This window comes from Protomyctophum parallelum (assembly GCF_964188405.1).
Source record: "Protomyctophum parallelum genome assembly, chromosome: 6".
In the NCBI taxonomy this organism is placed as follows: Eukaryota; Metazoa; Chordata; class Actinopteri; order Myctophiformes; family Myctophidae; genus Protomyctophum; species Protomyctophum parallelum.
In genome coordinates, this window is record NC_139701.1 from 39003075 (window position 1) to 39112197 (window position 109123).

The 109123-nt window shown below is 39.0% G+C and overlaps 5 protein-coding genes across 8 annotated transcripts; 4 read left to right on the forward strand and 1 right to left on the reverse strand.

Moving 5' to 3' along the window:
- Nucleotides 1-2286: 2286 nt before the first annotated feature.
- On the forward strand, nt 2287-14509 carry plin3 (perilipin 3). The gene is made up of 8 exons (XM_083767017.1): nt 2287-2449; nt 8717-8797; nt 9284-9479; nt 9654-9736; nt 11024-11267; nt 12394-12737; nt 13040-13258; nt 13674-14509. Exons 2-8 carry the CDS (start codon nt 8729-8731, stop codon nt 13812-13814), a joined length of 1296 nt encoding a protein of 431 aa, XP_083623143.1. The 5' UTR covers nt 2287-2449; nt 8717-8728; the 3' UTR covers nt 13815-14509.
- A 136-nt stretch (nt 14510-14645) lies between these two features.
- On the forward strand, nt 14646-26270 carry LOC310860428 (AN1-type zinc finger protein 5). 4 transcript variants are annotated; one of them, XM_083767322.1, is made up of 7 exons: nt 14710-14784; nt 16636-16825; nt 17284-17485; nt 18242-18353; nt 18435-18562; nt 18775-18879; nt 22208-26270. In XM_083767322.1, the coding sequence occupies exons 3-7, from the start codon at nt 17326-17328 to the stop codon at nt 22354-22356; spliced, it is 654 nt and encodes a 217-aa protein (XP_083623448.1). In that variant the 5' UTR covers nt 14710-14784; nt 16636-16825; nt 17284-17325; the 3' UTR covers nt 22357-26270. The 4 variants fall into 4 exon arrangements, with proteins under 4 accessions (XP_083623445.1, XP_083623446.1, XP_083623448.1 ...); XM_083767319.1 differs by lacking the exon at nt 16636-16825 and having other exon boundaries at nt 14646-14784; XM_083767320.1 differs by lacking the exon at nt 16636-16825 and having other exon boundaries at nt 14660-14768.
- A 1484-nt stretch (nt 26271-27754) lies between these two features.
- Nucleotides 27755-41055, forward strand: abhd17ab (abhydrolase domain containing 17A, depalmitoylase b). Its single transcript, XM_083767735.1, has 5 exons — nt 27755-28510; nt 28963-29336; nt 30718-30912; nt 36116-36295; nt 38818-41055. The coding sequence occupies exons 2-5, from the start codon at nt 28969-28971 to the stop codon at nt 39041-39043; spliced, it is 969 nt and encodes a 322-aa protein (XP_083623861.1). The 5' UTR covers nt 27755-28510; nt 28963-28968; the 3' UTR covers nt 39044-41055.
- Nucleotides 41056-43129: 2074 nt separating this feature from the next.
- Nucleotides 43130-47054, forward strand: LOC310859757 (Krueppel-like factor 9). Its single transcript, XM_083766465.1, has 2 exons — nt 43130-43768; nt 45761-47054. Exons 1-2 carry the CDS (start codon nt 43324-43326, stop codon nt 45982-45984), a joined length of 669 nt encoding a protein of 222 aa, XP_083622591.1. The 5' UTR covers nt 43130-43323; the 3' UTR covers nt 45985-47054.
- Nucleotides 47055-56533: 9479 nt separating this feature from the next.
- Nucleotides 56534-59548, reverse strand: LOC310859951 (transcriptional repressor NF-X1-like; the record flags this gene model as incomplete). Its single annotated transcript, XM_083766718.1, has 1 exon — nt 56534-59548. The coding sequence occupies one exon, from the start codon at nt 59546-59548 to the stop codon at nt 56534-56536; it is 3015 nt and encodes a 1004-aa protein (XP_083622844.1).
- Nucleotides 59549-109123: the final 49575 nt, after the last annotated feature.

Here is a 109123-nt window from a genome sequence, read left to right on the forward strand (position 1 = left end):
ATCAGACCAGCCTCTCCTCTTTGGCGTAAATAAAAAGAACGTTTTTGCTACTCACCAAAACAAAGGCGGGTTGTGTCATTAGAAAGCCTACTTTCCTTAGTGGACGCACTCCGAGCCCCCCACCACACGTATAAACGGTACTTTTTGGCCAGAAAGGGATTTGTTTTCACCGGAGGAAAAATATTCTCTATGAGGCAGTTCTCTGGGCAATATCAGTAGAGGGCGCAGCGGAGTAACTAAATTGTTTTTTTTTTTTGGACAAAATCCCCTTTTGGCTAAAAAGTACAGTTTATACGTGTTGTGGGGGGCTCAGAGTGCGTCCACTAAGGAAAGTAGGCTTTCTAATGACACAAATCGCCTTTGTTTTGGTGAGAGAAGCAGAAGAGGAGAGGAGAGAGAAAGTTGGGTGAGTCAGAGTGATCATTTTCTCCAAGGGATGAGTGATTTTCTTGTTATCTACTAATCTTCAATTACTCAATATCCAGAACAATTTTGGCCCCAATCAAGGGATCCAGTGGAGCAGAGTTAAGAGTTAAGGAGGAACAGATGAGAGCCTTCGGGGCACATGTTGGTAACCCCTCAGTGTGTGTGTGTGTGTGTGTGTGTGTGTGTGTGTGTGTGTGTGTGTGTGTGTGTGTGTGTGTGGTCTGTGCATGCGGTGTGTGCGTGTGTGTGTCCACTTGGGAGGCTCACACTACCTGCTCCAGGAGACACATCTATAGGAGTATGTTCCCTGTCTCATTTATCAATATTATTCCCCACTGTCAGATATCTAGTGTCACAGTCCCTGCCTGGAGTAATAACAAAATAATCTGACATGTATGGCATACATTTTAAAACTGATAAAAAAAACGATTTAAAAATAAACAAATAAAAAACTATTATAGCTATTATAGCGGTGGAGTGCTGACTGCTGATAGTAGGCCTATTGGGAGAGTGTTCTTTCTCTTTTGTCTAGAGAGCCTAGAGGTGAAGAAAATACTAAAAGGACACATCATAGAAACTCTAATGGTTTATAATGAAAACCTCTCCTAATGAAATAGAAGAGTTTTAGGAATTGGAATCTGTAAATAGAATTATAGCGTATGGGCCACTCGTGTTGAGAATGAGTATACAAACAGCGGAGAGCTTTTAAATTGATAAAGAACCTAATGTCACATGAATGTAATTTGACCAAAAAAGAACATGGCACACCCGCAGAATTCCCAACATGTTTGCATAATACCAATTGGAGAGAGGCAGGAAGTTAATGTAGGCAGTGGTGGACAGAATTAGTAGTCTGGCTAATAAGCCAGACGGAGTCAGCCGTTGGCAAAAAGAAAATTGCAGTGTGATTTGAGTCTGGCTTATTAGCCAGGCTACAAAATGAGGCCCTACTCAACCATATACCCCTAATATTAGGCAAGGCAACTACATGTTGCTCTGTCAAATGTACATAATTGAATTAAACTACTGGAATATGTGCTTTGAAAATTATACAAGTATTATTCAATGTGCTGTTAAAGATTTTCCAGAACCTTTCAAAATATGTGAATTGCAAAAATAGCAGATCTACAAGTGCACAATACTTTGTGATGCCACACATTTGTGCACTTGTAGATCTGCTATTTTCACTAGATCTCGCTATTTGAAATGGGGCTGTGTTAATTCGTATTTTTTCATTTCTTAAAAATGTAGTGGAGACAATATAGTAGCCTACAATATTTGTCCTTGAAATGTAATGGAGTGAAAAGTCACAAGTGTAAAGAATGCAAATACATAAGCAAAGCATTTTTTCCTTTCCTATTTCTCAAAATGTCCCGGTAGCCTATTCTGAACAGGAAAGATTGCAAAGTCGCAAACTGATGCATGACAGCCAGGTTTAAGGTTGTCTGCCAATAATGTAGTTTAGACGTTATCTCCTCTCCTCAATAAAATGTCTTGAATTCATCCCAGGCAGCTAAATTGACTTAATGGGCTGGCCAAGACTGCTCTCGTGTGGTGCATTTGGGCAATTGCAAAAAACATGCCACCGTGTATAATCTTAAAAGTAAAATGAAGTGGGTTAAAGTTAAAGAAAAACTAGTAGCGATAATTCAGATTGTCAATCCAGTACAGTATGTACCATATTTTGTTGTTTACACAGACTCATGTCATGATTCATATCCTTCATCGATTTGTTCGATGATGATCACATTATGACGTAGTAACTTCCACATTTTCTGACTTTGCTTTCGCTTCTGTATTCTGCGATATGATTGGTTGAACATTCAGCCAGACAGCCACAATGTGCTCTCACCCCTCCTGTCTCTGCTTTATGTCATGTGTTCATTGAGTTGCACAATAGTTTCTGTTGAAAGAAGGGCCTCGTAGACTAGTTGACTAACTTGACTGACTGAGCTAAAAGTTGCACTGGTTACTTCGTCGGTTCACGGCAGGACATAACAGAGAAACATCGCCCACACCAGAGGTCAGTCCCACAGTCCCACTATATGGGCTACGCGTTTTTCTTCTGTTCTAATCCAAAATGTCAATTGATAGCGTTATGTTTTTGTTAGAGGGGAGAGGCTAATCAACACCGATGCCTGCAGGACACACAACATTTTTAGTTGATTTCGATAGTTTAAAAAAAGCGTGCATGTTTTGTCAGTTGGGTTCAGGAATGAGGGGATTCAGTGACGTTTGCTAACCCCATTGTTGTGGGGTCAAATTCATGATGAATCCAACATGGGATTAGGCTAGCCCAATTTGGGCTAGGATTAGGCTACCCTACTGTAGATTGAAAGCATGGTAAAGTAAATAAGAGAAGCCACGTTTATAATTCTAATCTAATTAATTCCATTTGGACTGAATTCTCTCCCACATAGCCACATCTCTCCAACAAATAGGGTGACAGCTGGGTCCCATGTAATTATTACTAATTAATCAAATTCTTCCTTCCCTCCCCCATGGCTCCATTCCTTCTATCCATGGCATAACGTTTGTATTTGTAACTGTTGACTTAATGAAATTACACCTCTACAAACCACGTTAGCTTAAGCTAGTTCTGGTCCATAGCCCTAATGCCCTTTGCTAAGGCATTATAGAGCTATGGATCAGAGCTCAACTTTAGCCTACCTGTGAGACAGCCAACTGAGCCAAGTGTTAGTAGTTTCATCAGAGGTCACAGTGCAGTGTTGAACCATTTCATAGATGGCTTCATAGACATAGAGTCATAGACTATCAGTGTTGTGTGAATTAATGTTTGTTTTTCTTCTTCTTCTTTTCTTTTTCCTTTCTTTTTTTTTAAAGGCCACTGTGATAGGAACCCACCAGATAACCTTTTGGGCTCCTTTTTTATTAGTATACTTTCTCACAGTCACAACACAATGTGTAGGACATTTTCTGTACATTATAGCCTTCCATATCATATAACTGTAAGATAGCTAGCTATGTATCTAAGGTTTTATCGTGCACTTGTTTATCAGGGAGCTAAATCTCAGACTTTGCTCCAGGACTGTAATGATGGAAGGGATGTTTTCACACATTGCCTCTGACCAAACCCCAACTTGCTTAACAAATACCTTCTATTGCAATTTTTGCAATCACTTGGAGAGTCGAAACCTGATTGCGTCAAACACCAGGCGTCACACTGCCAAGATGGTTTGCTGACCAGACTATAATTGGGCAATTTCATGTCTTTGCTGTACCATCTGGAATTCTAAATTAAAACTGATCAAAATGATTAGCTATTTAAAAAGTCCATAGTTGTTATTGATTGCAACGTTGCAACAAGGCTGTAGTGTAGTTAATTTGAAAGTGAAGGAATGAGTCAGTGATTGGACAGCATCAACAAGGGACAACAACAACAACAAGTGGCCTATCTCTAGCCCACTACCACAGGTTATCACGTGTCCTCAGGCCAGCAGGGATGGCAAAATTCCCCCTCAACTGTCACACTTTGGCTGTTAGGAAGGCTACGTGCAGCCTATGCTTTCTTGGCATGCAGAACAGAGAGCATATTCTCTTTAGAAGTAACAACTGGTGACAGCTGGTAGGCCACGCTCGCCGTACTCCGTCTCTGACAGTGTAATCACACAGCATGTGCCTTCTTGACCTTGTACATCAGGTCACAGATGTAAAGAATAATTGAATTTGGGTTGTGATGGCTGTGAATGGGGCGGGGGTGGGTGGTAAAGCTGCCATAAATATGATGCCATTGCCATACACAAGTGGTGAGATGGTAAAAGGGAAGATAATAAATGCAAAGACTACGTGGTCAAGGATTGATGAAGGTTCACTGTCCCATCCCCCACTAGGGTTGTGATCCTTTAGTTTAGGATTTTATCGATTATTCCGGACCGGTTCCCTATCGATTCCCTCTAGTCTAAGCGGTCTGTTTCCTTAACGGTTCCACATGGCCCCTTACAGGTCTTTAACTCTACGGGTCCATTTGGTTCCATCATCCATCTCCACAGTGCACACTCTTCCATTTGTACACTCTCATGAGAGTTATGGTGGTCCTTGAAATTAAAAGGTTTGAGAACCACTGGTATTGTACCGTGAAGTCCACATACAGCTCTGACAGTGTGACCGACTGACCGGTTCCAAATGTGATGGAACCATTTCTGGTTCCTCGCTTCTCTGTGTTACTGCTGGTAGAGGCCTTATGAGTGAGCGCCTGAGGCAGGGGCAATGTTATGTTTATTATACGCAAAACATTGAATAAAGCCCAAGTGGGGAAAAACACTTCACAGCAGCTGTCCGGAAAGTTATCTGGTATGCAGGCTTTTCTGTTTTCAGACAACATTTATACAGCAGCAGGCTTTCAATTTCCACCAATAAATCATACATTCTTCCCCACTATTGAAGCTAAGATGCCACACTGTTTCAATCAAAATCAAGTTGTAGAACATTTGAGAAACAAAAACAAACCATGAGAAAGAAAACTCCATATCACAGTATATTTCTGTCTTGCTTTATGCAGTGTTGTTTTATCACACTTGCATCATACTGTCTGATAAATTAAGTGAACCTAGTTGAGTTGCCATGCCATCTATATTAAACAAAATCACACCCGTGTGAAGTGATCATACATCATGTCATTCCGGACTTTTCCAGCCAATCAGAATTTGCATCCTCACCCTCGTCTTCAATGTTTGTGTTACGCAATGTGTTTGCACACACAAACACTCAAAACTGGCCATTCATTGTCAATGGCATTTATTGTTTATTTTGGGACAAATGCTCAAAGCTGGCCATTCATTATCAATGGCATTTAATGTTTGTGTTGGGACAAACACTCAAAACTGGCCATTCATTGTCAATGGCATTTAATGTTTGTTAGAACAATGTTTGTTTACAATTCACAAACCCTCAAAGCTGGACATAGGAGGGGCTAGAGCCCCTCGACAATACACAAACTCATTAAAGCATAGCAGATGGCCCGTAGCACTTACCCCAGCCCTTCAATGGCACTTTTGTAGACTTAATTAGATAGCATTTTAGACAGACTAATAGCATTAGTGGGGTTCCGTCTCCATGTTAAATTTAGTTGTCATTTACAACTCATGTAAAAGTTTCACTTTCAGTACTAATTTGAAGGTGAGGGTCTATAGAACCATTTTGGTTCGAGTGGCAATCACCAAAATAAAATAATTGGCCTATAGGGGGCGTAGTCAGGTGCCAACCCTCATCAGCCCTACCAAAATATGTAAACTGTTGTAACTTTTGATTAAATTATCCAATCTGAACATATGATATATGTATGGATTCACAATCAGGAGTAGCATTTGGTACTTAAACCTTATTACACATATAATATTTGTTTCCACCCAGTATTGGTGTATATCACAAATAAGCAGGAAAAACGAGCTAAAAACTAGTAGTGGGGTCCCTAGACAGAACGTCATTTACAACTCAACAAAAGTTTAACTTTCACTTCTAATTTGTAGATAATGACCTATAGAACAATTTTAGTTTGAGTGGCAAGTCTACAAATTAAAAAATATATATATTTTGCCAAATTTCGAAAATGGCCAAAATCGGAATTATGTTTATTTGAAAAATGTCTTAATTTTATTATATTGCTGTTTTTTCTTTGTTTTTCTTGCTATATCAAGTTAATCCTGTGTGAGGAATCAACTGGATTTCAAATATTAATGTTTTGAATAATCTGATATAGAAACAAAATAAAGATGGCTGCCAATGTACATTGAATTACTACATTACGCCTAACTTCTATCCTGTTGAACCTAGAATGGTGATGTTGGTGCCTATACCTATGTTATCATGAATGACTAATTGTATAAAAACAAAATACATAAAATAGGACAATATTTCACACAAATGAGACAATGCAGTACATATGTGGGGAACTAAAGTTAGATATTGGAATATAATACACCACTCCTGTGTTATATTTGTTTATTTTATTTTAGTTAGTTATACTATGTACTGACACTATAGGGGGCAGAGTAGCAGGTGTGTCTTAATTGTTCAGACTTGGTATCTTGTTAGTTATAAGACTAAGCATACTGCAGAAGAGCATGAGCTGCACTGATTGCTCTCTTGTGGTATTGATATTTTGAAGGTATACGCAAAAAAGTTAAACATGTCATGAAGGATCCTAAAGTGTTTTTTATGAATATGGATAGTCATGTGGGATAAGTGGCCATCCCAATAGTATGAGCTAGCATTAACCAAAGTAGCCTGTAGCTATAGCACAGGCTAAAACTAAAGGCTAGCTACAGTATAGCAATTATGCTGAGGAAGAAATTGTGTTTTCATTATTTTCATTATTATTATTACAATGGTAAATGTGAATGTAGCTATATGCACTGCTGACTGTTTTCTTGTATTAATATGTTGAGGCAAACTGTTAAATACAAAAGTTATATAATAATATAACAGAAAACTAAACCTGGATAAAGTATTTGTCTGTTATGGCTGGGACAACGAAATGGCAGTTGTGCATTTTGTGCCAAAAGCAAACTGAGGAAAGACTTGTTTGCCCTCTTGCAAATCCAGTTGCCAGTCGTAGAGTAGGACATCATAAGCCTTGCAAGTCAGTTCAGAGCAATTGACGCTTCTCGATCCCCACCCAGACGTAGAACTTCCAGATGCAGAATCCATGAAGCAAAATCGTGCATTCTGGCATACAACTTGTCCGCATCTGTATAGGGCAACAGCACTTGACAGTGCAAAAAAAAGGCATTCTGGAGGTGCTGTGGCATTGGCAAGAAGATCATGCCGGACATGGTGCACCTGTTAATCATAATAAATGTCTCTTTTGTGGTGAAGAAACATATGCAGCAGACCATTCATTCCAGAAGGTAGAACTCACCCAAGAGATAAACGACAAGGCAGTTGCGCTAGGAGAAGACCGTATCGTGGCAGTCCATGACTATCCATATTCATAAAAAACACTTTAGGATCCTTCATGACATGTTTAACTTTTTTGCTTACCTTCAAAATATCAATACCACAAGAGAGCAATCAGTGCAGCTCATGCTCTTCTGCAGTATGCTTAGTCTTATAACTAACAAGCTACCAAGTCTGAACAATTAAGACACACCTGCTACTCTGCCACCTATAGTGGCAGTAGTATAACTAATAAAATAAAATAAACAAATATAACACAGGAGTGGTGTATTATATTCCAATATCTAACTTTAGTTCCCCACATATGTACTGCATTGTCTCATTTGTGTGAAATATTATATATTGTCCTATTATATGTATTTTGTTTTTATACAATTAGTCATTCATGATAACATAGGCATAGGCACCAACATCACCATTCTAGGTTCAACAGGATAGAAGTTAGGCGTAATGTAGTAATTCAATGTACATTGGCAGCCATCTTTATTTTGTTTCTATATCAGATTATTCAAAACATTAATATTTGAAATCCAGTTGATTCCTCACACAGGATTGACTTGATATAGCAAGAAAAACAAAGAAAAAACAGCAATATAAGAAAATTAAGACATTTTTCAAATAAACATAATTCCGATTTTGGCCATTTTGGAAATTTGGCAAAAATATATATTTCTTTAATTTGTAGACTTGCCACTCGAACTAAATTTGTTCTATAGGTCATTATCTACAAATTAGAAGTGAAAGTTAAACTTTTGTTGAGTTGTAAATGACGGTCTGTCTAGGGACCCCACTACTAGTTTTTAGCTCGTTTTTCCTGCTATTTTTGTGGATATACAGTATACACCAATACTGTGTGGAAACAAATATTATATGTGTAATAATGTTTAAGTACCAACTGCTACTCCTGATTGTGAATCCATACATATATCATATGTTCAGATTGGATAATTTAATCAAAAGTTACAACAGTTTACAATTTTGGTAGGGCTGATGGGGGTTGGCACGTGACTACGCCCCCTATAGGCCAATTATTTTATTTTGGTGATTGCCACTCGAACCAAAATGGTTCTATAGACCCTCACCTTCAAATTAGTACTGAAAGTGAAACTTTTACATGAGTTGTAAATGACAACTAAATTTAACATGGAGACGGAACCCCACTACATGCGATGTAAACAGCACTAGAATGAATACCAGAATGAATACCAGTACGGTTTGCAAAAAGGTACAGTTGTAATGCTAAAAGCATAACACAAAAACAGCGTAGGGCTTGTTTCCATTGTGGTCCTATGTATTCAATTCACCAAGACTAAAGACAATTCCGTATAAGAAATCATCAATAAAAAATGTTTCCCCCGCATTATTTGGATTGAAGGCAACAGTCACAATGGAAGACGGTGAGAAGACCAGTGGAGAGCCAGCTACACAGACACCTAATGGAGTTGGAGACCAACAGGTGAGTGCTGTTCCTTGACCACTTTCAACCTGGCTCCCTATTTTCCCTATTTTTGTGAACATAGCCAATCCAAGAGCCCAGTAGCATCATAACGCATTGTGAGCTTGTAGATTTGCCACGCAACACCATTGCACAATGAAGTATTGTATAAAACAGGGTAGTGGTTAAGCCTCTTAGAAAACTTTGGCATATTACAAGATAATCATTTGACCTTCAGAATCTCAAATGGCTCACGTGTTAGTGGGTGGAATTTCTCATTAGCTGACATAGAATACTGAAAAGCTATTATGTGAAAGCAGCAGCTCACACATAATACTGAAAAGCTATTCTGCATAAGCTATTGTGTGTAAGCAGAATGTCATACCCGTTACTGAGACTGGCTTTGTGTTGGCCTTTTCTTCATGTGGCCCTTGACCAGTAGTCTCGAAGATCTCCAAATCTTTACTGTATGTCTTGTTGTTAACTGTAGTGTTGAACTCTTCCCAGAATGTTGTGTCCAGGGTGGGGAACCTGCCTTTTGTAAGTTCAGCGTGTGGAGTGGTGTCCAACGCCTACAGCAGCACCAAGGACAGCATCCCCTTGCTGAAGGGGGTGATGGATGCTGCGGAGAGTGGGGTTCGGACCCTGGGAGCAGCTGCCACCACAGGGTCAAAGCCCCTTTTCGATATACTGGAGCCACAGAGTAGGTTCAAATTAAAGTGGTTACAGTAGATTATTTCCATACACGGTCTCAGCATAAAATAGTGTGAGGTGACATTCTTCTTCTGTGTGTGTGTGTGTGTGTGTGTGTGTGTGTGTGTGTGTGTGTGTGTGTGTGTGTGTGTGTGTGTGTGTGTCTGTTGCTATTTAATTGTAGTTTCTGCTGTGAATGACTATGCCATGATGGGAATGAATAAGATGGAGGAGAATTTGCCCATCCTTCAACAGCCAGCTGACAAGGTTAGACAGAATGCCATATATTCCAGTTCTACACCACACAAGCAGACATCTTGAAACTTACAGTATGTATACCACAGTATAACAATACGACTACATCAGTGCTTGTGATATAATGAACTGCATGTAACCTTAACAATAATAAACAAAATGTAATGGAAGGTGATAAGAGAATTAATTTAATCTTCTCCGAAAAGAGGCCGTATCAAATATGAATGAATATCATAAACGATGCAGAGCCACTCCCTGACAGAAAAACCTGGGTGATTTGTTTTATTTTTCAAACAGTCAATATGACATGATCTAAGATTAGATTCCCTTGTGGGGATTTCAACACAATTTATATGAAATGACCTAAGATTCCCCTGTGGGGAATTCAACCGTAGACTGTAAAAAAATATGGACAAAGCGTTCTCCGGGTCTTATATGGATGTAAAATGAAGCCTGTCAGTCCTTGAATTCTTGTAAATCGCCATCTTTCTAGATCCGTTTGGGCCCAGCTGAGCCATTGGCTGGCCCAGACAACGAGGCGGGACTTGCCCCCCCTTCTTCTTCGTTGGTTTTTATTTTGACTCGAGTGGGTGGGGGATCCGTTAGACTGTAACGGTAGCCACGCCCCTCAGAACATAAGCGACTTTATGGTAATTTTTTTAATAAATGGGACCGTAATTTTCAAAAAATAATATTATGACATTAGAAATGAGACTTTAAACTAGTGACTGGAAGCAGAAAGTATTCATGACCATGTTTATTAAGGTAATACAGTCTAGGTGAAGTTGGGCCCAAATACATGGATCTCTATGGAGCTATGGGGTTTTTTGAGCCCAATGACAGCGCCACAACAGGACATTATATGAATTTTCAGGAAATCCCGATTTCCTTAGTGGCTTCACAAAATATCTGTCTGACTGCCCCCCTGATTTCAACACAACTAATAACCCCACGAACCATGGGAATAGCGCCATCTAGCGGCAGTGATGTCAGGACTTCAGTGGTCTATTGTGAATACTAATGGTTTGTGAAATGTATATATTTTTGTGTCCTGAATTGATAGAGCAAAATAACAGAGCCCATTTAACTCTGCCTTGTGTATTCATTTCCTATGTGTACTATTTAATTTTCACTTGCATAAAGGAGAACATTAATACGGTTTGTTCTTTGCATCAGTTTACAATCTCATTTGTTAGTGGTCACATTGGTTCCAATAAACTTCTTATCACAGTTGTAAATGCTGAAGTCCACTTACTCTGTTCAAGCGTTATTATTTAGGTTTATCATCTTCTCTCTCAGGTAGTGTCGGATACAGTGGACAAGGTGTACCAGTCTGTGACGGAAGCCAAGGATGCTGTGACTGGAGCTGCGTTTGGAGCGTGGATGGGTGGCATGGGGATGACCTGGGCAGCGGTCAGCGGAGGCATCAATTCCATCCTGGGGAGCCGAGTGGGCCAGATGGTCGCAAGTGGGGTTGGCATGGCTCTCAGTCGGTCCGAGGATTGGGTCGACCAGAACCTGCCACTTACTGAAAGAGAGCTGGGTCAGTAACTAGCTGCTAAATTTACTGTGTAGAGAAGTGGTTCCCCAAACACTGAGTCGGAACCAATTTAGTTTTAAATTATTACTTGTTTTTTAAGTCGAAGGGGGGAAAAACTTTAGAAGAAGTAGTGAAAATAGCAGATTGCTGCTGCGTTGTGAGCTTGTAGATCAGCTATTTTCACTAGTTTGGGTCCTTGGAAGACAACAGAGTTCTCTTGTGTCTCGAGCTTTGCTACACTGAATACATTACCAGTTGATGATTAGTCACACCAGCAGTGCTGCACTGTTGAGTGATATATTTCAGCAATTTGAATAATTAGCCATCTGAACGTCAAAAATGCTTTTTAAGTGATTCTGTGTTTGCCTTACACTGCAAAGAACAAATGGAATTTGTCATGACTATGTGTTATATTTCCTAATTACATAGGCCGTTCCAGATGATGTGGTAAGGGAGCAGTGATCAAGATGTAGTACAGTGACTCGATTTGAACACATGAATGGCTCAGGCTATTCATAGCTGAGGAAGACTGGCCATTTTGATGAACACCCCAACTGTTAACTTGGCCCATAAACCTACAAAGATCTCCAGCACTCACAGCTTTGACACCTGCTACTGATGATGTCATGTTACCATGTAGACCTGCTGAACTGTACTTCATGTGATCATGACTGACACGGAGGTGTTCACTTTGAAATCTGTGACCTTCTACGAACGAATTAGAGTTCTCAAATTCTGCCCGAACCCAATCCTACCCGGCTGGGCCCAAAATGTATGCTAATTAGTCGGGCTGAGCCTCGGAAAACACACACACACAAAATGTCAACTGCCCTGAGCAGGCCGGCTGAAAATCGGCGAAAGTGGACGTTTTCAAGATGTTTTGGCCATTCTCTCTGGAACGGCAGGTCATGCTCAATTCAAAGCTTGTTGACACCTTTTTGCGTTTTTCGGTTTTTCGGGCCTAAAGGTATGGTAATTGTCCGGGCTGGGCTGAGCCTCGGGCCGACCCAGTAGGGCACAGTTAGGGCCGGGCCTTGAGAACTTTAAAACAGATTGTGAATGTATATTTTCAGAAACAGAAACTGTTGAGATTATCGGTTGTTGGAGATTTCCGTTCACTCTGTTTCAGCTGCTGTTGCTGAGCCTGTCACTAGTGAGGTGGTGACTACCCCACCTTCCAGCCCCGGCTATTTTGTCCGTTTGGGAAAGCTCTCTGCCAAGGTACAGGAGCGAGCCCGTGAGCAGTCCATGGTCAGGGCCCGGCATGCCAGGGATACCTCCTATTCTGCCATATCTCAGATTACAAGTACTCTGGACCTACTGGAGAGTGCCCGCACCTCTCTGGGTACTGCCAGTAACCAGATAGGAGGAGCCCCTGAACAGCTGCTCCAGCTCTGGACAGAATGGAAGAAGAAGCAGCCTGAAGATGGACAGTTGGAGGCGGAGGTGGATGGTGCTAAAGATGAGAAGGAGGTGAGGTCAGGAGTCAGGACTGTAGTCTATGAAATAGATTAAAATTAATATTTTTTGATTCCCAATGAAGTTTGTACTTTATAGCATGCGAGATTTGTGTAAATAATGTATTACTATCAGAATCTCGCCTGAACAAGGGCAAGATTTCCCTTGAGGGAAAAACAACAGATGTCTCACAGCATGAGCATTGTCTTTTAAGGGAAGAAGACCAAAACCAGGCCAACTTCATTAAATGATGATCAGTTATCCCTTCAGATGCATCACTATGTCAAGTTGCTTCATGAATCATCATCTGCCTACAGCAACTGGAATGGAGAGCCCTCTCCATGGTACACAGTCTGAGTGACCAGATCCGGGCAGCATGCTCTGGCGTGGTGTCCAGCGCCCAGGGTCTGCCAGCAGCGGTCCAGGACCAGCTGGCTACCGCACGCCGGTCGGCCGAAGAACTGCACTCATCCCTGGGGAACACCAGTACCATCACACCCCTCCTCCTGGAGCAGAGCCGTCGACACCTAACACAGGTACTAATTACACCACCGGCTGTCTGTTTTTATCGTGGCATGATTCAGTTCAAAGCTGGAACTGTTTTGCTTCACTTTTGTTGTGCTGTTGGAATCATTTAAGCACTTAACACTGTGTTCAGTGAGTTAATACGTGCTTTACCTTTTCATTAGTAAACCGATCATCACCCAAGAGAGCCGCTGTAAAATCACGTTCAGTGAAAACAGGAAATGTATTATAAACAAATACATTCCCAAGAGAATCTGCTCATTTGCATGTATTTCTGAATCTAGGGCAGTTTCTATTTCCACTCATTTAGCAACTCAATGTTTGTGACACCTCCTGCATGACTAAGTGAAGTTCAATTTAGCTATGCAAGTTGCAATGGTGATGAGGATTTAGATATTGGGTTTAAACATATCTTACTGCTCTCAGGTACAACACTCCCTGGATGGCGTTATGGAGTACCTGCTCAACAACACCCCGCTCAACTGGCTGGTGGGTCCATTCGCCCCAATGCTCACTGAGAAAGAAGTGGTGGAGCAGGCAGGTGTGAAGACAGACCCACCAAAATAAACCTGTTCTGTATCTTCATGGTTCGATGTGACAACTGTGCTGATCACTTAAAAAATTGCCATTGCATTGTGCTGCTTTTATGACTTGAGATTGTGTTGATACGTTTGCATTTGTGTGGCTTATGTCTCAATAATGCACAAGCAACTGGTATGCACTAAATAAAATATATAGAGTACTTTATAAATGCATATTTACAATTGTGGACTAAGACTTTAAAGATATATATTTTGATCACATTGCCATTTGAATATAAAACTTGTGTGTAAATCCTAAACCCTCTAAAGAGGTGAAATAATTTATTCTGAGGAAAAGAAATAATGTATCTTTGGACATCTTTGGAAAATATGCCTGGTGTAATCTTATCCTAGAATTACTGTAAATGGGACCAAAACCATCTTTGAAAGAATTGTTTTTATGGCAACAAAAAATTGTAATTACAAAGCTAATGCAAACATATACTTTATCCATAGGCCTACGTGGATTCATCCCCATCTCTCACTCACTCACTCTCACTCTCACTTTCTCTCACACACACAGACAGACGTGCCAAATATATTTTTCCAAGTTGACATGTATGTATACACAGCATTTCATTTTTTGTTTACATTGTAATAATTAATTTGTGGATTATGTTTGCACTAAACTTTTTTGGTGGAAATGGCAGACTCGTTATAATAAAGCATTAATAACAACAATGACCTGTCATGTCAGTGAAATTGGGACTGCATAGCATCTCAGCGTGTCTGTGTGATGTGTGTAATGGATGATGGGGTCCAGTCAGTCCACTGATCTCTGGCTGAGTCCCATTTCATGGAATGATGAATTGTTGCTTGGGGTGACGTCATGCTCGTTGTTTCGAATGTCGGGAGCTAGCGCTGGTTAGGAGGCCGCGCGCACGCCAAGAGGACAGAAAACTTGTCCAAATCTGAAGACCAAGGTCGTCGACAGCACTCGGTACTTTGACTTTCAGGTATCGCTTTTACCCTGGGTGACTTTGTGACATATTCGTAGCCGATCGAATCACCGTTAAACGTTATGCCAGACCGCTGTCGCGATGCGCACCGTATCTGGTTAGCTGGTAGTGTTAGCTGCCTGGCTAAAGGGCTGCTATAGCTAGCTATCGTTTTACGTGTCGGTTGGGGTTTATTTAAGTCTGGGTGCCATCGGCAGTTACAACGGTCGTTTTCAGTGAATGTGTGTTTTACTTTGGAATTGACTGTTAGTTGTGTAGTTTTGGGGGTATGTTCCGTCTCCTTTCTTTTCAGTGTCACATCAGCCACAACAAGTCGGCCAGCTGAGCTGGCCCGTTGTTGAGCTAACATCGCTGCTAGGTTTTAAATAATACTTAATCGCACGACCGTGTCGCTGGACAAAAATGACGTAATTTCAACTGAAAACAACACATCGAAACATTTTTTTCTCAGTTTAAACTAGTTACGTCATTTGTTTTTGTCCGGTGACACGGTTGCGCGACAAAGTGTAAATGATCCTGTACATTATATTTGCATTGAGCCCAACAACAAGCAGAGGACAGAGATTGTTTTTCTGCTGCGGACAAAACTAAAAGTGTGACAATGACAATCAGCATAAGTTGTTTATACAGCTCTACTCGGCCAGCAGGATACACGTTTATTATCAGGAGGGCTTTTGTTCCATTTGTTTTCGCGTTCAGACTTGTGCAGACATTTCTTTGCTTTTGTTCTTTGTTGTGAACTTTGCTGGTGCCTGATCATCAAAACATCTTGCTGTGCGGCGCAGGCACATCTACTGTACAACTACAGTAGCAAACAAACAACCCATCAACCCATCTTTCTGTTGATGTTTTTGTTTAATATAAACCCGCTTGTTTGCATTGCCTTCCCAGTTTTTGTGATTGTTCCTCCTGACTGCCATGGCAACACTCTAGTTCATCATACCGATCATCATTGTTGGTACAGTAAAGAGGAAAAATGCCCATTTAAAGTGTTCTTATTTGGGGTTTTTCACGTTCAGACTATGTAATTCTCAGTTTACCATGGCAAAGTCGAATCCTGCTTATTTGGCATTATTGTGGTGGGGAACATAAGCTTGGTTGTTAGTTTTCATTAGAGCAAAATGGCCCCTTTGAGTTAGAAAATTACGATCTAGCGTTCTATGCCTGTAACTATAACCCTTACAATGATACGACTATAACCCTTACAATTACACACAGGTCTCCCTCTACTTAGGGACACATACGTACCTATGTTCCCCAGGTTCTACTGTAGTGTATACTACAAAACACTGAAGTCCTTAAACCAGAAACCTAACGCTAACCCTAAACCTAGCCCCTTTCAGCACCCTCGGTTAAGCTTTTCTGAAGTTTGGACATTGCTTAACCGTAGGGGCCCTAATCGGTTATTCCACTTTCGTTGGGATGCAGATGTACATACCCTCCGTTCACACCGAGCGGCACGCCGCTTGAGTGTTTGTGAGATGTTTCAATGATGCATAAAGCGGCTATAGGAGACAACAGAAACGTGGGAGAAATCGCATTAACAGCCGAGTATTTCTAATCTTTAAAAAAAATGTTTTGGCTTCTCTGAAATTCTCAATTCCTTGACTGACTTGTTGACTTCCCATTGTACCGCCTCCCGAGTGGCGACTGGCTAGCTGCACGTCCTAGTAACTGCCTCTGATTGGCCGACCGCAACATGCAGGATGTTTATAATGCTGTTGTGTCGTGGGAGGCGGGACATGGGATGATGGGAAGTGAGGAAGAGAGAATTTCAGAGAAGCCAAAAATACTTAACGGCATCGGCGGTTAATGCGATTTCTCCCACGTTTCCATTGTCTCCTATAGCCGCTTTATGCCTCTTTGAAACATCTCACCAACACTCAAGCGGCGTGCCGATCGGCGTGAACGGAGGGTATGTACATCTGCATCCCAACAAGAGTGGAATAACCGATTAGGGACCCTACGGTTAAGCGATGTCCAAACTTCAGAAAAGCTTAACCGAGGGTGCTGAAAGGGCCTAACCCTAAACCCTAAGGTAAGTGGGGAACATAGAACCTGGGGAACATGGGAATGACCCCCTCTAATACTCCAATGCCAGTCTCCAAGCTCTTTTAGCTAGTTGGAAAAAAGAATCACCATATAGCCTCAGTCCCAGCCTTAATCATCGGCGAAGAGAAAAGCCTGGTCACAATATAAGGCAGAGATTGCATAGCCGGAAGTGTCGGTCCGGAACTTCCGTCAGATGTATTTCCCCCGGATACGATATTTTTCGACCTATTCACAACACTTGTTTCATAAACGGAGAATGTAAACAGATTTGTAAAGCATCAACGTCATTTCCTTGAGCGGTACTTCTTCCAAAATCCTGCTACTTCTGCCAAATTCCAGCAATGCACTCTACAGCGTAGGTCTTGCCCAGCGTGATCACCATATAACAAAATAGACAGACTGGACACTAATAGTTTTGACTAACTCTTCCAACCCTATTTTCAGGAATATCCTCTCCCGTCCCCCTCACCCCTTTTGTCAGAGAGCATGGCTCAGGAGGCCAATCAGACGCAGGTGCCAATGCTTTGCGCAATGGGATGCGGTTTCTATGGTAATCCACGCACCAACGGCATGTGCTCGGTCTGCTACAAGGAACACCTGCAGAGACAACAGGGAGGGGGGCGATCTAGCCCCCCAGGAGAGAAAGGTAGGAAGATGGTTAGAGGGCTGACCTAAAAATAATAATAAATAAAAATAAAAGAGTATGGGTCAGGTAAGGACAACAGAAATGTTACCCCAAAATGGACTGCTGAATCTGCTGGTGCTAGAATCTGATGAAAGGGTCTGGAGAAAATCTGGCTGCCTGTACTTTGGCATTAGAAAGCAAGAGAGTGATCTCTCCATTGTTAGTTGACAATGACTCATAGCACATCATGCTAGTACAGTGCAGAGCCATAGAGTAAGATAGAGTTATAACAACTCTGTTCACTTCATGGGGCCAGTCCAATGGCAGCTCTTCTACATATACTTCTATTGGCGAATAGGGACACCGGAAGTTTGCGGAATGCATTGGAGTCATGGACTCGCGCGAGTACATGAACCGGCGCCCTCAATGTCGCAACTCTGTCTATACTGTCTATATGGCTCTGGTACAGTGTATAGCAATGAATAGCATCACAATGTTATGTCAAGTAAACAAACATAGTGTGACCTGTGAGGATAAATTGAAAATCCTGCACGGGACGGGATATCTTTTACTATAAACCCTTTGGGGGTTCTCCTGCACAATCCCTGTTATGTTTCTTTATATATATATATATAAATAAAATAATAACATATATATATATCTTTGTTTCATCACACCCATGTGTTCTATTAAATATTAACATGTGAATTCAATACAGGTGGAAGGGTTGTGGACGTGTGTGAGCTATCAAATTGTGTTGTGTCCTATTCTGCACAGTTGCGACATCACCAGCAGGGTCCCCAGGAGCAGTCGCTTTGTCTGTAGAAAGCACGACCCCAGAGCCTTGCACAGAGGGGGTGGGAACACCACCTGAAGATAGGACACCCAGGTATGTTGAATGACCGACAGGAAATCTGCTCAGCCCAGTTGACTGCGAAACGCATGGTTTCTAATCGTGTGTGTGTTTCAGCCCCAGCTCACCCAGCCCTGTAACCCAGCAGATGACAGCAATGAGCATTTCCCAGGATTCAGCAGCTGTAGACTCGGACCGGGCTGAAGCAGAGGAAGAGGAGGAGGAAGGCACATCCAAAAACACAGGTCAGACAGGACCACAGAGACGAGACATGCATGTTGACTCTAACCTGCAACGCACTGTCAGGCTACATTGAGCCTTTGTGCCCGTACCGATACAACAGCTTTTCGGGCCAAAGATCTTTAAATGTTGAGGTTTTCTATTTTCAGACAGCAACCGAAGAAGGATAGACTGGTGTAACTGAGCTCATCCAACTTATCTTGTTCTCTTGTACCAGAGCCAGTAGGAGAAGCGGCACAGACTTCTGATGGTGACCAGACTCCAGACAAAAACAAGAAAAAGAACCGCTGCTTCACCTGCCGGAAGAAAGTGGGCCTCACTGGTGAGGAAGAGAATTTCAATAGTTATACACGGCAATTGATTCTACCGTAGTTAACTACTGACACTGTTCAAAGGTTTATGGGTCACATAAGCTGTGAGCTAAGATAATTTTTATTACCCTCACAGTTTCAACTGTTTCAAATTCAGGTGCACATTTCTCATTTTTATTAGTTTATTTTAAAAACTCATTAGACTTCTGTGGACCTTTTGGGACACTATCCTAGTTTGATGTCGTTACTTGCATCATATTGGTCCTTTAGTGCAAATGTGTCGTTGTTGGATTGAATACTATTGCCAGAGTGCCCTTTGGTACCAGAGCGCATGTTGGCACCAAAGTGGACCAGTAGCAAAGAAGAACTCTTATTTAACTCTTATTTATGGGATTAGGTCACATTCTCAGAATGTTCTGAGGGCTAAGATAGCTAAGGAAACCAAATCATGTTATTCATGGTATTTACATCATGAGTGATCATGGCTCACTAGGACTCTGCAAATACACTGAGTCATTTGGGTTTGTGTGTGTTTCTGAAATTACCTTTTGATTGGTTGAATACTTTACAGGTAATAGTCAAATGTTTTGCTATAATGATGACACTAAAATCCCCAGGGGCTTGTTTCCATTTGACTTGTGCTCTTCAATATGGGCCAATTATCATATTGTATTTTAATAATTTATTGGAATATATTTCCTCTCACAAAATTTGTCACTACCGAAACATAGACCTTTACCTTCGAATAAAGATACTTTTTCCCCTTTTTTTTCTCTTCCCTTTACAGACCATTTTTATTTATTTTATTATGTAGGTGGTTCCACAATTAAATACATTTAAATTTATATTTTAACAATTTTTAGAGGACGGGGACAGTGGACTACTCACATTCAACAGCACCAGTTGCAGAGGGGAGCACATACGCCTAATTTATGCCTCGTTGCATAGAGAGGAAAAATCGGCCAATATCGGCCAAAATATCAGCCAAAATCATCTTTTGCCCATATTTCCGATATCAGTGATATCGGCACCGATAATCGGTTGATCCCTATTTCCAAAATCACCATTCTCAGTCCATGATTTAGGCAAATGTGGTCCACCCCACCTACCACTGTAGTAGTTGAGAGCAACATACTGCAGGCTAGTAGTGCATTTCACGGTCCAAGGCATTTCACAGTGCACTGCTGGCTTGCACACCAATGCTGAACTGGTCAGCCTAAAAAAAGTCTCCTGGAGTCAAGCTCGTAATCCTTAAAATCCTAATCCTAAAAACTTGTATTTTGTCTCTTTGTCTGATGAACTGGTTTATTTTGATTAATGTCAGATCTTTGTCTATCTTGTTTTCCATAGCCAAATCATACTGATAAATTCTTTGTAAACACAATTTGCAGTTAACACAAGAATAACTAATTATCTTCTGACTGGCCTCTTCAAATATGAATCCCCCACCACTGACTTCTTTAAAACTAATTTACTACCGCGGTTGCACTCTTTCAAATGGTCCTCACCGCCGGCCATGGAAAAGGTGTCTTATATTTTGAAAACCCGGAACCGGATGTAGTTATCGGTCATTACTGTGATGTTGGTGGCGGTGCGCACAGTCGCAGCGGCTCGGTGCACTCCCCAGCACATTGTAATTTTGTTGTACCTGTACCTGTTACAATGACAATAGATATCTATTCTATTCTATTCTGCTGCTCTGCCACTCGGTATGTGACTTTCATCAGAAGCGTTAATATTGTAACCGTGAGGTAGCCCGGATTCTTTATAGAGCGTCGCAGTCCCTCCCCTTTTCAGAACGACGAGTGGCCCAGGAAATGAAATGCAATGCATTCTGACCATAGGATTTTCTTTAAATATTTATTTAAAGACGGTTACGCCGCGGACAAAGCCAACTCGGATCGTGTCAAATCATGACAATGAACACAATGTTTTGGGCCGATCAAATAATTTATAAGAAGAAAAACAAAACAAATAGTGTTGTCTCCTGCCTTTATTTTCTTCTTTCTAATGATTTGATCGGCATAAAATATTGTGTTCATTGTCATGATTTGTCACGATCCGAGTTGGCTTTGTCCGCGGCGTAATAGTCTTTAAATAAATACTTAAAGAAAATCCTATGGTCAGAATGCATTGCATTTCATTTCCTGGGCCACTCGTCGTTCTGAAAGGGGGAGGGACTGCGACGCTCTATTGAGCTCCTAACATCAACATTCTGTATAATCGCCTCAATGTGAGCCTCAATTCTGAGAAGAAAAGAAAACGCCGTTAAAGATTGTGGCTTATAATGGAAGTGGATAGAGGGAAAACATTTAATTGACAGACCACAGTGGAAGCAAGCGTTGAATAGCGTCGGGGAAGCTAATGTACAGTGAATATAAAAGAGGCTATTCTGGATCAATAAATAACCGTAATAACTCGTCCAGCTCGACTTTGGCAGCCAATGAGTTTAATTGGCAAGTCACAGACTACAAACAACCATGTGCAACAGGCAGCTACAGTAACACATAGGATAGAAAGACTATGGCTAGAAGGCCTGCAAGTGGAACATGAGGTCAAAAACCATACAGTAACCAATATCAAATGCTCTGCTTGATAACTAAGTGTAAAATAGATCATAATAAACAAAGGTCTGAGAGGGATGTTAATGATTAATCGACGCTTGATTATAAGAATCAATCAACTTTAACCTATAGAAGGTAGACACATGACTGCCATTCAGAACTGATACAGTACACGACTACAGTACATCCACTGGATGGTGCTGTAAGTGATATATTACCGTATATATTATATATTTTAACAAAAAGCTTTCTATTAATGCGTTTAAGCTCTATATTCAAACGATTGTTTGTTCAGTAACAGGGGTCTCCTCTCTCTCCAGCTCTAGTAAACGGAAAGTATTTTTTCAGTTGGGTTGCCAATCTCATAAGATTTATCAGCGTAAAATGTATAGTGATCTGTTTTGTTTTACACTTTGAGTGGTGCTCCAAGGAACAGCAATGTGTGTCTGTATGTCTCCATGTACGTCCCCATGTATGCATGTCCATTGTCCAAATTAGTACGTCAATACTAAGCATTGGTTGATTTTGTAAAATTTTGTAAAAACGGCTAGGAAGAAACGGGTCTGATTCTTTTCACGTCTTTTATTGAATGAATTTGGTATCCCAAACTGAAAATGTATTCTTTTGATGGTGTTGGGAGGCTGGGGATCAGATTAATCTGACATGTGACCATTGCTAATAGCTGCTGTAATGACAGAATTCCCCCCACAGAGATGACTACATTTGTGTCTTGGATGTTGATTACTGTTGACCATGTTTTTTCTTTTTTTTAAAGGTTTTGACTGTCGCTGTGGTAACCTATTCTGCGCCATTCATCGCTACTCTGACAAACATGACTGTCCCTACGACTACCGGGGTGCTGCTGCTGCCCGTATACGCAAAGAGAACCCCATCGTGGTGGCTGAGAAAATTCAGAAGTTATGAGGACTGAGCACTTTATTATAAAGTCTCTCCCGACACACAGTGTGAATACAGAACAATGGCGACTTGGATGAAAAACATGATGAAATGGCTTCATTTTTTCATGGTAGTCTAAGATGGGTGGGGTGGGGTGATGCAGTCACAGCCCCTGTCCAGACGCTCCCTTCAATACCATCTCCCTTTCTCTCTCTCTCTCCACCTGCGACTGCGATTGAATGCATTTGTGAGTGTGAATGAAAATGTGTGTGTGCGTGCGTGCGTTTCACAGAGAGTCGGGGAGAGAGCAGTAAGGATATGGTGGGCATTAGTGTTGCTGTGGGGAGGGAAGACATTTAATTAATTTTTCTTTTTGTTTTCTTTTTTAATCCCTTTTTGTTGTTTCTCAACTTGGGAAACATGTGAGTTTATTTTTATACAATCCCTGTGAGGTAGTTAAATGAGACAGGTGTAAGCTGTTTAAGAGCGCTGCCACAGCTTGGCTAAGGACAAAATGACAGAGAAAGGTCAATTGGGAAGGCTAGTAAGCTAAAGAACCGACTGGGTCCTTCCATGTATCAGCAAGGACTTTTTAGGGCATAGATTATCCCCCCCAGACTAAAAATGATGTCAAATTGACCTATTTGTTTTATTTTCTTCTCTCTTTCACATACCCTTATTCTTTGGTTCACAAGAGGTTGAACTTCCAGGTCTCTGCATTTTCCAGGGATTCTCTTTATATCGTGTTAACATACGGATGTTGGGTGCATGAACAGTTATTGGAGTGGGCAGGAGGGGAGGGGATCTATTGAGAACTTTGACTTAAGTGAGTGATTGAATTCTGTTTTTTCCCCCTTTGTTTTAATGAGCGTATGACATCAGAAGATCTATATTAATATATTGTAGTTAGCTTGAACTGTGTGATTGCATTCTATTTATTTTATTTTTTTCATCATTTGGTTGGTCTGTGCTGGAGGATTGGCAGCATGTGTCAGCAAATCATAGTGATTTGCACTTAACCTTTTCAATTATATTTAAGTGATTCCATTTTGATTATGTAACCATTTGAAGAAAAAATATATACAAGCTCTGATATATGATGGAGTAGAGTCCAGTTAATCTGTTAAAGATTGTGCAGTAAAATGTCAGTTAATTATTTTATTTCTTTCTCCTTTTTTTTCTCTTGGATTTGGACACCAAGCACAACAAAATAAAGTGTTGTCAACTGCAGAGCACAATACAACATGTATGCCACACCACCTCAGTTATTTTCAGCATCTGGGTCATTTCTAGTTTTAGAGCTGATCAGAGTATAGGGGGCTTGCAGAACAATTCTTGCTGATTAGTCGGACATCCGGTTATAGTAAGGTGTAGTATTGAGCTCTTGAATGCCCTTTTTTTGTTCTGTGGAAGCACGCCAAGTGGATATCCATGTTTCTCCAACCACCAGCAGACCACTGACACATGCTGAATGAAAACTGAACTGGGTTGCAATGACTCTGTATGGTGATATGGTGACACCTTTTGCTCTCAGCTGAAGTGAATATTGTTGCAATACTACGGAGATGCAGCGTGCTGTGCTTTTATGTGCTGAAGTTGCAGAAGAGTCCTTGCTATGAAGATCGCTTCTAGCTAGCTACTCCTAGGAAGATCCAATTTGCATGCATATGTGTGCAGTCAGACACATTATTTTGTAATTGACTGCATTTTTTTGAAAACGAAGCAAGAATGTTTTAAACTTAAAGAGACTGCAGTAGCACAATGCATGCATGGCTGGAACCTTGGCTGACCGAGGTTCAAATTAACAGGACTCTACTGTTTCAAATGTAAATACCATGTTGCTCCTATCCATAGTATAATCCTATGTAGATTGTTGCCAGAGTCAAGGGGGATTAAGGTAAAATAGTAATGTTGTATAAAAGTGCTTTTCATAATTATCCAAAAGAAAAAAAGAATGTGCCTGAGATGGCACCCATTTGTTTTCTTTTTACCCCTTTAATTCACTGGTTTATACCTGCCTAGTATAAGGGGGGTGGGGGTAACTATTGTCAGACTAGATAAATTGTACTGGCTTGTAACCACCACTAATGTCCTCATGCAGGATTGCGCCAAGATCCTCTTTACTGACCAGCAGCTCCATTTGGCATTTCTATGAATACATTACCCATATATGTAAAGTATTGATAAGAACTGGATCATCTTCTCTGAGCAAGGGGCCCCTAGGGTTGCACTGGCTTTATAGTGTTCAAGATGTCCCTACATGCCTCTACTGTTAAGATTTTTGTATTTAGCCTTGCTGAAGTACAGGATCCTAATCCATGCCTTTATTGTTATAAATGACTGTTCATAAGATAGAGATGATATTGAAAGTTGTTAGGCCTATGTGAGGTGTGCACAGAGGTTCCCCTGCTACAGGCTTCATTTTGGTCATAAATAATTGCGCTTTTCCTTTATCTTAATCGTCATAAAATATATAAGTCTTGGAAGAGATGCAATGAATGGGCTGAATATGCATTTCTAGAAGTCCACATGCATTAAGTGATGAGAATTACTCAATTTCTCCATAGCATATCACCTGTTTGCTTGGCCTGTATTCATCCATCTCTCCTGTGATTGAATTATTAGCCTTTGTCATGATTCCCTAGAAAGTCTTACTGATGGTCAGGTCTAACTGGATCAGTGCGAACGGCGTGCGAACTGTGAGACTTCAGGGAGTTGGAGTTATCAGCGTAGTTATTTGAATTGCTCACTAATGATCACTGACTTCAAAAAGTAGTTCATAGTGATTGCTGTGTGATGGAAATGTACATTAAAATAATCTTATTTCAGGATACATGTGAATGGACCGTCCCAACAATTTCCCAGTGTGTGTGTGTGTGTGTGTGTGTGTCTCGTGTGGTTACGTGCTTATAAGCAATTCTGCCTTGCCTGCTGGTTTGAGTTTCACTCTAAAAAGCTGGCCCTTAGAAGATACTCCCCTTCCCTTGACAGATCTAAGATTAAGAAACTACACCTCTTTCCTGTTTCCGACTTGATGTACATGCCGGGTCTACAGCACTTTTCATGTGAACAGGAGGGAGTCATTTCTTGAAATGGGGCACAGTTCTGATGGGTTTAGACGTCCTTTTAAGCTGCAGACTTAAATGAACTGAACCATTCTGTCTTTCACTGTGTGTATGATTGTTCAGATGTGTGAACGTTATGCTTGTCATGGTTTTACACATGCTGTTTTATATTGACTGCTCATATCACCCGGTATTTTATTTAATTTCTTTTTTGTGGAAATGTGAGCGGGTTGAATGTAAACCACCACAATTCATGCAATGGAGTGTCATTTTTCATCAAGCTATACCTAGCTAGTTGACGTGTTTATTTTGGGGTTGGGGTTGTTTGGGGAGCAGATAGAACTGAGATTGATAAATTACTGCAGTTCTGAGTGTTTTTTGGTGAGGGACTTGGCACCAGCAAACTAACTAGATATCCTAAATATTATTACATTATACTTTTTTCCCTTGTTGATTTCATGGAGTTTTGATGTGTTCGATCTTGTCTTTAGCACAACTTTACATAATCATGTACTCATCAAACGAGGCTTATGGTTGATGGTAGTGACGGTGATAAATCCGCTTAACCATGTGTGACTGAATAATATGGTTAATATTCTCTTGTGTTTTACAGCAGCACATGACATGGTATATATTAGAGACAGTGAAGATGAAGTCATTATTTCTGTCTCGAGGTTGAGGGACACCAAATGAGTTCCAGAATGTTCACAGAGTTGATAGTTCTGTCCTGCAAGAAAACCTTTTGGCACTCCAGTCCCCCAGAAACACCACCAGATAACTTTTTTTTTGTTTTTCTTACAAAAAAAAAAAAGAATAGGATTGTATGATGTGTAAGAGTAAGTATAAAACAAATAAAATCACAAAGTTTATTTTAAATTACACTTGTTTTTTGCATCTATTTGCTTATTTTGAGCATTTTGTTCTGCAAAGGCTTGAGAGGCAGAAACGATCACTAACAAGGTAACTCAAAAAGCTGTTGTAGCCTACATATATGCACAGTAGGCCTACCGCTTTGTACTTATGTATTTTTCTCAGACTCAGCAAAACGCCATAGAGACAAATGGCTGTACACAATGTCACCAAATGTTTAGCTGGAAAGTATGCTGGCTGTAACAGGAATTTACCATGAGGTCTGTCACCCCCACAGAGTTCAATACCTTCACTCATACATACTAAAACCCGATACTCATGGTTTGTGTGTATGCTCTATATCCATTAGGATAACCCATTACCTTATACATAAAAAAAATCATGTAGTTACTAACCATTCCATTTATGTATAGATATACCTCTACAGTACACTAATAATGATTGGCATCGGCTCCTTTTTATTTATTTATTAACTGTTTTGTTAGTTTTCTTTAAAAGAAAAGCATGTAACTTTTACTAGTATTCTTTATTGGCATGCTATTTTTAATGAAACAAATGTTCATATTGGGCCAGGCTATGGTGTAAGGCAGATGCATATTTGTGTACTTGTCGAAATCATGTTGTTTACTAGCCTAGCCCTAGTATACACATTTAGGTAATCGCAAAGACTTGAGCAGACCGGATTGTTCTATCTACGCACATATAACAGTAGCTCATACAGTACCAGCAGGGAGCCCTGCCCACTGCCACATCAGCGGCAGCCCCTTCTCTACATTGGGCCTTTTTGCAGGTATTAACATCTGTATCCAATTTACATGACCTAAGCTACATTCCTGGCTGACCTGGCTGCTGTCAGACAAATGCAAGCAACCAAGTTGGATCGTCAGACCAAGTGCATTGAAAGTTTCTGTTGAAAGTTTTACACTTTTTGTGACATCTTTATTGTTATCACCTGTGCTTCAGTGAAGTTCCTCCTTTACCAAACAAAGTATTAGGCCTACTATTAACCAACTAGGTGGTTCCTGGAACAAGGTTTCCCTTCCATGAGCACCTCCTCATCACCACTATCTATTCTCTACAGTTGACTCCTACCTTTCTCTCAGTGGTTCTCAAAGTAAATGAGGTGGAGCCCCAGGGGACAGCTGGGTCTTTGAGCCCCCCGTTGAGAACGACTTTCATCACTTGCTCAAGCACAGAAGCACATCAACCTGTTGATTGATTGTTAAACCACAAGCTCATAAGAACATCAAAGAGAAAAGTTTTGGTGTAGAGTGATATGGAAGTTGGATTTAACAACATAGTCTACTCTATATATTCACTATACTGTCATATTTGAGACACAAAGCCACAACTTTCCCATGATGACGAGGCAATGGAAATTGGAAAATGTCTCCGTCACATCCTGTCAGCTGTCACTTCCGGAAGCGGTGAAACGGGAGAAGGGGAAAAACACTGCGCACACACACACACACACACACACACACACACACACACACATGGATTAATTATAATGACAGCCGTTTTGCTTGCCAGGTAAAACTCAACCCGCTTCGTATTCACTCGACTTTTTGGAGCCGTGTTTTGAGTCTTAATGGACATCGAGTGAAGAGCATTCGTTCGGTGTTTGTTGTCCTGCTAGCTCAGCCCGGACCGTGTCGTTAATAGCTGGACCTTACACGCACACGCGCGCACACACACAACAATGTAATAACACGAGTGTGATTGTTGTCATATCATTGACATTTTGAATTGCCTTCGACGATTCTCTCTTTTTAGTTGCAGTTTGAAAAGTAGCCTATCCAGTATCTTTTAATTTCGTTTTTTTTCCTCCGCTCATTCCCCGAGAAGGTCAAGAAATATTGCATCGGAAAGGAATGCTCGGTGTCAACATTGCTAAAACTACAAGCAATTCAAACTAAACAGGAGAAAGATCTATAATATTTCTTAGAGTCGTTAAAGCCACATAATGGTTCGTCAAAGCTTTTTCTGAAATCGTCCTCTGCAACTGGAAACATGGATGTGATGTGGACTTCAGCAACTACTATACAGTTGACAGTTAACCACATAGGTTCAAAATAACACGTCCTGTCAGACAAGTGGGCTTAGCTTTAGCCTACGTCTTGCTTTGCTTTCGTTCACTGGACACTTTACGTTCTGGGTTTGTGTTCAGTTAGCTAACCTTTTGGACAGTGGTTGTTTGTTTGTTTCTGTTCCACATATTTTTGCCCTGAAGCTCCAATCAACAGGTAGGCCCATGTTGCTAATAGGTAATAGCTATTGTGTTAAACTGTAATTATGTCAAGAATTATACACTGTGCATTGTTCACTTTTCATGAGGAATAAGTTATGGACATTTAAAAATAATGCTATTTCCTAATTGTTCTGTATTAGAACTAGACTTTCTCATATCTATTTGATCGAGTCTTGAGTCTTGACTTTTGCTTTCAAATCTAAGCAAAAGTCACACTCGATAAAACACATCTATGATAGGCCTAGTCACTCTTGATCCAAGGTTTAGTACTGTATAAGCTAAATACATAATTCTCAATGCTGCTGGTGCTCCACAAGACACAGCATGCCTTGTACCCCTTATGGCATTGTTATAATTATGCCATTGTTTTATATTGGTCAATGTACAGTACGGGTCATAAGGACAGTCATTCTCTTGTTCTACTGTCCCGTCCCATCCCCCCTGCAGATAAGGATGAATGGCCTTTCTCTCAGTGAGCTCTGCTGCCTGTTCTGCTGTCCCCCCTGTCCGGGTCGCATCGCTGCCAAGCTCGCCTTCCTGCCTCCTGAGCCCACGTATGCCCTCTTGCCCGACTTGGAGGCGGGCACTGCTGCTGTGCCGGGCGCAACCGGGCCGGCGGGCTTACGGGCTCGGACTGGCTCGGCCGTAGGGGGGAGCGGCGGTTCTGGGGGCGTGGAGGGGAAGTGGAAGCTCCACCTAACAGAGCGGGCTGAGTTCCAGTACTCCCAGAAAGAACTTGATGTCACAGAGGTGTTCCTCACCCGCTCTAGCAGGGGCAACAGAATCGGCTGCATGTACATTCGTTGTGCCCCAACCGCCAGGTGGGTTAATTCAGCCGGTCTAATCACTAGTTGTTCACTAATCAATGGATGGCTTTATGACTTGCATTGTGCTGAGTCCGCTGACTCTTTCCTGTGACCTTTTGAACTAGTCTGTCTATCACACTTCCTCAGAAATGTCCCCACACCCAAGCACACCCAAGCAACACAGCACGTGTCTTGTCTCCAGACTAATTGTCTGTCTTCTTTCCGCTTATTCCAGTTTCTTTCTTTTTACTTCCTGCACTTGTTTCACTGTTGTCGAGTCAGCTGTCTCAAAGTTGTTCTCCTCCCGCCTCTCATATGAATTGTTTTCACCTATTTTGTCTGCAGTGTTATGGACATTTTATGTTACTTATGGTGAGGTGATGAGATATAGACTTCTTTATTAATCCAAAAGGGAATTTGGGGTGTTGCAGCAGCACAATGTGATAAGAAAATAAATGGGTTTTTGCCTCTAGATTTGTGCTAGTTAACCTAATAGGCTTCGATTTGCGTAGAGTAGTGGACATTGGACAATCTTGCCAACTTTCTCAACATGAGCTCAATTTCATAATGTTGATAGGCAAAATGACTTGGCTGCAGCCTGATCCCCTATCTGTTGTGCTAGACTACAGCTCATAAATTTACCAAATCAATTAAAAAGACATGGACAGGATTGTGTTACAGATAATGCCAATCTAATGTTACACAACAATGAGTCCAAACTAGACCTGATATGTACCTCATTGTTATGCCATTTTCTGAGCAGTACGGCCAATGGCAAAACCTCAAGGTTATAAACAAAACCATAAAGTGAGGACCTCAAACAATCACTGAGTAAAAAAAAAAAGGTATCAGATTGCTTTGACGAGGCCAACATTCATTCATGAATAAAACTAAAGGGTCACAATACCTGGGGTTTATAATCGATACCCTGCTACTCAGGTTGTACAAAATGGCTAGGAGCAAGATTCCCTTGACATAGATCCAGCTCCGTAAACCAATCTTGTTACACAGCGCTATTCACCCCGCAGACCTTTTGACAGTAGATGCAAATAAACTGGTCTGTCAGACGATCAACAGGTTCCTTAATAGCCTGCAGTCATCTGTAATATCGCATTTATGGTTGGAGGCTGGACCAAGTGTCTTAATTCATATTTATCCGTACTTTTTAGGGTAGTAAACGGTATGCATTTGTTATGGTGTTTTCAAAGGCACATGGATGTTTGTTTTCATTAATATTTGATGTAGATTTCAGTAGAACAAATGTACATGTAAGCAACATAATACCATGTACTTAAGTCAACTATATAATTACTCTGACCTAGGTTATATGGTAAGGATTGACATTTTTTACTTTGCACGTAACTCTATATTTGCTGCCTCCTGTGTTCCCTCTCAGATTCACAGTGTTGTTCTCCCATGGTAACGCAGTAGACCTGGGCCAGATGAGCAGTTTCTACATTGGCTTGGGCACGCGCATTAACTGCAACATATTCTCCTACGACTACTCGGGCTACGGAGTGAGCTCCGGCAAACCCTCTGAGAAGAACCTGTACGCCGACATAGATGCTGCCTGGCACGCTCTGCGCACACGGTATGCTATGATCTGATCTGATCTGATCTATGTCCATTATGCTGTTGTATTGTCAATGCTGTTTTGGTTGATTTGACGTTTTGTTGCCAGCATCAAGTGTTTTATTGTAACATTCTTATTTACTGTCTGTTGTTGGCGACAGTGTGCCTGATGATGTACAATAACCAGTAAAATGTTAGGGCTGGGACTCAATTAAAAAAAAAAAAATCATTTGAAACATTGTAATTTATGAATCGCATTTTAATCACATATCAATATTTGACCTGAGAAGCTTCTTTTTTTTTGGTCAATTAAAACAGAATTTGGTATACGAGTGAATCAATGAGTGAGTCTTAAATCAAAATTTCCCATCCAGTGGGCCAAGCAAAGCGGTCTGCTCGTATGCGCGATTAAAATGTGTTAATCTCAATTAATCAGTTAAAGTCCAAGCCCTAATGTACAGTACAGTAAAGTGTATATATATAAAAAATCACACCTGTGTGAAGTGGGGCGGTGGTGGCTCAGGGGTAGAGTGCCTGGATGGTAACCGTAAGGTTGCCAGTTCGAACCCGGGCTCCCCCAGAGTTACTGTCGAAGTGTCCTTGAGCAAGACACTGAACCCCTAATTGCTCCCGATGTGCTAGTTGGTGCCTTGCATGGTTTCCGCTGCCATCGGTGTATGAATGTGTGTGTGAATGGGTGAATGTAATGCACAATCTCTGTAAAGCGCCTTGGATAAAGGCGCTATATAAATGCACCATTTACCAAGTGAGGGGCACTAATATATTAAAGTCTAACTTGGTGCCAACACAAACATTAAACGCCATTAACAATAAAGAGACAATATGACGTAATGAGTTACATTATGACGTACATTTTCCCTTCACTGTCAATGGTGTTTACAAAACAAACATTGAACTAAAGACAAACATTAAACCTGTGTATAGGGCACAAAAGACTGCATTTCATATATTACAGGTTACATTAAATTTAATCCTTCATATGTTGTCAGTGGGCTGGAGGAAGAGATCCCACTTTTCCCACTTTTTATAGAACTTATCCTCTTGTAGTATGAATGTTAGTTTTTCCATGACATATACTTCTTCAGTAATGTCCATCCAATGTTATTTTTATTTGGAGTATATTAAGCCGGCAACAGTTAATGAAACTACTTGATTTTTAAAGCTATGTGAGCGACTGTTCTCGCCAAAACTGGCTACAGCGGACTGGCTACTGCGTTTCAATAAGATAATACGTTTATTTTTTCACGACCGAAGCGGAAAAAACATCTGCATCCGTGTGCAGCCAGGGAGAAGCGATGTCCAAGCATATAGCTGTATGCTGAAGCTACACATCACCATTAAATGTGTTGTGGAGGACTGAAGAAACTGGTGTGAATGGCCACTAAAACCCCTGGGCGCTGTTTCCACCATAGACTCTCGTTCTATTTCTCTTTGAATACTCTGCCTTTTCCGGTCCCCTAAAAATAGCCAGCGACCATGCGCTAAAGCTAATGTAATGAAAGTCTATTTAAGGGTCTTTAGAAGCATTAATATTTTAAACGTGCGGTAACGTAACCGGGATTTACTATTGAGCCGCTAAACATAGTCGCTTTGTTCAATCCGATCGATCTGAGCCGTAATTCAGAGATAAAGGGCTATAAAGATCAGCGTCCCCAGTATTGTGTGAGCGCCGCCATCTTGAAACAGGCAAAACACATTGAGCACAGAGCTGGCGATCGACAGGGAGCCCTGTAGTGATGGACCGTTGCCCACTGGTTAACCGCGGGGCGGGCGAACGGGTCAAGGTTTTCAGCGCAATTGACGATATTCACACAGCGGCCATCTTGCCAGTAAGATGCTAACTAGGTGCAACTTCCCATTGATAGCCCATTCATCCAAACAAAAAAGTCCTATCTAATTGTATTTACCGTTATAATCTGTAAAGTTTTTGTTTCATAAAAATCGACCATAGCTCATGTTATGAGCTACTTCCTGTCAAGAAGTTCTGTGCAGGTTATTTTGTGTCAAGAGTGTCAGGAGTTTGGGAGTGCTCGTTGGATATCACTCAACAGCCCTGCATACCACCTGTTTTGTATTTGCACATAAGGCAGGAGGAGGTTGCTTTACTAAAAACCAAAGGACCAAAAAAAGGAGAGGGGGGAAAAAAGCATTCCGGTAGTCTACCTTATTCTCTCCCTCCTTTTCTGTCTCCAAGACTCTCCCCCTCTCCCGTTCTCCCATCTCTACTCCTCTGAAATCATCTAGCTTGTTCAATGTGTTGCTTATTTGATAGCAAATTAGCAAGTAGTATGCACAGCTGCCAATGATATCCTCATTATCCTGATATATCGACCGGTGCACGTCAACTTAATTTGATGTCCCATGTAATGTTATAGGAATAGGACATGACACTCTGTCGTTCATTGTTATTGTTCTCTCATGTATTGAATTGTAGCCTACACAATTATAAGACAGGGAAAATATGAAGTGTCTATCCTACTAAAAACCAAACCATATGGGGCTGTATGCGCTTTGGTTTTGTTCGCTCCCGTTTCATCGACTGATTGTAAGCGCAACGTCTCTCTCGCTCTCTCTCGCCCGCTCGGTATATGAAATTTAGCCTACATATATTTATTATTTTATTCATTTGTTATTCATTATTGTTTTGAGGTCTCCTTCCTACCTCCATCTGCTGTCAGTAGCCAAGCCAACATTATGAAAAAAATGCTGCACAGATGTAAATTGATGGGGAAATAGCACAGTTTCCTGCTATGGGGTAAATACGAGTATTAATAAATAAAAAGCTTATAAAAAACATGTTAAACACATTCCTGGCCATGGGGGATTTCATGAAATACACGTAACGTTAATTTAGTCTCTGGCCATGAGTGAGTTTTAACCACATTGTCACTTGTCAGTTAGCTGTTGCTGACACTGAGGAAGAACTTTACAATAATGAGGAGAGGGGATTCATCAACGTTTAGTCTGGCCAGAACAGATATGAAAAACTCTTATGCTGTGCTCACACTAGCAGCGACAAAGCAACAGGTTACATTATTATTATTATTTATCATTATTATTATTTATTATTTTCAGTGGAAGAAAGCAACACAAAGGTACAAAGTGACGTCCAACACTTGACTGCATGACTGGTGTGATATGCTACAAAAAAAGGTTGAGCTGACTTTTTTCAGCTCTGCAATGACGCGGCAAAGCGTCGGTAAATAATATGTTTTTGTTTCACCGTTTACATTCCCTTTCACTCCCCCCACCACAATATGTGCTCTCTTGCGTAAAAGGAAGAAAAACAACAAAATTCTTTCCTTTAACCAGTTCCCTGTACTATTTAACCCTAACCTTTTTCTTGCTGTCTGTGGCTTGAGCAACTCTTCAAAGGTGACTTTATTGTAGCTGGCCACACTTGGTCATTTTGAAGCTTTTGTCACTGCTAGTGTGTGAATGCAGCAAGCAATATAGTGCTCCGATTGGTTCCGAGTCCGTTCAGTCAGACACATCTCACCCCCTGAGACCCAATTTCAGCATGCTCCTTAGCTAGGGTTGGGATCCGGATTCTGGAATCGGAGGAACCGGGTCCATCATCCTGCTATACAATTACTATACCAGTGGTTCTCAAAAGTTTTAATTGCAAGGACCACCATAACCATCTGAGAGTGTACAACAATGGAACCATTTGTACTCTCTCAGAGTTGCAGTACTGTAAGGTAAGGTTCCATTTGGAACCCCTGGCCTATAGGAATCTTTAACACGAAGTACGCCAAAACCAGTGAACACGGAGGATTTAAATTGGTACCCTAGCCTGCCAAACGCGGCTTTCTCGTGTTCCAGGGTTTACATTCTTTAATCCATGTTTTGATCCGATTGTATTGTACCCTGAGAGGCTCGGTATCCAAATTTGAGGACACATGGGGCCCCTTCCTCGCACTAGTAAATGACTTGCAGTTCCAAGCAATTCCAGATTGAATGAGTTTAATCCTGGATCTGAGCATGCTACTGTAGATTTCCGACGCAGCTGGGTTGTTCAGTATATTTATTATTAGGAGCCATGTGTGGATGCACTGCCACGTCCATTATGTTTTGGAAGGGTGACCAATGACCATGCCATGTTGTCTTGTCTTGTCTTGTCGTACGTTTGTCTTGTTTTTGTTTCAAAACTTGATTCAGGTTATGTGGTTTGTATCAGTGTCGTAGGACTATGCAACTTTTTATTTTATGCTACCACAATATTTTGTGTATGGACTCACAACATTTTGTTATCTTTGATATGTTTCATATGGGTGTGTCATATATACTGTCATTTGATTTACTGTATACCATGAATCTTAAATAAACAAAACAGTGAAAAAAAAAAAAGAACAGTGGCCGCGGCCATTTTGAAAATGCGCGCGCATCCACTTCCATTCTAAGCCCTGCATTCAAAGCCCTGTATCTCAGAAATGACATTGGGGGGCTGTTCCTGGTCCAGACAAGCGTTCACAATGGCCTGTAGCAGTCGGGTTTTTCCACCACTGACCGAGAGATCAACAACCGGTCAAGACACCACACACAGCAGTTTGTCACTATAACATGCGATTAAGGATATTTGGCTCTTCAAAGTAAGCGATAAAACCTTGGCAATACGCTGCGGACCGGTTAAGTGTTAAAGAAACCTGTCCCCAGTCTAGCTACAATGACTGGTCCTATACAGGTTGGGTGGTTGCTTCTACCTGACCCCACTCAAGCACTGGTACTGCACTAATGTAGTGCAACCCCAGGGCGGAGTAGGGAGCTGTGAAGTGAGGTTATGGAAGGTGTAAAGAAAGGAGACTGGGATAGTGCAAAGACGAAGGCGACAGTAGAGCGGTGGCACATAGAGATGCAGAGGAGGGGTTTGTGGGGGGATGGGGTTGAAGAGATGGGGGAGTAGGGGTAAATGTCTCTCAAGGACATTGCAGTGTGATATTGTCTCATTAGCGGGATATGTATTGCCTCACTGCAGCTGTTGCCCTTGGATAGGTTGACACAGCAGAGAATCGACAGCGCTCAGTGTTTGTAGCCTTATATTCTTTTCTCCACAGTTACTCATCTGCTCATTCTGCTGTAAATCTTTTTGGATAAAAGAGCAAATATTTACTCAACTAGTTCACACAAAGCATATTGGAAATGCACCAAGTTTTTAAGATTATACGATCTCACATCTCTGTTCTAATGCTTGTTTTAAACAGGTACGGCATCAGCCCAGAGAACATCATCCTCTATGGGCAGAGCATTGGAACAGTACCCACAGTAGACCTGGCATCACGTTATGAATGTGCTGCGGTGGTACTCCACTCGCCTCTCACCTCAGGCATGAGGGTAGCCTTCCCTGACACAAAGAAGACTTACTGCTTTGACGCCTTCCCCAAGTGAGTCTCCCGATTGGTGGATAGTCATCCCTCAACATAGTCTCTTATGCTGTCTACGCTTTCATCTTTCTGTATCGTCGGGTGGAAACCTCATGTGTCCAAAACTGTTACTTTTCAGGATTCAAATTCAAAAGTTTCGAGCTTGTGGATCTGCTACTTGACGATGCTTTTGTGTGATGCTGTAGTGATAATCAAGTAGGGCATTCACTTAACACAAAGTTAATTATGGAGATAAGAGGTTTCTGCCCGACAGCAACGATATGTGACTGTCTCTCACTCTGTCCCTCAGTCTGTCATTAGTTCTGTCTTGCTCCCTCTTAGATGTGTCCTTTCATGAGTTCACAGAGTGGTCGGCTTCCTGTTGGCATTTCCACACAATTAATAGGCTTGGCAGTGCGTGCCACATGGTCATTTCAACTTGCAGTGTCATTTATGAAAGTACTTGTTCAAGTTAAAGGGCCATGCTTTTAAGAGCAACTCCCCTCTACTATGCAGCGTTTTAGCTTTCAATGCATTTCTATGGGCAGTCTTAACCATTTCCCCGCCAAAAAACGTAGCCTGCGTTATTTGTCGGAAAGCGACTCCGCCAAAATACGTAGGCTACGTTTCTTCAGTTGTAAAAACATGTTTGATCCGAAGGGTAAGGGTTGAAGGGGGCGATATCCTGGCATATACAGTAGTAATCATTCTTTAATTATTTTCTACAGAATTTCGAAGCATCTTATGTTTGGTCACTATGAGTATGTATATGTAGCCAGCAAGAGTTTTTAACAGTGCAACAGTCATTCTTATTTGTGAGATTATGTTCAGTTTATATAGTTAAATCTGAATCCCTGACTAGGTAGGCCGTCGATTACTCACCTGATTAAACCCAGATAACCATAACAGTCTTTATATGACACTAATAAATCATCCTACTGTATAAGTCTTCCTCATACTGCTCTATAGATTTGGACAATTGCAGGCGTGCATGAATGAAATAATCAAGGGCCCCCCTGTGTGTTGTTGCTTTTGTCCTAATTTACACTCGTTTAATGGGAGACAAAGTAAATGGGAGGCTGTGCCAGCCTTTGCACAGTTAAGTCGCAGATGGTACCATTGGGTGGGGAGAGGAGATGGCGTAGACCAGGGAAGGCCTCTCCACAGTGTGCTGTGAGAAAGCCTCCAGTGTTCTTGTATTGTGCCTATTTCTCCAGCGTGGTCCCTGGCCGGCTGCCTTCCCCGGGATCAGTCTGTATGATTATTTCAATGTTGCTCTGCTTCTTTCTCTCTCAACACACACACACTTAACACCTCATATACAATTTACACGATGGATTCTCACCATCAGCTGTAAGTGCTGCTAGGACGTAATTGAATGAATGAATATATATTTCGATCTTTTTTTACAATGTAACATTTTCTTTCAAAGTGATCGAAAAGGCATAGGCAGAAGCTTATATAGCTTATTAGTGCCTATCCTTATCACATTCTGTTACAAAATAATAAACAAAACAGACAGAAAAGGAAGAAAAAAAGACACATTCTGTTACAAAATAATAAACAAAACAGACGGAAAAGGAAGAAAAAAAGACAAATGCAGACTACTTCAATACACTACACACACAGGATAACAGATGACTCAATCCCCCACTCATTCCAGGTTGTATTCATCCAACAATGCCTGTTTGAGCCTTTTTTTTTAAATTGCTTTAGGTTTATGCTTTGCTTTATAAGCTCGGGCAAGCCGTTCCACAGCTTTACTCCGTGAACAGATATACACACATGCTGTACTCTTCAAAGTAGTTCCACCTAGTTGTTTAAAGTTTAATTCCCCTCTCAACTCATACCTATCCCTATCCATAAACCTTTTTTGAATATTGCCAGGAAGCAGTACATGTCTTGCTTTATATATTTGTGCTGTTTTAAAATCAACTAAATCAAAAAACTTTAATGTATGCGATTTCAGAAACAGTGAATTTGTGTGTTCATAATATCCTACCTTATTGACTATTCTTCTTGCTTTTGTTCTGCATTATGTTTTTTTAGGAGGAATTAATTTCAACAGAATTGTTTGTAGGACTAGGAATGTTTTTTTTTTTTTTTTTTACATTCTTATAGTTATCCCGCACACTGTCTTCACTGACGTTTGGGTCATTCAGACCTTCATGATGCCTGATGAATGTCTGAACGACCCAAACGTTGCTCAATACATCTAACTCAAGTGAAGACAGTGTGCGGGATTCTTTTTTTCTCTACTTCTCAGTTCTAGTTATCTGACGCACCTGTCCATTGTAGGTGTGCAGAAGGACTTTTTTATTACATTCTTATAGTTAAAATAGCTGACAATATGTGAAAAAAGGTTTTACAACTGATCAGCATGATTTCAACAATTAGGAAATCCCAGGTTTTAGTTCACAGCATGTTTTAATGTAATGCCTCTTACGACTGTCTCTTTGTTATAGATTCCTGAATGCATGCTCTAATAATCCTAAACTCTGACCTCTCTTCACCCATTCTACCCTATGCTTGCTTGTCTCCAGCATCGAAAAGGTATCCAAGATCACGTCTCCGGTGCTGATCATCCATGGCACGGAGGATGAGGTGATCGACTTCTCTCACGGCCTGGCGCTGTTCGAGCGCTGCCCCAAGGCTGTGGAGCCCCTCTGGGTGGAAGGAGCCGGACACAACGACATTGAACTATACAGCCAATATCTGGAGCGCCTGCGTCGCTTCATAGGACAGGAGTTGGCAGTGCCGCATGCCTGACCATTGCACCTCATCACTATCATCATCATCCTTACCATCATTGTTGTCATCATCATCAATGTTTCTATTATGCTCCTGGCTCATATCCAGCAGCATATTTTCCATTCAGGTCTGGATCAGCTTGTTTAAAGAGAAACTTCTTGACTGTACTTAATTTGAATCCTATTGTTCTGTTTTGAGGGGAACATGTGAAAATCTAACATTTCAGAAATCCGTGTGTGTGTGTGTGTGTGTGTGTGTGTGTGTGTGTGTGTGTGTGTGTGTGTGTGTGTGTGTGTGTGTGTGTGTGTGTGTGTGTGTGTGTGTGTGTGTGTGTGTGTGTGTGTGTGTGTGTGTGTGTGTGTGTGTGTGTGTGTGTGTGTGTGTGTGTGTGTGTGTGTGTGTGTGTGTCTGTCTATTGCTTTTTGACCAAATTGGGAAATGCCTGATGCCACAGTACTGATGTCATAGTGATGACATAGACTGTCATCCAAGTACTCTGATAATGGGTAACTGCACTAGTACAAAACTTTCCAAATTGCTTTTCCAAAGTTTGTGTTGGAAAATTGCTACGAGCCAGCCTGCATATAAAACTAAACCATGTCACCTGGCAGCCATTTCCCAGCGTTGGCTTTCAAGAACGCTTTGGGAAGTGTTCCATCAGATTTTCACATGTCCGCTTCACAATGGAGCGATAGGATTCATGTTGATATGAGCTGAGTTTCCCCTTTTAAGAGTGTCTGATGGAAATGGTGGTGTCATGACCCTCTCTGCTGCAGCACACCAGCACTTCCTCTCCAGTTCTAGTTCAGTTTTCAGAGAACATACAGTCCTCACTACAACAATGTGTGACCATTGCCTGGTATGGCAGTGGGATACACTCCATTGAATTTGGAAGGACAGAAGTTCAAGAGTCTCTCAACACAAATGGTCCCTGTGAGCTGTCCTTTTTGTTTGAATTTGACAATTGTTTATGTCTCATACCTGTTGTTAATGGCTGCCAACAAAGCACCACTCTTACACTCTCGTTTCTATCATCCCAGGAGACAGTGTAGGGGCATTGACATTGTCCAGGCCTTGTGTTCTACCCCCAGCCTGGTTTTATTCACTCATTTCATGACGGCCCTGACAACACTAAGGACACATCTTGCAGTATGTCCAACTGAGTGTTATCCTCATCGACGAATGTTCGTTTCACTTTTGGAATGGACCTGATTCACCGGAATTTGCCCCAACCCTGCAAACACATGAACACTTGTTTTCCTTTTTAAAACTAAGAACTAAACATTGCTGCACTACTGTTCTTCTTTTAATTAGTTTAATATTGTTTATTTGTGTTTAATGACTGTTGAAGGCTACGGCACAGAGCTCTAATGATATACTCACATTTTAGCATTTGAAATCGGATTGTGGTTATCTTTGGGTTTTATTTTTCTTTGCGGGGGCGTGCAACACGTCTCCAGCCGGAATTGAGCTGTGGATGTCTGATCATTAGCTATTGGTTAGGTTATTAACATGACATTATTGATTATTGTTCAGCCACTATGACATGCTAAATGTACAGTATGTCCTTTTCTCACTCTGGTTTACAATATCTTATCAATTTTTTTTATATTGGCCCATGTTGGTACATATCCGATAGTGGAAACTTAGATTATGATATTATTATTAAGCTTGAATGTTATTCGAATTAATTTCAGTGGAATCCAAAAGGCCAGGAGAGCTGGTAGTTCTATACTAAAAATATTAGTTCTTATTTTGAACAGACCATAAAGGGTCATAACATCTTTGTAACATTTTCAAATATGGAACGCTTTAATTTGACTACACAGTGCTTGGTAGTAGAATATGTTCAGAACCTTCATGTCTGCTGGCATGACCTTTGACCCCTCAAACCTCTTACTTAACTATGTTGTATTACACCTGCTTTTTGCTCTTATCGTTGGGGGGTGATCACTTAATTTGAACCTTAGAGATTTTATATCATTTGTCTCGCTACAATCTTATTTTCTAATAAAATATGGATTTTTGCATATATGTAAGCTAATTCCTAACTCTCCAACCTTTATTGAATGTCTAACTTCTTACTTTTTAACTATACTTTTTAAAACACACTCTGCCATTTGTAAGTCATAGTAGGGTGAAATCCTCAACCCTTAATTGTTTATGATTGTTTTGAAGCGGATTTACAACAAAGGTCAATTGTATATTGATTAGAAACCAAAGTTTTACAGATGCTATTCGTTGGCTGTACATTAGCTTCCCCAGAACCAACGTCATGTCCTAGTACTGTAGGCCTATGTACGGTATGTGGATATGAAATCAAAAAGCATTTGTGTGATTGCTCCCTCAACAAATTCCAGAGCAATCTCATGTGTGTTTACTGTTAACAAACAGAGGAACACCTTTGAATGCCACGTTACTTCAAAGCTGTTTCTAAAAGACCATAGAGGCTTGTGGGTGTTTACGGAAAATGTTGATGCTTATTTGTTAGGGAATATGCACATTATAACTTGTGCATCACATCAGTTATGTCAAAAGAGGCGTGTGTGTGTGTGTGTGTGTGTGTGTGTGTGTGTGTGTGTGTGTGTGTGTGTGTGTGTGTGTGTGTGTGTGTGTGTGTGTGTGTGTGTGTGTCTTTCTTTCTTTAAGGGAAGATAAAGACTGACGAAAAGCTCTAAGCAGAAATGAAGAGTTTGTTTAAAAATATATATATTTAAAGAAATGTCTTCTTTTGTATCCAAATGAATTATATGGATCTTTATGCATTTAGATTTTGGTGAGAGTTGGGGAAATGATGTGGTGGATGAAGGGCCAGTTGGGATTGTTTGTCATATATCATGTTTATTATTTCCTGTTATTTTTAGTTTCAAAGATATCATCTTTTTCCAAGAATAGTAAATAAATGAATTGATAATATACAGTATAATGTCCATATCTCTGTAACTGTCTCTTTGAAATATTGTATTTCCTTTTCTTTTCAATGAATCAATGTCAGATTTTTGCATTCACAATTAAATCCAGTAAATAAAGATCAATGATCAGCTAAATGTACAGCCATACAGAAGACCAATAGGCAGCAAATCCTGTTGGATCACTGGTGATCACCAGAACTATGTCAGCCAGCAACTTTTTTTTAACCCATGTTTAACAGATGGGTTTGGTTATTATCTTGCCAAATGATCTATTTTAATTATACTAGCACAAGGCATTGTCTGTCCCAACCTCCGACTGACACCATGAAGAGATGGGGGAAATAGACAGATGGGTCTTAAGCTAGCTCAAACCACCCTCCCCCTAACACACATAGGCTACACACTCCTGTGTCTTTGTCAATGGACTACATAAATAGTCTGGTGTCCCACAAATGCTCTTATGGCCTGGCACATGGATATGGATTAAGGCAGATGCAACACTACATGCCGCCAGCACATGGCAAGGTTAGTGCAGCTTGACCTGTATCACACACTACACACTACCCCCATTCCCAGACAAAACAATTACCACAGCCCCAAGGTATGACGTTGGCCTAGACTAGAGAGACAACTCTGAATACTATGTATACCAATATCCTGTGCACACTGTGTGTGTGTGTGTGTGTGTGTGTGTGTGTGTGTGTGTGTGTGTGTGTGTGTGTGTGTGTGTGTGCGCGCACGCACACTTTAACATAATGTTGAACATCATAATTTGTAATCAGTCTAATGATTAGGCTGATTACAAATTATGTTTTGATGAAGTGATTAAATAATGGTCTATATAGGGCTAATAACAAGATGATGTAGGGCTAATAACAAGATATGTACTATTCACAAGGCCAGAAACAAGTCGCTCATTATTCCAAATTAAAAACATCCAATCAATATTTGACTATTTGTGGTCTTCAGCTTGCACGGCACATGATGCGAATGGACTAGGAAAGGGTAAAGGAAAGGAAGCAATGTGCTGACATGCAACAATGTCGTGTACGGTGTAGGCGCCGAGTGGGTGGGTGGGTGTCGTCACTGCGCGGCCACCAGGGGCGTGCATTTCACCGGTTTCCCCGACACACTGACACACAATGACCCAACACACACCGTGACTAGTGGCAACTACTGGTAAGAGGGTTACGGTAGATAGGAGTAGGCTACTAGTAGATGAGGCAATGGTTACACGCAAAACTGGGACAGGGAGTAAATAGCTTTATTCTGCCTATGTTTTTTGTTTTTTCGTCACCCCATTTTCGTCACAACGGTTCAAGTGAGGGTGTGGCAACATTACTACCTCAAATAGTCTAGTCCACGCAGCTCGAAGAAGAATACATAATGGAAACGTTTGCGCACACTGACTACTTTGCCGCAGAATGCTTGGTTTCCATTTCCACAGGACCAGTGTTTCGTGACCCCGGCGGGCCTTCGCGGAATTACTCCCCGCAGCAGCCGCAAGACCGAGGAGGGTCCATCGAGGACAGGGAGGTTCTGGACACGCTGAAAGAGAGACCCAGTTGTTGTACTGAGGGGACGCTCCTTCGACCAATGTCGGCCCGATCTGATGATAGTACTAACTCTTACGTCGGGGACGCTGACAGTCACAGCAGTTCATGTGGGGAAAGTGGCTGCTCTCCAACGCCACCATCCACTACTATTATACCGTCCACACAGCAGCACCAGAGCTCGGCAGCTGTGAGGAGACACTGCTGTACATACAGAGACTGTAACAGAACCTATGGGAAATCCTCTCATCTGAAGGCACATCTGAGGACTCACACAGGTATAGTGTTCTGTTCACTGTTCACGGGTGACATTGGAAACTATTAAACAGTTACATTACAGGGGTAAAGCCCGTTATAGGCTAGTCGTAAATAAACGTACAAAAAGCGTAGCTCAGTCACAAGCCTCACATATCAAAGCTATAACCTTGGAGGGGGCCTATAAAATATAACTGATCACTGTGGATCTATCAAACTCATCTGTGTGTACTAGTAGCCGAAAGAAGTTATACTCTACGGAAACATCATAGGCTACATTATTTAAAAAAATAAAAATAGTATAGGCCTAGTATAAGCATGGAACAGGACCACCATATTGTGTCAATATAAGTGTCATTTATTGACATTATTGTGTGTTATTCTCCTAGCCTGGGTTTAAGTTATATTGTGATTTTACTTAGGCTTATACGTTTTACAAAAAGAAAATCAAACAGAAAATGGTGCCTCTAGAGTTGACTGCTATACTTTACCCAATGCTGTAAACCTTTGCTCTAGTCTTCTATTATCCAGCATGGCAATTGGCATAATAAATCCATAACAGGTTTAATTAAGGCTTTGTGTTTGTATGGTATCAACTGAGGCCATGGCAAATGATTTACCCCAATCCAAAAAGTATTTGGGTAGTTGTTTTGTCACATCATGGATGGGTTATGTATTTTTTCATCAGGTAATCTGTGGAGTAAACTTTTGCTACAAACCTATAATTTATGTTGTATACCAGTAGTCTGGTATTACCAGTGTAAACCAATATACTGGTACAATTAAATAGATCATTCCTGTTCATAAAAAAAAGGAAACTACTTTCTTGGAATCAAATAATGGTAAATTGTGCTTAGATTGGTCTGAATTCAGCCGTTGTACAGTAAATTACAGATAAAGGTAGGGTAATTGAGGGTGTTGTTAAAATAAATGTTAAATAACTATATTCTCATTCTGATAGTTTTTTATGGTTATTAAAGAGCTGAACAAACACTATCAATGATTACTATCAGAATATAGAGCTTTAACCTCTAGCATTGTGAAGAACACTAGGAGAAACCTGTAAGTGTGAATTCTCTGTGGTGCAGTGGTGAGGTCAGTCTTCAATACAGAGATTCCTTGTTTGATTCACATGACTTCCATGGTTGTTCTTTTAACAAAAAGCTTTCTGTCAAACCCAAAAATATCACTTGCCTGCATTTAGTTTAAATATAGAAGAAAGAAGAAAAAATATGTAAATGTAAATTCACACTAACGTGTATTCATGTATTGTCTCATACTCATACAAAAGAACACTGAGGAAGTATACTGTAATGCTGGACATGCAAACACACACTTTGCTTCTGCCACAGGTGCTGTCCAAACTTCAAAACCAGAGCCCCAAAGAAAAAAGTACACAAGTACACAAGTTACACAACGCACTTTTAATATCCTATGAGGCACTGCAAGCTTCCAAACAGAATCCACATGGAGGGAATAAGCATACTAAAAATAAAATAGACTAGGTATAATAACGGCATAGAGATCCAGTGCTGATTTCAGCCTTCATGTGGTCAGTATGTGATGTCAGTCATCTATGACTTTGAGTATCTATGATGTACGTATGACCTATTGTGTATGGCTAGTGGCTACAAATGTCTTGTGCTCCGCCATTGTCCGTCCTTTTGACTGTCGGTGAAGTCACTGAAGGCACACACTTTCAGCTGTTATAATCGATGACATGGTATTGACTGTGTCAATCATTGCAAATAATTTAGGCAGGGTTTCAGCCCGATCCAAGCCTTCATCATACATTTAAAGTATAAAATGCATGGAGGTACTAAGTTGATGTATGCACAAGAATGATGGTGCTGATCAGTCCAGCGGTTTGCAAGATTACAGTAGTTACGGACACGGACACACACACACACACACACACACACACACACGCACACGCACACACACACACGTGACCAGAGAATCATAAAATACTCTCTTGACTAAATATTTGACTGTTACTGTTTTCTGTTCAACAGGAGAGAAGCCCTTCACCTGTACCTGGCCTGGGTGTGACAAGAGGTTTGCCCGTTCAGATGAACTGGCTCGCCACACTCGCACTCACACGGGGGAGAAACGCTTCCTATGTCCACTGTGTGACAAGCGGTTCATGCGCAGCGACCACTTGCTGAAACATGCACGCCGTCACCCTGACTTCCAATCCGACATGGTTAGTCGGAAGGTGGATGGAATTCACCAATGAGTTTGTCTTATTGATGAGACTTTGAATTAATTGCAGGTTAACTGTATCTCAAGTGAACTACAGTCTCAGCTGTAAATGGTTAGTAGGTAAGAGGCTACTGTATTTGAGAGTGTTGGAGAAGCTTAGCTGTAGTGTAGAGTGTTAAATCAATAAAGCAATCCAGCACCAGAAAAAGGTCTGGATTGTGAATAGACTAGAGTCTAGAGGATTATAGGGAATGGAAGGGAATCCTCTGAAAGTTTACACAAATGAAAACCTCAACTGGATTTCACTGTGCTACCATTATTTATCTATGCCATAGTCTGGCCCAGCCGGGGTGGGCACGCTTGGAGCAAGCGCTGGAGAATATTGGTTCACCGATCAGAGCCCCCCCACCCTGCCCCACTCCGCCCCTCCCCTCCCCGGTAGAAAACAGCGGAGAAAACTGATATCACTATATTGAGAGCGACGCCCCTCTGCACTGTAGTTCACTCCCACTCCTAGACCAGGAAATGTCTCACGTTCCCCCAGGCTTTCATTTTTGAGTCGTATAACGAACAAAAATAAAAGCCTGGCTACTGAGACTATCTATGCCATAAATTGTTAACTAGTGTTTATAGATTGTTACTTTTGTATGCCTAAATTGGTTTATGATACAGGGATGAAATTAAGATTGTTGCTGTATAGAATGTGGTGGTTGAATAATTTATATTATAAAACATATAGTATCTCTTTTGTTCTATCTATCAAGTATAGTTCAAGTACACATTTTTAGATCTGTTATATAGTTATTACGACACGAATGCACTTTCACAGTTTTCTTTAATTAGGCTTATTAATGGCTGCTACACGCACAGGTACCTTAAAATTGGATTAAATAGATACTTCAATTATTGTTTGTCCTGGTGATTGATTCTAACCATCTATTTCCATCCCGACATGATTAAACCTTTCTGGAGTAGGATAGTAAAGGCATTATAAAGGGATCACTCATAATACGTTTATGCTATGTTGATGAATTGAATACATAGGACCACAATGGAAAGTCCCCAGGACTTTTTTCTATTATCCTTTTAGCCTTACTGTCTGACTGTACCACATGCTGTTTACATTTCTGACTAATAAAGTATTCAATCAATCAAAAGTTGCAGGTGTACTGTAATAAAAATGTTGATGCTTTTATTTAATTTTTTACAAATGTTTAGAGTTGGAAATGTAACAAAGTGCTGTGGAGAGAAAAGAACCCCCTGACCCCTCCAATAAAAATATGTATTTTTAGTGAGAGGGAATTGATATGATATACTGAGTTGGATGATTGAAATCAATTAAATATGCTGATATTAGTCTGTTTATTTCCCCAGAACACAATTATTATTATTTTTGCACAACATTTAAATAAAAAGGGATGTGCCGATGAGACATTTTGGCCGATATCGATATCCGATGTAATGAATTGCTGTTATGGCTGATAACGATGACCGATCTCATTCTGTATTAAAAAACTATAATAATTTTGTCCATTCTGAAAAATACATTTAACAGGGTGTCTGCACTGCAGGCTTAGGCAAGTCGGATTTAACTTTAATACCTTTATATTTAATATTGTGAGCTTGTAGATCTGTTCAAGCTGTTACTTTGGGTTTGTTTATCTTAGACAGATTCATTAATTGAACCGATGCCGATTAATCTACCGTAAAAACAACTAGAATCGGCAGAGTGTTTGCCTATTAATCTCCCATCACTAATAAATCTAAATTCCAAAAGGGCATTTTGCTTTTGAATTCTGTGGAGAAAAAGCTTGCCTGGTGCTGCAGTCAAGGGAAGAGGAAGGTCATGGCTGCAGCATTCAAGTCAGCAGATTTGCCTTCCACTCAGCAAAATGACTTGGTTCTTGTCCAGCATACTTCCTGGTCCCTGTATAGATCAACATTGTCAATCTTAAAACGATTTAGTGTTCATTCCAAAAAAAATTCAAGCTGCACAAGAAAACCATGGTGAAGCTTATTCCATCCTAGCCTGGCATTAGACTGATAACGTGGATTCACTGAACACAAGTGAACACTGAACGTGTGAGTGAATCCACGTTCTCAGTCTGGCCAATGCCAGGCTAACTCCATCCTACATCTATATCTTCCATATTTCTCAAAATTATTTTTCAGAGACTACTGCTCTGTCTCTGAATATAGAGCTTCCTTGTTTGAGTCCCAGACCTTATGTAGTTAGATTTTGAGGCAAAAATACAAAATAACACTTCAAAATAGGTGTGAAGGCGTTACAGTGAAGTGGTCCATGATAGTGCCCTGTCTCTGAACATGGAGGTTCCTTGAGTTCTAGAACTTCTGTAGTCAATTCCTTAGGCTAATACACAAAACACTTTAAAAACACAAGGGGATATACCTTACGTGTGAAGGTACCTGTAAACTGGTGCTCTGTCTCAGAACACAGAGCTTCCTTGTTTGAATCTCAGACCTTCTGTAGTTATGTTTTGAGACCAACATATAAAAGAACACTAAAGACAACTCTTCAGCAGCATGGTGTGATGGTCTAGTCACCGGTCTAATCCTTTGACTCTCAGCAGCATTACTATGTTCAAGGCCAAGGCCTACTGTGAGGCGGGCACAAATTAGTATAGATATTGCACATTGCTGGTTGGAAGTGTCAAGGTAAGTGTGGTTGAGCACACACACATGTTTATATTGATAGCCCAAGCTGTTCTACAATCTATCATATTCTGTTGATCATTCAAATAAACCGGGACTCCTGTGGGGTTCTGAAGCACAGCTAAAGCTTTCGTGTACTTGACAGGAAAAGCATAGTTCAATGTTTTGCCATAAAACCAGTAAACATCTCTCAGCTCTGTTATCTGTCAACTGTCAGTGTCATGCGGTTCTGGGGATGGTAAAGCTAGTGAAGATATGATTGTCAATTATTCTTCTCTTGTTTAACTACTTGGAGAGGATGTCTCAAGCTCTGAGCTCCATGGTCCTTTTTTGTAAACACACAAACAAGCAATCACCATGACACACGCACACACACACACACACACACACACACACACACACACACACACACACACACACACACACACACACACACACACACACACAGAGGAGACCTCCGGCGTCTCCTCTGCCTGCAGCTCCGTCTCCTCTGCCTGCAGCTCTGCCTGCAGCTCCGTCTCCTCCGCCTGCAGTTAAGTAGCAGTGGCTAAGTGTGGCTAAGTGTCATTTATATATTATAATTTTTCTAATCAATTGTTTGTTTATATATATATATAGGGCTGTTGGGCAGAAACCTTATCTCCATATTTTCCATATAACTCCATAAAGTTTTGTGTTTTTTCATAAATGAATACCCTACTACTTGATCAAACTACAGTGTCACAGAGAATTATCTAAAATGAAGGAAGGAGCATCTCAAATCTCAGGATGTCCTCCAGAGGACATCCTGTCAGCCTCGTCTCGGCCTCCAGGCCGACCTCCAGATGACGTCTTGTCAGCCTCGTCTCGACCTCCACGCCGTCCCCCTGAAGTCAGCAGCTCTGCCTCTGGCCATCTTCCCGGCCGTCCTCCAGAGGTCGCCTGTTCTGCCACGTCCTGGCCTCCCGGCCGGCCTCCAGACATCACCCGCTCAGCCCTGGTCCATCATTCTGGCCGCCCACCTGAGACCACCTGCCCGGCCCCAGTGTCCCTCCTCCAGACCCCCTCCACCCACCCTGCTCGTCCCTCATTAAGGTTGTGGGACGTCTGGAATCCGTCCCTTGAGAGGGGGGTACTGTCACAGTCTGTCTCTCCCTCAGTCTGTGACTCCACCATGGCCACTCCCACATTCATTTCCACCACACTGCAGTCCCACTTACACACCTGTGTCCAACTCTCTCATCAGCCAACCTGTGAACTCTTTGCTAATCAACCTGCTGCCTATAAAACTGGACTCAGTGCAAACACTCATTTTGTTTTGTCATAGATGTCCTGCCTGTTCCTGTGTTGACTTTGATGTCATTCTGATTCATGCCTGATTCCTACCTGCATTCCCCTGTGTAAGATATCTCGTAATTCTTTATTAAATACTTTATTATCTATACTCTAGTTTGTTGTGACTTTGCTCCTGGGTTCAACTGTCTGCATCCGTGACAGCATGATCGTGACATCGGTGACACTGACACATTGTGAGCTTATACATCGTCTATTTTCAATAAGCTAATGTAAGTGTATAAATGCAATAAGTGGTTAAACAGATTTTTGATATATTGTGCTGGGGAGTCGGGACCGTTCAGAGTTACAACTTACAAACGCTCAAATGACCACTGATGATTTGTACTAACTAAAATAACTAACTGGCTGCATAGTCTTCCATTTATACGTCTTCAACCTATACTATACTTATCTGGAGAGCGCTTAAAGGGGCAACAGTTCCAGCAGAGAGTTCCAGTCACTTCCCTTTGCCTGGCAACATTAATATCCACTTTAATCCGAGCAGTGACCACCCTAGTCACCTAGGCGGGGAGATGACCAGAAGAAGCATCTGTACTGAATTGGAACCTCTTCCACGTTAAGGAGCAGTGGCTCCTGGCTAAGTGTCATTTATATATTATTATTTTTCTAATCAATTGTTTTTTCATAAATGAATACCCTGGCCTACTACTTGATCAAACTACAGTGTCACAGAGAATTATCTAAAATAGAAGATCTGAAAGTGCGTTTCGAGCTTGTAGATCTTCTATTTTTGAAACATTTGAATCCTCAAAATGTCAAAAGTACTTGAGTTTGGACATGAGGTTTCCACTCGACAGACAATATATGCCTTCTATTTCTTGCACTTCAATGTATGAAGGAAATTAGCTTAACTTTCAATTATCTCCCACAGGATGCTGCAGCTGCCAGCTTCACCTGGACTTCTGCTGTGATCCAGGACCCCAACAACCCCCGGGCATTCAGGATGGTTCTGAAGAGGGTTTCGACCGAGCACCTTCAAGTATGTACATCCCACTGGTGGAAAACTAGTACATGTATATGAGGATTTGTTTCTCACTTTGAGTGTCCATTTTTCAATAGCTTAATACTTCTGCTCCACTACGTTTCACAGCCAGATATTGTACTTTTTACTCCACTACAATTATAACATTTTAGTTACTACTTTGTAGATGTATATATATATTTTTAAATGCATTAACCCTATTCTATACTTTGTATATTCGATCTACAAGCTCACAGTGAGTGTGCGCTTGTAAACTGCCTATTTCAGAAAGTCTACATGTCTATAACAAAATTCAAAGGACTGTAGTTACATTTGTCTACATTTCCTCACACAGGTCGCTCAAGACAACCGGACCTGGACGTGCAGCGTTGTCGACGATCCCAAGAATCCCAGGGTTAACCTGAGGATGGTGCCAGTGAAGGCCTCACAGGGAGAAGCACTCCAACAGCCACAGTTGGTTTCCGTGTTTGACGGACGATTCAGACATGGAAACTGACTCCCTTGTTTCTCCTCCCCCTCGGCAAGTCACCACCACCAGGAAGAGGCCGTGACCCTGGTCGTGGCCAAGAAGAAAGAAACTGGATCTGTATTCATCTTGGTCACGTGTTCTCGTGTTTTGTTTTTAATACATTTATTTTTCTTGACCACAAATTAGGGATGCACGATTAATCGGTAGCATAATAGGAATAGGCCATATCGAACAGTCTAAAAATAATACAGAATATTTAATCTGTTTTCACCAGCAAAAATGTTTTTAAATAAAAATGTAAAAAGATCATCAATGAGTTCAATATAATTCAAAAGTGTCTAGTACCTCTAGCCTAGAACAAAAGCCAAATCTAATAATGTAAAAATAAACTTAACATTTTTCAGTTGTGAAAACAGACACTTGGAAAAGAATATAGGTCATTTATTGATTGATTTAATACTTTATTAACAGGCTTTGGGCAAAACTCCTACAGCCTAGGCTTGTTTCCATTGTGGTCCTCTGTATAATATCGGAATCGGTCAGTATCGGTAACAGCAGATATGACCCTGCAAATAATCGGAGATCGGATATCGTGCACCCCTACCACAAATGTTTAAGAATGTTATTTACGTAGACGTATACTAGATTCGTTTTTTACCTAGAATCCTAGTTTCTTTGAGGTACTACATTGTTCTCTCTATTGACGTGACTATTTACCTTGTTTATTTACTTATTTAGTTTGTGCTTACACTCCTTATTCCCATCTCACCCTTTTTGCAGGAGTATGCGACGCATCCTTCAAGAGAAAATCGCTCAAAGCACGGCTGCCAATTTTAGGCCAAAATTGAAAGTCTGCGAGGGAAGGAGAGGAAAGCCATGCCATGGAGAATGCGGCCAAGGAGTAGCCTGCCAAGGACCAAGGCCACCACCAGCCAAACACCACTTTCTGGTAAATTACTTTTACTACAGATACAGATCTATACAATAGAGAAATTAGACTAAGCTCACATTCAACAAACCTTTAACTATTTAAACCCTATGTTGTTGACTGGAGTTAGGGGGCTGTTCTTTCCCCTCTCCTGTTTTCCCTCTGTGAACTCGTTGCCAAAAATAGTGAATCTACTGTACAAGTTCCCAATGAGACTTCAGAATTTCCTCATTGTTTTGTTTTTGAATTTGGTTAATGTGGTTATGCTGCATACAGAGACATGGGGGGGGGGGGGGGGGGAGGGGGGAGAGAGAGAGACACAGTTTGTCTGTAATTGTGAAATAGTTAAAAACGTGTTGCCTGTAGAATTGAAGTGATATGGTTCATATCACTGGGAAGTGTATATACGCATACCATATCATATGGTACTGTATGTGTGTACACTTACCATCAGTAACCTCCAATTAAAACTATTACGTTTATTTAGTTTAATTTATGTTACAAATCACTGCATTTTCAACAGATTGATAAAGACTACTTCAAGAACAGGAGGCAGTGTAAAGTCATCAAGGCTCGGCGTCCGAGGCTATCAAGGCTCTAAACAAGAGGAAGGTGAGTTGGCAAAACATTCATATTCACCATAGTTCACCATAAGTGACGTTACTAGTTACATTGTACACAAATTATGTATTCCAATAATGTGTAAATCAGAAAATGTTCTAATTTGTTATTCATTTTAAAGTACAACTCAAAATTAAATTGCAAAATATTATCCTTATTTTTGAATTTCATTGAGGAAGAGCTTACCAAATATACAATACAATTTTAACTTCCCACTCCCCTCCAAAACATTATGTGATGGCCATGAGTATCATAGTTGTGTATTGTATCCAGAGATGGGCAGTATTTGAAATGCATGTATTTGAAATACGTATTTGAAATACTTTTTTGTATTTTGTATTTTGTATTTCGCTGGGATGGAAGAAATGAGATGTATTTTGTATTTAGATACATTTTTTTTGACCCAGTATTTAGTATTTTGTATCAAAATACATTTTCAATGTATTTTGCCCATCAGAGATGGGCAGTATTTGAAATACATGTATTTGAAATACGTATTTGAAATACTTTTTTTGTAATTTGTATTTCGCTGGGATGGAAGATGTATTTTGTATTTTGTATTTAGATACATTTTTTGACCCAGTATTTGTATTTTGTATCAAAATACATTTTCAATGTATTTTGCCCATCTCTGATTGTATCTTGTATCGGCACAAGTCTTATGTACATATTGGTAAGATCCCTCCTTGATTAAATTAAAATAAATAAAAACAAGGATACAATATTGAGATTAAATTGTAGTTTAATAAATTAATAATTTTTTTTGAACATTTTGTGACTTATATTGTTTGAATATGTAATATGTAACTAGTTACTGTCTTTAGTTATGAGACATAACTTACCCTATGCTTTATTCCTGTGGTTTTTATTGGCAAGATATTTTTGTATTGTAGTTGAGAAAGGCTGGACATGATACTAACTGTAACACATGTTTCTTCTCAGGGACCTGCACAGGGACCATCTTCTGCCTGCACCAATAAGAGACCTCGACCCTACCTACGATGAAGGTTGTCAATCACCACTCTCCAGAATCATTGGACAGTAACTAAGGACTTTACTCGAGTACATGTTTTGAATATTTGCCAGCACTTGACTTTCTCCACTACATTTCAAATAGAAATGTTGTACTTTTGACCCCTTATATATAGAGAGAGATAGAGAATAGAGATATTTCAGTTAAGTTCTTATCGGACACCACTACGAGATGGGTCCTAGTCCTTTTATCTTATTATTTTACAGTAATGCTTTCATCTTGTTTTCAATAAACTTCAACAGTACTATAGATAGTATGATAGTATGCTTTCATGACATTTTGTTTGTAAATGGTACTTATTTCATTATTACATTTATTTTGAAGAAATCTAACTGTAAATGGTAGTGTTATATTGTGTTGTATATAGTGTTACATTGCTTATATTATTATTTCTTCTGTAATAAATAATGCATTTTATATGATGATCATATATCACGCTTCATCTCTTTATTTTCTTCTCTTTGGTTTTACTGTGAAATATAAGATATGTAAAGTTCTCTTTCCAGTAACTTTTAGAAAAACTTTATTTCAGGCTTGAGGTTTGACTGACTAAACGACTGTTAACCGTACTGCCTTCATGTAGGCCTGGGTATGGGAGGGAGAGTACATAGTATACAGTACATTACAAATTAAATGAACATTAATGTTCATGTGGGGTTTCTGATTGATGTCAGTGTCAGCTGACTACTCATTTTGACACCTGAAGTTAAGTATTGAATAAAACCAAAGGCAACTAGTTTCACTCTTCTGTCATTTTGATCCAAGGAATTCAGTCAAGAGGCTTTATCAAAGGAAGATATTTTGAAGTTGTGTTGACTGTGTCCACACAATGCTGCAGACGAGGAAAATCCAGTCCTGCAAAGTTTCTATTGCAAGCATGTTTGAACATATTGTAAACAAGCAATGTCTGTTAGGTCGGTACATTACACTGAATGCAACAGAAACCTTTACAGTTATAGCTGTTGGGCAGTTGGTCATTTAAAGGAGGAATAAGAAGGAGGAAGAGGAGATGATTCATATCAAACAGGAATCTTGAAAATCACTGCATTAGCAGAATTGTCCAGACCAAAGCTATCATTAAATCTCGAAGTCATGTGTCTAATTCATACAGCACAATGCTTTCAAGACTATTAGGGTGTGGTCACACCAAACTTTAATTCTTCCTATGAGGGCTGATTCTGCCAATGCTTTTCAATGGGAACAAATTATTTTTCTGAAATCTGCAAATGGCAACAAACCACTATGTTCCCTTTGAAAAGCATTGCCAGAATCTGCCCTCATAGGCAGAATCAAAGTTTGGTGTGACCGCATCAGTAGCCAATAGAGGAAGTAATAAAGATGATTCTGATACATTAACTAGAAACTGGGTGACACACACACACACACACACACACACACACACACACACACACACACACACACACACACACACAGGTTGATTTGATTGGGTTTAAATAGAGCGAGTAATTGGTGTGTGGAGAGGAGTAATCTTGAAGTCCAGGGATCTCTGCTATATCAGTTGTCCCAACACCATCTTTGGGATAATGCTGGATTCAGTTGTCCTGCCAAAGAATAAAGCACACACTGTGGACTTTACTGGCAAGACGACTGACACTATTTTGTTGGAAGTCATCCTCTCTCCATTGCAAGGACTTGATGTTTTTTATCCTGTGCTACTAAAAAAATCATCATACATCATCCAAAGAAATCATCACATTCTGTGCTACAAACACACCTACACACAAAGCTGTGCATAGGAGGGGCTTAGCCTAGCACCTCTCAAAAGTTATATTTTCTTTTTTTTGTGGGGCACTATCCCCTCCAACGTCTGGCTTTCGGAAATTACGTCATATGGCAGCCAAGTCTATGGACTTTTCGTTTAGAGTACAATAAAGGAGTGAGACGCGTGACGTGAGACGTGTGATTTTGCTATGGAGTTGGGACAACAGATGTTCAGGAGGGGAACTACACCTTTACCCCAACCTACACCCAAATCATGGGAAAACAGCCTTTTTTTCCTAGTTGACATGAGTCAACAGTCTGTCTGTCTTTACATTGCCAAAGAGTGGAACAGAACAATCAAAACAAAATTCTCTGTCTCTCTCTCCTCAGGTCCGAGGTCTCTGCTGGGGGGGCCGACGATGCGAATGACCTCCTCACCAAATACTCCTGGGTCAGCAACCCTCCTGGAACCTACGTCCATTCAGCTCATCCATTCTTTTTCAACTTTCTCAAAGGTGTGGTTTTTGACTCATGAACATCTTAAATGCCATTGAGAAACTGCTTTTTGAGACTGTAAAAAATAAATAAAGGAGACATACTACTACCCTGTTGCCATACTATTTCACCAGTAAGATGGCTAATGATAGCGTGGCTTCGTGTAGATTCATGATGTAGGCTTTTCTGTGGCGACAAAGTCTATGGACCTTTTATGTTTGTCTTATTCATGCCCCCAAAATCAGCATGCCCCTCGTGAGGTCATGTGGCAGCCAACTTGAGCTAAGTCTAGTCTAGAGGACTCTTCCTCTGGGCTTGCCTTGAATCAATCCTGAATGTCAAAATAATCTATAACAGGCTCTTCTTTAACCATCTTTGACCAGCAGCTCCCACTGTCAGCTTTGCTTATGTGCTGTTCGATGTGGGAAATGGGTGGGGGGGCCCTATGGGCCATAGACACCTCTCTCTCTATTAAGAATGTCAGAGTCAAGTTTGGACAGACAGACTTCCCCTTGTGGGCTGTGATGGCCACGTTGCGCTTGGGCTCACTGTTGTAGCTCACGCTTTCGACACTGTAGGCTTTGGCCAACTCGTGGACAATACTCCGATGCTCCTGGGTCATGGGCGGGAAACAATGGCTCCTCTTTTGCTGTTTTCCCTCATTAGCGAATTTGACAACATTTTTGATTTTCTCTTCTACTTCACTGACAAATCTCAGGTCTTTTCTTGCATGCTCTTTGAGACTGTTGCTGTACATGTTGTGTAGATTGAAGGGGTTCACTGAGGTGTCAATTTGCAAGGCCTCAGCCAGGCACCTGTTCCTCTCCAGTGTAGCACACTCCTGGTCACACTCAAGCCTGATTTGGTTTACGTCCCTCTTAGTGATGAGCTGACTAATGTCCACAGATTCTCCCAGCTGCATATTTGACAGCTTGCTGGCCATGGCAATGGCTGCATACTTTTCATATGAACTCAAAGCCTTTTTGCACACCACACTCTCCTTTCTTCTACCACAGAGACACTGTAGCGCCACCAGGGCAGTGCAGGTGTTGCGTGGGCAGCTGCTGCCATCATGGCATGCAGCAGAACAGGGGTGGCCACACTCTGGACGGGGTAGCGGGCAGGGCTGGAGGCAGCAGGTGCCCTCAGACATACATTCGCCACGGTGGCAGAGGCGCTTGCAGTGGTGCATTTTACACAGCAACACCTTGTCACACGGGAGACCACAAGAGATGACTTGCAAGTGGCAAGCGATGTTGCTTCTTAGCTCATGCCTTCCCATGCACCATTTCTGAGTGAGGTGCGTGCACGGCGGACACCTCTCTTCACTGTGGCAGTTGTGGAAGACTGGGTGATCACACTCATGTCTCCTTGTGCATAGATTCTTGCACTCTGGGGGCTTGGTGCCACAGGCGATGGGAGGGTACATCACAGTCTGCCCACAGTGGCATGTCAGCTCATCAAAACTGGATTGCCAACAGCGTTCACAGTGTCCACGGTGACAGGGCTCTTGGCAGTGGTGGATCCCACAGTTGAGCTTGTAGCCACAGATCCGAGTGCAGCCGTGTTCCACGTTCACACAACATAGCTCCCCGCACTTATGTCGACCACAGGAGCGTTTCTTATTGCAGCGTCTCCCGCAAGTGAGGACGAGTTGATCTTCATTGTTAATCGTTTCACAGGGCACCTCCTTAGTCTTTGAGCCACACCGGCATGTGATAGTAGAGTTAAGCGAGCATGGCCCACAGCTACCCTCATGGCACAGCATCTCACACTTATGAATAGTGTCATTAGAGCCACAGACCAGTGGCTTGCTGCAAGTCTTACCACAGGAGGGAATAGGATCTGAGCAGGTCTTCCGCTTTGAGTAGCCCAGTTGGAAGGGCTTAGTCAGGGGTGTCTGCCCACAAGGACAGGTTTTCACCATCCTGGGAGACAAAGGACAAGGCTGGCATTGCCCAGAGTGGCACGTCTGCTCACATTTGTGGGCATCACAGTCCAATGTCTTCCCACATGGTTTTTGACAGGAGAAATGTCCAGAACCATCAAATTCTTCTTTATCTGTGCCACATAGGACTTCACGAGAAGTAATCCCACAATAGCAAACTTGCTGAACTAGGAGCCAACAGGGCTGGCATGTTCCACCATGGCACACCTTGTTACAGGTGTGTTCGGCACAGTTCAGAACTGCTCCACACACACGGTCACATTGGACAACTGCAGCCTGACCACAGCGCATCGGTTGAATGGTTCTACCACAGATGCAAGACTTTGTTACAAAAGCAGGGCACTGTGGGCACGGCCCAGGGTGACACAAGATGTTACAGCGGTGGTTGCAATCCACTGCTCTCTTCTTCCCACACATATCCCCACAGCTGTGTGGGATCTCACTGCGCTGCCACTCCGGATTAGTGACTTTGCCACAGAAACATATATAGGAGGTTGGGTGTTTCTTCGCAACATTCCGGCAAACTGGACAACCCCAGCCTTCAGAAGAGTCCTCTGCCTGTGAGGCCGAGGACCTGGCCCATTGCTTAATGCATTTGAGATGGAAGACATGGTAACATATCTGGCAACTCCACACGGGGGCCGTAAGACAGATGACATCACAGCACACCATGCACTCGTACTTTTCTTCAGACAGCTGCTCGATCAAACATGCAGTTTGTGTCTCCTTGTTCTTAGGCATGTTGTCTATGTTCTTTTGGCCAGGCCTGTGGTGGGCTCTCTCCTGCTCTCCTTTCTGCAGGGGTGCACGTCGTCCCTGAACTCTGTTCTCTCCACCGGCTCCCCTGTCCGAGTCTCTCTGTTCTCGAGGTGATGGCTTGGGTGACTCGATTGGTTCCTGACCAGGTTTTGGCCCCATGCGTTTGCAGCATTTCTGTTGGGGACCCAGCTGACTTGGGCTCCAGTCTGCACCCTTCCTGCCCCTCTGACATCTTTCCCTCGCTTCTGAAGAGTAGTGTTCTCTGCCGGCAGCAGAACCTGAGCCTTCTCCCACAGCCCTGTTCCCTCGATTCTCTGTGTTGTGTCTAATATCTTGCACCATTCCCATTGGCTCTTGATTAAACTCCTTGTTGCTCTTTAGCCAGGTGTCCTGGTCTTCACTGGGATGTTGCACATGCCTACTCACGGGGGTGACCGTGCTGCTGTCACCCCTATATTGACCACAGTCAGATCCAGCGGGTCTCTGCCACCCGACAGGCTGGGCTCCTGGCACTGAACCACCACCAGCCTCACCTCTGTCTCCTCTTCCCTTTGACCATCGCCTTCCTTGTCCTACTCCTCTGCCTCCTCTCCCCCGTCCGTCCCCTTGGTGGTAAGAAGGCTGGTGATGCATTGCGGGAGTTGAATTGTTGTCGTCTGAGGGTTGTTGTTTGGGGAGCGTCCTCCAGACTAGAGACCCTCCGCTCCAACTCACTGTCACTTCACTCACTTTATATGGCTCTCGGAAGTCATGTGACCATCCTGTGACGTCAGTCAAAAGAAAGTTCTTACATTTTCAAACAAACAAATCTAATTAATTAGAAGCTAAGCGAAGATCTCTCAGGATGACAGAGAGACTATATAATTGGAAGAGCAGAGACGGATTGAATAAATGGTAAATGGTGCATTTATATAGGACCTTTATCCAAGATTGTGCATTACATTAACCTCATATAACCCACGTGCTAGTCGGATATTTGTCATATAGCCCGACGTCCTAGTCGAACATCCCCATATTCTCAACAGGCCGAAAATTACCTGGGCCCTAATTGGGCTGGCCCGAGGCTGCAAGGCGCCGCCTGGCCTTACTTAGCACACATTTTACACCCTACAGGGGGCATCAAAAAAAAAATCCATATCCACAACTGTTGTTTCAGCACGACCTTGCCCTGGCTAGCTGCTGGACTCACTGTAATTACCTTACTTACCTTACTACCTTACTTTTGGCATGTCTACAAGTAGTTGGAAACACATGCTGAAACGTTTTACTTTTGTTTTGTAGTTTCTGAGTTATTTAACTTAAACGCCCAATCCATTCTCAATGGCAATAGCACAAACTTTGGCATGCTACTACTAGTCCTACATGCTTACACCTAGCAACCCCATTCTAGCCTACTTGTTTGCCTGAAAAGGAATCTATGAAATGTTTCATAGTTTTAGAAATATAGTGCTAAACGTAGACTTAGTATTAGGACGTTACAACTGCCCAAAGATAGGGGTGGTTTGACACTCCAGAGTATTTTATATTATAACTGGGCCTGCCATTGTCGTACTATGCATGAGTGGGTTTTGTTTGCCAAGGGGAACCAAGCGCTCCGCCCGTCCCCGAGTGCCCACCCTTAAGCACCCCTCCTGGGCCTTAAGGTGTGGCGTCCCGCGGCATAAAGGACCGCCCGCCCCTGGGAATCTCAAGGGGCCCCGGGAATGGACGCAGGCTATATATGGGCTATAGCCCATATCGTACGGCATACTATAGCACGTTTTTCATCATTTTTGAGGATTTGAAAAAAATGAAAAAATGAAAAAAAACGATGGGTTATAGCCCATCGTTTTTTGATTTGATTTTTATTTATTTTTATCCTCGTTTTTCATCATTTTGGACCATGGGCTATAGCCCATATCGTACGGCAAACTATAGCACACCGTTTTTCATCATTTTAGAGGATTTGAAAAAAATTAAAAAATTAAAAAAACCATGGGTTATAGCCCATCGTTTTTTGAATTAAAAAGAATGTCCTCGTTTTTCATCATTTTGGACCATATTGTACGGCATACTATAGCACGCCGTTTTTCATCATTTTTGCCATTGAGCCCCATTGTAAATTTGAAAGCACTATATTTCTAAAACTATGAAACATTTCAAAGATTCCTTTTCAGGCAAACATGTCCACCGTAAGATGAACCTAAGTAGGCTAGAATGGGGTTGCTAGGTGTAAGTATGTAGGACTAGTAGCATGCCAAATTTTGTGCTATTGCCATAGAGAATGCATTGGGCGTTTAAGTTAAATAACTCATAAACTACAAAACATAAAAATAAAAAAATGTTCCAGCATGTGTCTCCACAGTAAGCTGAATAATAAAAAGTGTGAATGGAGTTTCTAGGTGAAAGTGACTTTTGACGTGCCTATAGAGCTGCCATTGAGCCCCATGTTAAATGTCTCAAATTTGAAAGCACTATATTTCTAAAACTATGAAACATTTCAAAGATGTCCACCGTGAGATGAACCTAAGTAGGCTAGAATGGGGTTGCTAGGTGTAAGTATGTAGGACTAGTAGCATGCCAAAGTTTGTGCTATTGCCATAGAGAATGCATTGTGTTGCGGAGGATGAGAGGAATGCTCTCATCCTCCGCAACAGCCATTCTCATACACCGCTATACACCGCGAGGATATGGGCTATAGCCCATATCGTACGGCATACTATACTGTAGCACGCCGTTTTTCATCATTTTTGAGGATTTGGAAAAAATAAAAAAAATGAAAAAAACGATGGGTTATAGCCCATTGTTTTTTTTAATTTTTGAAAAGAATAATATCCTCGTTTTTCATCATTTTGGACCATGGGCTATAGCCCATATTGTACGGCATACTATAGCACGCCGTTTTTCATCATTTTTGAGGATTTGAAAAAAATGAAAAAAAAAAACGATGGGTTATAGCCCATCGTTTTTTGAATTTTGATTTTTTTTTTTAATCCTCGTTTTTCATCATTTTGGACCATGGGCTATAGCCCATATCGTACGGCATACTATAGCACGCCGTTTTTCATCATTTTTGAGGATTTGAAAAAAATGAAAAAATGAAAAAAACGATGGGTTATAGCCCATCGTTTTTTGAATTTTTGAAAAAAGAATTAATCCTCGTTTTTCATCATTTTGGACCATGGGCTATAGCCCATATCGTACGGCATACTATAGCACGCCGTTTTTCATCATTTTTGAGGATTTGAAGAAAGAAAAAAAAATTGAAAAACGATGGGTTATAGCCCATTGTTTTTTTAATTTTTTTTTTTTTTTTTAACCCTCGTTTTTCATCATATTGGACCATGGGCTATAGCCCATATCGTACGGCATACTATAGCACGCCGTTTTTCATCATTTCTGCCATAGAGAATGCATTGGGCGTTTAAGTTAAATAACTCATAAACTACAAAACATAAAAATAAAAAAAGTTCCAGCATGTGTCTCCACAGTAAGCTGAATAATACAAAGTGTGAATGGAGTTTCTAGGTGAAAGTGACTTTTGACGTGCCTATAGAGCTGCCATTGAGCCCCATGTTAAATGTCTCAAATTTGAAAGCACTATATTTCTAAAACTATGAAACATTTCAAAGATTCCTTTTCAGGCAAACATGTCCACCGTAAGATGAACCTAAGTAGGCTAGAATGGGGTTGCTAGGTGTAAGTATGTAGGACTAGTAGCATGTAGTATGTTGTGCTATTGCCATAGAGAATGCATTGGGCGTTTAAGTTAAATAACTCATAAACTACAAAACATAAAAATAACAAAAAAGTTCCAGCATGTGTCTCCACAGTAAGCTGAATAATAAAAAGTGTGAATGGAGTTTCTAGGTGAAAGTGACTTTTGACGTGCCTATAGAGCTGCCATTGAGCCCCATGTTAAATGTCTCAAATTTGAAAGCACTATATTTCTAAAACTATGAAACATTTCAAAGATTCCTTTTCAGGCAAACATGTCCACCGTAAGATGAACCTAAGAAGGCTAGAATGGGGTTGCTAGGTGTAAGTATGTAGGACTAGTAGCATGCCAAAGTTTGTGCTATTGCCATAGAGAATGCATTGTGTTGCGGAGGATGAGAGAAATGCTCTCATCCTCCGCAACACCCATTCTCATACACCGCTATACAGCGCGAGGATATGGGCTATAGCCCATATCGTACGGCATACTATACTGTAGCATGCTGTTTTTCATCATTTTTGAGGATTTGGAAAAAATTAAAAAATTAAAAAAACGATGGGTTGTAGCCCATTGTTTTTTTTAATTTTTGAAAAAAATAATATCCTCGTTTTTCATCATTTTGGACCATGGGCTATAGCCCATATCGTACGGCATACTATAGCACGCCGTTTTTCATCATTTTTGAGGATTTGAAAGAAATGAACAAATGAAAAAAACGATGGGTTATAGCCCATCGTTTTTTGAATTTTTGAAATCTTTTTTAATCCTCGTTTTTCATCATTTTGGACCATGGGCTATAGCCCATATCGTACGGCATACTATAGCACGCCGTTTTTTATCATTTTTGAGGATTTGAAAAAAGAAAAAGAAAAAAAGAAAAACGATGGGTTATAGCCCATCGTTTTTTTATTTTTTTATTTTTTTTTTAACCCTCGTTTTTCATCATATTGGACCATGGGCTATAGCCCATATCGTACGGCATACTATAGCACGCCGTTTTTCATCATTTTTGCCATAGAGAATGCATTGGGCGTTTAAGTTAAATAACTCATAAACTACAAAACATAAAAATAAAAAAAAGTTCCAGCATGTGTCTCCACAGTAAGCTGAATAATAAAAAGTGTGAATGGAGTTTCTAGGTGAAAGTGACTTTTGACGTGCCTATAGAGCTGCCATTGAGCCCCATGTTAAATGTCTCAAATTTGAAAGCACTATATTTCTAAAACTATGAAACATTTCAAAGATTCCTTTTCAGGCAAACATGTCCACCGTAAGATGAACCTAAGTAGGCTAGAATGGGGTTGCTAGGTGTAAGTATGTAGGACTAGTAGCATGTAGAATGTTGTGCTATTGCCATAGAGAATGCATTGGGCGTTTAAGTTAAATAACTCATAAACTACAAAACATAAAAATAACAAAAAAGTTCCAGCATGTGTCTCCACAGTAAGCTGAATAATAAAAAGTGTGAATGGAGTTTCTAGGTGAAAGTGACTTTTGACGTGCCTATAGAGCTGCCATTGAGCCCCATGTTAAATGTCTCAAATTTGAAAGCACTATATTTCTAAAACTATGAAACATTTCAAAGATTCCTTTTCAGGCAAACATGTCCACCGTAAGATGAACCTAAGAAGGCTAGAATGGGGTTGCTAGGTGTAAGTATGTAGGACTAGTAGCATGCCAAAGTTTGTGCTATTGCCATAGAGAATGCATTGTGTTGCGGAGGATGAGAGAAATGCTCTCATCCTCCGCAACACCCATTCTCATACACCGCTATACAGCGCGAGGATATGGGCTATAGCCCATATCGTACGGCATACTATACTGTAGCATGCTGTTTTTCATCATTTTTGAGGATTTGGAAAAAATTAAAAAATTAAAAAAACGATGGGTTGTAGCCCATTGTTTTTTTTAATTTTTGAAAAAAATAATATCCTCGTTTTTCATCATTTTGGACCATGGGCTATAGCCCATATCGTACGGCATACTATAGCACGCCGTTTTTCATCATTTTTGAGGATTTGAAAGAAATGAACAAATGAAAAAAACGATGGGTTATAGCCCATCGTTTTTTGAATTTTTGAAATCTTTTTTAATCCTCGTTTTTCATCATTTTGGACCATGGGCTATAGCCCATATCGTACGGCATACTATAGCACGCCGTTTTTTATCATTTTTGAGGATTTGAAAAAAGAAAAAGAAAAAAAGAAAAACGATGGGTTATAGCCCATCGTTTTTTTATTTTTTTATTTTTTTTTTAACCCTCGTTTTTCATCATATTGGACCATGGGCTATAGCCCATATCGTACGGCATACTATAGCACGCCGTTTTTCATCATTTTTGCCATAGAGAATGCATTGGGCGTTTAAGTTAAATAACTCATAAACTACAAAACATAAAAATAAAAAAAAGTTCCAGCATGTGTCTCCACAGTAAGCTGAATAATAAAAAGTGTGAATGGAGTTTCTAGGTGAAAGTGACTTTTGACGTGCCTATAGAGCTGCCATTGAGCCCCATGTTAAATGTCTCAAATTTGAAAGCACTATATTTCTAAAACTATGAAACATTTCAAAGATTCCTTTTCAGGCAAACATGTCCACCGTAAGATGAACCTAAGTAGGCTAGAATGGGGTTGCTAGGTGTAAGTATGTAGGACTAGTAGCATGTAGAATGTTGTGCTATTGCCATAGAGAATGCATTGGGCGTTTAAGTTAAATAACTCATAAACTACAAAACATAAAAATAAAAAAAAGTTCCAGCATGTGTCTCCACAGTAAGCTGAATAATAAAAAGTGTGAATGGAGTTTCTAGGTGAAAGTGACTTTTGACGTGCCTATAGAGCTTCCATTGAGCCCCATGTTAAATGTCTCAAATTTGAAAGCACTATATTTCTAAAACTATGAAACATTTCAAAGATTCCTTTTCAGGCAAACATGTCCACCGTAAGATGAACCTAAGTAGGCTAGAATGGGGTTGCTAGGTGTAAGTATGTAGGACTAGTAGCATGCCAAAGTTTGTGCTATTGCCATAGAGAATGCATTGTGTTGCGGAGGATGAGAGGAATGCTCTCATCCTCCGCAACACCCATTCTCATACACCGCTATACACCGCGAGGATATGGGCTATAGCCCATATCGTACGGCATACTATACTGTAGCACGCCGTTTTTCATCATTTTTGAGGATTTGGAAAAAAAATTAAAATTAAAAAAACGATGGGTTATAGCCCATTGTTTTTTTAATTTTTGAAAAAAATAATATCCTCGTTTTTCATCATTTTGGACCATGGGCTATAGCCCATATCGTACGGCATACTATAGCACGCCGTTTTTCATCATTTTTGAGGATTCGAAAAAAATGAAAAAAAAACAAAAAACGATGGGTTATATATAGCCCATCGTTTTTTTTATTTTTGATTTTTTTTTTAACCCTCGTTTTTCATCATATTGGACCATGGGCTATAGCCCATATCGTACGGCATACTATAGCACGCCGTTTTTCATCATTTTTGCCATAGAGAATGCATTGGGCGTTTAAGTTAAATAACTCATAAACTACAAAACATAAAAATAAAAAAAAGTTCCAGCATGTGTCTCCACAGTAAGCTGAATAATAAAAAGTGTGAATGGAGTTTCTAGGTGAAAGTGACTTTTGACGTGCCTATAGAGCTGCCATTGAGCCCCATGTTAAATGTCTCAAATTTGAAAGCACTATATTTCTAAAACTATGAAACATTTCAAAGATTCCTTTTCAGGCAAACATGTCCACCGTAAGATGAACCTAAGTAGGCTAGAATGGGGTTGCTAGGTGTAAGTATGTAGGACTAGTAGCATGTAGAATGTTGTGCTATTGCCATAGAGAATGCATTGGGCGTTTAAGTTAAATAACTCATAAACTACAAAACATAAAAATAAAAAAAAGTTCCAGCATGTGTCTCCACAGTAAGCTGAATAATAAAAAGTGTGAATGGAGTTTCTAGGTGAAAGTGACTTTTGACGTGCCTATAGAGCTGCCATTGAGCCCCATGTTAAATGTCTCAAATTTGAAAGCACTATATTTCTAAAACTATGAAACATTTCAAAGATTCCTTTTCAGGCAAACATGTCCACCGTAAGATGAACCTAAGTAGGCTAGAATGGGGTTGCTAGGTGTAAGTATGTAGGACTAGTAGCATGTAGAATGTTGTGCTATTGCCATAGAGAATGCATTGGGCGTTTAAGTTAAATAACTCATAAACTACAAAACATAAAAATAAAAAAAAGTTCCAGCATGTGTCTCCACAGTAAGCTGAATAATAAAAAGTGTGAATGGAGTTTCTAGGTGAAAGTGACTTTTGACGTGCCTATAGAGCTGCCATTGAGCCCCATGTTAAATGTCTCAAATTTGAAAGCACTATATTTCTAAAACTATGAAACATTTCAAAGATTCCTTTTCAGGCAAACATGTCCACCGTAAGATGAACCTAAGTAGGCTAGAATGGGGTTGCTAGGTGTAAGTATGTAGGACTAGTAGCATGTAGAATGTTGTGCTATTGCCATAGAGAATGCATTGGGCGTTTAAGTTAAATAACTCATAAACTACAAAACATAAAAATAAAAAAAAGTTCCAGCATGTGTCTCCACAGTAAGCTGAATAATAAAAAGTGTGAATGGAGTTTCTAGGTGAAAGTGACTTTTGACGTGCCTATAGAGCTGCCATTGAGCCCCATGTTAAATGTCTCAAATTTGAAAGCACTATATTTCTAAAACTATGAAACATTTCAAAGATTCCTTTTCAGGCAAACATGTCCACCGTAAGATGAACCTAAGTAGGCTAGAATGGGGTTGCTAGGTGTAAGTATGTAGGACTAGTAGCATGTAGAATGTTGTGCTATTGCCATAGAGAATGCATTGGGCGTTTAAGTTAAATAACTCATAAACTACAAAACATAAAAATAAAAAAAAGTTCCAGCATGTGTCTCCACAGTAAGCTGAATAATAAAAAGTGTGAATGGAGTTTCTAGGTGAAAGTGACTTTTGACGTGCCTATAGAGCTGCCATTGAGCCCCATGTTAAATGTCTCAAATTTGAAAGCACTATATTTCTAAAACTATGAAACATTTCAAAGATTCCTTTTCAGGCAAACATGTCCACCGTAAGATGAACCTAAGTAGGCTAGAATGGGGTTGCTAGGTGTAAGTATGTAGGACTAGTAGCATGCCAAAGTTTGTGCTATTGCCATAGAGAATGCATTGTGTTGCGGAGGATGAGAGGAATGCTCTCATCCTCTGCAACACCCATTCTCATACACCGCTATACACCGCGAGGATATGGGCTATAGCCCATATCGTACGGCATACTATACTGTAGCACGCCGTTTTTCATCATTTTTGAGGATTTGGAAAAAAAAATAAAAATGAAAAAAACGATGGGTTATAGCCCATTGTTTTTTTTATTTTTGAAAAAAATAATATCCTCGTTTTTCATCATTTTGGACCATGGGCTATAGCCCATATTGTACGGCATACTATAGCACGCAGTTTTTCATCATTTTTGAGGATTTGAAAAAAATGAAGAAAAAAAAACGATGGGTTATAGCCCATCGTTTTTTGAATTTTGAATTTTTTTTTAATCCTCGTTTTTCATCATTTTGGACCATGGGCTATAGCCCATATCGTACGGCATACTATAGCACGCCGTTTTTCATCATTTTTGAGGATTTGAAAAAAATGAAAAAATGAAAAAAACGATGGGTTATAGCCCATCGTTTTTTTTATTTTTGAAAAAAAAAATGAATCCTCGTTTTTCATCATTTTGGACCATGGGCTATAGCCCATATCGTACGGCATACTATAGCACGCCGTTTTTCATCATTTTTGAGGATTTGAAAAAAAAAAAAAAAAAAAAACGATGGGTTATAGCCCATCGTTTTTTTAATTTTTGATTTTTTTTTAACCCTCGTTTTTCATCATATTGGACCATGGGCTATAGCCCATATCGTACGGCATACTATAGCATGCCGTTTTTCATCATTTTTGCCATAGAGAATGCATTGGGCGTTTAAGTTAAATAACTCATAAACTACAAAACATAAAAATAAAAAAAAGTTCCAGCATGTGTCTCCACAGTAAGCTGAATAATAAAAAGTGTGAATGGAGTTTCTAGGTGAAAGTGACTTTTGACGTGCCTATAGAGCTGCCATTGAGCCCCATGTTAAATGTCTCAAATTTGAAAGCACTATATTTCTAAAACTATGAAACATTTCAAAGATTCCTTTTCAGGCAAACATGTCCACCGTAAGATGAACCTAAGTAGGCTAGAATGGGGTTGCTAGGTGTAAGTATGTAGGACTAGTAGCATGTAGAATGTTGTGCTATTGCCATAGAGAATGCATTGGGCGTTTAAGTTAAATAACTCATAAACTACAAAACATAAAAATAAAAAAAAGTTCCAGCATGTGTCTCCACAGTAAGCTGAATAATAAAAAGTGTGAATGGAGTTTCTAGGTGAAAGTGACTTTTGACGTGCCTATAGAGCTGCCATTGAGCCCCATGTTAAATGTCTCAAATTTGAAAGCACTATATTTCTAAAACTATGAAACATTTCAAAGATTCCTTTTCAGGCAAACATGTCCACCGTAAGATGAACCTAAGTAGGCTAGAATGGGGTTGCTAGGTGTAAGTATGTAGGACTAGTAGCATGTAGAATGTTGTGCTATTGCCATAGAGAATGCATTGGGCGTTTAAGTTAAATAACTCATAAACTACAAAACATAAAAATAAAAAAAAGTTCCAGCATGTGTCTCCACAGTAAGCTGACAAATAAAAAGTGTGAATGGAGTTTCTAGGTGAAAGTGACTTTTGACGTGCCTATAGAGCTGCCATTGAGCCCCATGTTAAATGTCTCAAATTTGAAAGCACTATATTTCTAAAACTATGAAACATTTCAAAGATTCCTTTTCAGGCAAACATGTCCACCGTAAGATGAACCTAAGTAGGCTAGAATGGGGTTGCTAGGTGTAAGTATGTAGGACTAGTAGCATGTAGAATGTTGTGCTATTGCCATAGAGAATGCATTGGGCGTTTAAGTTAAATAACTCATAAACTACAAAACATAAAAATAAAAAAAAGTTCCAGCATGTGTCTCCACAGTAAGCTGAATAATAAAAAGTGTGAATGGAGTTTCTAGGTGAAAGTGACTTTTGACGTGCCTATAGAGCTGCCATTGAGCCCCATGTTAAATGTCTCAAATTTGAAAGCACTATATTTCTAAAACTATGAAACATTTCAAAGATTCCTTTTCAGGTAAACATGTCCACCGTAAGATGAACCTAAGTAGGCTAGAATGGGGTTGCTAGGTGTAAGTATGTAGGACTAGTAGCATGTAGAATGTTGTGCTATTGCCATAGAGAATGCATTGGGCGTTTAAGTTAAATAACTCATAAACTACAAAACATAAAAATAAAAAAAAGTTCCAGCATGTGTCTCCACAGTAAGCTGAATAATAAAAAGTGTGAATGGAGTTTCTAGGTGAAAGTGACTTTTGACGTGCCTATAGAGCTGCCATTGAGCCCCATGTTAAATGTCTCAAATTTGAAAGCACTATATTTCTAAAACTATGAAACATTTCAAAGATTCCTTTTCAGGCAAACATGTCCACCGTAAGATGAACCTAAGTAGGCTAGAATGGGGTTGCTAGGTGTAAGTATGTAGGACTAGTAGCATGTAGAATGTTGTGCTATTGCCATAGAGAATGCATTGGGCGTTTAAGTTAAATAACTCATAAACTACAAAACATAAAAATAAAAAAAAGTTCCAGCATGTGTCTCCACAGTAAGCTGAATAATAAAAAGTGTGAATGGAGTTTCTAGGTGAAAGTGACTTTTGACGTGCCTATAGAGCTGCCATTGAGCCCCATGTTAAATGTCTCAAATTTGAAAGCACTATATTTCTAAAACTATGAAACATTTCAAAGATTCCTTTTCAGGCAAACATGTCCACCGTAAGATGAACCTAAGTAGGCTAGAATGGGGTTGCTAGGTGTAAGTATGTAGGACTAGTAGCATGTAGAATGTTGTGCTATTGCCATAGAGAATGCATTGGGCGTTTAAGTTAAATAACTCATAAACTACAAAACATAAAAATAAAAAAAAGTTCCAGCATGTGTCTCCACAGTAAGCTGAATAATAAAAAGTGTGAATGGAGTTTCTAGGTGAAAGTGACTTTTGACGTGCCTATAGAGCTGCCATTGAGCCCCATGTTAAATGTCTCAAATTTGAAAGCACTATATTTCTAAAACTATGAAACATTTCAAAGATTCCTTTTCAGGCAAACATGTCCACCGTAAGATGAACCTAAGTAGGCTAGAATGGGGTTGCTAGGTGTAAGTATGTAGGACTAGTAGCATGTAGAATGTTGTGCTATTGCCATAGAGAATGCATTGGGCGTTTAAGTTAAATAACTCATAAACTACAAAACATAAAAATAAAAAAAAGTTCCAGCATGTGTCTCCACAGTAAGCTGAATAATAAAAAGTGTGAATGGAGTTTCTAGGTGAAAGTGACTTTTGACGTGCCTATAGAGCTGCCATTGAGCCCCATGTTAAATGTCTCAAATTTGAAAGCACTATATTTCTAAAACTATGAAACATTTCAAAGATTCCTTTTCAGGCAAACATGTCCACCGTAAGATGAACCTAAGTAGGCTAGAATGGGGTTGCTAGGTGTAAGTATGTAGGACTAGTAGCATGTAGAATGTTGTGCTATTGCCATAGAGAATGCATTGGGCGTTTAAGTTAAATAACTCATAAACTACAAAACATAAAAATAAAAAAAAGTTCCAGCATGTGTCTCCACAGTAAGCTGAATAATAAAAAGTGTGAATGGAGTTTCTAGGTGAAAGTGACTTTTGACGTGCCTATAGAGCTGCCATTGAGCCCCATGTTAAATGTCTCAAATTTGAAAGCACTATATTTCTAAAACTATGAAACATTTCAAAGATTCCTTTTCAGGCAAACATGTCCACCGTAAGATGAACCTAAGTAGGCTAGAATGGGGTTGCTAGGTGTAAGTATGTAGGACTAGTAGCATGTAGAATGTTGTGCTATTGCCATAGAGAATGCATTGGGCGTTTAAGTTAAATAACTCATAAACTACAAAACATAAAAATAAAAAAAAGTTCCAGCATGTGTCTCCACAGTAAGCTGAATAATAAAAAGTGTGAATGGAGTTTCTAGGTGAAAGTGACTTTTGACGTGCCTATAGAGCTGCCATTGAGCCCCATGTTAAATGTCTCAAATTTGAAAGCACTATATTTCTAAAACTATGAAACATTTCAAAGATTCCTTTTCAGGCAAACATGTCCACCGTAAGATGAACCTAAGTAGGCTAGAATGGGGTTGCTAGGTGTAAGTATGTAGGACTAGTAGCATGCCAAAGTTTGTGCTATTGCCATAGAGAATGCATTGTGTTGCGGAGGATGAGAGGAATGCTCTCATCCTCTGCAACACCCATTCTCATACACCGCTATACACCGCGAGGATATGGGCTATAGCCCATATCGTACGGCATACTATACTGTAGCACGCCGTTTTTCATCATTTTTGAGGATTTGGAAAAAAAAATAAAAATGAAAAAAACGATGGGTTATAGCCCATTGTTTTTTTTATTTTTGAAAAAAATAATATCCTCGTTTTTCATCATTTTGGACCATGGGCTATAGCCCATATTGTACGGCATACTATAGCACGCAGTTTTTCATCATTTTTGAGGATTTGAAAAAAATGAAGAAAAAAAAACGATGGGTTATAGCCCATCGTTTTTTGAATTTTGAATTTTTTTTTAATCCTCGTTTTTCATCATTTTGGACCATGGGCTATAGCCCATATCGTACGGCATACTATAGCACGCCGTTTTTCATCATTTTTGAGGATTTGAAAAAAATGAAAAAATGAAAAAAACGATGGGTTATAGCCCATCGTTTTTTTTATTTTTGAAAAAAAAAATGAATCCTCGTTTTTCATCATTTTGGACCATGGGCTATAGCCCATATCGTACGGCATACTATAGCACGCCGTTTTTCATCATTTTTGAGGATTTGAAAAAAAAAAAAAAAAAAAAAACGATGGGTTATAGCCCATCGTTTTTTTAATTTTTGATTTTTTTTTAACCCTCGTTTTTCATCATATTGGACCATGGGCTATAGCCCATATCGTACGGCATACTATAGCATGCCGTTTTTCATCATTTTTGCCATAGAGAATGCATTGGGCGTTTAAGTTAAATAACTCATAAACTACAAAACATAAAAATAAAAAAAAGTTCCAGCATGTGTCTCCACAGTAAGCTGAATAATAAAAAGTGTGAATGGAGTTTCTAGGTGAAAGTGACTTTTGACGTGCCTATAGAGCTGCCATTGAGCCCCATGTTAAATGTCTCAAATTTGAAAGCACTATATTTCTAAAACTATGAAACATTTCAAAGATTCCTTTTCAGGCAAACATGTCCACCGTAAGATGAACCTAAGTAGGCTAGAATGGGGTTGCTAGGTGTAAGTATGTAGGACTAGTAGCATGTAGAATGTTGTGCTATTGCCATAGAGAATGCATTGGGCGTTTAAGTTAAATAACTCATAAACTACAAAACATAAAAATAAAAAAAAGTTCCAGCATGTGTCTCCACAGTAAGCTGAATAATAAAAAGTGTGAATGGAGTTTCTAGGTGAAAGTGACTTTTGACGTGCCTATAGAGCTGCCATTGAGCCCCATGTTAAATGTCTCAAATTTGAAAGCACTATATTTCTAAAACTATGAAACATTTCAAAGATTCCTTTTCAGGCAAACATGTCCACCGTAAGATGAACCTAAGTAGGCTAGAATGGGGTTGCTAGGTGTAAGTATGTAGGACTAGTAGCATGTAGAATGTTGTGCTATTGCCATAGAGAATGCATTGGGCGTTTAAGTTAAATAACTCATAAACTACAAAACATAAAAATAAAAAAAAGTTCCAGCATGTGTCTCCACAGTAAGCTGAATAATAAAAAGTGTGAATGGAGTTTCTAGGTGAAAGTGACTTTTGACGTGCCTATAGAGCTGCCATTGAGCCCCATGTTAAATGTCTCAAATTTGAAAGCACTATATTTCTAAAACTATGAAACATTTCAAAGATTCCTTTTCAGGCAAACATGTCCACCGTAAGATGAACCTAAGTAGGCTAGAATGGGGTTGCTAGGTGTAAGTATGTAGGACTAGTAGCATGTAGAATGTTGTGCTATTGCCATAGAGAATGCATTGGGCGTTTAAGTTAAATAACTCATAAACTACAAAACATAAAAATAAAAAAAAGTTCCAGCATGTGTCTCCACAGTAAGCTGACAAATAAAAAGTGTGAATGGAGTTTCTAGGTGAAAGTGACTTTTGACGTGCCTATAGAGCTGCCATTGAGCCCCATGTTAAATGTCTCAAATTTGAAAGCACTATATTTCTAAAACTATGAAACATTTCAAAGATTCCTTTTCAGGCAAACATGTCCACCGTAAGATGAACCTAAGTAGGCTAGAATGGGGTTGCTAGGTGTAAGTATGTAGGACTAGTAGCATGTAGAATGTTGTGCTATTGCCATAGAGAATGCATTGGGCGTTTAAGTTAAATAACTCATAAACTACAAAACATAAAAATAAAAAAAAGTTCCAGCATGTGTCTCCACAGTAAGCTGAATAATAAAAAGTGTGAATGGAGTTTCTAGGTGAAAGTGACTTTTGACGTGCCTATAGAGCTGCCATTGAGCCCCATGTTAAATGTCTCAAATTTGAAAGCACTATATTTCTAAAACTATGAAACATTTCAAAGATTCCTTTTCAGGTAAACATGTCCACCGTAAGATGAACCTAAGTAGGCTAGAATGGGGTTGCTAGGTGTAAGTATGTAGGACTAGTAGCATGTAGAATGTTGTGCTATTGCCATAGAGAATGCATTGGGCGTTTAAGTTAAATAACTCATAAACTACAAAACATAAAAATAAAAAAAAGTTCCAGCATGTGTCTCCACAGTAAGCTGAATAATAAAAAGTGTGAATGGAGTTTCTAGGTGAAAGTGACTTTTGACGTGCCTATAGAGCTGCCATTGAGCCCCATGTTAAATGTCTCAAATTTGAAAGCACTATATTTCTAAAACTATGAAACATTTCAAAGATTCCTTTTCAGGCAAACATGTCCACCGTAAGATGAACCTAAGTAGGCTAGAATGGGGTTGCTAGGTGTAAGTATGTAGGACTAGTAGCATGTAGAATGTTGTGCTATTGCCATAGAGAATGCATTGGGCGTTTAAGTTAAATAACTCATAAACTACAAAACATAAAAATAAAAAAAAGTTCCAGCATGTGTCTCCACAGTAAGCTGAATAATAAAAAGTGTGAATGGAGTTTCTAGGTGAAAGTGACTTTTGACGTGCCTATAGAGCTGCCATTGAGCCCCATGTTAAATGTCTCAAATTTGAAAGCACTATATTTCTAAAACTATGAAACATTTCAAAGATTCCTTTTCAGGCAAACATGTCCACCGTAAGATGAACCTAAGTAGGCTAGAATGGGGTTGCTAGGTGTAAGTATGTAGGACTAGTAGCATGTAGAATGTTGTGCTATTGCCATAGAGAATGCATTGGGCGTTTAAGTTAAATAACTCATAAACTACAAAACATAAAAATAAAAAAAAGTTCCAGCATGTGTCTCCACAGTAAGCTGAATAATAAAAAGTGTGAATGGAGTTTCTAGGTGAAAGTGACTTTTGACGTGCCTATAGAGCTGCCATTGAGCCCCATGTTAAATGTCTCAAATTTGAAAGCACTATATTTCTAAAACTATGAAACATTTCAAAGATTCCTTTTCAGGCAAACATGTCCACCGTAAGATGAACCTAAGTAGGCTAGAATGGGGTTGCTAGGTGTAAGTATGTAGGACTAGTAGCATGTAGAATGTTGTGCTATTGCCATAGAGAATGCATTGGGCGTTTAAGTTAAATAACTCATAAACTACAAAACATAAAAATAAAAAAAAGTTCCAGCATGTGTCTCCACAGTAAGCTGAATAATAAAAAGTGTGAATGGAGTTTCTAGGTGAAAGTGACTTTTGACGTGCCTATAGAGCTGCCATTGAGCCCCATGTTAAATGTCTCAAATTTGAAAGCACTATATTTCTAAAACTATGAAACATTTCAAAGATTCCTTTTCAGGCAAACATGTCCACCGTAAGATGAACCTAAGTAGGCTAGAATGGGGTTGCTAGGTGTAAGTATGTAGGACTAGTAGCATGCCAAAGTTTGTGCTATTGCCATAGAGAATGCATTGTGTTGCGGAGGATGAGAGGAATGCTCTCATCCTCTGCAACACCCATTCTCATACACCGCTATACACCGCGAGGATATGGGCTATAGCCCATATCGTACGGCATACTATACTGTAGCACGCCGTTTTTCATCATTTTTGAGGATTTGGAAAAAAAAATAAAAATGAAAAAAACGATGGGTTATAGCCCATTGTTTTTTTTTATTTTTGAAAAAAATAATATCCTCGTTTTTCATCATTTTGGACCATGGGCTATAGCCCATATTGTACGGCATACTATAGCACGCAGTTTTTCATCATTTTTGAGGATTTGAAAAAAATGAAGAAAAAAAAACGATGGGTTATAGCCCATCGTTTTTTGAATTTTGAATTTTTTTTTAATCCTCGTTTTTCATCATTTTGGACCATGGGCTATAGCCCATATCGTACGGCATACTATAGCACGCCGTTTTTCATCATTTTTGAGGATTTGAAAAAAATGAAAAAATGAAAAAAACGATGGGTTATAGCCCATCGTTTTTTTTATTTTTGAAAAAAAAAATGAATCCTCGTTTTTCATCATTTTGGACCATGGGCTATAGCCCATATCGTACGGCATACTATAGCACGCCGTTTTTCATCATTTTTGAGGATTTGAAAAAAAAAAAAAAAAAAAAACGATGGGTTATAGCCCATCGTTTTTTTAATTTTTGATTTTTTTTTAACCCTCGTTTTTCATCATATTGGACCATGGGCTATAGCCCATATCGTACGGCATACTATAGCATGCCGTTTTTCATCATTTTTGCCATAGAGAATGCATTGGGCGTTTAAGTTAAATAACTCATAAACTACAAAACATAAAAATAAAAAAAAGTTCCAGCATGTGTCTCCACAGTAAGCTGAATAATAAAAAGTGTGAATGGAGTTTCTAGGTGAAAGTGACTTTTGACGTGCCTATAGAGCTGCCATTGAGCCCCATGTTAAATGTCTCAAATTTGAAAGCACTATATTTCTAAAACTATGAAACATTTCAAAGATTCCTTTTCAGGCAAACATGTCCACCGTAAGATGAACCTAAGTAGGCTAGAATGGGGTTGCTAGGTGTAAGTATGTAGGACTAGTAGCATGTAGAATGTTGTGCTATTGCCATAGAGAATGCATTGGGCGTTTAAGTTAAATAACTCATAAACTACAAAACATAAAAATAAAAAAAAGTTCCAGCATGTGTCTCCACAGTAAGCTGAATAATAAAAAGTGTGAATGGAGTTTCTAGGTGAAAGTGACTTTTGACGTGCCTATAGAGCTGCCATTGAGCCCCATGTTAAATGTCTCAAATTTGAAAGCACTATATTTCTAAAACTATGAAACATTTCAAAGATTCCTTTTCAGGCAAACATGTCCACCGTAAGATGAACCTAAGTAGGCTAGAATGGGGTTGCTAGGTGTAAGTATGTAGGACTAGTAGCATGTAGAATGTTGTGCTATTGCCATAGAGAATGCATTGGGCGTTTAAGTTAAATAACTCATAAACTACAAAACATAAAAATAAAAAAAAGTTCCAGCATGTGTCTCCACAGTAAGCTGACAAATAAAAAGTGTGAATGGAGTTTCTAGGTGAAAGTGACTTTTGACGTGCCTATAGAGCTGCCATTGAGCCCCATGTTAAATGTCTCAAATTTGAAAGCACTATATTTCTAAAACTATGAAACATTTCAAAGATTCCTTTTCAGGCAAACATGTCCACCGTAAGATGAACCTAAGTAGGCTAGAATGGGGTTGCTAGGTGTAAGTATGTAGGACTAGTAGCATGTAGAATGTTGTGCTATTGCCATAGAGAATGCATTGGGCGTTTAAGTTAAATAACTCATAAACTACAAAACATAAAAATAAAAAAAAGTTCCAGCATGTGTCTCCACAGTAAGCTGAATAATAAAAAGTGTGAATGGAGTTTCTAGGTGAAAGTGACTTTTGACGTGCCTATAGAGCTGCCATTGAGCCCCATGTTAAATGTCTCAAATTTGAAAGCACTATATTTCTAAAACTATGAAACATTTCAAAGATTCCTTTTCAGGCAAACATGTCCACCGTAAGATGAACCTAAGTAGGCTAGAATGGGGTTGCTAGGTGTAAGTATGTAGGACTAGTAGCATGTAGAATGTTGTGCTATTGCCATAGAGAATGCATTGGGCGTTTAAGTTAAATAACTCATAAACTACAAAACATAAAAATAAAAAAAAGTTCCAGCATGTGTCTCCACAGTAAGCTGAATAATAAAAAGTGTGAATGGAGTTTCTAGGTGAAAGTGACTTTTGACGTGCCTATAGAGCTGCCATTGAGCCCCATGTTAAATGTCTCAAATTTGAAAGCACTATATTTCTAAAACTATGAAACATTTCAAAGATTCCTTTTCAGGCAAACATGTCCACCGTAAGATGAACCTAAGTAGGCTAGAATGGGGTTGCTAGGTGTAAGTATGTAGGACTAGTAGCATGTAGAATGTTGTGCTATTGCCATAGAGAATGCATTGGGCGTTTAAGTTAAATAACTCATAAACTACAAAACATAAAAATAAAAAAAAGTTCCAGCATGTGTCTCCACAGTAAGCTGAATAATAAAAAGTGTGAATGGAGTTTCTAGGTGAAAGTGACTTTTGACGTGCCTATAGAGCTGCCATTGAGCCCCATGTTAAATGTCTCAAATTTGAAAGCACTATATTTCTAAAACTATGAAACATTTCAAAGATTCCTTTTCAGGCAAACATGTCCACCGTAAGATGAACCTAAGTAGGCTAGAATGGGGTTGCTAGGTGTAAGTATGTAGGACTAGTAGCATGTAGAATGTTGTGCTATTGCCATAGAGAATGCATTGGGCGTTTAAGTTAAATAACTCATAAACTACAAAACATAAAAATAAAAAAAAGTTCCAGCATGTGTCTCCACAGTAAGCTGAATAATAAAAAGTGTGAATGGAGTTTCTAGGTGAAAGTGACTTTTGACGTGCCTATAGAGCTGCCATTGAGCCCCATGTTAAATGTCTCAAATTTGAAAGCACTATATTTCTAAAACTATGAAACATTTCAAAGATTCCTTTTCAGGCAAACATGTCCACCGTAAGATGAACCTAAGTAGGCTAGAATGGGGTTGCTAGGTGTAAGTATGTAGGACTAGTAGCATGCCAAAGTTTGTGCTATTGCCATAGAGAATGCATTGTGTTGCGGAGGATGAGAGGAATGCTCTCATCCTCTGCAACACCCATTCTCATACACCGCTATACACCGCGAGGATATGGGCTATAGCCCATATCGTACGGCATACTATACTGTAGCACGCCGTTTTTCATAATTTTTGAGGATTTGGAAAAAATAAAAAAAATGAAAAAAACGATGGGTTATAGCCCATTGTTTTTTTTAATTTTTGAAAAAAATAATATCCTCGTTTTTCATCATTTTGGACCATGGGCTATAGCCCATATTGTACGGCATACTATAGCACGCAGTTTTTCATCATTTTTGAGGATTTAAAAAAAATGAAGAAAAAAAAACGATGGGTTATAGCCCATCGTTTTTTGAATTTTGAATTTTTTTTTAATCCTCGTTTTTCATCATTTTGGACCATGGGCTATAGCCCATATCGTACGGCATACTATAGCACGCCGTTTTTCATCATTTTTGAGGATTTGAAAAAAATGAAAAAATGAAAAAAACGATGGGTTATAGCCTATCGTTTTTTTTATTTTTGAAAAAAAAAAAAGAATCCTCGTTTTTCATCATTTTGGACCATGGGCTATAGCCCATATCGTACGGCATACTATAGCACGCCGTTTTTCATCATTTTTGAGGATTTAAAAAAAAAAACAAAAAAAAACGATGGGTTATAGCCCATCGTTTTTTTAATTTTTGATTTTTTTTTAACCCTCGTTTTTCATCATATTGGACCATGGGCTATAGCCCATATCGTACGGCATACTATAGCATGCCGTTTTTCATCATTTTTGCCATAGAGAATGCATTGGGCGTTTAAGTTAAATAACTCATAAACTACAAAACATAAAAATAAAAAAAAGTTCCAGCATGTGTCTCCACAGTAAGCTGAATAATAAAAAGTGTGAATGGAGTTTCTAGGTGAAAGTGACTTTTGACGTGCCTATAGAGCTGCCATTGAGCCCCATGTTAAATGTCTCAAATTTGAAAGCACTATATTTCTAAAACTATGAAACATTTCAAAGATTCCTTTTCAGGCAAACATGTCCACCGTAAGATGAACCTAAGTAGGCTAGAATGGGGTTGCTAGGTGTAAGTATGTAGGACTAGTAGCATGTAGAATGTTGTGCTATTGCCATAGAGAATGCATTGGGCGTTTAAGTTAAATAACTCATAAACTACAAAACATAAAAATAAAAAAAAGTTCCAGCATGTGTCTCCACAGTAAGCTGAATAATAAAAAGTGTGAATGGAGTTTCTAGGTGAAAGTGACTTTTGACGTGCCTATAGAGCTGCCATTGAGCCCCATGTTAAATGTCTCAAATTTGAAAGCACTATATTTCTAAAACTATGAAACATTTCAAAGATTCCTTTTCAGGCAAACATGTCCACCGTAAGATGAACCTAAGTAGGCTAGAATGGGGTTGCTAGGTGTAAGTATGTAGGACTAGTAGCATGTAGAATGTTGTGCTATTGCTATAGAGAATGCATTGGGCGTTTAAGTTAAATAACTCATAAACTACAAAACATAAAAATAAAAAAAAGTTCCAGCATGTGTCTCCACAGTAAGCTGAATAATAAAAAGTGTGAATGGAGTTTCTAGGTGAAAGTGACTTTTGACGTGCCTATAGAGCTGCCATTGAGCCCCATGTTAAATGTCTCAAATTTGAAAGCACTATATTTCTAAAACTATGAAACATTTCAAAGATTCCTTTTCAGGCAAACATGTCCACCGTAAGATGAACCTAAGTAGGCTAGAATGGGGTTGCTAGGTGTAAGTATGTAGGACTAGTAGCATGTAGAATGTTGTGCTATTGCCATAGAGAATGCATTGGGCGTTTAAGTTAAATAACTCATAAACTACAAAACATAAAAATAAAAAAAAGTTCCAGCATGTGTCTCCACAGTAAGCTGAATAATAAAAAGTGTGAATGGAGTTTCTAGGTGAAAGTGACTTTTGACGTGCCTATAGAGCTGCCATTGAGCCCCATGTTAAATGTCTCAAATTTGAAAGCACTATATTTCTAAAACTATGAAACATTTCAAAGATTCCTTTTCAGGCAAACATGTCCACCGTAAGATGAACCTAAGTAGGCTAGAATGGGGTTGCTAGGTGTAAGTATGTAGGACTAGTAGCATGTAGAATGTTGTGCTATTGCCATAGAGAATGCATTGGGCGTTTAAGTTAAATAACTCATAAACTACAAAACATAAAAATAAAAAAAAGTTCCAGCATGTGTCTCCACAGTAAGCTGAATAATAAAAAGTGTGAATGGAGTTTCTAGGTGAAAGTGACTTTTGACGTGCCTATAGAGCTGCCATTGAGCCCCATGTTAAATGTCTCAAATTTGAAAGCACTATATTTCTAAAACTATGAAACATTTCAAAGATTCCTTTTCAGGCAAACATGTCCACCGTAAGATGAACCTAAGTAGGCTAGAATGGGGTTGCTAGGTGTAAGTATGTAGGACTAGTAGCATGTAGAATGTTGTGCTATTGCCATAGAGAATGCATTGGGCGTTTAAGTTAAATAACTCATAAACTACAAAACATAAAAATAAAAAAAAGTTCCAGCATGTGTCTCCACAGTAAGCTGAATAATAAAAAGTGTGAATGGAGTTTCTAGGTGAAAGTGACTTTTGACGTGCCTATAGAGCTGCCATTGAGCCCCATGTTAAATGTCTCAAATTTGAAAGCACTATATTTCTAAAACTATGAAACATTTCAAAGATTCCTTTTCAGGCAAACATGTCCACCGTAAGATGAACCTAAGTAGGCTAGAATGGGGTTGCTAGGTGTAAGTATGTAGGACTAGTAGCATGTAGAATGTTGTGCTATTGCCATAGAGAATGCATTGGGCGTTTAAGTTAAATAACTCATAAACTACAAAACATAAAAATAAAAAAAAGTTCCAGCATGTGTCTCCACAGTAAGCTGAATAATAAAAAGTGTGAATGGAGTTTCTAGGTGAAAGTGACTTTTGACGTGCCTATAGAGCTGCCATTGAGCCCCATGTTAAATGTCTCAAATTTGAAAGCACTATATTTCTAAAACTATGAAACATTTCAAAGATTCCTTTTCAGGCAAACATGTCCACCGTAAGATGAACCTAAGTAGGCTAGAATGGGGTTGCTAGGTGTAAGTATGTAGGACTAGTAGCATGTAGAATGTTGTGCTATTGCCATAGAGAATGCATTGGGCGTTTAAGTTAAATAACTCATAAACTACAAAACATAAAAATAAAAAAAAGTTCCAGCATGTGTCTCCACAGTAAGCTGAATAATAAAAAGTGTGAATGGAGTTTCTAGGTGAAAGTGACTTTTGACGTGCCTATAGAGCTGCCATTGAGCCCCATGTTAAATGTCTCAAATTTGAAAGCACTATATTTCTAAAACTATGAAACATTTCAAAGATTCCTTTTCAGGCAAACATGTCCACCGTAAGATGAACCTAAGTAGGCTAGAATGGGGTTGCTAGGTGTAAGTATGTAGGACTAGTAGCATGTAGAATGTTGTGCTATTGCCATAGAGAATGCATTGGGCGTTTAAGTTAAATAACTCATAAACTACAAAACATAAAAATAAAAAAAAGTTCCAGCATGTGTCTCCACAGTAAGCTGAATAATAAAAAGTGTGAATGGAGTTTCTAGGTGAAAGTGACTTTTGACGTGCCTATAGAGCTGCCATTGAGCCCCATGTTAAATGTCTCAAATTTGAAAGCACTATATTTCTAAAACTATGAAACATTTCAAAGATTCCTTTTCAGGCAAACATGTCCACCGTAAGATGAACCTAAGTAGGCTAGAATGGGGTTGCTAGGTGTAAGTATGTAGGACTAGTAGCATGTAGAATGTTGTGCTATTGCCATAGAGAATGCATTGGGCGTTTAAGTTAAATAACTCATAAACTACAAAACATAAAAATAAAAAAAAGTTCCAGCATGTGTCTCCACAGTAAGCTGAATAATAAAAAGTGTGAATGGAGTTTCTAGGTGAAAGTGACTTTTGACGTGCCTATAGAGCTGCCATTGAGCCCCATGTTAAATGTCTCAAATTTGAAAGCACTATATTTCTAAAACTATGAAACATTTCAAAGATTCCTTTTCAGGCAAACATGTCCACCGTAAGATGAACCTAAGTAGGCTAGAATGGGGTTGCTAGGTGTAAGTATGTAGGACTAGTAGCATGTAGAATGTTGTGCTATTGCTATAGAGAATGCATTGGGCGTTTAAGTTAAATAACTCATAAACTACAAAACATAAAAATAAAAAAAGGTTCCAGCATGTGTCTCCACAGTAAGCTGAATAATAAAAAGTGTGAATGGAGTTTCTAGGTGAAAGTGACTTTTGACGTGCCTATAGAGCTGCCATTGAGCCCCATGTTAAATGTCTCAAATTTGAAAGCACTATATTTCTAAAACTATGAAACATTTCAAAGATTCCTTTTCAGGCAAACATGTCCACCGTAAGATGAACCTAAGTAGGCTAGAATGGGGTTGCTAGGTGTAAGTATGTAGGACTAGTAGCATGTAGAATGTTGTGCTATTGCCATAGAGAATGCATTGGGCGTTTAAGTTAAATAACTCATAAACTACAAAACATAAAAATAAAAAAAAGTTCCAGCATGTGTCTCCACAGTAAGCTGAATAATAAAAAGTGTGAATGGAGTTTCTAGGTGAAAGTGACTTTTGACGTGCCTATAGAGCTGCCATTGAGCCCCATGTTAAATGTCTCAAATTTGAAAGCACTATATTTCTAAAACTATGAAACATTTCAAAGATTCCTTTTCAGGCAAACATGTCCACCGTAAGATGAACCTAAGTAGGCTAGAATGGGGTTGCTAGGTGTAAGTATGTAGGACTAGTAGCATGTAGAATGTTGTGCTATTGCCATAGAGAATGCATTGGGCGTTTAAGTTAAATAACTCATAAACTACAAAACATAAAAATAAAAAAAAGTTCCAGCATGTGTCTCCACAGTAAGCTGAATAATAAAAAGTGTGAATGGAGTTTCTAGGTGAAAGTGACTTTTGACGTGCCTATAGAGCTGCCATTGAGCCCCATGTTAAATGTCTCAAATTTGAAAGCACTATATTTCTAAAACTATGAAACATTTCAAAGATTCCTTTTCAGGCAAACATGTCCACCGTAAGATGAACCTAAGTAGGCTAGAATGGGGTTGCTAGGTGTAAGTATGTAGGACTAGTAGCATGTAGAATGTTGTGCTATTGCCATAGAGAATGCATTGGGCGTTTAAGTTAAATAACTCATAAACTACAAAACATAAAAATAAAAAAAAGTTCCAGCATGTGTCTCCACAGTAAGCTGAATAATAAAAAGTGTGAATGGAGTTTCTAGGTGAAAGTGACTTTTGACGTGCCTATAGAGCTGCCATTGAGCCCCATGTTAAATGTCTCAAATTTGAAAGCACTATATTTCTAAAACTATGAAACATTTCAAAGATTCCTTTTCAGGCAAACATGTCCACCGTAAGATGAACCTAAGTAGGCTAGAATGGGGTTGCTAGGTGTAAGTATGTAGGACTAGTAGCATGTAGAATGTTGTGCTATTGCCATAGAGAATGCATTGGGCGTTTATGTTAAATAACTCATAAACTACAAAACATAAAAATAAAAAAAAGTTCCAGCATGTGTCTCCACAGTAAGCTGAATAATAAAAAGTGTGAATGGAGTTTCTAGGTGAAAGTGACTTTTGACGTGCCTATAGAGCTGCCATTGAGCCCCATGTTAAATGTCTCAAATTTGAAAGCACTATATTTCTAAAACTATGAAACATTTCAAAGATTCCTTTTCAGGCAAACATGTCCACCGTAAGATGAACCTAAGTAGGCTAGAATGGGGTTGCTAGGTGTAAGTATGTAGGACTAGTAGCATGTAGAATGTTGTGCTATTGCCATAGAGAATGCATTGGGCGTTTAAGTTAAATAACTCATAAACTACAAAACATAAAAATAAAAAAAAGTTCCAGCATGTGTCTCCACAGTAAGCTGAATAATAAAAAGTGTGAATGGAGTTTCTAGGTGAAAGTGACTTTTGACGTGCCTATAGAGCTGCCATTGAGCCCCATGTTAAATGTCTCAAATTTGAAAGCACTATATTTCTAAAACTATGAAACATTTCAAAGATTCCTTTTCAGGCAAACATGTCCACCGTAAGATGAACCTAAGTAGGCTAGAATGGGGTTGCTAGGTGTAAGTATGTAGGACTAGTAGCATGTAGAATGTTGTGCTATTGCCATAGAGAATGCATTGGGCGTTTAAGTTAAATAACTCATAAACTACAAAACATAAAAATAAAAAAAAGTTCCAGCATGTGTCTCCACAGTAAGCTGAATAATAAAAAGTGTGAATGGAGTTTCTAGGTGAAAGTGACTTTTGACGTGCCTATAGAGCTGCCATTGAGCCCCATGTTAAATGTCTCAAATTTGAAAGCACTATATTTCTAAAACTATGAAACATTTCAAAGATTCCTTTTCAGGCAAACATGTCCACCGTAAGATGAACCTAAGTAGGCTAGAATGGGGTTGCTAGGTGTAAGTATGTAGGACTAGTAGCATGTAGAATGTTGTGCTATTGCCATAGAGAATGCATTGGGCGTTTAAGTTAAATAACTCATAAACTACAAAACATAAAAATAAAAAAAAGTTCCAGCATGTGTCTCCACAGTAAGCTGAATAATAAAAAGTGTGAATGGAGTTTCTAGGTGAAAGTGACTTTTGACGTGCCTATAGAGCTGCCATTGAGCCCCATGTTAAATGTCTCAAATTTGAAAGCACTATATTTCTAAAACTATGAAACATTTCAAAGATTCCTTTTCAGGCAAACATGTCCACCGTAAGATGAACCTAAGTAGGCTAGAATGGGGTTGCTAGGTGTAAGTATGTAGGACTAGTAGCATGTAGAATGTTGTGCTATTGCCATAGAGAATGCATTGGGCGTTTAAGTTAAATAACTCATAAACTACAAAACATAAAAATAAAAAAAAGTTCCAGCATGTGTCTCCACAGTAAGCTGAATAATAAAAAGTGTGAATGGAGTTTCTAGGTGAAAGTGACTTTTGACGTGCCTATAGAGCTGCCATTGAGCCCCATGTTAAATGTCTCAAATTTGAAAGCACTATATTTCTAAAACTATGAAACATTTCAAAGATTCCTTTTCAGGCAAACATGTCCACCGTAAGATGAACCTAAGTAGGCTAGAATGGGGTTGCTAGGTGTAAGTATGTAGGACTAGTAGCATGTAGAATGTTGTGCTATTGCCATAGAGAATGCATTGGGCGTTTAAGTTAAATAACTCATAAACTACAAAACATAAAAATAAAAAAAAGTTCCAGCATGTGTCTCCACAGTAAGCTGAATAATAAAAAGTGTGAATGGAGTTTCTAGGTGAAAGTGACTTTTGACGTGCCTATAGAGCTGCCATTGAGCCCCATGTTAAATGTCTCAAATTTGAAAGCACTATATTTCTAAAACTATGAAACATTTCAAAGATTCCTTTTCAGGCAAACATGTCCACCGTAAGATGAACCTAAGTAGGCTAGAATGGGGTTGCTAGGTGTAAGTATGTAGGACTAGTAGCATGTAGAATGTTGTGCTATTGCCATAGAGAATGCATTGGGCGTTTAAGTTAAATAACTCATAAACTACAAAACATAAAAATAAAAAAAAGTTCCAGCATGTGTCTCCACAGTAAGCTGAATAATAAAAAGTGTGAATGGAGTTTCTAGGTGAAAGTGACTTTTGACGTGCCTATAGAGCTGCCATTGAGCCCCATGTTAAATGTCTCAAATTTGAAAGCACTATATTTCTAAAACTATGAAACATTTCAAAGATTCCTTTTCAGGCAAACATGTCCACCGTAAGATGAACCTAAGTAGGCTAGAATGGGGTTGCTAGGTGTAAGTATGTAGGACTAGTAGCATGTAGAATGTTGTGCTATTGCCATAGAGAATGCATTGGGCGTTTAAGTTAAATAACTCATAAACTACAAAACATAAAAATAAAAAAAAGTTCCAGCATGTGTCTCCACAGTAAGCTGAATAATAAAAAGTGTGAATGGAGTTTCTAGGTGAAAGTGACTTTTGACGTGCCTATAGAGCTGCCATTGAGCCCCATGTTAAATGTCTCAAATTTGAAAGCACTATATTTCTAAAACTATGAAACATTTCAAAGATTCCTTTTCAGGCAAACATGTCCACCGTAAGATGAACCTAAGTAGGCTAGAATGGGGTTGCTAGGTGTAAGTATGTAGGACTAGTAGCATGTAGAATGTTGTGCTATTGCCATAGAGAATGCATTGGGCGTTTAAGTTAAATAACTCATAAACTACAAAACATAAAAATAAAAAAAAGTTCCAGCATGTGTCTCCACAGTAAGCTGAATAATAAAAAGTGTGAATGGAGTTTCTAGGTGAAAGTGACTTTTGACGTGCCTATAGAGCTGCCATTGAGCCCCATGTTAAATGTCTCAAATTTGAAAGCACTATATTTCTAAAACTATGAAACATTTCAAAGATTCCTTTTCAGGCAAACATGTCCACCGTAAGATGAACCTAAGTAGGCTAGAATGGGGTTGCTAGGTGTAAGTATGTAGGACTAGTAGCATGTAGAATGTTGTGCTATTGCCATAGAGAATGCATTGGGCGTTTAAGTTAAATAACTCATAAACTACAAAACATAAAAATATAAAAAAGTTCCAGCATGTGTCTCCACAGTAAGCTGAATAATAAAAAGTGTGAATGGAGTTTCTAGGTGAAAGTGACTTTTGACGTGCCTATAGAGCTGCCATTGAGCCCCATGTTAAATGTCTCAAATTTGAAAGCACTATATTTCTAAAACTATGAAACATTTCAAAGATTCCTTTTCAGGCAAACATGTCCACCGTAAGATGAACCTAAGTAGGCTAGAATGGGGTTGCTAGGTGTAAGTATGTAGGACTAGTAGCATGCCAAAGTTTGTGCTATTGCCATAGAGAATGCATTGTGTTGCGGAGGATGAGAGGAATGCTCTCATCCTCTGCAACACCCATTCTCATACACCGCTATACACCGCGAGGATATGGGCTATAGCCCATATCGTACGGCATACTATACTGTAGCACGCCGTTTTTCATAATTTTTGAGGATTTGGAAAAAATGAAAAAAACGATGGGTTATAGCCCATTGTTTTTTTTAATTTTTGAAAAAAATAATATCCTCGTTTTTCATCATTTTGGACCATGGGCTATAGCCCATATTGTACGGCATACTATAGCACGCAGTTTTTCATCATTTTTGAGGATTTGAAAAAAATGAAGAAAAAAAAACGATGGGTTATAGCCCATCGTTTTTTGAATTTTGAATTTTTTTTTAATCCTCGTTTTTCATCATTTTGGACCATGGGCTATAGCCCATATCGTACGGCATACTATAGCACGCCGTTTTTCATCATTTTTGAGGATTTGAAAAAAATGAAAAAATGAAAAAAACGATGGGTTATAGCCCATCGTTTTTTTTATTTTTGAAAAAAAAAAAAGAATCCTCGTTTTTCATCATTTTGGACCATGGGCTATAGCCCATATCGTACGGCATACTATAGCACGCCGTTTTTCATCATTTTTGAGGATTTGAAAAAAAAAAAAAAAAAAAACGATGGGTTATAGCCCATCGTTTTTTTAATTTTTGATTTTTTTTTAACCCTCGTTTTTCATCATATTGGACCATGGGCTATAGCCCATATCGTACGGCATACTATAGCATGCCGTTTTTCATCATTTTTGCCATAGAGAATGCATTGGGCGTTTAAGTTAAATAACTCATAAACTACAAAACATAAAAATAAAAAAAAGTTCCAGCATGTGTCTCCACAGTAAGCTGAATAATAAAAAGTGTGAATGGAGTTTCTAGGTGAAAGTGACTTTTGACGTGCCTATAGAGCTGCCATTGAGCCCCATGTTAAATGTCTCAAATTTGAAAGCACTATATTTCTAAAACTATGAAACATTTCAAAGATTCCTTTTCAGGCAAACATGTCCACCGTAAGATGAACCTAAGTAGGCTAGAATGGGGTTGCTAGGTGTAAGTATGTAGGACTAGTAGCATGTAGAATGTTGTGCTATTGCCATAGAGAATGCATTGGGCGTTTAAGTTAAATAACTCATAAACTACAAAACATAAAAATAAAAAAAAGTTCCAGCATGTCTCCACAGTAAGCTGAATAATAAAAAGTGTGAATGGAGTTTCTAGGTGAAAGTGACTTTTGACGTGCCTATAGAGCTGCCATTGAGCCCCATGTTAAATGTCTCAAATTTGAAAGCACTATATTTCTAAAACTATGAAACATTTCAAAGATTCCTTTTCAGGCAAACATGTCCACCGTAAGATGAACCTAAGTAGGCTAGAATGGGGTTGCTAGGTGTAAGTATGTAGGACTAGTAGCATGTAGAATGTTGTGCTATTGCTATAGAGAATGCATTGGGCGTTTAAGTTAAATAACTCATAAACTACAAAACATAAAAATAAAAAAAAGTTCCAGCATGTGTCTCCACAGTAAGCTGAATAATAAAAAGTGTGAATGGAGTTTCTAGGTGAAAGTGACTTTTGACGTGCCTATAGAGCTGCCATTGAGCCCCATGTTAAATGTCTCAAATTTGAAAGCACTATATTTCTAAAACTATGAAACATTTCAAAGATTCCTTTTCAGGCAAACATGTCCACCGTAAGATGAACCTAAGTAGGCTAGAATGGGGTTGCTAGGTGTAAGTATGTAGGACTAGTAGCATGTAGAATGTTGTGCTATTGCCATAGAGAATGCATTGGGCGTTTAAGTTAAATAACTCATAAACTACAAAACATAAAAATAAAAAAAAGTTCCAGCATGTGTCTCCACAGTAAGCTGAATAATAAAAAGTGTGAATGGAGTTTCTAGGTGAAAGTGACTTTTGACGTGCCTATAGAGCTGCCATTGAGCCCCATGTTAAATGTCTCAAATTTGAAAGCACTATATTTCTAAAACTATGAAACATTTCAAAGATTCCTTTTCAGGCAAACATGTCCACCGTAAGATGAACCTAAGTAGGCTAGAATGGGGTTGCTAGGTGTAAGTATGTAGGACTAGTAGCATGTAGAATGTTGTGCTATTGCCATAGAGAATGCATTGGGCGTTTAAGTTAAATAACTCATAAACTACAAAACATAAAAATAAAAAAAAGTTCCAGCATGTGTCTCCACAGTAAGCTGAATAATAAAAAGTGTGAATGGAGTTTCTAGGTGAAAGTGACTTTTGACGTGCCTATAGAGCTGCCATTGAGCCCCATGTTAAATGTCTCAAATTTGAAAGCACTATATTTCTAAAACTATGAAACATTTCAAAGATTCCTTTTCAGGCAAACATGTCCACCGTAAGATGAACCTAAGTAGGCTAGAATGGGGTTGCTAGGTGTAAGTATGTAGGACTAGTAGCATGTAGAATGTTGTGCTATTGCCATAGAGAATGCATTGGGCGTTTAAGTTAAATAACTCATAAACTACAAAACATAAAAATAAAAAAAAGTTCCAGCATGTGTCTCCACAGTAAGCTGAATAATAAAAAGTGTGAATGGAGTTTCTAGGTGAAAGTGACTTTTGACGTGCCTATAGAGCTGCCATTGAGCCCCATGTTAAATGTCTCAAATTTGAAAGCACTATATTTCTAAAACTATGAAACATTTCAAAGATTCCTTTTCAGGCAAACATGTCCACCGTAAGATGAACCTAAGTAGGCTAGAATGGGGTTGCTAGGTGTAAGTATGTAGGACTAGTAGCATGTAGAATGTTGTGCTATTGCCATAGAGAATGCATTGGGCGTTTAAGTTAAATAACTCATAAACTACAAAACATAAAAATAAAAAAAGGTTCCAGCATGTGTCTCCACAGTAAGCTGAATAATAAAAAGTGTGAATGGAGTTTCTAGGTGAAAGTGACTTTTGACGTGCCTATAGAGCTGCCATTGAGCCCCATGTTAAATGTCTCAAATTTGAAAGCACTATATTTCTAAAACTATGAAACATTTCAAAGATTCCTTTTCAGGCAAACATGTCCACCGTAAGATGAACCTAAGTAGGCTAGAATGGGGTTGCTAGGTGTAAGTATGTAGGACTAGTAGCATGTAGAATGTTGTGCTATTGCCATAGAGAATGCATTGGGCGTTTAAGTTAAATAACTCATAAACTACAAAACATAAAAATAAAAAAAAGTTCCAGCATGTGTCTCCACAGTAAGCTGAATAATAAAAAGTGTGAATGGAGTTTCTAGGTGAAAGTGACTTTTGACGTGCCTATAGAGCTGCCATTGAGCCCCATGTTAAATGTCTCAAATTTGAAAGCACTATATTTCTAAAACTATGAAACATTTCAAAGATTCCTTTTCAGGCAAACATGTCCACCGTAAGATGAACCTAAGTAGGCTAGAATGGGGTTGCTAGGTGTAAGTATGTAGGACTAGTAGCATGTAGAATGTTGTGCTATTGCCATAGAGAATGCATTGGGCGTTTAAGTTAAATAACTCATAAACTACAAAACATAAAAATAAAAAAAAGTTCCAGCATGTGTCTCCACAGTAAGCTGAATAATAAAAAGTGTGAATGGAGTTTCTAGGTGAAAGTGACTTTTGACGTGCCTATAGAGCTGCCATTGAGCCCCATGTTAAATGTCTCAAATTTGAAAGCACTATATTTCTAAAACTATGAAACATTTCAAAGATTCCTTTTCAGGCAAACATGTCCACCGTAAGATGAACCTAAGTAGGCTAGAATGGGGTTGCTAGGTGTAAGTATGTAGGACTAGTAGCATGTAGAATGTTGTGCTATTGCCATAGAGAATGCATTGGGCGTTTAAGTTAAATAACTCATAAACTACAAAACATAAAAATAAAAAAAAGTTCCAGCATGTGTCTCCACAGTAAGCTGAATAATAAAAAGTGTGAATGGAGTTTCTAGGTGAAAGTGACTTTTGACGTGCCTATAGAGCTGCCATTGAGCCCCATGTTAAATGTCTCAAATTTGAAAGCACTATATTTCTAAAACTATGAAACATTTCAAAGATTCCTTTTCAGGCAAACATGTCCACCGTAAGATGAACCTAAGTAGGCTAGAATGGGTTTGCTAGGTGTAAGTATGTAGGACTAGTAGCATGCCAAAGTTTGTGCTATTGCCATAGAGAATGCATTGTGTTGCGGAGGATGAGAGGAATGCTCTCATCCTCTGCAACACCCATTCTCATACACCGCTATACACCGCGAGGATATGGGCTATAGCCCATATCGTACGGCATACTATACTGTAGCACGCCGTTTTTCATAATTTTTGAGGATTTGGAAAAAATAAAAAAAATGAAAAAAACGATGGGTTATAGCCCATTGTTTTTTTTAATTTTTGAAAAAAATAATATCCTCGTTTTTCATCATTTTGGACCATGGGCTATAGCCCATATTGTACGGCATACTATAGCACGCAGTTTTTCATCATTTTTGAGGATTTGAAAAAAATGAAGAAAAAAAAACGATGGGTTATAGCCCATCGTTTTTTGAATTTTGAATTTTTTTTTAATCCTCGTTTTTCATCATTTTGGACCATGGGCTATAGCCCATATCGTACGGCATACTATAGCACGCCGTTTTTCATCATTTTTGAGGATTTGAAAAAAATGAAAAAATGAAAAAAACGATGGGTTATAGCCCATCGTTTTTTTTATTTTTGAAAAAAAAAAATGAATCCTCGTTTTTCATCATTTTGGACCATGGGCTATAGCCCATATCGTACGGCATACTATAGCACGCCGTTTTTCATCATTTTTGAGGATTTGAAAAAAAAACAAAAAAAAAACGATGGGTTATAGCCCATCGTTTTTTTAATTTTTGATTTTTTTTTAACCCTCGTTTTTCATCATATTGGACCATGGGCTATAGCCCATATCGTACGGCATACTATAGCATGCCGTTTTTCATCATTTTTGCCATAGAGAATGCATTGGGCGTTTAAGTTAAATAACTCATAAACTACAAAACATAAAAATAAAAAAAAGTTCCAGCATGTGTCTCCACAGTAAGCTGAATAATAAAAAGTGTGAATGGAGTTTCTAGGTGAAAGTGACTTTTGACGTGCCTATAGAGCTGCCATTGAGCCCCATGTTAAATGTCTCAAATTTGAAAGCACTATATTTCTAAAACTATGAAACATTTCAAAGATTCCTTTTCAGGCAAACATGTCCACCGTAAGATGAACCTAAGTAGGCTAGAATGGGGTTGCTAGGTGTAAGTATGTAGGACTAGTAGCATGTAGAATGTTGTGCTATTGCCATAGAGAATGCATTGGGCGTTTAAGTTAAATAACTCATAAACTACAAAACATAAAAATAAAAAAAAGTTCCAGCATGTGTCTCCACAGTAAGCTGAATAATAAAAAGTGTGAATGGAGTTTCTAGGTGAAAGTGACTTTTGACGTGCCTATAGAGCTGCCATTGAGCCCCATGTTAAATGTCTCAAATTTGAAAGCACTATATTTCTAAAACTATGAAACATTTCAAAGATTCCTTTTCAGGCAAACATGTCCACCGTAAGATGAACCTAAGTAGGCTAGAATGGGGTTGCTAGGTGTAAGTATGTAGGACTAGTAGCATGTAGAATGTTGTGCTATTGCCATAGAGAATGCATTGGGCGTTTAAGTTAAATAACTCATAAACTACAAAACATAAAAATAAAAAAAAGTTCCAGCATGTGTCTCCACAGTAAGCTGAATAATAAAAAGTGTGAATGGAGTTTCTAGGTGAAAGTGACTTTTGACGTGCCTATAGAGCTGCCATTGAGCCCCATGTTAAATGTCTCAAATTTGAAAGCACTATATTTCTAAAACTATGAAACATTTCAAAGATTCCTTTTCAGGCAAACATGTCCACCGTAAGATGAACCTAAGTAGGCTAGAATGGGGTTGCTAGGTGTAAGTATGTAGGACTAGTAGCATGTAGAATGTTGTGCTATTGCCATAGAGAATGCATTGGGCGTTTAAGTTAAATAACTCATAAACTACAAAACATAAAAATAAAAAAAAGTTCCAGCATGTGTCTCCACAGTAAGCTGAATAATAAAAAGTGTGAATGGAGTTTCTAGGTGAAAGTGACTTTTGACGTGCCTATAGAGCTGCCATTGAGCCCCATGTTAAATGTCTCAAATTTGAAAGCACTATATTTCTAAAACTATGAAACATTTCAAAGATTCCTTTTCAGGCAAACATGTCCACCGTAAGATGAACCTAAGTAGGCTAGAATGGGGTTGCTAGGTGTAAGTATGTAGGACTAGTAGCATGCCAAAGTTTGTGCTATTGCCATAGAGAATGCATTGTGTTGCGGAGGATGAGAGGAATGCTCTCATCCTCTGCAACACCCATTCTCATACACCGCTATACACCGCGAGGATATGGGCTATAGCCCATATCGTACGGCATACTATACTGTAGCACGCCGTTTTTCATAATTTTTGAGGATTTGGAAAAAATTAAAAAAATTAAAAAAACGATGGGTTATAGCCCATTGTTTTTTTTAATTTTTGAAAAAAATAATATCCTCGTTTTTCATCATTTTGGACCATGGGCTATAGCCCATATTGTACGGCATACTATAGCACGCAGTTTTTCATCATTTTTGAGGATTTGAAAAAAATGAAGAAAAAAAAACGATGGGTTATAGCCCATCGTTTTTTGAATTTTGAATTTTTTTTTAATCCTCGTTTTTCATCATTTTGGACCATGGGCTATAGCCCATATCGTACGGCATACTATAGCACGCCGTTTTTCATCATTTTTGAGGATTTGAAAAAAATGAAAAAATGAAAAAAACGATGGGTTATAGCCCATCGTTTTTTTTATTTTTGAAAAAAAAAAATGAATCCTCGTTTTTCATCATTTTGGACCATGGGCTATAGCCCATATCGTATGGCATACTATAGCACGCCGTTTTTCATCATTTTTGAGGATTTGAAAAAAAAAAAAAAAAAAAACGATGGGTTATAGCCCATCGTTTTTTTAATTTTTGATTTTTTTTTAACCCTCGTTTTTCATCATATTGGACCATGGGCTATAGCCCATATCGTACGGCATACTATAGCATGCCGTTTTTCATCATTTTTGCCATAGAGAATGCATTGGGCGTTTAAGTTAAATAACTCATAAACTACAAAACATAAAAATAAAAAAAAGTTCCAGCATGTGTCTCCACAGTAAGCTGAATAATAAAAAGTGTGAATGGAGTTTCTAGGTGAAAGTGACTTTTGACGTGCCTATAGAGCTGCCATTGAGCCCCATGTTAAATGTCTCAAATTTGAAAGCACTATATTTCTAAAACTATGAAACATTTCAAAGATTCCTTTTCAGGCAAACATGTCCACCGTAAGATGAACCTAAGTAGGCTAGAATGGGGTTGCTAGGTGTAAGTATGTAGGACTAGTAGCATGTAGAATGTTGTGCTATTGCTATAGAGAATGCATTGGGCGTTTAAGTTAAATAACTCATAAACTACAAAACATAAAAATAAAAAAAAGTTCCAGCATGTGTCTCCACAGTAAGCTGAATAATAAAAAGTGTGAATGGAGTTTCTAGGTGAAAGTGACTTTTGACGTGCCTATAGAGCTGCCATTGAGCCCCATGTTAAATGTCTCAAATTTGAAAGCACTATATTTCTAAAACTATGAAACATTTCAAAGATTCCTTTTCAGGCAAACATGTCCACCGTAAGATGAACCTAAGTAGGCTAGAATGGGGTTGCTAGGTGTAAGTATGTAGGACTAGTAGCATGTAGAATGTTGTGCTATTGCCATAGAGAATGCATTGGGCGTTTAAGTTAAATAACTCATAAACTACAAAACATAAAAATAAAAAAAAGTTCCAGCATGTGTCTCCACAGTAAGCTGAATAATAAAAAGTGTGAATGGAGTTTCTAGGTGAAAGTGACTTTTGACGTGCCTATAGAGCTGCCATTGAGCCCCATGTTAAATGTCTCAAATTTGAAAGCACTATATTTCTAAAACTATGAAACATTTCAAAGATTCCTTTTCAGGCAAACATGTCCACCGTAAGATGAACCTAAGTAGGCTAGAATGGGGTTGCTAGGTGTAAGTATGTAGGACTAGTAGCATGTAGAATGTTGTGCTATTGCCATAGAGAATGCATTGGGCGTTTAAGTTAAATAACTCATAAACTACAAAACATAAAAATAAAAAAAAGTTCCAGCATGTGTCTCCACAGTAAGCTGAATAATAAAAAGTGTGAATGGAGTTTCTAGGTGAAAGTGACTTTTGACGTGCCTATAGAGCTGCCATTGAGCCCCATGTTAAATGTCTCAAATTTGAAAGCACTATATTTCTAAAACTATGAAACATTTCAAAGATTCCTTTTCAGGCAAACATGTCCACCGTAAGATGAACCTAAGTAGGCTAGAATGGGGTTGCTAGGTGTAAGTATGTAGGACTAGTAGCATGTAGAATGTTGTGCTATTGCCATAGAGAATGCATTGGGCGTTTAAGTTAAATAACTCATAAACTACAAAACATAAAAATAAAAAAAAGTTCCAGCATGTGTCTCCACAGTAAGCTGAATAATAAAAAGTGTGAATGGAGTTTCTAGGTGAAAGTGACTTTTGACGTGCCTATAGAGCTGCCATTGAGCCCCATGTTAAATGTCTCAAATTTGAAAGCACTATATTTCTAAAACTATGAAACATTTCAAAGATTCCTTTTCAGGCAAACATGTCCACCGTAAGATGAACCTAAGTAGGCTAGAATGGGGTTGCTAGGTGTAAGTATGTAGGACTAGTAGCATGTAGAATGTTGTGCTATTGCTATAGAGAATGCATTGGGCGTTTAAGTTAAATAACTCATAAACTACAAAACATAAAAATAAAAAAAAGTTCCAGCATGTGTCTCCACAGTAAGCTGAATAATAAAAAGTGTGAATGGAGTTTCTAGGTGAAAGTGACTTTTGACGTGCCTATAGAGCTGCCATTGAGCCCCATGTTAAATGTCTCAAATTTGAAAGCACTATATTTCTAAAACTATGAAACATTTCAAAGATTCCTTTTCAGGCAAACATGTCCACCGTAAGATGAACCTAAGTAGGCTAGAATGGGGTTGCTAGGTGTAAGTATGTAGGACTAGTAGCATGTAGAATGTTGTGCTATTGCCATAGAGAATGCATTGGGCGTTTAAGTTAAATAACTCATAAACTACAAAACATAAAAATAAAAAAAAGTTCCAGCATGTGTCTCCACAGTAAGCTGAATAATAAAAAGTGTGAATGGAGTTTCTAGGTGAAAGTGACTTTTGACGTGCCTATAGAGCTGCCATTGAGCCCCATGTTAAATGTCTCAAATTTGAAAGCACTATATTTCTAAAACTATGAAACATTTCAAAGATTCCTTTTCAGGCAAACATGTCCACCGTAAGATGAACCTAAGTAGGCTAGAATGGGGTTGCTAGGTGTAAGTATGTAGGACTAGTAGCATGTAGAATGTTGTGCTATTGCCATAGAGAATGCATTGGGCGTTTAAGTTAAATAACTCATAAACTACAAAACATAAAAATAAAAAAAAGTTCCAGCATGTGTCTCCACAGTAAGCTGAATAATAAAAAGTGTGAATGGAGTTTCTAGGTGAAAGTGACTTTTGACGTGCCTATAGAGCTGCCATTGAGCCCCATGTTAAATGTCTCAAATTTGAAAGCACTATATTTCTAAAACTATGAAACATTTCAAAGATTCCTTTTCAGGCAAACATGTCCACCGTAAGATGAACCTAAGTAGGCTAGAATGGGGTTGCTAGGTGTAAGTATGTAGGACTAGTAGCATGTAGAATGTTGTGCTATTGCCATAGAGAATGCATTGGGCGTTTAAGTTAAATAACTCATAAACTACAAAACATAAAAATAAAAAAAAGTTCCAGCATGTGTCTCCACAGTAAGCTGAATAATAAAAAGTGTGAATGGAGTTTCTAGGTGAAAGTGACTTTTGACGTGCCTATAGAGCTGCCATTGAGCCCCATGTTAAATGTCTCAAATTTGAAAGCACTATATTTCTAAAACTATGAAACATTTCAAAGATTCCTTTTCAGGCAAACATGTCCACCGTAAGATGAACCTAAGTAGGCTAGAATGGGGTTGCTAGGTGTAAGTATGTAGGACTAGTAGCATGTAGAATGTTGTGCTATTGCCATAGAGAATGCATTGGGCGTTTAAGTTAAATAACTCATAAACTACAAAACATAAAAATAAAAAAAAGTTCCAGCATGTGTCTCCACAGTAAGCTGAATAATAAAAAGTGTGAATGGAGTTTCTAGGTGAAAGTGACTTTTGACGTGCCTATAGAGCTGCCATTGAGCCCCATGTTAAATGTCTCAAATTTGAAAGCACTATATTTCTAAAACTATGAAACATTTCAAAGATTCCTTTTCAGGCAAACATGTCCACCGTAAGATGAACCTAAGTAGGCTAGAATGGGGTTGCTAGGTGTAAGTATGTAGGACTAGTAGCATGTAGAATGTTGTGCTATTGCCATAGAGAATGCATTGGGCGTTTAAGTTAAATAACTCATAAACTACAAAACATAAAAATAAAAAAAAGTTCCAGCATGTGTCTCCACAGTAAGCTGAATAATAAAAAGTGTGAATGGAGTTTCTAGGTGAAAGTGACTTTTGACGTGCCTATAGAGCTGCCATTGAGCCCCATGTTAAATGTCTCAAATTTGAAAGCACTATATTTCTAAAACTATGAAACATTTCAAAGATTCCTTTTCAGGCAAACATGTCCACCGTAAGATGAACCTAAGTAGGCTAGAATGGGGTTGCTAGGTGTAAGTATGTAGGACTAGTAGCATGTAGAATGTTGTGCTATTGCCATAGAGAATGCATTGGGCGTTTAAGTTAAATAACTCATAAACTACAAAACATAAAAATAAAAAAAAGTTCCAGCATGTGTCTCCACAGTAAGCTGAATAATAAAAAGTGTGAATGGAGTTTCTAGGTGAAAGTGACTTTTGACGTGCCTATAGAGCTGCCATTGAGCCCCATGTTAAATGTCTCAAATTTGAAAGCACTATATTTCTAAAACTATGAAACATTTCAAAGATTCCTTTTCAGGCAAACATGTCCACCGTAAGATGAACCTAAGTAGGCTAGAATGGGGTTGCTAGGTGTAAGTATGTAGGACTAGTAGCATGTAGAATGTTGTGCTATTGCCATAGAGAATGCATTGGGCGTTTAAGTTAAATAACTCATAAACTACAAAACATAAAAATAAAAAAAAGTTCCAGCATGTGTCTCCACAGTAAGCTGAATAATAAAAAGTGTGAATGGAGTTTCTAGGTGAAAGGACTTTTGACGTGCCTATAGAGCTGCCATTGAGCCCCATGTTAAATGTCTCAAATTTGAAAGCACTATATTTCTAAAACTATGAAACATTTCAAAGATTCCTTTTCAGGCAAACATGTCCACCGTAAGATGAACCTAAGTAGGCTAGAATGGGTTTGCTAGGTGTAAGTATGTAGGACTAGTAGCATGCCAAAGTTTGTGCTATTGCCATAGAGAATGCATTGTGTTGCGGAGGATGAGAGGAATGCTCTCATCCTCTGCAACACCCATTCTCATACACCGCTATACACCGCGAGGATATGGGCTATAGCCCATATCGTACGGCATACTATACTGTAGCACGCCGTTTTTCATAATTTTTGAGGATTTGGAAAAAAAAAAAAAAATGAAAAAAAACGATGGGTTATAGCCCATTGTTTTTTTTAATTTTTGAAAAAAATAATATCCTCGTTTTTCATCATTTTGGACCATGGGCTATAGCCCATATTGTACGGCATACTATAGCACGCAGTTTTTCATCATTTTTGAGGATTTGAAAAAAATGAAGAAAAAAAAACGATGGGTTATAGCCCATCGTTTTTTGAATTTTGAATTTTTTTTTAATCCTCGTTTTTCATCATTTTGGACCATGGGCTATAGCCCATATCGTACGGCATACTATAGCACGCCGTTTTTCATCATTTTTGAGGATTTGAAAAAAATGAAAAAATGAAAAAAACGATGGGTTATAGCCCATCGTTTTTTTTATTTTTGAAAAAAAAAAATGAATCCTCGTTTTTCATCATTTTGGACCATGGGCTATAGCCCATATCGTACGGCATACTATAGCACGCCGTTTTTCATCATTTTTGAGGATTTGAAAAAAAAACAAAAAAAAAACGATGGGTTATAGCCCATCGTTTTTTTAATTTTTGATTTTTTTTTAACCCTCGTTTTTCATCATATTGGACCATGGGCTATAGCCCATATCGTACGGCATACTATAGCATGCCGTTTTTCATCATTTTTGCCATAGAGAATGCATTGGGCGTTTAAGTTAAATAACTCATAAACTACAAAACATAAAAATAAAAAAAAGTTCCAGCATGTGTCTCCACAGTAAGCTGAATAATAAAAAGTGTGAATGGAGTTTCTAGGTGAAAGTGACTTTTGACGTGCCTATAGAGCTGCCATTGAGCCCCATGTTAAATGTCTCAAATTTGAAAGCACTATATTTCTAAAACTATGAAACATTTCAAAGATTCCTTTTCAGGCAAACATGTCCACCGTAAGATGAACCTAAGTAGGCTAGAATGGGGTTGCTAGGTGTAAGTATGTAGGACTAGTAGCATGTAGAATGTTGTGCTATTGCCATAGAGAATGCATTGGGCGTTTAAGTTAAATAACTCATAAACTACAAAACATAAAAATAAAAAAAAGTTCCAGCATGTGTCTCCACAGTAAGCTGAATAATAAAAAGTGTGAATGGAGTTTCTAGGTGAAAGTGACTTTTGACGTGCCTATAGAGCTGCCATTGAGCCCCATGTTAAATGTCTCAAATTTGAAAGCACTATATTTCTAAAACTATGAAACATTTCAAAGATTCCTTTTCAGGCAAACATGTCCACCGTAAGATGAACCTAAGTAGGCTAGAATGGGGTTGCTAGGTGTAAGTATGTAGGACTAGTAGCATGCCAAAGTTTGTGCTATTGCCATAGAGAATGCATTGTGTTGCGGAGGATGAGAGGAATGCTCTCATCCTCTGCAACACCCATTCTCATACACCGCTATACACCGCGAGGATATGGGCTATAGCCCATATCGTACGGCATACTATACTGTAGCACGCCGTTTTTCATAATTTTTGAGGATTTGGAAAAAATTAAAAAAATTAAAAAAAACGATGGGTTATAGCCCATTGTTTTTTTTAATTTTTGAAAAAAATAATATCCTCGTTTTTCATCATTTTGGACCATGGGCTATAGCCCATATTGTACGGCATACTATAGCACGCAGTTTTTCATCATTTTTGAGGATTTGAAAAAAATGAAGAAAAAAAAACGATGGGTTATAGCCCATCGTTTTTTGAATTTTGAATTTTTTTTTAATCCTCGTTTTTCATCATTTTGGACCATGGGCTATAGCCCATATCGTACGGCATACTATAGCACGCCGTTTTTCATCATTTTTGAGGATTTGAAAAAAATGAAAAAATGAAAAAAACGATGGGTTATAGCCCATCGTTTTTTTTATTTTTGAAAAAAAAAAATGAATCCTCGTTTTTCATCATTTTGGACCATGGGCTATAGCCCATATCGTACGGCATACTATAGCACGCCGTTTTTCATCATTTTTGAGGATTTGAAAAAAAAACAAAAAAAAAACGATGGGTTATAGCCCATCGTTTTTTTAATTTTTGATTTTTTTTTAACCCTCGTTTTTCATCATATTGGACCATGGGCTATAGCCCATATCGTACGGCATACTATAGCATGCCGTTTTTCATCATTTTTGCCATAGAGAATGCATTGGGCGTTTAAGTTAAATAACTCATAAACTACAAAACATAAAAATAAAAAAAAGTTCCAGCATGTGTCTCCACAGTAAGCTGAATAATAAAAAGTGTGAATGGAGTTTCTAGGTGAAAGTGACTTTTGACGTGCCTATAGAGCTGCCATTGAGCCCCATGTTAAATGTCTCAAATTTGAAAGCACTATATTTCTAAAACTATGAAACATTTCAAAGATTCCTTTTCAGGCAAACATGTCCACCGTAAGATGAACCTAAGTAGGCTAGAATGGGGTTGCTAGGTGTAAGTATGTAGGACTAGTAGCATGTAGAATGTTGTGCTATTGCTATAGAGAATGCATTGGGCGTTTAAGTTAAATAACTCATAAACTACAAAACATAAAAATAAAAAAAAGTTCCAGCATGTGTCTCCACAGTAAGCTGAATAATAAAAAGTGTGAATGGAGTTTCTAGGTGAAAGTGACTTTTGACGTGCCTATAGAGCTGCCATTGAGCCCCATGTTAAATGTCTCAAATTTGAAAGCACTATATTTCTAAAACTATGAAACATTTCAAAGATTCCTTTTCAGGCAAACATGTCCACCGTAAGATGAACCTAAGTAGGCTAGAATGGGGTTGCTAGGTGTAAGTATGTAGGACTAGTAGCATGTAGAATGTTGTGCTATTGCCATAGAGAATGCATTGGGCGTTTAAGTTAAATAACTCATAAACTACAAAACATAAAAATAAAAAAAAGTTCCAGCATGTGTCTCCACAGTAAGCTGAATAATAAAAAGTGTGAATGGAGTTTCTAGGTGAAAGTGACTTTTGACGTGCCTATAGAGCTGCCATTGAGCCCCATGTTAAATGTCTCAAATTTGAAAGCACTATATTTCTAAAACTATGAAACATTTCAAAGATTCCTTTTCAGGCAAACATGTCCACCGTAAGATGAACCTAAGTAGGCTAGAATGGGGTTGCTAGGTGTAAGTATGTAGGACTAGTAGCATGTAGAATGTTGTGCTATTGCCATAGAGAATGCATTGGGCGTTTAAGTTAAATAACTCATAAACTACAAAACATAAAAATAAAAAAAAGTTCCAGCATGTGTCTCCACAGTAAGCTGAATAATAAAAAGTGTGAATGGAGTTTCTAGGTGAAAGTGACTTTTGACGTGCCTATAGAGCTGCCATTGAGCCCCATGTTAAATGTCTCAAATTTGAAAGCACTATATTTCTAAAACTATGAAACATTTCAAAGATTCCTTTTCAGGCAAACATGTCCACCGTAAGATGAACCTAAGTAGGCTAGAATGGGGTTGCTAGGTGTAAGTATGTAGGACTAGTAGCATGTAGAATGTTGTGCTATTGCCATAGAGAATGCATTGGGCGTTTAAGTTAAATAACTCATAAACTACAAAACATAAAAATAAAAAAAAGTTCCAGCATGTGTCTCCACAGTAAGCTGAATAATAAAAAGTGTGAATGGAGTTTCTAGGTGAAAGTGACTTTTGACGTGCCTATAGAGCTGCCATTGAGCCCCATGTTAAATGTCTCAAATTTGAAAGCACTATATTTCTAAAACTATGAAACATTTCAAAGATTCCTTTTCAGGCAAACATGTCCACCGTAAGATGAACCTAAGTAGGCTAGAATGGGGTTGCTAGGTGTAAGTATGTAGGACTAGTAGCATGTAGAATGTTGTGCTATTGCTATAGAGAATGCATTGGGCGTTTAAGTTAAATAACTCATAAACTACAAAACATAAAAATAAAAAAAAGTTCCAGCATGTGTCTCCACAGTAAGCTGAATAATAAAAAGTGTGAATGGAGTTTCTAGGTGAAAGTGACTTTTGACGTGCCTATAGAGCTGCCATTGAGCCCCATGTTAAATGTCTCAAATTTGAAAGCACTATATTTCTAAAACTATGAAACATTTCAAAGATTCCTTTTCAGGCAAACATGTCCACCGTAAGATGAACCTAAGTAGGCTAGAATGGGGTTGCTAGGTGTAAGTATGTAGGACTAGTAGCATGTAGAATGTTGTGCTATTGCCATAGAGAATGCATTGGGCGTTTAAGTTAAATAACTCATAAACTACAAAACATAAAAATAAAAAAAAGTTCCAGCATGTGTCTCCACAGTAAGCTGAATAATAAAAAGTGTGAATGGAGTTTCTAGGTGAAAGTGACTTTTGACGTGCCTATAGAGCTGCCATTGAGCCCCATGTTAAATGTCTCAAATTTGAAAGCACTATATTTCTAAAACTATGAAACATTTCAAAGATTCCTTTTCAGGCAAACATGTCCACCGTAAGATGAACCTAAGTAGGCTAGAATGGGGTTGCTAGGTGTAAGTATGTAGGACTAGTAGCATGTAGAATGTTGTGCTATTGCCATAGAGAATGCATTGGGCGTTTAAGTTAAATAACTCATAAACTACAAAACATAAAAATAAAAAAAAGTTCCAGCATGTGTCTCCACAGTAAGCTGAATAATAAAAAGTGTGAATGGAGTTTCTAGGTGAAAGTGACTTTTGACGTGCCTATAGAGCTGCCATTGAGCCCCATGTTAAATGTCTCAAATTTGAAAGCACTATATTTCTAAAACTATGAAACATTTCAAAGATTCCTTTTCAGGCAAACATGTCCACCGTAAGATGAACCTAAGTAGGCTAGAATGGGGTTGCTAGGTGTAAGTATGTAGGACTAGTAGCATGTAGAATGTTGTGCTATTGCCATAGAGAATGCATTGGGCGTTTAAGTTAAATAACTCATAAACTACAAAACATAAAAATAAAAAAAAGTTCCAGCATGTGTCTCCACAGTAAGCTGAATAATAAAAAGTGTGAATGGAGTTTCTAGGTGAAAGTGACTTTTGACGTGCCTATAGAGCTGCCATTGAGCCCCATGTTAAATGTCTCAAATTTGAAAGCACTATATTTCTAAAACTATGAAACATTTCAAAGATTCCTTTTCAGGCAAACATGTCCACCGTAAGATGAACCTAAGTAGGCTAGAATGGGGTTGCTAGGTGTAAGTATGTAGGACTAGTAGCATGTAGAATGTTGTGCTATTGCCATAGAGAATGCATTGGGCGTTTAAGTTAAATAACTCATAAACTACAAAACATAAAAATAAAAAAAAGTTCCAGCATGTGTCTCCACAGTAAGCTGAATAATAAAAAGTGTGAATGGAGTTTCTAGGTGAAAGTGACTTTTGACGTGCCTATAGAGCTGCCATTGAGCCCCATGTTAAATGTCTCAAATTTGAAAGCACTATATTTCTAAAACTATGAAACATTTCAAAGATTCCTTTTCAGGCAAACATGTCCACCGTAAGATGAACCTAAGTAGGCTAGAATGGGGTTGCTAGGTGTAAGTATGTAGGACTAGTAGCATGTAGAATGTTGTGCTATTGCCATAGAGAATGCATTGGGCGTTTAAGTTAAATAACTCATAAACTACAAAACATAAAAATAAAAAAAAGTTCCAGCATGTGTCTCCACAGTAAGCTGAATAATAAAAAGTGTGAATGGAGTTTCTAGGTGAAAGTGACTTTTGACGTGCCTATAGAGCTGCCATTGAGCCCCATGTTAAATGTCTCAAATTTGAAAGCACTATATTTCTAAAACTATGAAACATTTCAAAGATTCCTTTTCAGGCAAACATGTCCACCGTAAGATGAACCTAAGTAGGCTAGAATGGGGTTGCTAGGTGTAAGTATGTAGGACTAGTAGCATGTAGAATGTTGTGCTATTGCCATAGAGAATGCATTGGGCGTTTAAGTTAAATAACTCATAAACTACAAAACATAAAAATAAAAAAAAGTTCCAGCATGTGTCTCCACAGTAAGCTGAATAATAAAAAGTGTGAATGGAGTTTCTAGGTGAAAGTGACTTTTGACGTGCCTATAGAGCTGCCATTGAGCCCCATGTTAAATGTCTCAAATTTGAAAGCACTATATTTCTAAAACTATGAAACATTTCAAAGATTCCTTTTCAGGCAAACATGTCCACCGTAAGATGAACCTAAGTAGGCTAGAATGGGGTTGCTAGGTGTAAGTATGTAGGACTAGTAGCATGTAGAATGTTGTGCTATTGCCATAGAGAATGCATTGGGCGTTTAAGTTAAATAACTCATAAACTACAAAACATAAAAATAAAAAAAAGTTCCAGCATGTGTCTCCACAGTAAGCTGAATAATAAAAAGTGTGAATGGAGTTTCTAGGTGAAAGTGACTTTTGACGTGCCTATAGAGCTGCCATTGAGCCCCATGTTAAATGTCTCAAATTTGAAAGCACTATATTTCTAAAACTATGAAACATTTCAAAGATTCCTTTTCAGGCAAACATGTCCACCGTAAGATGAACCTAAGTAGGCTAGAATGGGGTTGGTAGGTTTAAGTATGTAGGACTAGTACTAGTAGCATGCCAAAGTTTGTGCTATTGCCATAGAGAATGCATTGGGCGTTTAAGTTAAATAACTCAGAAACTACAAAACATTTCAAAGTAAAACATTCCAGCATGTGTCTCCACAGTAAGCTGAATAATAAAAAGTGTGAATGGAATTTCTAGGTGAAAGTGATTTTTTTATGTGCCAAAATCTGCCATTGAGCCCCATGTTAAAAGTCTCAAATTATGAGACATTTACATTGGGGCTCAATGGCAGACATTGGCAAAAAAAAGCACTTTCACCTAGAAACTTCATTCACACTTTTTATTTTTCAGCTTCTGTAGGCCTACACGTATTACCCCCGCTTGGAAAAACTCCTTTCATCTGACGGTCGATCTGAGCAGGTATTTGTAAAAAAAAAAACTTGAATTTTCAATAAGAAATCCATAATTCAACATTTCACAAAGTGAATATGTCCATGACGTCCATGTGACATCCTTTCTCCACCACCAACAACCACAACAAAACCAGGACGTCCATACAACGTCTATACGACGTCCATACGACGTCCAAGTCAGAGAGAGAGGCATGTGCAACCCGCCGAGGTCTGACTTCGACGTCGTATGGACGTTGTATGGACGTCCTCGTTGTGTGCCCCCTGGTGGTAGCTGCCAACTCTCACGCAGTAGGCGTGAGACACGCAAATCTCTTAACGTCGACAGGCAAAGACATCCATGCAATATGCGCTGGTAGGATAAAGTATTATGTCAACGACTCGTTGACATAATACTTTATCCTACCAGCTAATGTCCCTGCCTCGTTGACAACGAGGCAGGGACATTAGCTGGTATTATTATTATTATTGATGTAATGTAACTACATAAACACGATGGAAATGCATGTGAAATGTGAATAGGGCCTACACAATGCAAAGCAAATCGCAGTTCTGTAGTGCAATAATTGCAAAAGAAATGTAAAAAAAACACTTTAACCCTCTAAGACCCGCATTAATTTCTACTTGCAAAAAATAGATTTCAACCTTACTACTACTTTGTACTACTAGGACTAAGACTAAAAAATTTGTTAAAAAAATAAAAAATAAAAAGTTTGAAAAAATAAAGCTGAGGGGGATCACGAAGACACAAGACAAGCATCATAGTAATGATAATAATTTATTTATTAACAGTATGGTAGAGGAAAAGTCTTTGGCAGTGAAAGACATAGGAACTGAGGGTGACTAGATGAGTGGTGATGTGGGGTGATACAAGGGAAGATGACTAGAGTGGTGATGTGGGGTGATACAAGGGAAGATGAGTGGTGATGTGGGGTGATACAAGGGAAGATGAGTGGTGATGTGGGGTGATACAAGGGAAGATGAGTGGTGATGTGGGGTGATACAAGGGAAGATGACTAGAGTGGTGATGGAATAAGTATGTCAGTAATCTTTGTGAATGAGCCTTTACACAATCTCCACCAATGGGTCATTGTTGTTGAGCAATAAGTGCATGTGAATGAGGAAGTTAGAGTACATGGCACAGAAATTAGCAATGGGAAGATAGAAGATGATCAGATGCCAGAGAGTGGCATATTTAGTTAGGGTGGACAGTCTCTATGTTATGTGTGTGTGTGTGTGTGTGTGTGTGTGTGTGTGTGTGTGTGTGTGTGTGTGTGCGCGCGTGCGTGTGTGTGTGTGTGTGTGTGTGTGTGTGTGCGTGTGTCAGTGTTAATTTAGTTGACTACCTTTTTTCACTGACAAAAACTAAATAAAAACTAAGCTTGACTAAGTTTGATGAAAAATTTATAATAATTATATAATAATTATATAATAATTATATAATAATATAATAAATTAATAATTTACATTTGGGGGATATCTTTCACAATAATTAATAAAACATGTTCTAGACATTCTAATGATCACAAAAAAACATATATTACAGTACTTTTATTAGGGTAAAGGTCAAAAGTCTTAGGTTAAAAAATGTTCAAAATCGCACAGAGTCCAGACATTTTTAATTTGTGTGAATTTCAGCCTCTGTGGGGGGTATTTATATGCAAATATCATGACCAATGGCATTGAAATGGCATTGCAATGAACATCACTGATGACGTTTAGGTGAAAAAAGAACAGAAAAAGAAAATAACTAGAAAAAGTGCCCTTCTGGGCACAGGTCTCCACCAGGATAGGAATGTAGGACATTGCAGCTTGCCTTCATCTGGTGGTTGGATAAAAGGGCAACAAAAGTAAAAAAATCTGAAGGAGTAATAATAGAAAATGTGTTTTACATATGTCGGCCTCCTGGTGGCGCTATAAAGAGCAGATGTGAAAAATTCCAGGCAAAGGTTTTTCCTTGGCCTCTAGGGAGTTGGCATACAAAGTTATCCACAGATCCATGCAGTTAGAGGTAAAAACACTTTTCGGCCAGTTATAGCGCCACCTTGAGGCTGAGTTGAAATTGTTCATGTGGCATTTCGTCCTCGGCCTAGTGGGAATGTGGGTGCACAATTTCACGGAAATCACGCGATGTGTTCATGATTTGCAGCATTTTGTTTGAAACTGAGCACTCCTGTGAACTTTGGAAGCCAATCTTAACCAATCAGGATGGAGTCTGAGAAATCTGAAAGACCGGTTTCGTTGAATGGCTCTAGAGAGACTGTGTACCAATTTGCGTGATGTTTGGACAAAATCTGTAGGTGTACTCTGCAAAAACTTGTTTTGCACAAAGCGGCCTCCTGGTGGCGCTATAACAGGCCGTTCTGGAAAGTTTGGGGCAGAGG

What these genes read in the sequence shown, in the direction of transcription:
- plin3 (XM_083767017.1), top strand. Translation starts at nt 8,729, where the DNA reads ATGGAAGACGGTGAGAAGACCAGTGGAGAGCCAGCTACACAGACACCT. An exon ending in ACTTACTGAAAGAGAGCTGG is followed by an intron (nt 11,268 to 12,393) that starts GTCAGTAACTAG and finishes ACTCTGTTTCAG; the next exon opens with CTGCTGTTGCTGAGCCTGTC. An exon ending in GTGCTAAAGATGAGAAGGAG is followed by an intron (nt 12,738 to 13,039) that starts GTGAGGTCAGGA and finishes ATCTGCCTACAG; the next exon opens with CAACTGGAATGGAGAGCCCT.
- LOC310860428 (XM_083767319.1), top strand. Translation starts at nt 17,326, where the DNA reads ATGGCTCAGGAGGCCAATCAGACGCAGGTGCCAATGCTTTGCGCAATG. An exon ending in TAGCCCCCCAGGAGAGAAAG is followed by an intron (nt 17,486 to 18,241) that starts GTAGGAAGATGG and finishes TATTCTGCACAG; the next exon opens with TTGCGACATCACCAGCAGGG. An exon ending in GAAGAAAGTGGGCCTCACTG is followed by an intron (nt 18,880 to 22,207) that starts GTGAGGAAGAGA and finishes TTTTTTTTAAAG; the next exon opens with GTTTTGACTGTCGCTGTGGT.
- abhd17ab (XM_083767735.1), top strand. Translation starts at nt 28,969, where the DNA reads ATGAATGGCCTTTCTCTCAGTGAGCTCTGCTGCCTGTTCTGCTGTCCC. An exon ending in CGTTGTGCCCCAACCGCCAG is followed by an intron (nt 29,337 to 30,717) that starts GTGGGTTAATTC and finishes GTTCCCTCTCAG; the next exon opens with ATTCACAGTGTTGTTCTCCC. An exon ending in TGCTTTGACGCCTTCCCCAA is followed by an intron (nt 36,296 to 38,817) that starts GTGAGTCTCCCG and finishes GCTTGTCTCCAG; the next exon opens with CATCGAAAAGGTATCCAAGA.
- LOC310859757 (XM_083766465.1), top strand. Translation starts at nt 43,324, where the DNA reads ATGGAAACGTTTGCGCACACTGACTACTTTGCCGCAGAATGCTTGGTT. An exon ending in ACATCTGAGGACTCACACAG is followed by an intron (nt 43,769 to 45,760) that starts GTATAGTGTTCT and finishes TCTGTTCAACAG; the next exon opens with GAGAGAAGCCCTTCACCTGT.